This window comes from Phocoena phocoena, chromosome 18, assembly GCF_963924675.1.
Source record: "Phocoena phocoena chromosome 18, mPhoPho1.1, whole genome shotgun sequence".
Classification (NCBI taxonomy): Eukaryota; Metazoa; Chordata; class Mammalia; order Artiodactyla; family Phocoenidae; genus Phocoena; species Phocoena phocoena.
In genome coordinates this window covers 20987246-21131424 of record NC_089236.1, presented here as the reverse complement: position 1 = coordinate 21131424, position 144179 = coordinate 20987246, and the positions used below count along the sequence as shown (strand labels likewise).

The 144179-nt window shown below is 46.1% G+C and overlaps 1 protein-coding gene across 1 annotated transcript; it reads right to left on the bottom strand.

The window, feature by feature from the left end:
* Positions 1 to 48947: 48947 nt before the first annotated feature.
* Positions 48948 to 120894, bottom strand: SIAH3 (siah E3 ubiquitin protein ligase family member 3). The gene is made up of 2 exons (XM_065896257.1): positions 120686 to 120894; positions 48948 to 49622 (listed from the first exon to the last, which is right to left on the bottom strand). The coding sequence occupies exons 1-2, from the start codon at positions 120818 to 120820 to the stop codon at positions 48948 to 48950; spliced, it is 810 nt and encodes a 269-aa protein (XP_065752329.1). The 5' UTR covers positions 120821 to 120894.
* Between the last annotated feature and the right edge of the window lie 23285 nt (positions 120895 to 144179).

The following is a 144179-nucleotide window of genomic DNA, read 5'->3' as shown; positions in this document are numbered from 1 at the left end:
TCCTTCACTCATTCAGCCAGTTGTCAGGTCCTGCTGGTGTTACCTCCTAAATAGCCCTTGAATCCTACCTCTCTCTGTTCCCATGGGTGTAACCCTAGTCCCGGCCACCGTCATCTCCTGGGTGACTGCTCCAAGTCTGAGTTTATCTCCATATGGACAAGGTTACTTTCAGCCCATTCTTCATATTGCAGCCAGACTGATTTTGTTACATATGTGAACGTTATATTATTTCCTAATTTAAAATTCATCGCTAGCTTTCCGCGGTCTTTAGGGTACACTAAAACTTTACTATGGGTCTCTGGCTTAAGTGTGGATGCTACTTTATAGTCTTCTGAATATACTGAATTCATTTAACACGTCAGTGCTTCTCAGGGTCCCCAGTGGGCTCCTTCAGAATTCAACGTCATCTCATCAAATGTCCGCTTCGTCTCTTGGAGGTTACATCCAGAGACGGGAGATTCCTTCTTCTGGGAAGGGCAGGCAGAGCTCTAGGGAAGATGTACTCAGGGTAGTGAGGAAGGATGGAGACACCTCTGTTGTCAGGTGGTTGGAATGAATCTTTCCTGGCCATGATTGGGCCATTGGGTGTCAAAGCCCAATAGCCTCTCACCTTGCTCCTTTGTCCTTACTCCGAACAGCCATGCACCAGCAGCATGGACTCCAGAGTCAGACTTCTGGGTATCTGTCTCAGCTACACCACTTACTGTGTGACTTTGGGCAAGCCTCTTAACCATTCTGTGTCATGGTTTCTTCTTCTAGAGAAAACAGTGACACCTGCTATGTCAGTTAACTCTTGTTGCATCATAAACCCATTCCAGAACTTAGTGGCTGCTGAAACACTTATTTAGTTAGGCTGGCTTCAGCTGGGCAGCAGCTGAGCGCACTCATGCCCCCGCGCTTGGCTGGCAGGTTGCTAGGTGGCTCTGCTCCCGGTGATTGTCCGACTGTCATTTACGGCCCTTTCGTTCTTCTGCATGTGGTCTCTCATCCTCCAGCAAGTTACCTCAGGCGAGGTCTCACAGCAGAGGCCCAAGAGAGAGAAAGCAGCGAGGTGCAAGACCTCTTGAAGTCTAGGCTTGGAACTGGCCCATCCTTACTTCTACTGACCACTTTCTATAGGCAAAAGCAAGTCACAAGGTCAGCCCAGATTCAAGGGATGGGAAATGCATTCCACCTCTTGAGGAGAAGAGCTGTGACAGACGTGGAGGCAGGGGAGCATTTGGTTGGAGCTCCCAGTGCACTTCGTCCACTATACTACGTTATAGGTTGTTGTGCCAATCAGGCGAGATAGTACGTACAAAGTGCTTATTAGGACAGAGGCTAGTGGGGACTTCCCTGGTGGTCCAGTGGGTAAGGCTCTGTGCTCCCAATGCAGGAGGCCTGGTTGGGGAACTAGATCCCACATGCGTGCTGCAACTGGGAGTCTGCATGCCATAACGAAGACCAGGTGCGGCCAAAAATAAATATTAAAAAAATAAAAATTATAGCTACATTGAAAACAAGAACAGAGACTAGTACATTGTAAGCACTCAATACGTTTTACACATTACTATCATAATATTTTTTTGTGTGTATCTTTAAAAATATAGATAGAAATTAGGGCAATTCATAGAAAACTACCTCAAAGACTCTTGAGGATGTTTTGGTTCGTTTAGAATAATTTTTGTGTGGTCCTGGAAGAGCTGTGTCTAAAGTCAGCACCTGGCCTCTTTACGCTCTTTTCTTTTTTTAAAAAATTATTTATTTATCTGCATTGAGTCTTTGTTGTGTGGCATGGGCTCTTCTTTGCAGCACGCGGGATCTCTCTAGTTGTGGCGTGCGGGTTTTCTCTCTCTAGTTGTGGCACGCAGGCTCTAGGGCGCGTGGGCTCTGTCGTTGTGATGCACAGGCTTAGTTGCCCCGCGGCATGTGGGCTCTTAATTCCCCGACCAGGGATCGAACCCACGTCCCCTGCATTGGAAGGCAGATTCTTTACTGCTGGACCACCAGGGAAGTCCCTTCTCCTTATGCTCTTAGACACAGATTTATTGTGAGGATTGAATAAATTAGTGTATACAAAATGATTAACTCGGTATCTGGAATGTAATAAACACTAAATGGTATCTATGATTATTATATTATGGCAACAAGGTTAATGCTTTGGAAAAGAATCTGCCTTTTATACAGCCCCACTTCACTGCTAGAACAAATACAAGTTGGCATAAGCATGATGCTGAGAAATCTAATAGGTGATCAATGCCTGAAGTAGAAGCAGAACAAAGTGGAAATTTTCTCACGTACACATAGGTAGAGAGAAAACATAATAATTCCCCATACCTCCATTATGCATCTTCTGTAGATCAATGGGTCTGTCTTCATTTACGCCCCAACTTTCTGTCTCTTTTTTTTTTCTTTTTTGGGTAGAGTTTTTTTAATGCAAATCCCAGATGTCACATAAATGTTTCAGGATGTATCAGTGATAGACATTTTTACTATAATTACCATATTATAATCACACCTATCTAAATTAAGCACAATTCCTGAATATCATCTAATATCGAGTCCATAATAAAATTTCTCCCATTGTCCGATCCAAACGAGATCCATACACTGCATTTGTTGTTATGTAAGAAACATAAGTTTGTTTTATAGGAGGAGAATCTTGTGTAGTTTTTGGAGCATCCAGAATTGGCTAGTGTTATTCGAGGTCCAGCCTGCCAGGGACATGAAAAAGGCCTAACGGACCCAGGGTACATGGACCAGTGTGGTTTTCGGAACTTTTTTCTGCATCTCCCAGGAAATGTTGATGATGCCATCTGGTGTGTCTAAAGACACCCTGTTTTAGGGCTTCCCTGGTGGCGCGGTGGTTGACAGTCCGCCTGCCGATGCAGGGGACACGGGTTCGTGCCCCGGTCCGGGAAGATCCCATATGCTGCGGAGCGGCTGGGCCCGTGAACCATGGCCGCTAAGCCTGCGCGTCCGGAGCCTGCTCCGCAATGGGAGAGGCCACAGCAGTGAGACGCCCGCGTAATGCAAAAATAAAAAAAAATAAAAAAAATAAAAAAGACACCCTGATTTAGAACTATCCAGAAATGTGCTCCCGAGAGCTATGACATGATGAATCAATAATGCCTAAGTGACCTACTTTATTAATATCAAGGTCATCTGAAAGATTTGAGACCCACACCATTATCTTGAGACCTGAAGTCTTGGGAAGAACGGAAGCAAAGAAGGTGACAGATGGCGAGCTGTCCCCAAGCTAAAGAGAGTTTAATATCAGGCTGTCACACAAGAAACCAAATTTCTTTTTTTTAATTATTTTTTTATTGGAATATAATTGCTTTACGATGTTGTGTTAGTTTCTGCTGTACAGCAAAGTGAATCAGCTATTTGTATACATATATCCCCTCCCTCTTGCGTCTCCCTCCCTCCCACCCTCCCTATCCCACCCCTCTAGGTGGTCACAAAGCACCGAGCTGAGCTCCCTGTGCTGTACAGCAGCTCCCCACTAGCTATCTATTTTACACATGGTAGTGTATATATGTCAATGCTACTCTCTCAATTCGTCCCACCCTCTTTAAGGGTATTGGCTCTGGTAGTCAGATAGGACTTGGAGAAGGAAGAGAGGATGCCAAAAGCCCCCAGTATTTTCTTTGCTTGTCTGAAATAGGAAGTCTTAAAAAACAAGCCAGCAGGCCCTCTAGTTTTCTATGTGTGATGTGGTTAACGGGGAAAGATCTCAATCTTTTGGACAAAGTAGATTTATGTATTTACACATTCATTCAATATCCAGGCTAGAAACCAGAAAGCTGCTCTAGACCATGTTTTCTCCCTCATTTCGTCCATGTAGTAGATCACCAAATTAGGCCGATTTTTCTTCCTTAATGTTTCTTGAACTTGTCCCTTTCTCTTTATCCATATGACCACTGACCCAGCTCCTATCCTCATCAGTCTTTGCCTAATCTATTGTGGTCAAATCCTAAGTAAATCCAATTTCTGCACTGCAGCCGGAGTGAGCCATTTAAACTACAATTCTGACTGTGTAATAACCCTCCTTCAGAGCTTTTAATGGATCCTTATTTCTTTCAGTGGGCCTTCCCCACCAGTATGCTGGGTTGGATTACGTGTGTATGGAAATATTGATCCCTTTGGCTCCAGGGGTGGCCCGGTTGTGAGCAGCCTCATTTATTTACCTCCATATTCCACACAGGTGTCATTTAGCATGTGTACCACGATGCATAAAGGCTTATGGAATAAAATCCAAGCTCTTGTCTTCAGCCCTCTTGATATCATTCTTTGCCCACACAGTTCTCAGTATCTGAAACATTCTTTGAACACTTTTGTATCTTGCAATTCTTATTTATCGTCCAAGACTCCATTCAAGAATCATCTGTTTTAGGAAGCCTTCTTGGAAATTCAAGTTTAGGCCAATGGGCCATCTTTTGTGTCTCCCCACCAAACCTCTGGCCATGAGTATTCTTTGACCAGATCACTCACCATACTACCAAGAAGTAGTTTGGTTTTGTATGTGTCGCCTCTCCCAGCCTGCGAGTTCCTTCAAGACAACATTAATCATCTAGGAATTCCTACTGCCTGGTGCAGTGCCTGGCACACAGTAGGTGCTCAGTAAATACGAAGCTCAAGAGAAAACGTGGAGGAGAGCTACAATGCTCATTCATATGCTCACAGTTTAGCTAAAAACCCAGTGCCTTCCTGCCCTCCGCTAATGGGGTCTGATCAAAACTGTCCACCAGCACTGGATTATGAGGTGTTAAGTCATAATCAGTGACTTATGTGTACTGATAAGGCGGGGGTGTGTGTGACAGAGAAGTGAGAATTGTTACATTAGAAAGGAAACCTCCGGATGCCGAGACGCACTGTGATCTTATGTTGCCATTTCTGCAGCCCTGAGAGTTTAGTGTTATTTTAGTTGTTAGGGTTTTAGACTATTAGTTGGTAGAAAATAACCACTTCCTAGATTATGTACGAGTAAAGAGACTGGTACAGGGTCAAAACTAGAGAATGATGCTGCCAGTTGGAGACACCAGAAGTCTGTAGAAATCTCACATCTTGATCTTGGAAACACACACATACACACACACACTTGAGTTCGGAGGACGTGCTCCCTTTAGAAATATGATTTGTGGAGCCCAGCAGCTACAGAAGTGTTCGCCTAGGGCTCTGTGTCCCGAGGTCTTCAAGATGGAGATGTTCTCCATTGGTGTCCTTCATGGGACACCATGGTTAAGTTACAATGGCCTCTTTTCTTTCCTGCTCTGTCTTAGTGGAGCAAAGGTCAGGGAGGAGGGCAGTGATGCGTCTGGGTATTTGAGTAAGAAAGAGGACAGAGGCAGTACAGCAGTGATTTTTGATAACGGGGCCCTCTTGGTAGGGAGGAATTAGCTTTCCCTGGATAAGTGTTATAAACCGTGGGAAGGTATAATCAGACAGCATGTCCGTACACCATCTGCTAGGTTCAGCGGATCCCTACAGTGTCAGCAAGGGAACATTTGATCATCACAGCCTAACTCATCTTTCTGATCTTGTGGGCTCCAGGGGTTCGCTAATGTTCAAAAGAGCTAGGCATTCTCCAACATTAACAAATTTTAATATCCAAGAACTGATATACTACAATGTAGTGAAACAAAAATCTGTCTGAAATAGAGCAAGTAGCACTGTGACAAAAACATATTATTATGGATATGAGAGGGGGGAGATGAACGGACGTCTTATTCTAACCCTAAGTCTTACTCCCGGGTACTAACATTCTGCTTTCTCCATGTCTGTGAAACAGATAGCGGCTGCCCGATGGCTGTGGCTGACATCTTTCAATATGGAGACAGTTTTGATGATATGTGTATGCATAGCTATGTTATCATTCATCATAAAGAGCTGGAGTACAGTGTACACATAAAATATATGCATATATACACACATTTTATATATGTGTATATATATATATTTTTTTTTCCCAAGAAAAATGGAAAGCATCTTAAGAATATCCAAGACAGGGCTTCCCTGGTGGCGCAGTGGTTGAGAGTCCGCCTGCCGATGCAGGGGACACGGGTTCGTGCCCCGGTCCTGAAGATCCCACATGCCGTGGAGCGGCTAGGCCCGTGAGCCATGGCCGCTGAGCCTGCGCGTCCGGAGCCTGTGCTTCGCAACGGGAGAGGCCACAACAGTGAGAGGCCCGCGTACCGCAAAAAAAAAAAAGAATATCCAAGACAAAGAAGAGGAGCTGATCAAAATACATGTTCTGAGTGTGAAAGTCACGCTACTGATGCCTAGACCAACAGGCTTGTGTTTATTCAGTTATTCAGTAATTTACCAAATATTTTCTAAACACCTCACTCTGTTCCAGCTTTGTTACAGGTACTGGAGTTTCACTGAGGAGCAGGGCAGACATGGAGTTTATATTCCAGTAGGAGAAACAAACAATAAACAAGTAATCATGTAAGCAAGATGATCTTAGGTAATGCTAAATGCTATGAAAAAAGACATAGGAAATGAGCTGCTGGAATGGAAGGTGTGTACGGTTTGAGACAGCACTGTCAAGGAAAGGCCTCTTTGAGACTGCTTAAATAAGGTGTGAGATGTGAAGTTCTTTATTGCATTCCCCTGTTTTTATACAGGATGTGTACTGATGGGAAGGTGTGATGTGATGTGATATGTCATATGTGATGTGATATGTGATGTGATGTGATGTGGGAAGATGTGATGTGATGTCATATGTATACTGATGTGTTGCAGAGGTGTGGGGGAGGGGAAGCAGTCTGTTGTCCTATGGTCTCAGCCTTTTGGTGATTCTGGGCTGTGACCTTCACAAGTGCTTCTCAGTTTTCCCCCTCTTTAGGTGGGACAGCTAGAGGGGGCTGGAGTTAGGTATTTCCCTTCCCCAGGGTAGGCTGGGCTCCGATAAAAACCCCACAGGTTAGGTGCTGGTGAAAGTGTCTCCTCAGGGCAGGCCTCCTTAAGAAGAACAGAGCATTCTGGTGTATTTCAAAATGGCTACCTTTCTCCTCCCCGTGCCGAAAGTGCGAGGGGTTTTTTCTCTGATCTCCACCATGAGAATCTGATGGAGCGTCTAAAACTCTCAGAAGTATGACGGTTCCCCCATGGCTGGGTCCCTTTCAGAGTTGTGCACTCGGAGCCTCCAGCGATTCATCAGTTACAGTGCAGAGCTTCCTGCCTCAGCGCTCGTTCCCACGGAAGCTTCTGCTCTAGTAAGTTGTGATTCTGTTCCCGTCTTCCTGTCTCTCCAATTTTGGGGGCAGTGATTTTCCCTGCGACCTCAGTTCTCTGACAGGTCTAAGAAGAGGTGTTGATTTTTAGGTTGTAAAAAGTTTTTCTTGTGAGGACGGACGGGAATGACAACTTCCAAGATCCTTGCGTGCTGACTGGAAAGCAGAGTGAGAGGCCCCTTTGATATGTCTTGAGCTGAGACTGGAATGAAGAGGAGCTGCGGAGGGAGGAACGGGTGGGGGTGCTTTTCCAGGCAGGTGAGTGGCACGTTCAAAGGCCCTGAGGCAGCAGGAGCCTGCTGTGGAGGCCAGCGTGGCTGAATGAGCGTCAAGGCAGAAGGTGGCTATGGGTGACTCTGGAATTGCTTATCATGTAGAATCATCGTGGTCTGTGAGTTTACGATACTGCAGCCTGTGTTGTTTCATCTAATCCATTGCTTCATTAGTGTGTTGCTTTTCTATGAATGATTATATTGTGGTTAATATGTTAGCATGGCAATATTTCAGATAGCTTTGTTAGGAGCTTGGGGGGGGTTGGGGGGGACTGGGGATTTCTTTGAAGTTTTTGCATGAAATACCTTACTTTATGATGATAGAATTGCTTTTTCATTTGTCTTGTGATTGTTTTTAAAAAAAGATTTAACTTTTTGTGTGAGTAGTACTATTATATCCATCTTGAGTGTCTTGTATCACATTCCATACCCTCATTTAATTCTTAATAAACTGATCACTTGTTTTAAAAAAAAAAAGGCAGGTGAGAGGAGGCAGGTTCAGGATGGAGGCAAGGGCTGGATCTCAGGGCATCTGTGGGGCCACGTGGGAAGACTGGAAGGTCTTACATTTTATTTTTTAAAAAATATTCATTTATTTATTTGGCTGTGCCGGGTCTTAGTTGTGGCACGTGGGAGGTTCCTTGCGGCGTGTGGGAACTTTAGTTGTGGCACGCGGCATCTAGTTCCCTGACCAGGGATGGAACCCGGGCCCCCTGCACTGGGAGCATGGAGCCTTGGCCCTGGACCACCAGGGAAGTCCCAGGTTTTTACCTTTTAAATGAAAACACTTATCTTGGAGATATAAGCAAAAAAGATTAAATGGCATGCTCCTGATTACTTCTACACATACTATAGAGATAGAAAATTTACAGTAGAAATTGCCCACCTCACCTCCTTTTTGTATGCATCTCTTGGAACGCTAACAAGCGACCCAAGCAAGCAGAATGGAAGAGGACACAGTGCTGTTGGGAATCGCCCATTGCAGTAAAGGAGCTTGTGCAAAGCGTGGGTAAAAGCTGATTTTCGAGGAAGGCAGAGTACGTTCCTGGCTGAGCCTTATGGGGAAGGGTGACTGGGACTGAGTTCTGGGAGGACGGAGAGTGCCCCCTCCTGCCTCCATCTACAGACGAGGTTGGTTAGGTGACCCCACAGGGATGGGGTCGTTCAAGCAGTGGCATCATGGCCCTCAGAGTAATCTGCCCTGTTGTGTGGATGAGGGGGATGGAGAAAGATGGTGGGGCTGCAGGAGCCACAGGGCCTGCTCACAAACTCCCCCTGCATTTCACCTCTCAGAGCACCTAGGTGGAGACCTTTGGTTTCCAGAACTCTTGGAAGCTGTTGAAATTGTCTTTACAGTAATTTGATTGTCCTGCTGTCAGAGGATGTTTTCCTAACCTCAACTAGGTACTCCTAAGAAAGGTAAATGCATTTTAAAATCTGGGTGTATACAAAGAAGTAGACAAGCAATTGCCAGGTAAATTCAATCCCCATGAAGATCAAATGCAGATTTTTCAGACAAGAGAACTGTTTTAGTCCCAAAGAGCGTTTTTCTTTTTCTTCCTGAATCATTTGAATAATAGCCTGAGTGATGCATCTCGCTTCTCCTGTGTGTATCCTGCAGACTGATTTAGCTTTAAATGTTCTGAGTGACAAGTCTTCCATCATCTACCTATAGAAATCATTTTGCACTCTAATTTTAGTTCTTTTTTTTTTAATAGAGAAGAACAGTAGTCCTTGCTCTAACCTGGTTTTCCTCCTGTTTTCTTTCTTTCTTCCTTTCTTCCTGTCTTCCTTCCTCTCTCTCTCTCTCTCTCTCTCTTTCTTTTTCTTTTTCTCTCTCTCTCTCCCTCCCTCCCTTATTTTTGGCTGTGTTGGGTCTTTGTTGCTGCACATGGGCTTTCTCTAGTTGCAGCGAGTGGGGGCTACTCTTCGTTGCAGTGCGCGGGCTTCTCATTGCGGTGGCTTCTCTTGTTGTGGAGCACGGGCTCTAGGCGCACGGGCTTCAGTAGTTGTGGCCCGTGGGCTAGTAGTTGTGTCTCGTGGGCTCTAGAGCGCTGGCTCAGTAGTTGTGGCGCACGGGCTTAGTTGCTCTGCGGCATGTGGGATCTTCCCGGACCAGGGCTCGAACCCGTGTCCCCTGCATCGGCAGGCGGATTCTTAACCACTGCACCACCAGAGAAATGAACTTGTGAACTTGTCCAAGTATTTCTTTTCTCATTTTAATTCCATTATTTCTTTATCCCATCCATCCGCTTCGTTATATTAAACCTTTCTTCAATATCTTAGGAAATTGTGACTTTCTCTCTTAAGCATGTCCTGGTGCTACAGATTTTCCTCACGATCCACCCTCCTGATTTGGGGTCTTAAGACTGTTGGCATTTGCTCCCCACCTTCTTCCCAGTGTAAGCATGTGGGTTGGTAGGGAAGAATGCCACGAAGAATACTGGGCTGCAACCTGGGAGACAGCTCTCCAAGAGCGTGTCTGAAGTCTGAAAGCTCAAGGGGGAGAATCCTTCCTTGCCTTTTCCAGCTTCTGGTAGCTCCAGGTGCTTCTTGGCTTGTGGCTGCATCACTCCAATCTCTGCCTCCATCTTTACATGGTGTTCTCCTCTGTGTCTGTGTCTCCTCTTCTGTTTCTTATAAGGACATGTTATTGGATGTAGGGTCCATCTGGGTAATCCAGGATGATTTCATCCTGAGATCCTAACTTAATTATATTTATAAAGACTCCTTTTCCAAATAAGGTCACCTTCACAATTTCTGGGGGTTAGAATATGGACATATATTTTGGGGGCCACCATCCAACCCACTACAGTGGTCATCTCTCCCCCCACCCCTTTCTCTCTCAACTTGTTGCCTTGGCCTGAAATTGCCACCATTTAGAAACACAACTGAAATTTAAGCGCTGTACCTCTAGAGAGCTCCTATTTAAAAGTAAAATATCTCTGCAAAAGGTCACCTGAACTTTTATTTTATTTTATTTTTTTTGCGGTATGCGGGCCTCCCACTGCTGTGGCCTCTCCCGTTGCGGAGCACAGGCTCCGGACGCGCAGGCTCAGCGGTCATGGCTCTGGGGCCCAGCCGCTCCGTGGCATGTGGGATCTTCCCGGACCGGGGCACGAACCCCTGTCCTGTGCAGTGGCAGGCGGATTCCCAACCACTATGCCACCAGGGAAGTCCCCTGAGTTAGGCTTTCAGGAGTGAACAGGATGTCAATAGCCATTTATCCCATCATGGAACATAGGTCCACGAGCTGAGGGTTGCGTGCTTAGTGGGTGGAGGGATCAATAGACCCTCCTCCAGGTGTATGTTTCTCCTACCGCATTTGTTGTCGCTAATTAGCTCAGTGAATTTTAGGAATGTGTTTCATATATACGTACCTTTCTATTAGAATTGAAGTTTATTTAGATAACCAGTTGACGTCACAAAACCCCAAATTTGTAGAGATTCCAGTGGTGTACGTTTCTTGCTCCCCATGGGGTATGACTTTGACCTCTCTGTTATATCTTAACTATAGCTTACAAGCCCTATTGTAATGAATAAATGAGTGAATGGATGAATAAGTAATTTACATCAACCTCTCCTTTAAGGATTTTTTTGTTTGCCCAACGTAAGAATCAAGGTTAGCAAATACAGCCCTGGGTTGTAGAAGTCTCATTTTAAGCCTCTTCTTATATTTCTATTAATATTTGGGAACCTCAGGTCTACTAGTAGAACTCTCCGTGTTGTTTGCTCTAGGAGACTGTGTAGAAACAGGGTGGGTAAGCACTTTGTATTATGGAGCCAGACAGACTGGGTTCAAACTCTGGTTACTCGATTTAATGCACTAGGGGGTTGGGGACTAATTACTTAACTTCTCTAGGACTCAGTTTTCTCATCTGTAAAGGGTGGTGGGCCAGTAATAATTGCTGTCTCCTAAGGCTGTCTGAAGGAATGAACAAAGCAAACTTAAAGAGCTTGAGTTTTGGGGCTTCCCTGGTGGCGCAGTGGTTGAGAGTCCGCCTGCCGATGCAGGGGACACGGGTTCGTGCCCCGGTCCGGGAGGGTCCCACATGCCGCGGAGCGGCTGGGCCCGTGAGCCATGGCCGCTGAGCCTGCGCGTCCGGAGCCTGTGCTCTGCAACGGGAGAGGCCGCGGCAGTGAGAGGCCCGCGTAAAGAGCTTGAGTTCTCAGGAAGAGTTCATTTGCTGTGACTTCTTACAGGAGCAATGCTGTTCACCAGGTTAAGATCAGATGCGTTGGAAGGACAGGAAGTATTTGGTCAACGCACTGCCCTCTGGGCGGGGGGTCGGGATAAGGAGATAACAGTTCCTTATTGAGGGTCCAGTTCTGTCAACCGGGCTCTCCCCTTGAGCATTTACTCCCTGTACCCCTGCAGGCTCTGAATGTGCCTTGCCTTTGATCAGCTCTCCCTGGAAACCAGCTTTATGTGCACAGGTATTAAAATGAAATTAATCATTAGGAAGATTTCCTCCAGGCTCCCCAAGCACATGGTGTGGTACGCTGGTAATTATGTGTGTTGTTTGGAATGTGAGGCATTAAAAAATTGAAATGCCATAAACTTTATAGAAGTGAGGGTGAGATTATCCATGACTGTAATGGTTTCCAAATGCAAATTGAACGTCTTTCTTTTGATCCCGAATGATGGCAGGAAGCGAACATGGATCTTTGATCCTTTGCCAGTGTCTAGAGAAATTATGAGGTCTCTAGGATGGGGTAATAGATCCTCATCAAGACTTCTGGCTTTAGGAAGCTGTTTAATCTCCATTCTCAGTGGCTGTGGCTTTTAGGCAGCTGTGACTGAAGGGTCCCAAGAGCTATTGAAAACAGCTCATCAGTTCAGAACAAAGCTGATTATGTAAATTGTACATTAAGATGCAGCTCCAGTTTAATTGTACTCTGTAAATAAATATCCCATTAATATCCATCTGTTGAAAGTCAGGTAAGACATTCTCTAAGACTATATGGCTAGGACCTCAGTGAATACCCCATAAATACTGACGGGAGTGATTGCCACATCCAGATTCATTATGTAGAACTTTATTATTATTATTTTTTTTTAAATGGCAAGGCAGCTCTAAAATCAATTTAGAGCAAGAAGAAGCTCTGATTGGCTGAGAGATTGGCATCTATTCCTGGTCCTGCTCTTTTGAGGGTACACGAAAGCTTTCTCTGATTGCTGTCCCAGAGATCAATAATAATTATGGCCCACCAGTTCTCTCCAAAAATAAAAACATTTCAGCTGATGAGAAGTGAATACTAAATTAGCCCCAGCTCTTTCTGCTGCAGGGCAATTTTCCCAGCCAGAAATGCCATTTGTGAGAGATTGTCTTTACGAAATGGGCGCAGCTTCCCTCTCAGAGTGGGGGTGGCAGAAAATCCCATCTGGCCTCTGGAACCGGAACCGGAACCGGAAGTGGGATTGCAGGAGTCAGACAGCCTGCCTCCAGAGAGCTGCCCTCTTCTCTCAGCCGCATAACTACCCTAGGGCCTCGAGCTCTAGGAAAAGCTTTGCTACTTCCGTGGTAGCCTCTTAGTATCAGGGGCTCCCAGGGGCATAATGCTTGGTCATTATCTGCTAAGATTTTGGTGGGGATGAATTGCCAATCAGCTGCCGTAAGGAGAGGTAAGAACCTGTTGTGTGTCTGGATCCTGCTGCTAGTGGTGGTGATGGTGTGGGAAAGAGATGCGGATTGAGATTAGCACGGGGCTGGAGAGATTGCAGCGATGACCCATCGTGGGCTACACACTCTAACCCGAAGGCACTGTGTTCCAAAGTGTTGGTCACTTTTGTAGGAAAAGTGAGCATTACTGCCGGCTGAGGGCATCCTTGGAGGGTGAGAAGCAGAGGCTCTTCAACTCAGGGTACTAGGTCCAAGTCTACCAGCATAAATAGTGCTTTTGTGCATATTACAAAAAGGAGACCCCTCCAAGCAAAAAAATTTCAAAAAATTTCAAAAAATTTCAAAAGCTGATAAAACCCTGAGTCATGGCCTGTGGATTTAGGAGAAAAAGGTACATCTCCCCCACACCCACCTTTCTAAAGTATGCCCCTTCTTCCCCAAGTGTGAGACCTGGGCATCTGCCCTACCTTTTGTACCACAGGGTTGGGACTGAAGCTAGTTCCTCCCCTTTTCTTCTTCCCATCATGAAGGTAGATGTGATGCTGGAGCTAAAGCAGCCATCTTACAACCATGAGGCAATGTACCAACCTGCTTAGGAAGGTGAAAGGAAAGATGCGTGGAGTCTGGGTCCTTAATGCCATTGTTGAATTGCTGCACTTGCCCTGGACTGACTATCCCTGAACTTCTTGTTATGTGAAAAAGAAATTTCCTCTTTTGAACCACTGTTAATTAAATATTCCGTTACAGCCATAAACACCTGTAATGGAAGCAGGGAATGAGGGCGGTAGCAGATAGGTGAATGGTAGGGGAATCTAGATTTCTGATTCTTGGCAAGCCCATTGTTGGAAACACCACTCACACCTCCTTTACGACAGGACTTTATGATCCCCCTTCCTCAGTGTTCACTGAAGACCAAATGTCTAAGTCCACCTTTTGGTATAGCACCCTTTTCAGAATTCATCCCAGGATTATTTCAGTATTCATCCCAGGATTATTTTTCCCTACACTATCACCATGGGTCCCGACTGAATCAAGGATGCAGGTTGAATGAGGCATTATGGTGATTGTCAGCCCTAGAAGTAAATTATCAGAGGTGGTTCCATGGACAGGAATGAGGTAAAAACAGGCGGGTGCTACACAGCCAAGCCCAAAACCCCAGCGTCAACCATTCTTCCAAGACAAGTTTTTCATAAGACCCATGCAGCCTTGTCTGCTACTGGTGGATTTGAAATGTCACTGGACGAAAAGAGTGTTTCATGTCCTGGCTCCTCTTCCATAGGACATAAACAGGTTGTGTGTGTGTGTGTGTGTGTGTGTGTGTGTTCGCACACGTGCAGGGATGATTATAGGCAAGACAAGACATGAGAAACATCTCCTCTGTGTCCCTATCTTACTGTATGTCTTACCCCACCTGTATCCAGACTGGCTCCAAGTGTCTTCATCCTTCTTGCATCAGTTAGAATAGACTGCTGTGGTAATGAACCAACCCAGTCTTAGTTGCTTGGATTAATAAAAGGTTGACTTCTTGCTTGTGCTGCATGTCCTTTGAGGGTAGCTGGAGGGCTCTCTCCACATCATTGTCATTCCCACCTCAGGACCCTGGTCACCAGGAGTAATCTTATCTGGCACATTCCCAGTCATGTAGAAGAGGAGAGAAAAGCTCTAGGGCAGCGCTGTCCAATAGGAATATAACGTGAGCTGCATGTATAAGTTCAGATTTTCTAGTAGCCACGTTAAAAAGGCAAAATGGAGGTGATTAAGGTGAAATTAATTTTGATAATGTATTTTATCTAGCCCAGTGTTATAATTTCCACAAGAGTATTTTATGCTTAGAGCACATCTCAGTTGGGACCAGCCACATTTCAAGTGCTCAGTAACCACACGTGGCTGGTGGCTACCATATCGGGCAGTGCAGCTCCAGGGTTTCTCTTCAACCATTACACGCTTGGTCTACAAGTGACTAACACACATTCTTCTGCTTACAATTCATTGGGTAAAACTTGTCACATGGCTCCATCCAACCACAGGGGAGCCAGCAAGGACAAGCCTTCCCTACGCCTTAATGCAGAGAAATGGAAATATTTGATATACAGCAGTTATGACCAGCAAGCCCTCCTCTGCCACCACTGCCCTTCGCTAGGACATCCCACCGGGTGGTGCCTGCTCTGGTATGAATGTCTTCTGGGCCAGCAGTCTGTTTTGACTTGACTTCATTTCTTGCTTGGCCAAAGAATGGAAGGCAGATATGCCAAATCTTGCAGGCTGTGACCCAGAAGACATCACTAGGGTCACACTTTTTTTTTGAACAAGAAATTCCTGGAAGTTTGAGGTAAATACTAAAAACTGAGGTAACTGGGCAGGCCAAAGGCCAGATTTTCAGGAAGCAAGGGAAGGTATTCATGCAGCAGAAGGATCTTATTCATCTTTTACACCTGCCAGTACTTTAGCTTCCTTTCTGGCAGCGTTGTTGCTGGTGCCCCCAAGCTTCCCTCCCCTACCCCTCATGACACCACAACTAGGAGGCCAGGAGCACGTTGACTACTATATTCTATAGAATATGAGGTGATGTATGGGTACCATTTTTTTATATTAGAAGCTCTTGGAGGTCTGGACCACAACTTGTTATTGAATCTCTAGTACCACCAGATACATTATAGATGCTCAATACATATTTGAATGAATGAATTTCATGTTAACTTTTACCAAACCATTTCCTGAGCTGTTTATATTTTTAATGGCACTGTGACTGGGAGTCAGAATTGGCCCGTGTGTCAGCTGTGCAGGGGGTGTTGAAGGTCATCCAGGTGGTCACCGACATGCCTCTCAGCGAGAGCCTTTCACACAGTCAGTTGGGCATGTACTTTGTGAAATGTCTATAATATGCAGATGTGTATTGTTTTAAATGTAGATTTTATTACTGTTCAGGTATGGTGAGGCCCAAGCTAGGGGACAGTTATAATTGAAAAGGTAGCTTTTTCCTCACAGTTCCCGGGAGGAGGGGGTCATGCCATTCAGGACCCACGGGAAAGCACCAGGGTAGGTCAGGAGCAGAGGGGGTGAGGGGAAAATGTGGGCCAGAGCCTTTACTTGGGTTTTCACAGAAAATGCAAGGCAGGTTAAGCAGGTTAGGGTCGACCGGGGTTCCGGGGTGCAAGTGCTGTCTTTATTTGTCTGGTACCTGGTCCTGGGGGGTTAGGCTCGGTGTGTGACAGCCCAGTAGGGGAGATGATGGGGGTGTGGGCTGTGGGCTCTGCATTGGTTTGTTTGAGTATAAAAGGCACACTTGCAGGCAAGTGTTTTACTATCTCTAGGAACCGGCTAGCCCTGGGAGGGGCAGTCCCTCTAGGGTCAGCAAGACCCCAGATGTCAAAGCATCAGAAATACAGAAAATAAAAAGGCATGATTAATACATATATAAATGACTCTGCCGAATTGGAAGGTGTCATTTCAGTCTCTTGGGGCCTAATAGAAAACTAGAGCTTATATGCCCTTTACTTGTAAGTTTTCAAAAATGGTTCTTATCACTTGTCTGGGGGATTGAAGGGTGAGGTTGTAAGACCGGAAGTGAGAGACCAGAGCTGTATTTGTGGATCTGAGCTACTGAAGTGGATCCCCAGGAGGACCCTAGAGAAGAAGTTTCTGGATCTTTGGATTAAAAGCAACAGAGCTGTGTACCCCTAAAAAGGGTAAATGTTATTGGATATACATTTCACCTCAATCCATCTGACTTAAAAAAAAAAAGTAAGCAGAGCTCTCCAAACCTTCCAGGGACAAAATAAGTGTTAATTTATTTTCTTCCTTTTTCAGTGTAACCCATAGAACAGACTCACATTTGGGCAAGAGACCAAAACTGGAGGAGTGGGACTGAGGGCTCAGGCATGATTATCTGCCGAAACTTCCTTGCACAGATCGGGCTGCCACGGGCTTCCCATTCTGAGTGCCGTGCGATGGGTCCCGAGCACCCCGGAGAGCACCTGGAGGGCCAGCAAGGGAAGCTTGATGTTGTGTAAGCGCTTGTGTTTGTGAGCACGCTGAGCTCTTGGAGTTCCTCCAAGTGTATTAGGTGCTTTGGCGATAGCTACTCAGAAAGTCAAGTGGGACTGAACGTTCCCTGAAAAATGTCGACGCACCATTTGGTTGTCCCTTGAGCTTCCTTCCCTACAACTCTTAAACCCATGATTATTCAACAAAATGGAGCACTGACTTCAATCAGAAGTTAAAAATTAAGCCTGGGCTTCCCAGGTGGCGCAGTGGTTGAGAGTCCGCCTGCCGATGCAGGGGACACGGGTTCATGCCCCGGTCCGGGAAGATCCCACATGCCGCGGAGCGGCTGGGCCCGTGAGCCGTGGCCGCTGAGCCTACGCGTCTGGAGCCTGTGCTCCGCAACGGGAGAGGCCGCAACAGTGAGAGGCCCGCGTATCGGAAAAAAAAAAAAAATTAAGCCTCCGTCTCAAAGGTCCCAATATTCATGGGGACCTGTGAATACTATGCAGCAAGGAGAACTCTTAAAATGATGGTGTCTGAAGCCAAAAATAATAGCCACTTATGGCCAATAGCCCAATAACGAACACTGGCCTTGTGAATCATAGAAACCCCCGGGCCGGTGCCTGTGTACTGTTGATGGCTGCACAGTGTTTACAGTGACGCCTGCCAAGGCATTGCCGTCTGAATGATCGCAGCAGAATGGCTAGCAAATTCTTAGGGACTGAAAAAAACATGCTTAAAATCTGTATTTTCACTTAAAAAATATTCTTTACAGCCAGGAAAAAGCTTTATATGCTTCCTCAGATTTACCTGTCTAATAAAAAAAAATTCACAGATGTTGGAAAAAATGGACTAATGATAATATTAACAATAAATTGATAATATTAATTGTATATTAATATACAATTGTAATTGATAATATTAATTATATATATATATATATATATATATATATATATATATATATATATATATATAGTGCTTACTGTGTGCCAGGCATTCTTGCAAGCCCTTAACTTATACCGATTCATGAATTCCTTACAACAGCGCTATGAGTAGACAGTAGTATGATTTTCTCCCTGCAGATGAAAACAACTGAGATTAAGCAGTTTGCCCACAGCTAGTAAATGCTGGTGTTGGGATTTAAACTATTCAGTCCAAAGCGGTTCAGCCCGAGTGCATTTTTGCGATCCCGACACTGTGTTAAAGTGGGGGGCACAGATGCAAGGGCTGGTCCCATCTTTGCCCCAGCTTTTCAGTCTGTACGACGTCTATTGAGTATCTCTACAGGGAGTCGTGGTATATATCACGTATTGAAAGTCATACCCTCTAGAATCATGAGAGGGTTTATAAACTCAAATCGGCTTCAACAGGGCTTTAAGATCATCATATTGCAGTACCCCAGAAACAGAGGTTTTCTTGGAACACCAAAAATTTTAGGGAAACATAATTCCTCAAAGGTGATGCCAGCAAAGCCTTCCTACAATCTCAAAGCTCCCGGTTTCCTTGCTTGTTCCTGGTTCAAAAGCTTGGTTGCTGAATTAATCAAGATAAGCTAGAGTGTGCTGCAGTAACAAAACTCCCAAATCTCAGTGACTTAAAACAATACAGGTTTATTTATTTATTTACTGAAACTCTTTATTTTATATTGGCATATAGTCGATGAACAATGTCGTGTTAGTTTCAGGTGTACAGCAAGGTGATTCAGTTATACATATACATGTATCTATTTCAAATTCTTTTTCCATTTAGGTTGTTACATAATATTGAGCAAAGTTCCCTGTTCTATACAGTAGGTCCTTGTTGGTTATCCACTTTAAATATAGCAGTGTGTACATGTCAATCCCAAACTCCCAGTCTATCCCTCCCCCTAATCCTTCCCCGCTGGTAACCATAAGTTCGTTCTCTCAGTCTGAGTCTGTTTCTGTTTTGCAGGTAAGTTCATTTGTATCCAATAAAGGTTTACTTTTCATGCCTGATACATGCCGTAGGTCATGGGCATGTAGGAAGATACTCAAATGTTCCATGCCTAACCCAGGTTGCCAAGGGGTCTCTGCTCCTAGCGATTATTCAAGAACCCAGGATGACAGAGCAGCCACCATCTGCAAGTTGGTAGTTGCCATGCCAGAGGAAAAGAATGCCTGGGAAGTTCTCGCACCTGCAATTAAAGTTTCTGCCTGGAAGAAACACAATTCATGGGCCCAAACTGGTCGCACGGCCTCACCCAACCACAGGAGACCAGGAAGTGCAATTCCTATATGTGCTGAAAGGGGGGAGAGCAAGCAGTCATTGGCAAACAGCATTAACAACTTCTGTGATGCTCAGTCTGAACCACCATGAGAAAGAGGATTTCAGAAAGCGCTCAATACACTAGTGTGAATCTGCTGAGATCGTGGTAGCACAGCGAACAGGGATCGGTGCCAAGCCTGACTGAGTCTGACTTAAATACATCAGAGTAGAAAGCACTCAATTTAGCCTGTTGTTTTCTTGACTTCAGTGACAGCTCCATCCATTTTTCTCTGCTTCCCTCCTCCCCCATCCACCTGCCAGGTTCCAAAATTGTACTAGCGATGCTGTTCCGTTGATTTTATTGATAGTGATTTAGAGGGTTGCATGAAACCATGCTTGCAAAGGGTGAAGAATAAGAATGTACTGGTAAACATTTTATGTACTATCCACTGATGGAGTGTTCCCCAGAGGGGGCTCTGTGGGACTCCTTCCCTCCCCCTCACGTGGTAGAGTCCTTTCATTTCGTCTGCACTATTTTTGGTGTGGGTAAGATAAGAGCTCTGCAGCACACAGAAACTTGCCATCAAATTGGATTCTGGATTGACCTAAGCGGAGGAGGTGAGAGAACTGTCACTGCTTCTCAGTTTGACTGATTGTGGGAAAAGGCTGGTTGCAGATGTGGTCGATCTGGGTGTGTCCTCCACAAGGAAAAAGGGAAAGGGGATTGATTTTGGAGTCGTACAGGCCTGGATTCAAATTTTAGTGGTGCCACTTTTTAGTGGGTCATCTTGGGCAGATCTTCATCCTTAACCAACTCAGTGTCAGCTGATCTCTTTAAACAGACATAAAATAAGGAAAGCAGTAGGCTGCCATGACCGTGTCCTTGATTCTGACATCTCAGGAACTGTAGGGTTATTACAGCAGTGAGCCCATAGGGCTCTGCTTCGGTGCAGTATGTGGGACCCAGGAGACATAGGTTTACATGAACTTGTCACCCCCCCCACCCCTTCAAAGGACCATAGTTAAAATATTTCAACGTGTGGTTCGTATTTAGGGGGTCAAAAAATAGAGCTCACTACTAAAAAGACCTTTCAAGGAGAGAGACATGAAAATAGTCTGGGCTGGGGTAGGATGTTGTCGGGTTACTGACTGTGGCAGCCTGATTTTAAAACTTACAACACCCGAATGCATCAAAAGTAGGAAAAGTCCAACCAAAGCGGTTGCTTTTATTCCTTCGTTATTGATGCAGTGCTGGGTGAGTATACTCCACTGCGTTTTGCAGAAAATGGATGTAAACCATGTTTGCTGTTTTCTGTTTCATTAGAGTAAGAAGTGTAACAATACGTGGTTGAAACAGAACTCATGAGTTCTGAGTAAATCGGTGAATCACTAGTATCATAGATGACTATCGAAGCAAAGGCTTTCCCTTGACTTCTAGTGACTGCTCCCTCCCCAGGTCTAATCCTGGGGGACCTGGTAGCTTTCCTGCTCATTCCGATCTGTGGCTGCAGTGGTGAGTTGTTAGAGCCTGGGACTACCTGACTAAAGGTAACTTTAATGAATCAAAATCCCTGGAGGTGTGGTCCAGGACTGAAGTTTTATAAGTTCCCAAAACTCTGATGTTTGAAAACCATGGACGTGGAGTCCACATATGAAATCATTCCTAAACTCCATTATCGGCGTAGAGAAGCATCACACTTTTGAAGGCTTACGCAAACCAGAGGTGGGGTGTTCTAGAGCTTGACCATGGGCAGAGAGCTTCCTGAAATGCAAGCAGGTGCCCACTTCCTCCAGATTTATACTCAGAACTCCAATAAGCATCTAGAATAAGAAGTCATTTACTAGGGATTTTCTACCTTTATTTTACATTAGTTCATTGACTTTTTTGTGACTTTTCATAGATTTCGCCTTAAATTTTCAGAGGCTTATGTCTTTCCCCTCCAACTATGGATGACTCTCTTGGCTGTGTCTTGCTACTCCTTCGTGTTTCCTCCAGTGCCCAGCACATAATCTGTGCTCTGTGGATATCTATGAATTCGTTGATTTGAGTGCAACTCAAGTGTCAGTTCGGCTAAGGGGTTAAAGATACCCTGAAGGAAATATCCGTGTCTGAGTTTCCCGCTCCATCCTTCCTGTGCCTGGAACACTGCTGCCACAGGGCAGGTGGCCAGAATATGCCTGCTGATTGGTTGACTGACCTTAGACTTGCTATCTTATCTGGACCATTACCTTCATATCTTTAGGAAAAGCTGCCCCTGCTGGCAGCCACCTGTGAACATGCAGGCATTCCTTTAGAAATGGCTCCTTCCTGGGTGGTTCCTCCAAGAGTCAGTGTTAACACCATCTGACTGCCTACCTGACATCTCCTCTTGGATGTGCAGTGGACATCTCTAACCGAACATGCCCCAAACAGGGCTCCTCGTCTTCTCTCCATTCTGCTCCATTCCCATTCTCCCCGTCTTGGGTAGTGAAAACCCAATGCTTCCAGATGTTCAGGTCCAAAACCTTGGAGTCCTCTTCTGTGCCACTCTTCTTCTCGTATCCCGTCTCCATCTGCAGTAAATTCTGTTCACTGAACAAATGCATGCAGAATCTGACCACATCTCCGCACCTGCACGGATACCTCTCTGGTCTTGGCCACCATCATGTCTCTCGTGCATTTCTGCAGTGCCCTCATAAGTGGTCTCCTTGATTCTACCCTCACTCGCCTCTAGTCCGTTCTCAGTACAGCGGCCGAGGTAAACCTCTGAAAACTTAGATTATGTGACTCTGCTAAAACCCTACAATTCCTTGTTTTCCTACTTCCCCCAGAATAAAAGCCAGAATCCATAAATTGGGCCCTTCTATACCTCTGTGACTTTATTTTCAATGACTCCTTGCTCCATCTGTCCCACAATCATGCCAGCCCCCCGCCCCCACCACCCCAGAGGTGACTGTTGTCTCTGCCTAGAATGCTTTTGTGCCCCGTGGATACCTCCTTGCTTCCTTCACATTCTTGCTCTGATACCATCTTCACGGTGATTCCCTCCCCTACCACTCAGTTTAACACTTTAGCATCCCACCAACACTTGTTTGCAATCTTCTTAATTTTCCCATAGCGCTTACCGCATTTTAGCATCACGTATAAACTGTTTAGTGTTCTCTTTTAACTGTTCAGTCTTATCTTTTCCCAACCAGAATGAAGGCTGGGCAGGGATTTTTGTCTGTTTTGGTCACTGATCTTTTCCTAGTGCCTAGATTGTCTAGTAAATTGTTAAGGGAGGAAGGAGTGAAGGGAGGAAGGAAGGAACGACAGACTCCATTTTGTTAGAAGCCCTAAATATTAGATCGAGGTTGTTAAGCCGAAAGCAATATAGGTCCACGTTGTATGGGGGAAGAGCACCAAATTATCAGTGAAGGAGGTATTTCTCACTTGCCAGTTGTTTCTGATTGAGCTCTATATGAGTGGTCTGCAGTGCCTGTCAGATTGATTAAATGACTTCCCGTCTAATCAGCTCCCCATCAGTTACTTGCTGTGTTCTCACCTGTCCACCATATTGAATGGTGCACGGCTCCCTGTGGCTCCTTGTTGGGCTTTCAGAGCCATGGGTTTTGTGACGTAAAGTTCCAGGGAGGGTGGAAGGCGAACATATCCTATAGAGGTTGAGAGAAGCTCCTTACTGGTGGCAAGGGTCCCCACTGTAAGTGTCCCCTGGAAGCCAAGGCCTTCTCGGGGGTACTGGATGATGCCAACCCGATGTGGAAGCTTTTAAACCATGACACCTGATCTAGGAACCACTGCGGCCCATGGTGCGAAGGCGGATCCAAGGAAGATGTGGGTGGGAAACTGTTGCTGCCCATCAAGCCGTATCGTCTGCATTAGCATTCAACAGCAGTGCTGGGCATTAATGGGGGAGAGTCTGTGGTCATTGCCAGGCCCATGATTCCCTGTGAATACAGTCCTTAAAGCTATCCTATAGGGCGGATTAATGGTGAGTTCATCCCATTGATGTCTTCCAGCCATCAGTAGCTCACTTCTGGGTACCCATGCTGCGCTGGTTGACATCCTCATGGGCTGAGTTATTAAAAGTCTTCGATGTGGTTCCAGAAGGCAAGGGCCACATGGGAGGGTGGTTCCTCTGGGTGAAAGTGATTGTAGTGGTTTTACCACACGGTCACAAGTTCTTTGACACACTCCCCATCAAGAGGTGGGGTCTGTGTCCCCTGCCTTGAATCTGGGGGCGCTCTGTGACCATGGTGTACCAACAGAGAAAGGTGAAGCGATGCTTAACCTTTCAGGGTTAGGTTATTAAATGTCACGCTGCTTCCGCCTTGCTTGTGGAAACACTTACTCTTGGAGCCCCGGGCCACTGTGTAGAGTCTGGCTATCCTGAGATGGCTATGAGCGGTCACATGGAAGGCACTCCAGATGACGGTCCCAGCCGTACAAGCTCATCCTTCCTGACTCGGGCACCAGATGTGTGAGCCAGGAAGCCCCCTGGAAGTGAGTCCTCCAGACATTGTGGAGCAGAGAACCTTCCCCACTGTGCCCTTTCTGAATTCTTGTCCTGCAGAATCCTCGAGCATAATCACATGGATGTTGTTTCATGCCACTGTGTTTTGGGGTAGTTTCACAGCAATACATACATAACAGGAAAAACGGCATATGGGAAAAACACCAGCTTTGGAGTCAGATATAGACAAGTTCAAATGCCCGCTCCTACTCAGCTAGCTCTGTGACCTTGGACAGGGTCTAATACAGCGTTTTTTTTTTTTTTTTTTTCTGTACGCGGGCCTCTCACTGCTGTGGCCTCTCCCGTTGCGGAGCACAGGCTCCGGACGCACAGGCTCAGCGGCCGTGGCTCACGGGCCCAGCCGCTCCGCGGCATGTGGGATCTTCCGGACCGGGGCACGAACCCGTGTCCCCTGCATCGGCAGGCAGACTCTCAACCACTGCGCCACCAGGGAAGACCTCTGATACAGTTTTAAAGGGGAGAATATCACCTATATTTCAGGCTGACGTGTGGATTAAGTGAGGTAATACATGTACAAGTCTTATCATGTATTAGGCTTTTGAAAAATAAAATCTTAGTTTCCCTCTTCTTCCCTTCCCTTCCCTTCCACCCTGGGGAGAAGAAAACAGTGTAACCTATGTGAGTTTATCCAATGCATTTTGTGATCCCAGGGTGGGTCACTATGCATTAGAGCTGTCAGATCACTTGTCCCACTGCCCCGCCTGCCTCCCCCCCCACCCCCTCCACCCCGTTCCTCTAGGCAGGGCCGGCTCTCTACAAACTTGAGCTTAACCCAGGGCCTGGCTCAAAACACTCGCTCTGTAAATGTCGTCAAATTACCGTGTTGAAGAAATGTCCACAGGCAGAAAGCAGAACCTGTGTATATGACTTCACTGTGGGGTAGGGGTGTATGAGGAATTATATCTCTAAGAATTGAAACTGATTTTTAGAAGTCAGACTCTAGCACTTGATTGCCAGGAATCAAATCCTGGCTCTGTTCCTTACTGGCTGTGTGACCTTAGCCAAGTTGCAAAACCTCCCTGTGCTTAACATCTCTCCATCTACAAAATGGCACCTACCTAAGAGGTTGGTTGTGATGAGTACACACTATGCATGAAGCACCTGTAACAGTGCCTGCCTGGCTCACAGTAACAACGTAACGTTGCTTCTCAAAGTGTGGTCCATGGACTAGGTGACTCCGTAACATCTATGAACTTGTTAGAAATGCAGGAATCTCGGACCTCAACACAGACCAATCAAATCCTAATCTGCATTTTAACAAAATCTCCAGGTGATTCATGTGCCTATAAAAACTTGAGAAAGACCGCCTTGGCAAGCCTTAGCTCTTATTATGGTGTGGAAAAGAATTGTCATGCATGGGGAAAACCCCTTCCTAAAAATTGTGTGTTGCCCCACCATGCAGGGGTTTACAGAGTGAGGTGACTTTGGGGATTAGGCCAAGCGAAGGACAATGCCAAGGGCCGCCACACACTTGGCCAGCAGAATCTTCTTCCCTGGCCCCGCTACACTCCACCCTTCAGCCTTGCCTCTCTTCTCGATTTCAGGCTAATGCACGCCTTGCCACGTGGCTCCTGGTTTATTTCTGGGCCTCATTCCTCTCTGCAGTACAAGTGCGGCTCAGTGTTCAGTGCGTGTTCCAGATGAAGGGAAGTGGTATCGTCTGCCATATCCCATGCCATGGAAATTTACTTTACATTGTCAGAGGCACCCTCCTTTGTTATCACTGTAAGTGCACCTGTAATTTGATCTCAAACCAGCTGCCCATTTAAAAAAGTATTCCTTTGTGTAAAGCCGGAGACAGCCCCACAGTTAACACCTCTGCCACTCTTGTGCAGAAATAACGATCGTGGCCTATTTGTGGACTGGTTCTTTTTAAATTTTCATTAGAGTACAGTTGATTTACAATGTTGTGTTACCGTTAGGTGTACAGCAAAGTGAATCAGTTATACATATACTTGTATCCACTCGTTTTTAGATTATTTTCCCATAAGGTCGTTACAGATTATTGAGTAGAGTTCCCTCTGCTATACAGTGTTGGGAAAATAGGAAATCAATGGATTCTGCATTAGGAGTCCTTGGGCCCCTATGTTGTCATTTGACTGATAAGGGCCACCCAGGGCTGGGAATGCAGTTTCTTTGAGGGCATGGTGGTGGCTGGGTCTTCCCCAGGAGCAGCAGGCGGGCTACAGCCACCGCACAGCTCTCTGGACCTTGTGATGGGGTTGGGAGCCGGCGGGGTTGGGGATGTATTGTCTACTCCCCCATGGAGCCGCTCCAGCCCCTCCCTGCCCCATGGACTCCCCCTCACCTCCTTTGCTCACAGCCGTAGCCTATTAAGTAAGACACCATGAGATGCCAGACGCGAAGTGGTTTGGAACAAAAAGGGAGGAAGAAGCGACAGCTTCGCTGAGGCCCCTGCGCTCATGCCGCCCCCTCCTCCCGCTGTGGTTTAAAGATTCCGTTGTGGGCACAGAAAGCTGCATGTCTTTATGTCCCCAGAGGGAGTCGTTCAAATTTGCAAAGCCTTCATCCCAGCACGCAGGAGTCCGAAGGTTTTCTGGACCAAATGATCTCCCCCAGTACAAATGTTATTGTTTTAATATAATGAAAAATGCAGTGACATCAAGGGCTCACAATAACCTCCATCATTCATCCTTTTAAGCCCTGCAAGTGTATTTAGTAAACGGATAGAGTAATCAGGGAGCACAAGGCAAGCTGCTCTATTATTGAGGTTATTATGGAATCGGCAATGTTTCCCTTCTTATTATAGTTTTCCAATTAGTGGGAAAGCAATGGCAATAGCCCAGCTTGGGGTCTCCAGGGAGATGCCTGAAATTTTGCATGGGACTTAAAGGGGTAGTAGGAGTTATCAGGGCTTCGGACTTGTGCTAATCTTTCCTTTCACCAAGGGATTAGGTGGAGAATTGTGGATTTTCAGTTTTAATCAGAGGAGCTGCTGGAACTTTCATCATGGCTCTGAATTATGCCCGTGGCTCCTTCCCTCTCTGATGGAACAGGTTCACTGGATCCTTTGTGTGCAGGATCTAGGATTATCAGGGCTTTCTGGAATTGGCAGCCACGTGGGCAGCTGTTTCCTGCTCTGCGTCTGAGGAACCTTCACTCCACTCCAGGCTCTGTGCCCCCCTGTTCCTCCATGGGTGTGTCCGAGGACACCATACTTAGCTGGGCACCTCCCCTGCTCCAGCCATCCTGGCCAACCCCACTGCCTGTGCCCATCGTCTTCCCCGGAATGATGCGTCTCCTTCCTCTCGGGCCTCTACTAATCTGTAAATAGATCCTTGCTTCTTAAAAAATAGAGTATGCTGACATCCGATTATAAGAACAGTTCATTTTAGAAAATGTTGATAATACAGAATATAATATAAACCACCATATATCCCACTGCCCCCGAAGGTAGTCATTTTTAGCTCTTTAACGAGGGTTTTCATATATGAATATTCAGTTACTTTCCGCACTTGACAGTGTGCCATGAGCTTTTCCTCACGTCATCAACAGTTCTTCTACGGCAGTGTTCTAAAGGGCAGAATGGTATTGGCTTGGCCAAAAAGTTCATTCGGATTTTTCCATAAGATGTTATGGAAAAACCTGAACGAACTTTCTGGCCAACCCAATATTTTATTATATGGATATCTCGTTATTGTTTTAAAATCAGTTCCTTATTTTGGGCCATTTAAGAGGCTTCTAAGAGTTCTCTCATATAAACTATGCTGTGATGAATGTCTTTGCACATATCTGTTATTATTTCCTTAAGATAACATCTTAGAAGCAGAATTGCTCTGTTAAAGTGCATGTGGATTCTGAGGGGTTTTGAGCGATATTGGCATTTTAGGTTAAATAAATATTGCTCCAACTTCCGTTGGCCCAGCAAGCAGTTGTACTGTTAGGAGTGCACCCTAGTTTCACCAGGATAAACCTGTAAGTTTGTGAAGGGCGGGAACCACGCCTCCTCCTTTTGTCCCTGCACCAAATGTGGGGCACTAGGTCTCTTGCCCAGCTAATCAAGGCTGGACCAGGTGAGGAACTCACTCTCAGGGTTGTACAAAGTTCAGGGTCACATCTGGTCTTTATTTATAATACTGATCATTTTTATCTGCATGGAATTTTGGGGCATCAATTTTGATTTTTTAAATAATATTGCATTAAAATATTATTTATCTCGATTACTAATTTTGGGCACTCCCTTAAATTTTGCTCCCAAAGTGAATGCCTCGCTCCCCTCACCCTATTCCTGCCCTGTGCCAGCTTTCAAGGTCTTCCCCAACCTACTGTCACTTTCAATGCAGGGCCTTGACCGTGTTGTCCTGCCTGAGCTGACCATTGGCCGAGCAGTCAGCCGTGTCTCTCTGGTCCTCTTTTTGCAACTGTAAATGTGTCCCGTCCCTTGTAGATGTAGCTGATGAAAATGAGAGCTCTAAGGTTGAGGTCATCTTTGCCCCACTTCCCTACTGGGTGTCTGATGCTTCAGGAAGGGGAATCACTGATTCAGAGCAAGAGAATGAGAGCCACACTTCTTGGTTCTGGGCTTTCCATGCGCAGAGGTTTAATTCTGGCCAGGAGGTTCAGGAGCCTCCCAGCGATCCTCCCTTCCTTCCCCTGCTTTCTAAATCCACAGGCATCCTGCCCCATGGTCTCAATTAATGGTAATAATTATGACAGTAATAATAGACACTGTGATCAAGCACTTACTGCATGCTCAAGAGAACACAGCCAGGAGGAGATGGGAGTCCTCATTTAAATGCAAGTCACCTGGCCATGGCAAATTGATGGCAGATTATAGCGATTTCAGCTCTGGGCTTGGCCTACTGTGTTCAAAATCTAATTTGGCCATTTTCAAGGTGGGTGACTTGGGGCAAATAACTTAAGGCTTCTTAAGCAAGCCTCAGTTTCCTCAGCTATAAAATGGGAATAACAAGAGTGGCCATCTTTTTTTTTTTTTAATTTTTATTGGGGTATAGTTGATTTACAGTGTTGTGTTAGTTTCTGGTGTACAGCAAAGTGATTCGGTTTTGTATATATATACATATTCTTTTTCATCTTTTCCATTATACGTTGCTTATTACAAGATATTGAATATAGTTCCCTATGCTGTACTGTAGGGCCTTGTTGTTTATTTTGTAGAGTAGTTTGTATCTGCTAATCCTAAACTCCTTATTTATCTGTCCCCCCACTTTCTCCTTGGGTAACCATAAATCTGTTTTCTATGTCTATGAGTCTGTTTCTGTTCTGTGAGTAAGTTCATTTGTATCATATTTTAGATTCCACATGTGATACAATATTTGTCTTTCTCTGTCTGACTTACTTCACTTAGTATGATAATCTCTAGGTCCATCGTTGTTGCAAATGGCATTATGTCATTCTTTTTTTATGGCTGACTAGTATTCCATTGATGTGTACCACATCTTCTTTATCCATTCATCTGTTGACAGGCGTTTAGGTTGTTTCCATATCTTGGCTATTGTAAATAGTGCTGCTATGAACATTGGGGTACACGTATCTTTTCAAGTTAGTTTCCTCTGGATACATGCCCAGGAGTGGGATTGCTGGATCATATGGTAGTTCTATTTTTAGTTTTTTAAGGAACCTCCATACTGTTTTCCATAGTGACTGTACCAATTTACATTGCCACCAACAGTGTAGGAGGGTGTCCTTTTCTCCACTCCCTCTCCAGTGTTTATTATTTGTAGACTTTTAATGATGGCCATTCTGACTGGTGTCAGGTGATACCTCATTGTAGTTTTGATTTGCATTTCTCTAATAATTAGCAACGTTGACCATCTTTTCATGTGCCTATTGGCCATCTCTATGTCTTGTTTGAAATGTCTGTTTAGGTCTTCTGCCCAGTTTTTGATTGGGTTGTTTTTTTGATTTTGAGTGGTATGAGCTATTTGTATATTTTGGAAATTAAGCCCTTGTCAGTTACAACGTTTGCAAATATTTTCTCCCAGTCTGTAGGTTGTCTTTTCATTTTGTTGATGGTTTCCTTTGCTGTGCAAAGGCTTATAAGTTCGATTAGGTCCCATTTGTTTATTTTTGCTTTTATGTATTGCCTTGGGGGACTGATCTAAGAAAATACTGTTACGATTTATGTCAGAGAATGTTTTGCCTATGTTTTCTTCTAGGAGTTTTATGGTGTCATGTCTTATATTTAAGTCTTTAAGCCCTTATGAGTTTATTTTTGTGTATGGTGTGAGGGAGTATTCTAACTTCATTGATTTACATGAACCTGTCCAGCTTTCCCAACACCACTTGCTGAATAGACTGTCTTTTCTCCATTGTATATTTTTGCCTCACTTGTTGAAGATTAATTGATCATAGGTGTGTGGGTTTACTTCTGGGCTCCAAGAATGTCTGTCTTACAGGTCATGCTTTGCCAATAGAGTACCAAGCCCAACGTTCAGCACACAACAAGTGGTGATTCAGTGTCAGTGTGGCAGAAGCAGTAGTGATCCTCCAAAATCTGTTCTCTCCTTCTTTTATAGTACCAGAATCTCCCATTTTTACTAGGCATATGGTCATACTGAATAAAGACACCTCTTCACAGCCCCCACCAGTCAGTGTGGTCACCCTACTTCTAAGCCTTTAGAGAATTATAGGCTCAATCCCTGCACAGAGGGGGCCTTAAGAAATCATCTTAGTCTTTTTTTTTTTTAATATTTATTTATTTATTTGTCTGCACCGGGTCTTAGCTGTGGCACGCGGGATCTTCGTTGCAGCACGCGGGATCTTTGTTGCGGCACGTGGACTCCTAGTCGTGGCATGCAAACACTTAGTTGCGGCATGTGGAATCCAGTTCCCTGACCAGGGATCGAACCCGGGCCCCCTGCACTGGGAGCGCGGAGTCAGCCACCGGACCTCCAGGGAAGTCCCTCCGTCTTTATTACACAGTGTGTGTGGTCTGAGGCCCAGCAGTGCAGCCGTCACCCGTGGGCTTGTCAGAAAAGCAGAGTCTGAGATGCTACGCAGCCCTGTGGAATCAGAACCTGCATTTTTACAAGATCCCCAAGTGATTCCGGGGCACCCTAAAGCTTGAGAAGACTAATCTAGTCTAATCCTTAGCTCTGCCTCTCCCTCCCCCATTCATCACCTCTGCCATCTCTCCATTGCACCCCTACCTGCTCTTTCTCCCTCTCCTTTCCCCCTGGTGGCCCTCCTCCCGTATGGGGCAGAGAAATAGGACAACTTGATGCGATGTTCTTGAGAAGTTGCTTGCTTGCTTACCTAGGCTCTCAAGGTGCTCCTGCCTTGCCTCACATTCTGGATGTCCCCATACCACCAGGCTTGGCCCTGACTTACAGAGGAATGGTGGTTGCTTATGTGGAAGCAGAGTCACCAGCTTCTGCAGGGACTGCAGCATCCTCAAACGTGCATGAGAAGAGAACATGTCCCTGGTGGGCCCTAGAGGACATACTGTCAACATAGGCGCTGGGCCTGGGGATAGGCCTGGAGAGGGAGCTCAGTGAACCAAAGAGCTAGGATAGCTGAGTGACGACAGCACGGCACTGATGTCACAGCAGCCAGTCCTCAAATCTGCAGACAGGGACCCAGTAGATCCTGTCAGAAAGGCCAACAGGTGTGGAATTATTTTTTCAGAGTTTGCAAAAGTCAGCTTGCTCCAGACTTAAACTTCTGCACACTAGCCTTCAAATTCAGCTTTTTCGAAGATGGCAAATGTTAATTGAGCTCCTACTGTAGGCTGGGCAGTGTGCAGGGTTGAGGAAGTGATGGTTCCTGTCTTCCTGTTCACAAATGGAGACAGAGACACTTGTGAACCCCTGGAATTGAAGAGAGCCTGAGCTGGAGCTGTGGTATAGACACGGAGAGGACAGGAGAGATGAGGCTGGCATGGGGGAAGGTGGCCCGTCCGCTGGCTGTCAACCCCTAGGCCGTCGGTCTTGCTTCTTCCCTACTGACGTTACCCTAATATTGTGCAGGTATTGGGTGATCATGGCCTTCAAGGGAGTTGGGATGTATGCAACTTCGGCAACTTGAACAAGTTAATAGGGAAAGGGAGGATTTTACTTTTTCAAAAACATCACTGTTGGAAGTAATCAGGTTCCTTTTTCATCTGTTTATGTCTTTTTAAAATCTATCTCCTCCCACTGCAGTGTAAGACCCTTGACAAGAGATTCTGCCCGCCTCGCTCAGAGCTGTTCTCCAACACTGTTGGGAACAATGTCTGGCCCGTGGTAGATATTCCCATGAAACCTGAAGACCCACGCAGTCATGCAGCTCATTTCAATTCAGCAAATAGTTATTGATCTGCTGTTGTGTGCCACACCCTGTGTTGGGCCCTGGGGATACTGTGGCAAACGGACACACACAAGAAGACAAACGCAAAGCACTACAAGTGCCGGGAAAGCCCTGCGATCCTTTCGTTAAATCAGAGGTGCTGGGAGAGCCCTCCCTGAGGCTCGAGGCAGAGTGAGAATTACCCAGATAACTGGAGGTGAGTGGGCAGGAGGGAGAGTGTTCCAGGCAGAAGCAACAGCATGAAGACTTTGAAGAGAGAGGGGACACCGTGCAGGTCCCAGAGCCTGAAAGAAGGTCAGAGCTGTAGGAGGATGGAGTGAGGAGAAGACGGGTGACGTGAGAAGGCAGAGGGGGCCAGGTGGACAGAGACAGAAGGGAGAGCAGGTGGGGGGAAGGATCCAGACCAGGGCTGGGTGACCGTGGAGGTCCACGCGGGGGCACACGGCAGAGCTGCGTGCTAGGCACTGCAGGTGCGCGTGCCTCAGTGTTGCTGAGACCTGACTGCACGGAGTGCTTCCCCCATCGGCCCAAAGCCCACCGCTGAGTGAGGAGCGTGGATTCCATGCTTGGCTGGAAGAGCAGTGGCGGGAGAGTCACCCCAAATCCAACAGCACCACCGGGAGGGGCTTTGGGGCAGAAACGGTGATGGTGGTGTGTTGCTATGGAGCGGAGCTCTGGCAGTCGAGCTGGCCTGACAGTATGGGCTTTTTAAAAAAAAAAATTTTTTTTTAATTAATTAATTTATTTTTGTCTGCGTTGGGTCTTCGTTGCTGCGCGCAGGCTTTCTCTAGTTGCGGCGAGAGGGGGCTACTCTTCGTTGCGGTGCACAGGCTTCTCATTGCGGTGGCTTCTCTTGTGGAGCACAGGCTCTAGGCGTGACGTCTTCAGTAGTTGTGGCACGCGGGCTCAGTAGTTGTGGCTGGTGGGCTCTAGAGCACAGACTCAGTAGTTGTGGTGCATGGGCTTCGTTGCTCCGCGGCATGTGGGATCTTCCCAGACCAGAGCTCGAACCCGTGTCCCCTGCACTGGCAGCGGATTCTTAACTGCTGCGCCACCAGGGAAGTCCTGATAGTATGGGCTTTTAAGGAAATGCTGCATTTAAAAAAAAAAAAAGAAAAAAAATATTTATTTATTTTATTATTTATTTTGGCTGTGCCAGGTCTTAGTTCCAGCAGGCAGGATCTTCATTGCAGCATGTGGGATCTTTAGTTGTGACATGCAGGTTCTTTAGTTTCGGCATGTGGACTTTTTAGTTGTGGCATGCGGGCTTCTTAGTTGGGGCATGGGGACTCTTAGTTGCGGCATGCATGTGGGATCTAGTTCCCCGACCAGGGATTGAACCCAGGCCCCCTGCATTGGAAGCTCGGGGTCCTACCCAGTGGACCACCAGGGAAGTCCCAAGAAAATGCTGTGTGTATTCCTTATTATTTTATTGACATGTGCCTTTAATTTTAATTAAAATAACAGGAAGGAAGTATCTGAGGCTTTTCCTGGGGGCTCTAAGCCCTGCAGTTAGCCTTGTGAATAGAGCTGTGTACACTTTCTTTCCCTGGGTCTTGCTCAACTGATGATCTTTGTTGAAAAATGCTTCTCGCTCTGGCAGGACTTGCTATTTCAACTGAACTCAAGAAGTATTTCTCGAGCACACACTATATCAGAAGGGTTACAGAGGTAAATGAGACAGTCCTGGCTCGGGGGACCACACCGTAGGGAAGAGGTATGTAATCACCAGAACTGTGGTGCAGGGAGGAACTGTGTGCTCTAATGGGTTTAAGTAACATGCTTAGAGGAGTGGGGGACCTGGGGGCAGGGAAGGTTTTGCTGAGGGGTGACTCTTGTACTGATGCTTGGAGGATGGATAGGCAGTTGAAGCGGAGGGAACAGCATAAGTGAAGGACCAGAGGAGTAAACACACCCCAGTGTCAGAAGCATAGAATGTGTGCAGGGACACAGCATGAGATGTGGCAGTGACCCCCTTGTGATAGCTTTGCACTCTGTGTTCAGGAGTTAAAACTGCCTCTCGAGACAGTGGGGAGGCATTGAAGGAGGGTAGAGACACAGTCTGACGTGTGCTATGTAATGATCACCTTTCTCATCAGAGGGAGGATTGGAGAGGCAAGAAGTTGGAGATACGATGGGGCAGGGGACGGATGAAAATTTTAGTATATGGCTAAGCAATTGGAAAGGACCAGTGGGTCTGGAAAGGAAAGATTAAATACTAGCTCTACGAGAGAGAGGTGTTTACCAACCTCACCTGAAATGAAGCTCACAAGTAATCTAACCAACCTACTCTCGTAATTTCAGAAATTGTAATACACTAAGTGTAGTGTAAAGGAGAAACACCAAGAAAGTCATTTATAATCAAATAACATGCATTTCAGTATGAAGTAGTCAGATATTCCCACCCACACTAAAATCACTGTGGAGGTGACAGTCACAAATACAACATGATGTGAAGTGGAGCTCTTTACATGCGATTTGAATACCTTGAGGGGTTTTCTGAAGTGCAGGACAGTTCTTGGAGAGCCAGTGATGTAGGGGAAGAATCAGTGGATACCAAGGTGGACTGGAAAAGCCAGGGGAGGATAAGGGAAGGTGTTAAGATGCCTCTGGCTTTCTTGTCTAGGTGACCGGGAGGAGAGCGCTGCCTCGCCAGAGGCTGGGAACTCAAGAATGGAAGGTTGGCGGGGTGGCTCCCGTGCAGGTAGAGGAAGCAGGTCAGCATTGACTTTGGGAAAAAGCTGGGTGTGAGATGCGCAGTGGACCTCTCTGGGTAGGGCTCAGGAATTTCCCGGAAATCCATGAGCACTCCCTCTGAAACAAGAGGTCACTGAATTTGGCAATAAAGCAGTAGCTTGTGATGTGAGAGAGCCGAGGTAGTTACAGTAGTGAGGGATGAAGCTAGAGCACAGATAAAGGATGACATTAGCGGTTAAGGAAGTAAAGCAGCAGGTTTTGTTTTGTTTTGTTTTGTTTTTTGCGGTACGCAGGCCTCTCACTGTTGTGGCCTCTCCCGTTGCGGAGCACAGGCTCCGGATGTGCAGGCTCAGCGGCCATGGCTCACGGGCCCAGCCGCTCCACGGCATGTGGGATCTTCCCGGACCGGGGCACGAACCCGTGTCCCCTGCATCGGCAGACAGACTCTCAACCACTGTGCCACCAGGGAAGCCCAAGCAGCAGGTTTTAAGCATTGTTGCAAGGAGTGGTGAGTGGGAAACTAGTTTGGATACAGAGTGTGTGTGTGTGTGTGTGTGCGCGCGCGCGTGTGTCTAGCGTTAGGGGTGGGTGGCATAGAGAAGGGGACTTACTATTCATTTGGCATGTGTTCTATTTAGCATTTGGAGAATTATACCCTAGCCAGCATTTTATAAAATTTGTTGAATTAATAAAAAACAATATCAAGGCTTTTTTTTTTTCCTTAAAAAAATTTCAAAGGCATCTGGCCCCGTGTTCCTGGTACACATCATTACCACTTGATCATTGTCAGTTGAATCTAGGCGTTGACTGGCCTTCCAGTGAAACGGAGGTAACGTAGTTAAAGGATGTGTTGGCAGTTTAATTATTGTTTTCTAATGACCAAGCCAAAGGATCTCCTGGGATTGGTAGGAGATTCTGTTGGGCTAAGGCTCCTTGAAGAGACAGTGGGCAGATCACAAGTATTTTTCCATTTGGACATGGACAAAGAAAAATGTGATTTTTTTTTTTAAAGGTCACCTGCCTGGTACCAGGACAGAAACTCACGTAGGTTTTAGTCCTGAGATTAGTAGAATAGGTAGAGGCTGACCTTTGAGCTCATTCAAAGGCAACATAGCCCCCTAGCCCCTCCCTCTGAGCCCTCGGTAGAAAAATTCTTCTAATCCCATTTTATAGCTCTGACCTGCTGGGCTTATTACCTTGGTCTTCTCCTATTCACCCAGTTGTTTACTACAACTGAATCAAGCTGGTGTTTCGATAATAAACTCCAGGACAGGGAGAGTTTTCAAATTTGGTGTCTTTTTCCCTAATGTGGTTTTCATTGATTCCGAGAGTTGTTGGAACAGCAGTGGCTGGTTTACAATTCCCAGGCAGGGACTGAGGTGGTCTTGTGGGCTGGTGTGCGAGAACACTGTCTCCCTTTGTACAAAGATGGCTTAGGTTTCTTCACAGCTTCCTCTCCTGCAACAGCTCAGGAAGCGTAAATGGATTGGGGGATGGGGCATGTGTCGAATGGAAAGGTTTTATAATTTCAAGGCAACCAAACAAAATAGATCCTGCAGAAAGGTTTTACCTCGTCACTAGCAGACAATAGGATTTCTCACCTACAGATGGTGAGGAGAGAAGAGCCTAGCGAGAACATTACGTAGAAATTACTTGTCAAGTTTGATCAATTCAGAGAAAATCCAAATCCCCTTTGAAAAGGCACAGTTGATATTCGAGGATTAGTGGGGGATGTCCTTATAGATCCATTGTTTGGCTAAACGGTCTGCATATGCAGCTTGTTTGCTAAATGAATGATACATTTGCATCTAAATGGTCCAGAAATAATTTGATTCTGCTCTAGACAGGGTAATAAACAAGCCCCCTCTCCACTGTTGCACTTGTGAGCGGGCTGGGAGTGTGGATTCCTCTCTTACTGCTTGGACTGTGCTATTATTTGACAAGGCACTGGGGAAGGAGTACATGAATCTATTAAGGAGAACCAATCTCCATTATGCGCTGGGATTTGAGGGAACTGGCAGAGGAAGCTTTCATAATGTACAGCTTTTGGTCTCCGGCTGTCTGGGCAAAAATTAAAAAAAAAAAAAAGAAAAAGAAATCAGAAATCAGAGTCGCTGCCACTGTAGCAAATCTGCCTTGTGCGTTTGGGGACAGTGTGAGGCGTTAATTACCATCTGCGTGCTGCTTTTTATGAGAGCGTTAAGTACCTGTGCCTCCCATCCAGCACCTGAGTGAGTATTTAGAGCACACATGTGAACGTGGGACCCAGGATCTGCGTTCAAGTTGATACTGAGGACTTTAGCTACTAAGTGGACACAGCCAGGTATTAGGATCACACAGATCGTTCCCTCCGTGTCCAAGCCGATGAGTTCCAGCTCTTAATTTGGAAGGCAGGGAGCTTAACGGCGGCACTGCCAACTGCTAGTTTCCATTTTGCAGTTATGTCGTGCCTGTTATGTCAAAACTGTGACTCTTTATGGCATCCTTTCATGAGATTTGTGACGTTCTGTTCTTTCAAAGGCTCCAGGGGGATAGCATACCTCGATTTAAGAAAGCTCAATCTATTAAATCCAGCTTCGCGTGAGAGAGATAGAGAAGTACAGTTACTTCGCAGAGGACGCACAATGGGGTTCTTTAAGTAGTAAATAGTATGTGTGGCACTTAGCATGTGATTTAGTCCATTGTTTCAGGAATAGGTCTATTGGCAAAATGCAGTCTACTTCAAGGATTTTGGTGCTTCTTACTTCGGGTTATTCACCCCTTGTTTCCCAGCCCACACCGGCACTGGGACAAGCCAGAACTCAGGCGATCGGCCCAGTGGTAGCTGCTTTGAATCCCCAGTTGTGTTCCTGGAACTCTAAGCCTCTCATTCTTTACTGTGACGGGTAGTGTAAGTTGACTTGTGTAGTACAGATTCCAGTCCCTTTCAGTTTGATTTCTGGAGCTTAGAGAGCGTGAAAGCTAAGACCTAGTTTCCCTGGCATTTAGAACTCCTCATATGATTTAGGGATTTGATCTCCCGGCAAGCACAGCGGCAGGGATAGCTGGCCTTTGTAGGGGAGGAAAACTACTTTCCCTCTACCCTTCTGAGTTCTTAGCTGAGATCCCTGTAATAAAACACAGATGGACAAGAGAAAAACAAACAGCAGTTTATTAACATGTACACCTCATGTATACATGGGAGACACCCAGGAAAAGTGAGTAACTCAAAGAGGTGGCTTAGAATTCAGGCTTAAAAACCATCTTCATAGGGACAGGGAGAGGCGGGTATAGGCCTTTGCGGTGGGAGGGGGAGAAATTGACTTTTAGGAACGATGAATGGACCCTTAGAAGCACAGATGGGAGGTGTGGTAGTTTGTGATGAAGTTGTCTGAGTGTGGTGCCGACTTCTAGTTCTCTCTCCTGTGATGAGCCCATCTTCCCTGGTTGATGAAACTCCTGGGGAGGGGATTTATGACAGTTGAGTTCCTTCTGAAGGATCTTCTTTAGGCAGATAAGGGGAGTTCAGAGAAAGCCTTTCCTTGTACAATGTTTGAGATTTTCCAAGTGCCTAGGGCTCAAAATAATCAATATACCAAAGTGGCATATTTTGGGGTGGCATGTCCTGAACTCCTATAGTCACATTTTGGGGTGCCGTATTCTGCTTTGGGGTGCCTTCACTCTTCTGAAGCAGCTGTGGCAGAGTTTCTGACCCTAGCATCCGGCCTCCTAGCATCAAGGTATCGAGAAGCAGAAGTCAACACAGTGGTATTTCTGCTGGAAGAATTCTGTGCAGTGGCTGGGTGTTTTCTCTGGCTGCTCTGTCCCTGACTTTGGGACTCTCTGGCCTGCCTGTGAACTACCTCATGTATTTTCTGCTTAAACTAGCTGCAGTAGATTTTATTGTCCACAACTAAAAATCTTGCCTGATATACTCCCCCATTCCTGTGTGTCCTGGGTGGTTCACACTCAGGCCTCTGGTGTACAGCTGTGCAGGTGGGGCACTGCACAACTCCAGAGGGCAGCATTCACCTAGGCTGAACACCTTTTCCTTATGAACTGTTCTCCTGCAAGGCTGTTGTCGGTCTCTAAGCTCTGCTGCTCCCACTGCCTTAGTTTGGGCCTCACTCCACAGCTGGTACTGTAGCCACCCAAGTGTGAAGGGAGAATTTTCTACAAAGATGACAATTCTTTCAGCCCACATGACCTTCTCCAAGGAATTAAAACTCTTTTAGTCTATAACTTCTTCTGTCCAGACATTTAGAACAAAATTTTCCTGGGCCTGGAAAATTGTATTAGTCATGTGTTTTATTTTTTATGATGTTTTGACATCTTGGGGCCTTGAGGACTTAGAAGAGGGACAGCCCCTCCTAAGGTTAGATAGATAATTCCTAGAGAGAGCAAACAACTTGCCTGAGAGCAGGCCCTTGATATGCAAACCAACCAATCCTGAATCCACACCCCTACCCTCCTCCTTTTATCAGGCCCCTGCCCTAAATCACCCCAGGGGCCAAGTGTCCAGCAAATAAGAGACAATCCTTGTAGCCCAGAGGCCACTGAGATTCAAATACCTAACTCTAAACCTGCTCAGTGTTTCCTCTGCCTCACCCATTCCTTCTCAAAAAATGTACCAATAATATTAGGCTTTTGCCCATGACGCTTTCCCCTCACTCCTGCCTCCTGATCAGCCCTGGTGCTTCCTTGTGTGGCTCTGTGTGGCATGGTGGGTCCCCCCTCCTCTTGGGAATTATAAATAATAAGCTTTTCTTTCAAAGGTAGTTGTCTCTGTGTCTACCATCTTATCATATCTGATTAAAACAAATCCTGGGCATCTTAAAACACTGGGGAGGAAAATATTTGAGTGGCACTAGATAGTATTGTATTCCAAAGTCTTTATGTCTTATGACAACCTGGATTTCCCAAGACAGCACCCTTGTATTTTGATTGTCCTCTGCTTCCGGGAAGTTATTTAAAGAATTCCCCATCAATGCATTCCCCCTCATTGTTATAATGAAGCAGTAATCCTGGTGTTTTGGACAGGTCACTGACCATCAGACTCAAAGTCCCCTTTATCATTTACTTCAGAGAACCTAGGAGCTATCATGAGTAAGGCTCTCTGTGGCCTTCTAGAATCTCTAGCTCTTCTAGAATTTTGGAGGTGAATATATAGATTAAGATTCCAATAAGACTCTAACTTCATTCTTATATCTGGAAGAAAACTCAAAATGCCTTTAGAGTTTATAGTTACTCTACCAAGACCCTAAACAATTACGGAATCTCAGAGTGATAAAGGATCCTACAAATTACCTAATCTAGATATCTCCTCTATTACTCCAGTGCTTCTTCATCCAACTCTCTTCCCATTGCATGAATCCTTTCTGTCATTTCCAACATTTGATCATCCCCTTGAATCTGTATTAAAGTTCATTGTTGTGTATTCCAGTGCCGGAGTTGACAAACTGTAGCCCATTGGACAAATCCAGTCTGCTCTTTGCTTTTGTAAATAATGTTTTATTGGAGCACAGCACACTCATTCATTCATGTATTGTCTGAGGCTGCTTCCACACCACAATGGCAGAATTAAATAGTTGCCACAGAGGGCATATAGTCTGCAAAACCTAAAATATTTATTATCTGGCCAGCCCCTGTCCTAGCAGATAGAATGGGCTGGAGTCCTGGACATTATTTGTAAGTTCTTCAGGGACAATGTCAAGTTCATCTTCCTCTGTGAAGCATTTTTTAAAATCATATAAGCTTCCATCAAGCTCCTCCTCAAACCATGCCAGTTAAAGTATTTTTTTTTAAGTTTATCTATTATTTTATTTTAGTTTTGGCTGCATCGAGTCTTCGTTGCTGCACGCGGACTTTCTCTAGTTGCGGCGAGCGTGGGCTACTCTTTGTTGTGGTGCGTGGGCTTGTCACTGCGGTGGCTTCTCTTGTTGCAGAGCACGGGCTCTAGGCACGCGGGTTCAGTAGCTGTGGCTCACAGGCTCTGGAGCGCAGGCTCAGTAGTTGTGGCGCACGGGCTTAGTTGCTCCGCGGCATGTGGGATCTTCCCGGACCAGGGCTCGAACCCGTGTCCCCCGCATTGGCAGGCAGATTCTCAACCACTGCGCCACCAGGGAAGCCCCAGTTAAAGTCTTGATCATTTCATTAGCTCTTTATTATCTAAGGCTGTGTGTTTCTACTCGTCTAGGCGTGGAGAGCCTGTTTGCTCTAGAACTATCTTTTTAGGAATATCAGTGTAAGCATGGAGACAGTGGCTCCTTCTAGAACAAATTTATTTACATTCCTGGGTAGTAAAAAATAGAGGTATTCCCTCCTCAGAGGGATTTGCTTATATTCCAGAGTAATAAAAATAATCTCTCTCTCCAGAAAGGAGGAGGGGCAGGTTTGCTAGCAACCCCGTATAAGATCAGAGTCTCCTGATCTCAGGGTTCCTCTCCCTAATTCATCCCCACTCTGTGCACAGTCAACACCTGTTCATCGTTCTTTCGGAATTGGGGCTCAGGGAACCTGGACTAAAATGTTCTTCTCACTGTAAACTGTAAATCGTCTAAATCCATCTGGGCTCTTTGTCTCCTTCTGGCCAAATCTAGGGATGCATGTAATCCAACCCAGCCACTGCTACTGGGCTGCTGCTCAGCAACTGCTGGACCACTTGAGAGTTGCTTTATGCACATTTAAATGCATTTATTTTGGCTCCTTGAGTCCACTAAGACGTTCCTGAGGGCAGGGACCAGACCCTCTTTTCCCTTTGTATCCTCCAGCAAACCCAAGGTACATAGGCATTCAGTAATATTCTTTTGCTTAGGCTGAAGGCACTCCTACATCCTGTCCTGAAGCATTCTTCTTAATGGCACATGAAGACTTGCGACTATTTCTAAATTGCCATGGCTTCCCTGTGCCCAGGTGCCCCTGAGACTCTGGGATCTCAAGCCTTCCTGGGCTTGGTAAGAAGCAGAGGCGAGTTCCAGCCCGCCAGAGCCCACCCAGAGAACAGCCCACCGTGGATGCGGCAGCGAGGCCTAGGGAATACCGCTCCACCAGCCCTGTGGCCGGAGAGAATTGGCCATACACTCGGCTCCCCAGATTACAGGCAGAATTAGCAAGATGGGGACACTCCCCCTGAGGGCCTACTGTGGCTAGTAACCTGCACCCACAATAAAACAAACGCACGTTATGGACTCTTTCCTCCTAGGTGTGCCAGATTTAGCAAATAAAAATACTTTTTACTTTATTTACTAAGCAGGCTTATTCTCTGCCCTCTCCCCTCTAGAGCCCATTCCCCAACTGAGCCTCACCCTCAGGATGTGGCCACATCACTAAACCAGACCCAGTGACAGTGGTTTTCCTGATTCTCTTTTTTTACAGAGCACCTTTCCCGGGTTGGTGAAGATGCAGATCTGAATGTTTAGGGGATGGACCCAGAGTTTCAGGAGACCTTCCTTGCGTTTTGCTGACTGACCTCGACCTCCTGTCATTGTTCGCAGGAAGCAGGACCACAGGGTAGGTGGTGGGCTCACCTTCTGAATGATCTGGAAGCTTTTCTGTTGCAGGAAGGGCGACCCCTTCCCGGGCCTGAGAGTGGGCTCTTGTCAAACACTTGGAAATGGATTGTCCGAGGAGACACACGTACTGATAAAGCAAATGATTTTATTGGGAAGGGGCACCCGGGTGGAGAGCGGCAGGGTAAGGCAGCCCAGGAGAACTGCTCTCCACGCGGCTTGCAGTCTCAGGTTTTATGGTAATGGCGTTAGTTTCCGGGTTGTCTCTGGCCAATCATCTTGCTTGGCCCGTAGCTGGTCTGACTCAGGGTCCTTCCCTGTGGCGCGTGCATCTCTCAGCCAAGATGGATCCAGCGTGACGGTTTCTGGGAGGTTGGCAGGGCATGTTGTTTCCTCCCTCCTCCTTTCGGCCCCTCCCGAATTCTCCTGGTTAGCTTTCCTCGGCAGCGCTGCATTCTTCATCGCGACCTTCTGGTGAGGTCCTTCAAGCGGTTGGCATCATGCCTGGCCAAGGCGGGCGGTTTCCGTCAACGATTCCCTAACATTTCGATGTATTGGGGTGCTTGATTTCCCGTTTGATTGTGTTTTGTTTTTTAACTCTGTAATTGCCAGAATTACGCGTCAAGTCAGATGTAAAAATCAAGAAATGTCTATCTCTGTGTATTAACAAAGTTGATTTGGAACCTAGGAAGAGGCAGAGAGAAGGGAAGATTGAATTACCTCATGGATGGGTGGTAATCCATGCCCCCAACTTTATCCTTAATAGATGCTTTTCCCAGTGGCCCCCTTACAGAGGGTGTACAGAGTTTATCTTGTCTACCTCTAGGCTAGTAAGAAACTAGTTCAGTGATTTCCTTTTCTCTCGCCCCACAGGCAAGGCTTACATGGGGCTGAGCTCTGAGCGGCTCCCGAAAGTGGCTTGATAATTCGCATTCCCCACAGAGGGCCCTGAAACGGTGACCCCTGTTCAGGCATCCTGGGGAGATTTGCAGGATAAATAAATGCCTCCCTGGGGATTTGCGAGGTATCTCCCTGTCAGGACTGGGGGCAGAGATTTAAATATGAATTACCATCCCAACCTGGCAGGGATTTACAAGATAAGCCCCTTCTGTGCTCCTGGGGAAGATTTACACAGAGGGCTGCCTGCCCAGCCTTCTCTCGCGCCTCTGTACATACCATCTCTGCCCCCAAATGACAGGAGAATAGAGTTCCCTCTGCCAACTTGGTTTACAGGGAACCCCTACACAATTGCCGTCTGCTCTCCTTTTTGGACTCCATTTAAGTGTTTCCTGCTTCTCCATCTGAAGGTAACTGATCGATTCCCATCACCTCCTTTCCTGCCTTCCTTCCTCCCGCAGAAAGACCGGCTTTCTTCTTCAGGTGGCTTTATCTGCTCCTTTATTATAGTCTCCTGTGGCCCCTGTTAACATCAGTGTGTTCAGTTCTGGATTTGAGAATCTAATCCTCAGCCACATACGTCCAGCAGAATCCTCTGGGGGAGAATGTTAAGTCAGAGCCCTGGGTTCCACTCTGGACCTCCTGAAGGAAAATCTCTAGTTTCTGGGGCCCAGAAATCAAGTTCTGTTGATCATTTTTTAGCACACTCAAGTCTGAGAACTAACCTTGCGTCCCAGAGTGGGTTCGGGGCTGGGCCTCCCTCCCCGGCTGACTTTCCGATGGGTGAGTTTCCCCCTTCTTTAAGTGGAGTGTCTCTCTGGCACTCAGCAACCTTACTGTGCGTCTTTGAGTGTATTTTTAGGGCAAGGGCAAGTGTTTGGGACACCGTGGTGTGCAGAACTGTCCCAAGAAAGGCCGTGGCCTGGAAAGTAACCTGGCTCGTGAATATTCATGCTGGCCCTGTGGTCAGTTTTGATCACTCAAATTCGAGGCGCTTTCTATAAACCTTTGTGAGAGCAGAAAACAGGTTCTGGGACCAAGAATGTAGGGAAGAAGATAGAGATTAAGATGACTTGACAGGCAATAGGATTAAAACTTGCGCAATCCTGATCTTGCCAGTAACTAACAGTGGCCTGAAACTAACGAATTAAACCATGAAGGCTCCCTTGACAACTGATCTGATAGGCCCAGAAGTAAATTTCAGGGACACTGTTGTCAGGCAGAGGTAGGGGAGAGCTGAGATAAGGGGCACTGGGAGGAAGGGGGTGGGCAGTGACGGCCAGCAAGGGAGGCTTTGGTCTCTCTTCTCAGGGTAGCACCAGATGCTGAAATAGTACTGAGGGCAAATTAGCTGCCACAGCATTTATTCACCTTCAGCCGTACTTTCTCCCCTACATCCAATTATGACTTTAAAATGGAGGCAAAAATGAAAAGGGGAGGAAGATAATGAAACATAAGTCAAACGTGGCAGCTGGTGAATTTCTGATAATTGCACTGTCCGTATCCCGTTTCATTTCTATTCCCTCACGTCGCACAGTAGCCTATGGAGAGAAAAAAAATCCCAACAACGACAAACAACTCCAAAGGTTCGAGGAAACAATATCAAATGCAATTTAATGACATTTTCCATGGGAGACAGAGTAGAGAGAAAGTAGAATTCTAAATCTGCTGCTGCTTCTTGTCTTTAACATCATAAGAAAGCCTAGAAAATTATATACACATCAATTCAGATCAAGTAAAGTGATTCTCAATTTCCTTTCTGTGTCTCATCTCAATACCCTAAAAAAAGGTTAAAAAGGGGAGGGGAGTGTTTATAGTACAGTACTCGAGGTTAAATATTTTCATACAATATTGGAAAACACAAACCCTAACCCATGTAGGTAACCCATGTGATAATCTGATTTGGGGGAAACAAATCAACGCTTATCTACGACAGATTTCTTGGATCTCTTTTTAGTGAAGTTTTTCTTGGCTGGCCATTGTCCAGGTTAATACACTAGAGAGCTCACCAATCCTTAAAGGAAATCTTCAGAACAAATAATCTGAAGGTCTAACAATCTACTAGGAGACTCTACTCTTGATGCTATTTGTAGCTGAACTTTAATCGAAGCATAATTCTTTGATGTCCAGTCCACAATCCCTTCCCCTTCCACCAGAAATTGCATCCAAGTGGAGGCTTCAACAAGCCTCACTTCTTTCACTTACGTTGAAGCCACTGGGATCAGAGTAACTGATTCACTATTGACCTTGGAGATTCTGCCTGCTACAGGGCACTCAGCCTGGAGTTCCTTGTGACTTTTATCCTAGTGGGAACCATACCCTTAATTTGGAAAGAGTATTGGTCTGGGTAGGCTATGGATTGTGAACAGGCTCCTTGTTGGGTTGCAGTGAAGTAGCCAGATTAGCGCTAGGCTCTGTTCTTCATGTAACATCCCCTGATCTGTTCCCTTTTTTGTCCTTCAGCTTTGAGGATGTGAGGGTCCTATTTCTGTGGTCATACATTTTATGTGATGTTTGCAACTACTGCCCACTGTGTCATTCTCAGATGTTGGATATTTCCAATCTCTAATAGCAAAGTAAAATATTTCTTTAGGTTTTGGTCTATGTACAGAGGTAAGAAAAATGACCTATAAGAACAAGCAATGGGAGATTCTAATTTTGTAGAGTTTGGTCTTACTTTTGGGATTGGGATTGCAATAGGTTGGTTTTGTGGAACCATAATTTTTCCATGAAAGTCATCAGATAGAACTTCCCACACTAACAGCAGTAGGGAAGGATCTGGAATAGGGCAGGGAGTGCCCTTGAAGTTGCTTAGAGGCCTCAGACCCCCTTCTCCGGAACAATTTGTGTTTTCCCGAAAATTTGCTATTTGGCTAGCTTGGCTGTTATCTCTGTCCCTGTCAGTGTGGCCACCAGGATCTTGTTTCTCCTTCCTAAGTCCCCTCTCCCCACCCTGCCATGTGCATCAGAACTGTCCAGGCAGTGGTGTGCTGGTAAAGGTTTTCACAGCTAGTTCTCCAAGTGGGAGACACCCTGGCTTATAGCATTGACAATTTCCATGGGGTAAACACTGCCACCGTGGCCAGTTTCAAGCTGTTACCATGATGTCACCAAACATGGGGTTGGTAGCGCATCATTATATAGTATGTTCACCACACACATATGATCAAGGTAAATAATCTTGAGAGCATAGAAAATAAGAGTAGTGAAATAATTAGGAAGTGATGAGTTTTGAGTATTTATTACCTTCTTTTTAATAGAACTTATTTAATTGTAAATTTATATAATTTAATTTTTAATAGTGGCTGTGCTTAACAGTTTGTAAAATTCCTAAAGAATTTCACAACTGTTACACAAGCCGGCTCTAGCACACCGTTCTATCTTGGTCTGGGAAAAGAGGGAGAAAGGGAAGAAATGAAAGGGCGCATTTAATACAACTCTACTAAAAGGCCTCTGTATGCCATTCAGTATTTATGACTGGTCCTTCTGAGCCTTGGGTCCATGAATTTCTAGAAATGACATAGTTGGTATTGGTCTGAAGCCTGGACTTTGGAGCAAGACACGCTAAATTCCAGACCCAGCTGTACCATTTGCTACTGTGTGACCTTAAAAGTGTCTAATCCCTCTTAGCTTAAGTTTCTTCATGGGTGAAATAATAGTACCTGCTTCATAAGGTTGTCATGGGGATTAAATGAGATAATATACTCAAAGTACTTAGCTCACTAGGTTACATAGTAAACCCTCAATAAGCGGTAGCCATGAGTACTATTATTATTATTAACCTGATCCGTTTCTTAAAGGTCCACGATAGCCACAGGTAGTGATGGGGTCTATCGCAGCTGCAGGTACATGGAGAGAAGGATAATTAAAGGCAATCTTCTTTGCCTGGCCTGACTTCCATTCTGCACTGACCATTTATGTAGGCTCAGCCTCAAGGGCTAGCTTGGCTGTTATCTCTGTCCCTGTCAGTGTGGCCACCAGGATCTTGTTTCTCCTTCCAAAGTCCCCTCTCCCCACCCTGCCGTGTGCATCAGAACTGCTGGAGCTGCGGGTTGGCAGCACGGGTGGCTGCAGGATGACCCAGTTGTTGGGGGGAAGGGTGTTGTGTTTCTGGATCAATTATTTTTGGCAGAGAAAAGATTGCTGATGGCCATTCAGGGCAAAAGCTGCCCGAAACTAAATCCTCACTGGGAGGCCTGCCAGGACCCAGCCGAGATGGCCAGGGGAGGGAACGGGACCGAGAGCAACGTCTGCTTGGCGAAAGGTCCACTGGTGAGCGTCGTGTGGGGTTTGGGGGCCCCGTGTAGCTGCTGCAACCAGGGATTGGCCGAGGGGAGAACAAAAATGACCAAAAGGAGGGGGAAGAGGGCCTACTGGGAAGGCTTACAGGTATTCAGCTTCCATCAGACGAGACGGGCTCGACCGAACATGCTTACTTTCTTCAAAAACACGAGAGACTTCCACAAGAAGAGCTTTGGCAAAGTGTTCTGACAGCCGAATAAGAGAAGGCCATCTACCTGGAGGCAGTATGGATTTTCGTGGCCTCTTCATTCATACTGCAACGGGGCGCTGGACGCATACTGACCAGTGATAGCGTGTGTGTGCTGAATGGGGCCCTCGGAGCATTTTAGAAGTAAGGGAAGGAAAGAGGACCCTCTCAGGTGTCTGAGTGATGGGGACAGCCCTTCAGGTCAGAGGACCTGGTCGCACCCTTCAAGTTCCTTGTGTTTGATGCCGAATCGTGGTTCTGCTTATTAACTGTCAAGGGCACAGAGGGCTCTTTGCCTGATACAAACGTGCTCCACCCCAGGGAAAGGATTGGTGGATTTTATAACTTGATAATAAAGCTCTCTCAGGAGAGAACGCCCTCCCAGAGGTGGGAGATTCATTTTATCCTTCGCTTTTTCAGCTGCTTCTCTTCCCCTGCATCTTGCCCATCCTTTTCTATGAATTGCTCAACAGACGGCAAAGAGATTTTGAAGAAAGCACCAAACCCTTGAGGCCTTTGATTTTGGAGCAGGAAAAGATGGTCCGGGCTGACAGCAAGCTCATAACAGCCTGGCAAAAGAGGGTTCAACCTCTGCCCGTTCCCCCCAGCCCCGGGATCAAGCCAGAGGACACATGGCGTGGTGGTGCCTCCAGCCCGGCGCCCTGGCCTTCGGGGGAGACGCCATCTCCTTGTGTCCAGGCAGCGTGGCCCCTGAGGTTCCTGGGAAGGTGGCAGACTTGCGTCTGGTTGGTCTGAAATACATACCTCTGAGCTGGCCAGGTCCCGTTCCCTAATCTGCTGTCGGCACGCATTTCAGAGTTAGCTCACTCTGAAATAGATTAAAAAGAGAAGGAAGAAATGATTTGGACACTGTCTCCTTTCAACCCCAAGAGTCTGCTTCGTGACCTTGGTGACTTTTGCTCAATTTAGAAGCAGCGGAGAAGGGAATTGCAAGGAGACGGTGGCGAGAAATCACCATTCTGACTGAATAGGATTGAAAGTGTTCTATAAAACTATACCAACAAATCAGGACAAACCTCACACCCAGATCTTGAACCACAAGATGTTTACCTAACATAATGCCCATGGCAGACGAATATCAAATACCACAAAGTACCTGAGACAAAAAAAGAAAGGAAGGAAGGAGAGAAGGAGGGAGAAGGATAGAAAGGAGCCTGGAGTCCTGGCCTTCTGAGATCCAAGGGCGCAGGCAGAGTTCCTCGGGGAAGGGGGTGCCGCACGTGACCGTCCGGGACCTCTGCTTCACATCTCAGCTTCCGAGGAGCAGACCTCCGTCGCCGCAGTGATGGCAATCCCGATGGCGAGGCTGCCGTTGTCGGAGAAGAGCTGGGCCAGCGAGGTGTTGAGGACGAGGCAGTCCCCGTCAGTGATCACCGAGTCCACGCACTCCAGCACAGACCTGGGGGTGGCCTCCCACTTGAGACGCCGGTGGTTTCTGTTGAGCTCCAGGCGGTAGGTGAAGCAGTCGGCCTGGGTGGGGGTCCCGATGAGCATCATGGTGGCGAAGAACTGGGGGTGCCCTGCGTGCCTCTCCCGTTTCCTAAGCACCAGCAAAAAGTGGTGGCCGAGGCAGGAGTGCATGCTGATCCAGTCGGCCGGTGCCGGGAGGTGCATGTCCGTGGCCAGGAAGACGATCTCGGCTCCCTGGAGGATGGCCACCCTATGCATCTGCCGCAGGTGGGGCACCACCACCTCCAGGTGGCCTTCCCACTGGCAGGAGAACAAGGGGCAGGTGCAGGGCGTCACCTGGGCAGCGTGGAGCCCCGCCTCCTGGTGCGGGGGGTGGTGGTGAGGGCGGGCGTGGTGGCGGAGGTGGGGCTGGCGGGCGTGGTGGCGGAGGAGTGGGGGGAGGAGGTGAGGGGGGAAGCTGCCGGGCTCCGGGGCGCTCTGGGTGACGGCGCATCGGCCGGACACATACTGTAGGCGAAAGAGAAGAACGTTAGTGGCGGTGAGATCAGTCTCTCAGCCTGGCTGAGACTCCCCCGGTGTTCAGAATGTGGAAAGCAGACTCTCCCTTACCGGTAGAGAAAGCTCTATTTCTTAAAAAAATGAGACCTGCCAGACTCTTTTCCAAAATGGCAGCACCATTCTACATCCCCATCAGGCATCTAAGAGAGTTCCAATTTCTCCACGTCTTTGTCAACACTTGTTATTATCTGTTTTGACAAATATTTTAATGAGACGGAATTCATTGTTTTGAATGTTTTGCCAGATTTAGATGCTGAAGTCTTCTCCAAGTCATTTCATTTCAGTATAGAATGTAAATTTACCCAATCGGAAATAGAAGCTTCTTCAAGAGATTCCTCCTGCAAGAAGAGATTTTCCAAATGTATTAGTATATTTAAAAAGGAAAACAGGGCTTCCCTGGTGGCGCAGTGGTTGAGAGTTTGCCTGCCGATGCAGGGGACGCGGGTTCGTGCCCCGGTCCGGGAAGATCCCACATGCCGCGGAGCGGCTGGGCCCGTGAGCCATAGCCGCTGAGCCTGCGCGTCCGGAGCCTGTGCTCCGCAACGGGAGAGGCCGCAACAGTGAGAGGCCCGCGTACCGCAAAAAAAAAAAAAAAAAAAAGGAAACAAAACTTTAAAACAATGAGGGACACGGTGGATGCTTTGGGTGGTTGAGATTCTGAAAACTCATCCAAGAAAATGCAATATTTCTGCCTTTCTGATTCTTCAATTAGATACTCAGGCAATTTTCCCCTTCAAATAACTTGCACTGATGGTCATTAGTCAGAAAGAACAAAGAAATCAATTTTTTTGTGCTTTTTTGATACTGTTGATATTTTTGTGCGGGGACTGGAAGTCAATGGATTTTTTTCCCCTATTTTATCATTACTATTATTTTTAGAACAAAATTTTGGTAAATACCTATTTGTCCTTCCAGTGCTGCCAGGGGCTGTGCTATCTGCGGTGCCCTTCTAGGTAGTAAGGCAACCATGGGACCCCGAGCTGATTGTGTGCAGCTGGACCACAGTCCCCAGGGAGGGAGCCTGAGCTATGACTCCTGGGACTTTGCCCCACCAGGCACACTTCTGTCCTGCTTTAGGCTCACTGTTCCAGAGCAACTTGCCAGGGGCTCACCACTAGGCAGCTTCCCCCCTGAGACTCTCTTGACCTTTTGTTCTTCACGACAGCGTGCCCACCAGTGCCCTCAAAACGTCAGGAGCTGTGACAACACATTCTGATCAGGTATCAGTAAGCATTTACTGAGCACCTGCCATGACCAGACCCTAGAGATAGAGCTGTGAGCAAAATCAACACTGCGTTTCTCGGTGTAGGTGGTACAGACATTAGTGCGTATCTAATTAATTACGGTTTTGAAAAGGCTTCTCCCTGGCACAAGGACTGTGATTCCTGTTTTTCAGTTGAAGAAACAGGCTTCAGTGGTAACATGCCCAAGGTTACAAAGCTGGGACGTGAAAGATGGGATTCATTTTCACGCCTCATGACTCTGAGCACAGCAACTGCCCTCCCCTCAATAATCCCACCTCCAGCTCCCTCCCCCATTCTTTGAGGTTTTTTTCTTTAATTAGTCTGTGGGATCTGGGCTGTGCAGGGGAGGTGGCTGGTCTGCAGGGTGCTCCAGGCATGAGGCGTTCAAGTGGCAGCCTTCTCTGGGCTGCCCTCAGGTTCGCTCTCCAAGCCCCTCTGGACTTCGGGTGCCTTTGGGCAATTGCCTCGCTTCGGTTCCTTCCCAGCATGACCAGGGTGATGGGTGATGGTCTGTCTCTCATACTCATCACTGTTACGGCCAGTCTCCATCTCCCCGGGCTCAGAGAGTGGCTGAGAGTGGAGGCCTGGCGAGCTTCCCTTTCTTTAGAGCACCCAGGGACACATACACACACACTGGGGGCCCAACTAGCTCTGTTCTGGAGTTGTTCGCCCCCGCTCTCTCCTCCACCAGGAGCCCAGCTGACCTGGAGGGTGAGTTACAGGGCCCTTCCAGTAGCTCCTGCGTGGCAGCTACTGGGCAGCCTGTCATCACCCATCCTGCACACCCGCCAAGCCACCTGTCCCGAGGGGGACGGTGTCTTCCCCTTGATGGAAAGGCTGTGTTCCAGAATCCTGCTAGTGGTGAGTCTGACTCAGCCTTTAGTGTTAAATATGGGGAAGGGAATTAACTAGTATGTAGCATCTACTAAGTGTTAGGCGCTGTGGAAAGTAGATATTTTTTGTGTCATTATTTAATTTCTCACAGAAAAGATCAATTTTCTTACTTTTTAAAAAAGTTGAATCTGGCTTAGTTCCTACCTGCTTGCTGGTGGCTGATATCATTTAGTCAACAGGTGAAGGAGGGGGGCCAATTCCTAGGATCCCTTGGGATTGTACAAGTAGCCCAGGCTCATACACTCCACCAGCCAGATGCAAGAACCCCTCCCAGGTCCCCCCAACAGGCCCGGCAGAAGATCAGCCTCTTCTGTTTCGCTCAAGAGGACCTGGTGTTGCCTTCTCATGGAAAGCCCCAAACGCTGTCCCCTCTCCTAGCCTCTGAGAAGCCCCCCACCCTCATTTAGGTCACAGCAGTCACGAGAGAAACATGTTATGTGTGTCTTCTAGATGAAGAAACGGACACAGAGAGGTTGAGTCACTTGCCCAGGGTCACACAGCTTATAAGGGGTGCAGATGGGAATGGAGCCCAGATCAGTTAAAGGTGATATGGATCATAGCCTGGGAAGATCACCAGCTGGATGTTGGCCAACTTTGGTCTGTTCCACCGTTTACTTGTCCAGCAGCCTTGATTAAGTCAGTTGCCCCATCAGCAAAATATTTATTTCATAGGGTTGTCGGGGGATCAAATGAAACAGTGCCTGTCAAACGGCTTTAACAACCACATCAAGTATTACATCAGCAAGGCATTTCCGTTTGGACACGGTTTGGGATGAAGCGTTTCGGTGGCCTTCCCCCTCGGTCCATGGCTGCCTGCCTTGGTACTGGTCAGCTGACCCTCGCACCTGGGCAGCACTCTGGGCTGAACATAGGCCACCGGAAGGGTCTGGAGACCCCAACATAGCACTTGGCTGGGGCCTCCTGTCCGATGCCAATGCATGATGATGGAATATCCTGAAATTCCCATCTCAGAAATGGCCTCTGGGCTATTCTCTGCCCTTCTGCAGAGGCACCTTCCATCTTCTCCATCCTGTTCTGTGCAGCTAGTATCAGAGATGTGAAACCGAAGTAAGGAGGGCATGAGGAAGAAACACCTCGACCTCCCTTTCTTCCCCGACTCCAGTCTCCTGCCGTACCTCCCATTGGTTAAACGCAGTCAGAGACATAGCAGAAGGAAACCCAGGCGGTGCACTCAGTGAGGGTCAGCCCCCGTTGGAAACGGCGCTTCACCAGTGAGGAGCACATGTGAAGAGGGAATGCCCACCTGTATGCAGATGGCTCAGTTCCCTCCTTTGTGATGTTAGCTGATCCCACCAGTCTGGGCCTCCTAGGCTGAGCTTCGATGAGGCTGACAGTGGGGGAGGCAGGGCGGGCTAATGTATGCCCACGATCATTAAGCCGTTCGACAAGAATGGATGCACCAGCTGACACGTGCACCGCCTCGGCACAGGCTGAGAATACTGAGCAGAGTACAATCCCAGTTCCTGTCTCAGTAGCTCACTGTGATTAGTGTAATATAACACAATGCAAAAATGCAGGACCGGAGGGACTCTGAGTGTGCAAAGTGGGGGCCGTAGTTATTCTAGTCAGTGCCCAGTGCCATTTACCCTGGGCGAAGCAGGAAGGGTGATGCTCTAACAAAGTAGGCAAAAGGTTTGCTGATGGGGTGAGTAACAGGTTCCAAGGAGCTTGATCTGAAAGACCATGGGATTTTTTTTTTTTTTGCGGTACGCGGGCCTCTCACTGCCGCGGCCTCTCCCGTTGCAGAGCACAGGCTCCGGACACGCAGACTCAGCGGCCATGGCTCACGGGCCCAGCTGCTCTGCGGCATGTGGGATCTTCCCGGACCGGGGCACGAACCCGTGTCCCCTGCATCGGCAGGTGGACTCTCAACCACTGCGCTACCAGGGAAGCCCCAACTATGGGATTTTTAAGAAATGAAGAGTTCCAAGTGGGTGTCACTAGAGGATCTGCCAGAGATGGTGAGGAGGGGGGCTGGAGAGCCGTCGGACCATATTGCCAAAGTCTTGGCACGGAGATGACACCCGACACTCAGGGGCCATCCGTAGGAGGGCTCAAGGGACACAGCTTCACACTTTAGGGAGCCCCTGCGGGCAAGCATGATGGCCCAAGCCCACCAGCAGAGCCGGTTCCAGCTGTCACTCAGGATGGGGCAACAGTGAGTCCTGGCACTTGTCCAACCCCTGGACCCTAGGCTTGGCCATTCCACCCAGGCTCTCCCCTTGCTTCCTTTTGGCCTCGTCTTCCACCGGCCTTTCCGTTGTTTAATTGCTGCAGGGTAACAGAGCAGCCAGTGGTATAATCCAAAGTGACCGAAGTGAGTGACTATGCAAATAAAGCGGGACATTATTAACTCACGGGGACCCCTGCGCTTGCTGTGCCCTGAGAAGGCACTAAGAAGAAACACAGCCTTAATTCTCCATCTCTTCCTGCTCTGTCTTCTGACGCAAAATATGTTTCATCTAAATGAGCTTCGGCTGAGCGAGGTCACAGGGCTGCTGGCAGGGAGAAGGGATTCTTTTAATTGGCAAAATGCTAATCGTTTTGGAAAATGAATTCTAATCTTCCCATCTGATACAGCGGATGTGTGAGTAATTACTTTCCTTCACTAAACCGTTAATGCAACATTAGTGATTACATTAATTAAAACTCTTACAGGCTGATAAACCCCTCAGTCAGTCTGAGGATGTCTTCCTTCCATTGGCCATATTTAACTTCCCATTTGGAAGAGAGATCTTGAATCAACCTTTAGGATAATTCGCAAAATTGGGTTTAGAAACGTTAGGCTTTATGGACTGGGTATAATTCTCTCCCCAAGCATTAGTGAGACCATTTCCACTGAGGGTGTAATTGAATTTAAAAATGCCTTCCTTAATTTCATCAGCCACACTCCCATGGTTGGTAATGGCTATCCCTACAAATCCTGGCATCCAAAGAGGAAACCTGCCCCTGGAAAACCACGTGACCCTTTCTCCAGCATCTGTTCCCTCTGGTCAGTGAGCTCATTTGGAGGACTGCTCTCTCCTTCCACTCGATTCCAGGAACTGTGCCATGATAATTAATGCATTTCAGCTGAAGGCAGATGTTTTGCACCCAATTTCAAATGACAGGCATGTGCGGGACTTCCCTGGTGGTCCAGTGGTTAAGACTTCTCCTTCCAATGCAGGGGGTATGGGTTTGATCCCTGGTCGGGGAGCTAAGATCCCACATGCCTTGCAGCCAAAAAACCAAAACATAAAACAGAAGCAGTATTGTAACAAATTCAGTAAAGACTTAAAAATGGTCCACGTCAAAAAGAATAAATGCTCTGAAAAAATAACGACAGGCGTGTGCTTTGAGTTTGCCCATGCCCTTATTTGTGAGAATTAATGAAGTGAAGCTTTCAGTACAGGGGGGAAGGGGAAAGGCAGCGATGCTATCGATGTATCTCACACACAGGAGAGAAGAGCGGGGAGGAGTAACACTTAAGGGCAGGTATCAGAACGTTGGGATAAAGTCAAGGATGGAACTTAGTTGGGAATCAGGTCTGCAAAGAAGGGAGGCTGATACGACCCAGCAATCCCACTACTGGGCATATACCCTGAGAAAACCATAATTCAAAAAGAGTCATGTACCACAATGTTCATTGCAGCTCTATTTACAATAGCCAGGACATGGAAGCAACCTAAGTGTCCATCGACAGATGAATGGATAAAGAAGATGTGGCCCATATATACAGTGGAATATCACTCAGCCATAAGAAGAAACGAAATTGAGTTATCTGTAGTGAGGTGGATAGACCTAGAGACTGTCATACGGAGTGAAGTAAGTCAGAAAGAGAAAAACAAATACCATATGCCAACACATATATATGGCATCTAAAAAAAAAGGTTTTTGAAGAACCTAGGGGCAGGACAGGAATAAAGACACAGACCTACGAGAGAACGGACTTGAGGCCACGGGGAGGGGGAAGGGTAAGCTGGGACGAAGTGACAGAGTGGCACTGACATATATACCCTACCAAATGTAAAATTGATAGCTAGTGGAAAGCAGCCGCAGAGCACAGGGAGATCAGCTCGGTGCTTTGTGACCACCTAGAGGGGTGGGATAGGGAGGGTGGGAGGGAGACGCAAGAGGGAGGAGATATGGGGATATATGTATACATATAGCTGATCCACTTAGCTATACAGCAGAAACTAACACACCATTGTAAAGCAATTATGCTCCAATAAAGATGCTAAAAAAAAAAGAAGGGAGGCTGGAACCTAGTTGGGAATCGGGTCTGCAGAGAAGGGTGAGTATCTGTACCCGCTCCAGGTCCCACTCTGTAGTCTTTAAAAATCCCCTCCGTTTCTCAGAAGGACGGTCAAGGCTGAAGGTTTAGTGTTCCGCATTCCATTTTCCTGGGACACCCACCTCTCCACCCCTCTTCCGCAAAACCTAGCATGACTGTGTGCATATGAAACCCAGGAGGACTCTGGAAAGCTTCCAGCAAACAGTTGAGAAATAAGTTACACGGAGATAGGAAACAACGACGGGCCTTTTATTGCCTGGGATGGACTGTCTTCCTTAGAAAATGTGTCTCATGCTCCTTTCCCCCCAGACGGTTATACTGAGAACACAGAGTGAATGAGAGCTTCGTGTGGGCAGCATAATGTCTGTAATTTTCTTTAAAAGGCTTTCATAGAGAGAATGTGATAGGAATGTGTACATTTTTAACCTGTACTCCAGGGGCTGTCAGTTCCCTAATCAGGAATTCTCACTTCAAGGTGATCGCCTAACATTTTATCCCAAAGACCACACTCCAGAGATAACGACTACAATTGCTTCAATTAGCACTCGGATTTCTGATCCACACCAGATGCTGCTAATTAACATTTCCACAGAGGTTTCCATTGGTGAAATTAGTAGTTTGTCCCTCAGCATAGTAGATGCTAGAAATGGACTCTCCTTGATGAAATTCCTGATTTTCAAGCTACGAAGATTGTTTAAAACACTTCAGAGGAATTCCACACTCTAGGGACGAGCCCGGCAGCTTGTTCCCTGACTATTCCTGCCTCTGGCCACTGAGTCAAGGACTTACCGTGGTCTGGTACCATCTCTAAGAGTATCAGAATCTTGCTCCTGGTAGATCACTGCATACAAACTTTCCTCACTGGCAATTAAAATTTTATGTAAATTGAGCAAGGAGACACTTGTTAGCAAGCACACAGAAGCCTTGAGTCCTGAGCGTTATATGCCAGAAATAAAAAAGAGGAAAGTGAGTTATTACTGTGAAAAGAGGAAGATAAAAATGTGGGTGGATCAAATTTTTAGAACCCAAGGTCCATGGGTGAAAAACAATGAAAGGGGTTCATACAGATGTCTACACCGGCACTGGTCCTATGGTCTCAAAAGGCTCGTGACTCAGCTGGTCGTCTTATGAATTCAGACCCTGGCTGTGTGAGAGGCTGGGAAGAAATGTGTGGACGACATTGTGAAAACAAAAAATATGACTCAGTCCTCAAGCACCCCAGGCCTTTCTTTAGTTCCTAGATCCTGGCCCATTACCGCCCAGCATGCCTCCATCATGTCCCAACTGGTATTGTCACTTTGAGACCATCAGCCCCTGTAAGATGGGGATGCTGCCTCCCTCCCTGACCTGAGAAGTCAAGCAGTGGTCAAGATCTGTCCGTACAATTCATTTTTTAATTTCAACTCGTTTTGAAAATCACTAGTGCATGGCTTTCTCTTCTTAGCTAGGTTGGAAGTCAGAGGGCAGAGTTAGGGTTTAGTTTGCTCAGTGCTTAGCCCCGTGATGGGCAATGCCAGCACCGTGCAGTGTCTGGCATCTACTAGACTCTCCCTGAGTATTTGTTGCTTGAGTGAATGAATGAACGATTCATAAGTGGAACCGTGTCCTGCACTATATCCATGGAAAGGCTGCTTGTCTTCAGTCAGAGGCTCTGTTCTCTACCCTTCCTTCCTGTAGACATATGTGTGGCGTGGTGTGTGTATGTGTATGTGTGCGTACGTGCACGGGAGTCCATAGCTGTTGGCTTATCAGGTAGGTCTCCTGGTGGCTCCTCACCCAGACCCCGACAGTGATGGGACAATGGGACCTGACCAGGAGCAGGACACTGAAATGTACCCAGCTGCCATCATGGAAAGTCAAATAACAGCCTCGAAGAAGGAACTTCTCATGCCAGCGAGGTACTTTCTTTGCTTTTACTTTGTATAGAGATTATTCGGAGTCCTAGGCATTCCCTTTATCAATAGCAGATTGTTTCTTACAATTTGTTTGGGAAGGACAACCCTGGATCCAGCAGACTGTCTTAGATTGTCTTAATCTAACCCTCTTAGATTGGGCTAGACCCGCTTTCCCCTCTGGCACTTCGGCAGGACCAGTGACCTAACTAAGGGTTGGATGCCCCCATACTTCCAGTTTCTGTTAACAATCAGCAGGAAGTAACTTCAATCCAACCAAAGATTATGGGCCCTCCCCCAGTTTTCCCCTTCCCCATAAGGTGGGGGGACTAATGGGTTGTGCCCACCCAGAGCCCTGAACTGGCCCTTCCAGACCATACTCCAGATAACTGGGATCCTGGAATTCCCTACCCAGTGGCTCTGAGTCAGCTTCTGGGAGCCTGTGCTATTTCTGGGATCCATTATCCCGAAGGCGGACCGTTAGACATGAGGTGTGGCCCATGGGGGACTATTTGGGGCTTGGATGTGTGGGCTAGGGTGTCCACTTGCCTTTGCCTGGGACTCATTTCAGTGCAGCATGAAGCCTCATTAGGAAGAAAGTGAGACGGGTTGCAGACGGGGGGGCTGTGGCCATCCAGATCGTTATGAAGGGTTCATTATTAAAGTAGGAGGGTACGCCGTAGTTTAAGTGTCTCTTACCTTGATCTTTTAAGTGTTTAGACATGCAGTGTGTGGGCTTCCGCCTTCACTTTTGCCTAGAGCCCCGCAAACGTTAGGGGCGGGCCTGTAGTCAAACCACACAGCAGAGGAATCCTGCTCATTTCCATTTATTCTTCGACTCTGCCTTTCATCTGCGAGGTTTTGAGATGCTACTGAGTTTTGTGAATCTCACCGATGAAAGACCTTTCCTGAAAAGCAACTTCTTGAGTAGTCAGACTTTTATATCTGCAGCTGGCAAGTGAAACCCAGGGTCTGTGTGAGCAATTTAAAGGTTAGGATTTGATTAGCTGAAGACCTGTTAACTGCAGGGATGTGGGTAGGATTCCTTAAGGACCCTGGGGGTGACTCAAGGGTGGTGTACGTAGCATGCTGGGCGCAGCCTCACCTGATCTGGATAACCTCGGGTTGTGGGCAACAGTTTTGCTCATGTACCTGGTGTCGCTATGGTAGGATCCGGGGCCATAGAGTTAGGGAGGGGGTGGGTTGCTAAAATGATTACACATGCAAATGCAAACTTCAGAAGCAGATGTGTTGGCAGGCTACGAGTGGACAGCGGTATGTCCTGGGTGGTCTGAGACATTCTGATGGCCAGGCTGCCCCAAGGCCACATGCCACCCTTGTTTGTCTGGTTCTTTAAAGACATTGTGACCAGGAACTCCACAAATTCAGCTCTCTCTGCCAGGGCTCTCAACCCTCCCCATCTCCCACCCCCGGGGTACCCTTTGGCCTGGCTAAGTTGTATTCCTCCTTCCAGTGTTCTGTACTGACTAGGGCTGCTCTGTCTGCTGCGTGTTCCTTTATGACACATAGCACACTTATGTGTCTTGCTGCTGGACCGTGATGTGAGCTCAGGTGGTTGAGGGTTGCATCTGTTTCTTCCGTGCTGTATCCTCAGTGCCGGCAGTGCTTGGAACATGGTAGGAACCCGAGAAATATTTGTGGAGATGATGAACGAGTGAATCCTCTCCATTGAGCTGTCACCCTAATACAATCCGACCACTTCTCACCATCTGCCTGCCACCACTCTAAGGCAAGTCACCCTTACCGCCTTTCTGGGCTACTGTGATAGCCTCCTGACTAGATGTAGTGGGTTGAAAGGTGGCCTCCAAAAGGTGTCCACATGGTAACCCCTGGAACTGAGAATGTGACTTTATTTGAGAAAACGGTCTCTGTAGATCTAGATAAATTAAGAATTTCAAGATGAGATCGCCCTGGATTATCCAGGTAGGCCCCAAATCCAATGACAAGTGTTCTTAGAAGAGACAGAAGAGGAGAAGACACAGACACAGACGAGAAGACCATGTGAAGGTAGAGGTGGAGGTTGGAACAATGCTGCCACAGCCAAAGAATGCCCGGAGCCACCAGAACCAGAGCAAGGAAGGATTCTCTCCTCGAGCCTTCAGAGGGAGCATGGCCCTGCCGACAACTTGATTTTTACCATTTTGGCCTCTAAAAGTGTGTGAAAATAAATTTCTGTTATTTTGAGCCACCAAGTTTGTGGTTTTGTATGGCAACCCTAAGAAATGAATACACAAGTCTTCCTGCATCCATTCTTGGCCTCATACAGACTGTAACTTTTCTCACAAAATCTTTTAGTAGTTTTCCATCAGTATCAGAGTGAAACACAAACTCCCTATCCATGCCATCAAGAACCAATATACTCTAAAAGACATACCGATGGCCAATAGGCACATGAAAAGATGCTCAACATCACTAATTATTGGAGAAATGCAAATCAAAACTACAATGAAGGGCTTCCCTGGTGGCGCAGTGGTTGGGAGTCCGCCTGCCGATGCAGGGGACACGGGTTCGTGCCCCGGTCCGGGAGGATCCCACATGCCGCGGAGCGGCTGGGCCCGTGAGCCGTGGCCGCTGAGCCTGCGCGTCCGGAGCCTGTGCTCCGCAACGGGAGAGGCCACAACAGTGAGAGGCCCACGTACCGCAAAAAACAACAACAACAGAAACTACAATGAAGTATCACCTTACACCGGTCAGAATGGCCATCATCAAAAAGTCTACAAATAATAAATGCTGGAGAGGGTGTGGAGAAAAGGGCAGCCTCCTACACTGTTAGTGGGAATATAAATTGATGTAGCCACTATGGAGAACAGTACAGAGATTTCTTAAAAAACTAAAAATAGAGCTACCATATGATCCAGCAATCCCACTCCTGGGCATATATCCAGAAAAGACGAAAACTCTAATTCAAAAAGATATATGTACCCCAATGTTCATAGCATCATTGTCTACAATAGCCAAGACAAGGAAGCAGCCTAAATGTCTATCAACAGGTGAATGGATAAAGAAGCTTTGGTATATATACACAATGGAATATTAGTCATAAAAAAAGAATGAAATAATACCATTTGCAGCAACATAGATGGACCTAGAGATGATCATACTAAGTGAAGTGAGTCAGAGAACAGTATCATATCACATCTATGTGGAATCCAAAAAAGTGATATAAATAAACTTATTTTCAAAACAGAAATAGATTCACAGACATAGAAAACAAACGTATTGTTACCAAAGGGGAAAGAGAAGAGGAGTGATAAGAGTTTGGGAATAACAGATACACACTGCTATATATAAAATAGATAAACAGTAAGGACCTATAGCACAGGGGACTATAGTCAATACTTGTAATAACCTGTAATGGAAAAGAATCTGAAAACGAATATATATTCTTATATGTATAACTGAATCACTTTGCTGTACACCTGAAACAAGCACAACATTGTAAGTCAACTATACTTCAGTTAAAAAAAAAAGAAAAAGAACCAACATCCTCTGACGCCCAGCTAACTCTCTGCCTTATCTTTTCCCCCCTGCATCCCTTTGCTACTCTGCCCTAAGCACATCGGCCTCTTGCTGTTCTTCGAACACACTGTCTACACACTTGCCACAGGGCCTTTGCACTGTCTATTCCCTTTACTTGGAACAACACCAGCTACCCACATGGCTCACTCTCGCACTTCATTCACGTCTCTGCTCCTCTACTCTGAGGCTGTCCTTCACTTATCTGTTAAAGAAACCCTCTCAATCCCCTTAACTCTGCTTTATTTCACTTCCTAGTATTTTATCAGTTCTATACAATTATAACATTATATTATAGTATATATAGTGTAGGTCATATATTTATTTGTGTACTGTCTGTCTTCCCTACTGCAATGTATATTTCTTGGGACTAGGAATTTGGTTGTGTTCACCATTGTATCTCTAGAACATTATCTGATACCTAAAAGAGCTCAGTAGGTTTTTTTGGTTTTGAAAGAATGGATAAATTCCTTTGGGTCTTAAACTTTTCCATCTTAGAGAACCTGGGTAAAGTGCACTTGTCACTGGGATGTTGATATGACAGGGATTCTCCCCACTCCCCGCTTCCTCCACCCCCCCGCCCCCAGGTCTCCCCATCAGGGTTTTGTCCAACTCTGACCTGGCAAATTTCTCATAGCTTGTGGCTGCCGAGACCATGAACTTCTGGTGTCTGTAGGGCACTAGGGCGGCACTGGAGAGCAGTGTTCACTCATGTGCGTCCCTGACTCTGGGTGTATCTTTGACCTGCTTATTTGCGGATTCAAAGTAAAATGCAGCAAAAACAAACCTGACCTCACTCTGACCAGACTTTGACCCTGAACCTGTGCTTGCGATCAGGCCTAGCTTACTGTGTAAATATGAGGCCTGGCCTCTAGGACTTTCAAGCCTGTCCCATCCTGGTTCCCAGTCTGTCTCCAAATCTCCCAGCACTGACAAACTCATGCCTACACACCTCTATTCCTCTAAATCTTCTAGGCCCAAGACGACAAGGCTGTGAAAGAAGCCGGGGGTCCCTCTCTGTCTGCTTAGGACCTCTGCTCAGAATTCTGGTTTCCTCCCTGAGGACTTGGCTGAGGACCGCCTCACTGTCAGGAAACACCGTGTCTGCCCCCGGGCGTGGAGGTAGCAGTCTTTCCCAGGATGATTGTCAACTTAGTATCCATGTACTAAAACCAGAGCTGCACAGATCTAGAGCAGAGAATCAGGTCATTTCACACACACACAAATCCATCTTCCAACGGCAGGCTTAATTCTCAATAATCATCCTTAGCGAATCAGGCCTTCCTATAAGCCCATCCCTAAAATAAGAAACATGTCGTTTGACCAAGCGTAGATGGAAAGACAGTGCTGCAGAGTAGAAAGAAAACATTTTTGAAGTCAGACCCACTGGGGTATGAATCCTGGCTTTGCTACTAAAAGCTGTGAGACCATGGACTCATTAATTAACCTCTCCATACTTGTTTCCTCCTCTGTAAAATGGGAGTTGTAGTATCTCATAGGGTTGAAGTAAGGACTGAATGAAATACAAAGTACATTGTATCATGCCTAGCCCAGAGTAAGAAGATGTTATTACTGTTACCATTATCACCGTCATCACGATTGTTATTATTGTTATTGAATAGCTAGCTAATTGAGATGTAAGCTAAGGTAATTCCCCCTACATAATTTCTAGACACGTAACTGAATTGGATGGAATCATAAAAACACCAGAGCCCTTCCAAATCTCTCTTAAAACCTCCCTGACAGCTCTCATCCAAGACCAGTGTTTTCAGTAGCAGAAAGCCTTTTACTAAATCTTTTCATCTCATCACTGGCCAGTGGGTGCTGGCTGCAATGTACAGAGTAATTTAATACACGTAAGGAGCCTAGCTTAGTGCCTGGAACATAGGACGTACTCAATAACTGATTGCTGTTATTTTCATCATCATCATTGTTTTCATCATCTACTAGCATTTTGGTCAGTGCAGCCCCGCTAGAAGGTTCAGGTGATCCTATGAGCAGGTCTGGTCATTGGCCCTCCCGTGTTCCCACCATCACACCCCTTTCTCCTCCACTGAGCAAGCCTGTCTCCTCGGGCCCCTCATAGTGGCTGGGCCTGAACAGCAGTGCTTCCCCTAAGACCAGCTCCCCCTGCTTAGGAACCACATCCTACTTGCTGTCTTTAAAATGTGTTTCCCAAGAGAAGTTTGCCCTGTGTGTCTGCCTCCCAGAGCCTCCTATCTACATTGCCCACTGCTCACCTGGCATATGGCTGGTAATATGTAGTTGACAAATGAAAATTTGGTAAAGGCAATAGTATTCATGTTGATCTGAACCATCATTATAAATAACATCTAGGGGCTTCCCTGGTGGCGCAGTGGTTGAGAGTCCGCCTGCCGATGCAGGGGACACGGGTTCGTGCCCCGGTCCGGGAAGATCCCACAGGCCGCGGAGCGGCTGGGCCCGTGAGTCATGGCCGCTGAGCCTGCGCGTCCGGAGCCTGTGCTCCGCAACGGGAGAGGCCGCAGCGGTGAGAGAGAGGCCTGCGTACAGCAAAAAAAAAAAAAAAAAAAAAAGCATCTAAACATCTGCCATGTGGAAGAGTTCCTGAAAAAACAAAGGCATGGCCATAGTGAAACAGATCAGTACGGCTGTTTGGCTTAAATGAAACAGATCAACAGCACCAGGTGCTGACAAGGATGTGGAGCAGTTGAAACCTCAGACGCTGCTAGTGGGAGTATAAATGGGTACAATCACTTTGGGACCCCTTCTTTGGCAGCATCTGCTAAAACTAAATGTAGGCCAGCCCCTTTGACTCAGCAGTTCCACTCCTGGGCATTTACCTGTTGGGAAACAATTCTCTGTTGGGCTCTTGCATTTCTGTACACCTTGTAAGCAAGGCATTGAATGTCCTTTGTTCCAGACTATGTTTTCAAGGCTGTTTGTATACTGAACAGCCTTGAGATACAGAGCTAGTGTCTCCCTAGCAAAAGGCAGATTTGCTTACAGTCTTGGGACACAGATATTGTATCTCCCTCCAGAACTAAAGGCAGGCATGCTTACTGTCCATTATAAAAAAATGTGGGTTCCCCAAGCATTTGTAATACACCCTACTGTGTGTGTGGGCATCATTTGTCCCTTTCTGCATTAATTACCCTTCAGGGATTGGGTCTCAAAGAACTGGTGCAAAAATGCAGATACTCTGCCTGCTGCTCTTGCTGTGGGTGAGAAACGTCCCTTCACCTCTGACCCAGGAGTGTTGTGTCTTCTGCCAGCATCCATGAAATGGGCAGGCTACTTTGTGAGCCTGTAAATTGAGTAAAATCTCAGACGCATCTTGGTTACATTCAGACCCTGACAGAAGTGAGCATTGTGTGATCAAAAAACATACACATGGATATTTATAGAAGGATTAATTCATAGTAGCCAGAAGTCTATAAACCACCTAAACGTCCTTTCAATGGGTACACTGTAGTATATTCCCACAATGGAATGCTACCCGGCTATCACAAGACAATGAAAGACTGCTACACATATGGCTATATTTCAAAAACATGTTGATTAAGAAAAGCTAGACATAGAAGAGCACATACTTAATGATTCTATGTGTATGAAGTTCAAAACCATGCATAACTGACCTATGGTGACAGGTCTGAACAGTGGGACCTTTGTGTGGGAGCATATTGACTAGGAAGGGACATGAGGGAACCTCTTGGTGGGGGGAGATGGAAATATTTTAACTTTTGATCCAGATGGTGGTTAGTTGGATGCATATATATGTAAAAATCTGTCGGGATATATACTAGAGATTGTGTACTTCACTGCACGCTATACGTGAAAGAAGAAAAACCAAACAACAAACAAAAAAGAAAGAGAGCGGTAGAGTGGGTGTGCATGGCTGTTGTCTCCAGGTCACTGTTAAATGGGCCTATCGTACGGGGCTTAAGGCAGAACCCAGAAAACCTTTTCTTTTATGTTCGCCATGTGTTCATTTGATCCTCTAGTGATCTGGTTGCCTGGGATGCTAATAACTAGGGCAATCAGAGGACGGGGATGGGAGTCACAACAGGGACAGGCTCTGAGTATCCAGGGAGAGTTAAGAGTTCCTTGCTCTTGAAAGGTGGGGTCTGGCTGATACTCCCAGGGAGACTGGAAACCAGAGGAAAGGATTGAAGGTATTCACAGCTGTGCCTGGAGTCTGGCAAGCCTAGCCCTTTGGTCCTTGGGGCAGAAGGCTGTTTCCTGAGACCAGATTGGGGGCTAAGGACTGAAACTAATACCACAGCAGGACCAAGGATTAGAGGAGACTAACCCCTGGCTGCGGGCTGAGGCCTGGCTGAGTAAATGTCTCCTCCTGTCTCTGCAGGGAGGCTCTCCCCACCCCTGCTGATGGCTCCAAGTCAATCCCCTTAAGTGAGGTGGGGGCCGGTGTCTCATTGACTCTAAAGCTCTCCCAGTAGCTGCGTACATATTTAACGCAAATCTTAGTTAGGCTTAAAGGGGAAGACACGGGAAAGCAGAAAGGAGAATTGCTGCCCCCTGGGCTTGGGAGGTTAGCAGTCTGGCCAGTCCCTAATAACTCATTCATCCAATATTCATCTTTGAGTTATGACAGTCACCGTGCGTCTCTAAGGAACATGTTTATTAGTGTCCACAAAGATAATTAGCCCAACGTACTTCAAGGCAATTGAAATTGTCCCCAGAGGTGTATTTCTTTACAGAATTCACCGCGGCTACATTTCAACATTGGTCCTGTTTTGGTCCCGTTTCCCCCATTGGAGGGTGCTCTCTTTCTACAAGGGTCCCAAACTCTCCAGCTGGCCCAAGGGGAAGGAGATGGTCCCCGGGCTCTGGCTCGGCCCTCTGCAGGCTAGGATGGCAACAGCCTGAACAGCGCCTGCAGCGCGGGTCCCCTCTGGGGTCACCCCAGGAGGTTGGGATGGCTTCCTATTTCTCTGCCATTCCCAGTGCTCTCAGGGGATGTTGTAGAAGGGAAGGCACATGCCCTGCACTTGTATAAATCTCCTATAGTAGCGGTCCCCAACCTTTTTGGCACCAGGGACCGGTTTCGTGGAAGACGATTTTTCCACCGACGGTGGGTGTGCGGGGTAGTTCAGGCGGTAACGCGAGCCATGGGGAGTGACAGGTGAACCTTCGCTCGCTGGCCCGCGCTCTCCTCCTGCTGACCAGTACCGGCCCGCGGCCCAGGAGCTGGGGACCCCTGTCCTATATCATCTCTTGCAGTTTCATAAGGCACAAAACTCTCCTTTCACTGTTCCGCTGAGAGTGGGCTAGACCCGTCGTCCTCAAACACTGCAGCGTGCATGTGAATTACCCGGGCGTCTTGTGAAAGAGCAGACGGCGATTCAGCAGGTGTGCGCCGGGGCTGAGATTCTGCGCTCCTACCTGGATGCCAAAGCTGCTGGGTCACAGACCACACTTTGAGGTGGAGCAAGGGGCTAGGCCCACTCTTCCCCGCCTGCTTAGATCCTACTGGGCATCTCTTTTGGAATCAAATAGATGGTCCTTAAGGACCTCAGACATTCCTCTTAAGTCTCTGCTTCTTTTTTTTTTTTTTTTTTTTTTTGTGGGCCTCTCACTGTTGTGGCCCCTCCCGTTGTGGAGCACAGGCTCCGGGCGTGCAGGCCCAGCGGCCATGGCTCACGGGCCCAGCTACTCCACAGCATGTGGGATCTTCCCGGACCGGGGCACGAACCCGTGTCCCCTGCATCGGCAGGCGGACTGCGCCACCAGGGAAGCCCAAGTTTCTAATTCTTTAACGTACTTTGAGGGCACCTTCGTAATAGAGGTGATCTGGCTCCCCTATTCTGCAGGATAACGGCTTGATTTGTCAGTTGTATGGGGTGCCCAGTACCCAGACAGAGCCTGGTAACACGGGCCCACTTCACAGGAGGGGCAGGGGGGAGACATAGCTCTGAGGGAATTTTGTGTGTGTGTGTGTTATTATTTTTTTAAATTTTATTGGAGTATAGTTGATTTACAATGTTGCATTAATTTCAGGTGTACAGCATAGAGATTCAGTTATACATATACAAGTATTCATTCTTTTTCAGATTCTTTTCCCATAAAGGTCATTACAGGGTATTGACTAGAGTTCCCTGTGCTCTACAGTAGGTCCTCGTTGGTTATCTATTTCATATGTAGTAGTATCTGTATGTTAATCCCAAGCTCCTAATTTATCCCTCCCCCCACTGACGTTTCCCCTTTGGTAACCATAAATTTGTTTTCGAAATCTGTGAGTCTGTTTCTGTTTTGTTAAATAAGTTCATTTATATCATTCTTAAAAAATTAGATTCCACATATGAGTGATATCATATTTGTCTTTCTCTGTCTGACTTAATTTCGCTTAGTATGATAATCTCTGGGTCCATCCACCTCACTGCAAATAACTCAATTTCGTTTCTTTTTATGGTTGAATAATATTTCATTGTATCTATGTGCCACATCTTCTTTATCCATTCATCTCTCGATGGACACTTAGGTTGCTTCCACGTCCTGGCTATTGTAAATAGTGCTGCTATGAACATTTTGGTACATGACTCTTTTTGAATTATGGTTTTCTCAGGGTATATGCCCAGTAGTGGGATTGCTGGGTCATATGGTAGTTCTATTTGTAGTTTTTTAAGGAACCTCCATACTGTTCTCCATAGTGGCTGTATCTATTCACATTCCCATCAACAGTGCCAGAGGGTTCTCTTTTCTCCACACCCTCTCCAGCATTTATTGTTTGTAGATTTTTTGATGGTGGCCATTCTGACTGGTATGAGGTGATACCTCATTGTAGTTTTCATTTGCATTTCTCTAATAATTAGTGATTTTGAGCATCCTTTCATGTGTTTGTTGGCACTCTGTATATCTTCTTTGGAGAAATGTCTGTTTAGGTCTTCTGCCCATTTTTGGATTGGGTTGTTTGTCTTTTTGATACTAAGCTACATGAGCTGCTTGTATATTTTGGAGATTAATCCTTTGTCAGCTGCTTCGTTTGCAACTATTTTCTCCCATTCTGAGGGTTGTCTTTTCGTCTTGTTTATGGTTTCCTTTGCTGTGCAAAACTTTTAAGTTTCATTAGGTCCCATTTGTTTATTTTTGTTTTTATTTCCATTTCTCTAGGAGGTGGGTCAAAAAGGATCTTGCTGTGATTTATGTCATGCTCTGAGGGAATTTTTAAGCACAGAATGGGAAGTTGGTTTATCGTCTTTCTTTTCACAGTATTTCAATTCATTTTTTAGGAGCGAGTTTAGCTTTAATTAATAAATTCTTCACTTTTTATGGCTGCCTGTAATTTCCTACTGTTTAGTTTAATTGGGTTTTCATGTTTGGAATTCAGAAACAGCTTCCTCCTCCGAGTTTTAAGTAGTAATACATAAACAAACAAGCATCACCCTCTCCGGCAGTGTCCGTTGATAGCCATGCCGTTCTGCTGTCACAGAGTGAACTCATTCATTCATTCACTCACTCATTCATTCAACAAATCTATATTGAGCTGTTACTGTGTGCCGTGGGACGTGCACAAGACAAGGTGGTCCCAAACTTCACAGAGCAGACTTTCCTAGCAGGGAGAGCACGTGCTCACAGGGGTCAGCCAGGGATTTGTAGGAGAATGATCAGGGCAGTACCCTGTGCGGTGTCTTGCAGAGAGAAGCTGAGTGCAAACGGCCCTGTCTTTTCTGCTTTCTCCTTTCTTCATGTCGAACCCACGGGGAGGGGAGGGAATGTAAGGGGGAAAAGAAGGTGCCTTGGGTGGGAGGTGAGGAAGGAGCTAGAATCCGCTCTAGAATCTAAGGGTCTGGTCTCTGTATAAATTACTTGCAAAGGCAGGGGGGTTTGGAAGGACTTTGTCTTCCTCCCTGTACCTTCCCCCATTCCACCGTGGCCAAAAATTTCTTCCATGAATCTAACACTGGAGAATATGTCGGAAAGGAGATAAATTGATAATGGCACAAAGGCCTTCCTCCATAAAACACAGAAATGAGGAGTCCTCAATTCTAGCTCTGCTAACGTGCCAGCCTTCCGACAAAGAGTCAGAGTGAATGGAAGTCTCTTCAGTTCCTCCCTATTACTGGAACTCGGCATTTCCGCAGCATTTGATCTTGGCCGAGCACTTAACAGTAATTTCTTGGCTAATTTTCCCAAGTCTTAGTGGACAAGCCTTGGGATGAAACTTACATTTCCTTGTGTTGGCTAAGAAAGGAACTGAGGCGTAGAGTTGAACCCCCGACCATGTGTGATGGGGCGAGGACAGGGGCACCTGGCCATAAAGGCTCCTAAAGAAATGAGATGTGGTCCCAATTCTTCCACTCCTTCCAAAACCCAAAGCAACTCTTTTCACTTTTCCAGGTCTTCATTTCCATAACTGTAAAATGAGAATGTTGGCACCTGCCCTCCAACTAGAGGAGAGAAAGGAGATGTGAAAATGTGTTTTAAATGGTGAAATCCATTTGCAAGAAAGTATAATATGGATGCAAATCGTGGGCTGCTTGCCCCAGTGTAATTGTCCTGGCTGACACGTGCTGAGGGCCTGGGCTAAGTGCGTTACACGCATCATCTCCTTTAATCCTCCTCTGGCTCCAGGAGGCGGGGACCGTTATCACTAGCAGTCTGCATCCCGGGAAACTAGAGCACAGAAAGGATGGGTCTCTCCCCAGCAATCCCACTCCTGGGCATCTACCCGGAGGAAACCATAATTCAAAGAGAGTCATGTACCACAGTGTTCACTGCAGCTCTATTTACAATAGCCAGGACATGGAAGCAACCTAGGTGTCCATCGACAGATGAATGGATAAAGAAGATGTGGCACATACATACAATGGAATATGACTCAGCCATAAAAAGTTAACGAAATTGAGTTATTTGTAGTGAGGTGGATGGACCTAGAGTCTGTCATACAGAGTGAAGTAAGTCAGAAAGAGAAAAACAAATACCATATGCCAACATATATGTATGGAATCTATAAAAAAAATGGTTATGATGAACATAGGGGTAGGACAGGAATAAAGGCACAGACATAGAGAATGGACTTGAGGACACGGGGAGGGGGAAGGGTAAGCTGGGATGAAGTGAGAGAGTGGCACGGACATATATACACTACCAAATGTAAAATTGATAGCTAGTGGGAAGCAGCCGCATAGCACAGGGGGATCAGCTCGGTGCTTTGTGACCACCTAGAGGGGTGGGATAGGGAGAGTGGGAGGGAGACGCAAGAGGGAGGAGATATGGGGATATATGTATACGTATAGCTGATTCACTTTGTTAAACTAACACACCATTGTAAAGCAATTTTACTCCAATAAAGATGTTAAAAAAAAAAAAGAAAGGATAGGGTCTCTCCCTATAACTTTGGGGTTAGCAGTAGTGAAGCTGGGTTTTGACCCTTGGGAATCTGGCTTCTGAGCAGGGGAACAGAGGCCCCCAGGCCTCCTGCCCCCTCTCTGTGTACAGCCAAAGCTCAAGTATCTGCCTGTGGATTATCTGCAGCTCGTATTTCATTTTACTCCAAGCTGACTTTTTCTTGCCATCCAGTTCAGCTCATTAGTCGGCAAGGGAGCTCAGGGACTTAGAACTAATCCTGATATTAAGTAAAGAGCAAAGCATAATTAGGAAGATAAATCTTCTGGGGGAAAAATGCATGTAACATATTCCAAAGTCAAGTGTGGATGATTTTTCCCATCTTCTAGATGATCTACACCACTGTTCTCTTTTTCTAGCCCAGATAACTATGGCTTGATGGTGGATTTTTTTTTCTTTTTTTTTTTTTTTCTCTGATCAGAAGGGAATGAATTCTGGTCAAAGAAATTTCAGAAAATTCTGCATAGTATAAAGAAGAAAATAGAAAACTCAGAAGGCCACTATCCTGTTGGTACCACTGTTAATGTTTTGGTGGGTATTCTTTTCAATGCCTTTTAAGCATAAATACCTAAATATTATATGTATGGTCTTGTACACTGTTTCTTCCATTTGAGAGCTTATGGAACAATACAGTACATGTCAAACAATGTTGATTAGCACCAGCATTTTTATTGGCTCCATTGGCCTCAGAGAACTCATGGAAGACTCATATGGAGGGCGGCATAATTGGTTTTGTGCACATCTGGCTGAGAGATACAGTTGCATGCCTCCAATCATTTATTCATTCAATCAGCAGACCTGCCAGATATTGGGCATAAAAAGAAAACTAAGATTCAGTTCAGATCTTCAAAGAGTTCACTGTCTTGTTTCAGAGTCTCTGCATCAATTTCTTTTGTGGCCTAATCTCACTGTCCTCTGTTGTCCCCTCCGCCCTTGTCCACAGGGTCCAAGAAGTAGCTTTGTCCCTGGAAGCAGCCAGGCCTTATTCACTGACCCTCCCCCCCCCACCTCCAGTCCCTTCCCCTTTTTGCCTCTGGGTTTAACAGTAGCATAAAACTAATTTATAGCTCTTGCCAGGAAGAGGACAAGTTTTCATCTCAGCCCGTCATGCGAAAAGCTGTAGTACAAATGAATAATTGTTGACCCATGCTACCTATTAGAGATTGTGCTGGGGTCACCTCGTGTGTTGTTTTAACACAAGAAATTAAGAGCCCTGGCAAAGGTTTCCACGGGGACTGAATTGGTAATGAGGTAGAACATTGTCTTTGTGGGTGACCTCTCCCGGTGCCATGTTCACAGCGGGGAGGAGGGGACGGGACCTCGCTTCCGCGACCCTCCCACGAGAAGGGCCAATTCTGCCTGTGTCCACTTTTGATTGTAGGCTCAGAGCCATTTTCTCCCAGGGTCCTTATCAACCAGCTTGTGCCTGTGAAGCAACTAGAGTATGCTGGACACCACGTGATGTGTTGAAGGGGACACGCACAGAGACGTCGCTGTTTTGGCCATCAGGGGGCTTGCCAGCACAAGCCATATGTGAAGCCATATGTTTCTGTGATATAAGAGAGCGTGGAGTGATGCAGGCTGCGTTCCCTCTAGTATCAAATGGCTTGGGTCATAGGAAAAGGCTTGTGCAGGGGTTGGCCCTTGAAATGGACCAGAAATGATGGGTGAGAGCTGGATGGTGGAGGGTTGGGAAGAGAGTGCTTCCGGAGGCCAGGGAACAGCGTGAGCTTGGTGAGGAGCTAGTCTTTTCATGGACTGGTGAGGACTTAGCAGAATAATGAGAAATAAGGCCGAATGAGAAAGGTGTGACCACATTACCGAGAACTTTGAGAGCAAGATGGGGTGGGGGGTAGCATGGGGATTCACTGTGGATTGGTTTCATATCCTGGATACATGATCATGATACACAGGGTGTACTGAATATGCCATGCTTTCTAATATTAGTGACTGAAAATTATAATGGAAATAGTGTGCATAGAGCTCTTCACACAGCAGGAGCTCAACAGATACTTAATAACACGTTACATTATTCATTGTTTTGCCTTGTCTTCAGTCAAGAGCTACTGCCTTAAACCATCACTTTAGCATTTGAAAGTGTTTTCATGCCTAGTGTCTCATGTACTCCTGAATATAGGGAAGGTCAAGTGCACTTGTCACCCAGTTGATGACATTTGCTGATATTCCCTACATTCTAGGCATTGGTCTAGGCCGGCAGCAAAAGACTCTGGCCTAGTGTCACAGTGGCAGGGAGGCTGAGTTTTGGTGCGGATTCTGCCCGTCCAGGCTGACTCTGGAAGATGCAGGTAGCAGGAGGGGAAAACGCTCTTCATGGAGATTGGGACATTATGTAAAAGAATCAGCCAGAAAATTGGTTAAAAAAAAAAAAAAAAGGAGTTTAAGGTTCAATAAAGTGGCAGAATGACAGGAGTCTAGTTTTTTCCCAGCCACTAGGCCCTGACCTGATGATGAGGGTGGTGAGGTTACAGAGCAAAGTGGGGTGAGCCAGGGAAGGAACTATTGAGTTAATCTTTCTTTTGTATCTTGGAGTATGGTCCCTGAGCAGAAAGGAGAGTGGGAAAAGCTTCTGGATTATTAGGATAATTCTCAGGTAAGGTATTCATACGCTAGACTGGGGAGTCACATTGGCTGTCACTAGGAGCCACGGTTCATGTTTTGGGATAGGGGGTGGGCTTCTCTGGGATGATGCACTATTTTAAAACAGAGAGCAGAGACCTTGGAGAGCTTCATGAAAGTGCCCTGCTAGCTCCAGTTCTGCATTCAGCACATTGCTGTCCCCAATTAGTATTGCACTAGGCAAGTGAAAGATGGCAGAACCGGGAGTTCTGGGTTGAGCAGCCTTGGATTACAAAGCCTGTTCAGTAGAGTGTGGGCAGGGGCAACTTGCTCTTTGAAGTAGTTTGAAATGGGGACCGCACTTCATACAACTCTGACTTTCTCAAGTCACTGGTGGGTATGTAGAGGTGATCAAGAGTGTCTGTTGATTTGCCTAAAGCTGGAGCGTATGGATTTCATTTCATTCATTCATTCACTCACTCAGCACACTTTATCAACCATCTTCCATGTGCCAGGAACTGTGATACATCCTGATGATAAAATGATAAATAAGGCCTAGTGTCCGCCCTCTAAATAGAGGACAGTCTGATGGAAGGACAGGCTGGGAAACAGACAACTACAATACATGTGTGGTCAGTGCTATGGTAGAAATATGGCCAGGAAGTGATGGGAGCAGAGGAGAGACAAGGAGAGAAGTCCAGCCAGGGAAAGTTTCATAGAGGAGTTGATAGTTGAGCCCAGCCTTGAAGGACAAATAGGGGCTACCTTGGCAAAGGGCAGGTTGTGGGGAGAAGGAAAGGACGTTCAGGTAGACAGAAAGCAAGGACATGTCAACAGAGTTGAAGGCTACAAATAATTCAGCCAGCCTGGGAAGTCGAGGTGGTCAAGGTCAAGGTGGGTGGGAATGATGAGAAATGACACAGAAGAGGCCATGGAGCTGTGGATGTCCTGCTAAGGAGTTCGGGTCTTGTCATGAAGTCTTTGGTGGGTCCACTAAAGGATTTTAAGGGGGAAAGGGAAGAGGCTGACATCAGCAAATTTCTTACTAAAAATTTGACACGTAGATGGGGTGGGATGTAAAGAGGGATATAAGGTTAGTAGCAGTTAAAGTGTATATTTTTATCTAATTATATACATCCCTTTTTAGAGATGCATATAGTTGTACACTGAAAACAGATCGATTCCTAGAAAGTAAATTGTGGTTGGAACTTTTACAAATAGAATGGTTTTACATATTACATTTTTAAAAATAAAATCACTTTATATGTAATTTAGGTGAGTTCATTATTACCATTCCTACTATTAATATATTAATATTCTATAAATACATATGAATTAAAGCAAATCTATTTGTAAAAAGCAAAGACTTCTTTATATTGCACATACTCCATCTTAGGCTGTAAAGTCATACATTCAAGTTTTGTGTACTCTATCAGGTATTTTCTTTAATTATATTTTTATTTTGAACTCATTTTAGACTTAGAGAAAAGTTGCAAAAAGATTTCAGAGATTTCCTATGTACCGTGAATCCAGCTTCACCTAATGCTAACAATTTGTATAACCATCTTGCAATTGTCAATATCAGGAAAATAAAATTGGTGCAATGCTCTTAACAAATTACAGACCTTATTCAAATTTAGCAATAAGCTACTCCCTAAGTCTTGATTAGCATATGTTTGTTCAGGGAATCACTCAAAGGGAATAAGGGGAAATGAGAAGAACATTCAAGAGAAGGAGAGGAAAATGGCTCTTGACTTGGTGGAACGTGTACCAAGTGTGCTGCGTGGAGAGCCTGGGTTGACCAAGCTGGATCTAACTTCTTGTCTCACGTTTAAATTGATCCACTGGGGTTAGTGGGCAAAGGTGGGACACACAGAGTGGTCTCCTTTCCCCCAGAGAACACCTTGAGTCATTACTAAAGGACAGTGTACAAATAAGAAATGAAAATAAGCAGAGAGGAAATTTGTAAAAATTACGAAACACTGTTTTACTTCAGCCTATGCAAATGTATGTATATTTTCCCTAGAAGAGATGAGTTCACAAAAGTAATCTCAGAAGAGACGGAAAATCTAAGAAGCAATAGAGGAAGCTGTCATTCCTCTCTCACACCCTCCCAAGATGCAACCACCAGGCCCAGGTGGTTCCACAGAGGAATTCCACCAAATCTTCACCAAACAGATGATCCTTATCGTATTTAAATTGTTAAGCAGACTAAAAGGAAATCTGATTTTTAGAAAAACCATCAAAATATTAACAATAAAATTTAATGAAGATAGCACAAAAAGAGCGCTTAGGCCAATCTCACTTATGAATATTGGTGTAAATTTCTAAATAAAATGGTACAAATAGAGTATGGTAGCGGCATGTTGAAAGAATAATACCCCTTGGCTAAGAAGGATTCATATCAGGAATGCAAGAATGATTCAATATTAGAAGGCTGATAATATGATTTACCATATAAATAGATAAAAAAGAATTACATAATTATCTTCCTTGATGTTGAAAAGATATTTGATAAAGCAAGAAATGAGAGAAACTATCTGCAAATCATATATCCAATAAGGGGCTTAAATCCAGAATATATAAAGAACTTTTACAACTCAACAACAAAAAGACAAATAACCCAATTAAGAAGTGGGTTAAGGATTTGACTATGCATTTCTCAAAAGAAGATATATAGCCAATAAGCACATAAAAGGAGTTCAGTGTCATCAGCTTTCAGAGAAATTCAACTCAAAAGCACAATGAGATACCAATTCACACCCACTAGGATGGCTAAAATAAAAAAGATAGATAACAAGTGTTGGTGAGGAGGTAGAGAAATTGGAACACTCATACACTGTGTGTGGACATAGAATGGAGAAAATACAAGAAATGTTTAACAAGGACCTAGAAGAACTAAAGAGCAAACAAACAATGATGAACAACACAATAAATGAAATTGAAAATTCTCAAGAAGGAATCAATAGTAGAATAACTGAGGGAGAAGAACAGATAAGTGACCTGGAATATAAAATAGTGGAAATAACTACCACAGAGCAGAATAAAGAAAAAAGAATGAAAAGAATTGAGGATAATCTGGGACAACATTAAACACAACAACATTTGAATTATACAGGTCCCAGAAGAAGAAGAGAAAAAGAAAGAGTCTGAGAAAATATTTGAAGAGATTATAGTTCAAAACTTCCCTAATATGGGAAAGGAGATAGTCAATCAAGTCCAGGAAGGGCAGAGAGTCCCATACTGGATAAATTCAAGGAGAAACACGTCAAGACACATATTAATCAAACTATCAAAAATTAAATTCAAAGAAAACATATTAAAAGCAGCAAGGGAAAAGCAACAAATAACATACAAGGGAATCCCCATAAGGTTAACAGCTGATCTTTCAGCAGAAACTCTGCAAGCCAGAAGGGTGTGGCAGGACATATTTAAAGACATGAAAGGGAAAGACCTACAACCAAGATTACTCTACCAAGCAAGGATCTCATTCAGACTTGACAGAGAAATTAAAACCTTTACAGACAAGCAAAAGCTAAGAGAATTCAACACCAACAAACCAGCTCTACAACAAATGCTAAAGGAACTTCTCTAGGCAGGGAACACACACAAGGAAAAGACCTACAAAAACAAACCCAAAACAATTAAGAAAATGGTAATAGGAACATACATATCGATAATAACATATCGATAATTACCTTAAATGTAAATACATTAAATGCTCCAACCAAAAGACATAGACTGGCTGAATGGATACAGAAACAAGACCCGTGTATATGCTGTCTACAAGAGACCCACTTCAGACCTAGGGACACATATAGACTGAAAGTGAGGGGATAGAAAAAGATATTCTATGCAAATGGAAATCAAAAGAAAGCTGGAGTAGCAATTCTCGTATCAGACAAAATATACTTTATAATAAAGACTATTACAAGAGACAAAGAAAGACACTACGTAATGATCAAGGGATCAATCCAAGAAGAAGATATAAAATTGTTAATATTTATGCACCCAACATAAGAGCACCTCAATACAAAAGGCAAATGCTAACAGCCATAAAAGGAGAAATTAACAGTAACACAATCATAGTAGGGGAATTTAACACCCCACTTTCACCAATGGACAGATCATCCAAAATGAAAATAAATGAGGAAACACAAGCTTTAAATGATACATTAAACAAGATGGACTTAATTGATATTTATAGGACATTCCATCCAAAAACAACAGAATACACTTTTTTCTCAAGTGCTTATGGAACATTCTCCAGGATAGATCATATCTTGGGTCACAAATCAAGCCTTGGTAAATTTAAGAAAACTGAAATCATATCAAGTACCTTTTCTGACCACAGCGCTCTAAGACTAGATATCAGTTACAGGAAAAAAACTGTAAAAAATACAGACATATGGAGGCTAAACAATACACTACTAAATAACCAAGAGATCACTGAAGAAATCAAAGAGGAAATAAAAAAATACCTAAAAACAAATGACAGTGAAAACATGATGATCCAAAACCTACGGGATGCAGCAAAAGCAGTTCTAAGAGGGAAGTTTATAGCAATACAGTCATACCTTAAGAAACAAGAAACATGTCAAATAAACAACCTAACCTTACACCTAAAGCAATTAGAGAGAGAAGAAGAAAAAACCCCCAAAGTTAGCAGAAGGAAAGAAATCATAAAGATCAGATCAGAAATAAATGAAAAAGAAATGAAGGAAACGATAGCAAAGATCAATAAAACTAAGAGCTAGTTCTTTGAGAAGATAAACAAAATTGATAAACCATTAGTCAGACTCATCAAGAAAAAAGGTGAGAAGACTCAAATCAGTAGAATTAGAAATGAAAAAGGAGAAGTAACAACTGACACTACAGAAATACAAAGGATCATGAGAGATTACTACAAGCCACCATATGCAAGAAATGGACAACCTGGAAGAAATGGACAAATTCTTAGAAAAGCACAACCTTCTGAGACTGAACCAGGAAGAAATAGAAAGTATAAACAGACCAATCACAAGCACTGAAATTGAAATTGATTAAAAGTCTTCCAACAAACAAAAGCCTAGGACCAGATGGCTTCACAGGCAAATTATGTCAAACATTTAGAGAAGAGCCAACACCCATCCTTCTCAAACTCTTCCAAGATATAGCAGAGGGAGGAATACTCCCAAACTCATTCTATGAGGCCACCATCACCCTGATACCAAAACCAGACAAAGAGGTCACAGAAAAAGAAAACTACAGGCCAATATCACTGATGAACATAGATGCAAAAGTCCTCAGCGAAATACTAGCAAACAGAATCCAACAGCACATTAAAAGGATCATACACCATGGTCAAGTGGGGTTTATCCAAGGAATGCAAGGATTCTTCAATATATGCAAATCAAACAGTGTGATAAACCATATTAACAAATTAAAGGATAGAAACCATATGATCATCTCAGTAGATGCAAAAAAGCTTTTGACAAAATTCAACACCCATTTATGATAAAAACCCTCCAGAAAGTAGGCATAGAGGGAACTTACCTCAATGTAATAAAGGCCATATATGACAAACCCACAGCCAACATCATTCTCAATGGTGAAAAACTGAAACCATTTCCACTAAGATCAGGAACAAGACAAGGTTGCCCACTCTCACCACTCTTATTCAACATGGTTTTGGAAGTTTTAGCCACAGCAGTCAGAGAAGAAAAAGAAATAAAAGGAATCCAAATCGGAAAAGAAGAAGTAAAGCTGTCACTGTTTGCAGATGACATGATACTATACATAGAGAATCCTAAAGATGCTACCAGAAAAATTCTAGAGCTAATCAATGAATTTGGTAAAGTAGCAGGATACAAAATTAATGTACAGAAATCTCTTGCATTCCTATACACTAATGTTGAAAAATCTGAAAGTGAAATTAAGAAGACCACTCCCATTTACCATTGCAACAAAAAGAATAAGATACCTAGGAATAAACCTACCTAAGGAGACAAAAGACCTGTATGCAGAAAATTATAAGACACTGATGAAAGAAATTAAAGATGATACAAATAGATGGAGAGATATACCATGTTCTTGGGTTGGAAGAATCAACATTGTGAAAATGTCTATACTACCCAAAGCAATCTACAGATTCAATGCAATCTCTATCAAACTACCACTGGCAATTTTTACAGAACTAGAACAAAAAATCTTAAAATTTGTATGGAGACACAAAAGGCCCCAAATAGCCAAAGTAATCTTGAGGGAAAAAAAAAGAGCTGGAGGAATCAGACTCCCTGACTTCAAACTATACTACAAAGCTACAGTAATCAACACAATATGGTACTGCCACAAAAACAGAAATATAGATCAACAGGATAGAAAGCCCAGAGATAAACCCATGCACCTATGGTCAACTAATCTATGACAAAGGAGGCAAGGATATACAATGGAGAAAAGACAGTCTCTTCAATAAGTGGTGCTGGGAAAACTGGACAGCTGAATGTAAAAGAATGAAATTAGAACACTCCCTAACATCATACACAAAAATAAACTCAAAATGGATTAAAGACCTAAATGTAAGGCCAGACACTATCAAACTCTTAGAGGAAACTATAGGCAGAACACTCTATGACATAAATCACAGCAAGATCCTTTTTGACCCATCTCCTAGAGAAATGGAAATAAAAACAAAAATAAACAAATGGGAACTAATGAAACTTAAAAGTTTTTGCATAGCAAAGGAAACCATAAAGAAGATGAAAAGACAACCCTCAGAATGGGAGAAGATATTTGCAAACGAAGCAACTGACAAAGGATTAATCTCCAAAATTTACAAGCAGCTCATGCAGCTCAGTATCAAAAAAACAAACAACCCAATCCAAAAATGGGCAGAAGACCTAAATACACATTTCTCCAAAGAAGATATACAGATTGCCAACAAACACATGAAAGGATGCTCAACATCACTGATCATTAGAGAAATGCAAATCAAAACTACAATGAGGTATAACCTCACACCAATCAGAATGGCCACCATCAAAAAATCTACAAACAATAAATGCTGGAGATGGTGTGGAGAAAAGGGAACCCTCTTGCACTGTTGGTGGGAATGTAAATTGATACAGCCACTATGGACAAGAGTATAGAGTTTCCTTAAAAAACTGAAAATAAAACTACCATACGACCCAGAAATCCCACTCCTGGGCATATACCCTGAGAAAACCATAATTAAAAAAGAGTCATGTACCACAATGTTCATTGTAGCTCTATTTACAATAGCCAGGACATGGAAGCAACCTAAGTGTCCATTGACAGATGAATGGATAAAGAAGATGTGGCACATATATACAATGGAATATGACTCAGCCGTATAAAGAAACGAAATGGAGTTATTTGTAGTGAGGTGGATGGACCTTGAGTCTGTCATACAGAGTGAAGTAAGTCAGAAAGAGCAAAACAAATACCGTGTGCTAGCACATATATATGGAATCTAAAAAAAAAAAAAAAAAAGGTTCTGAAGAACTTAGGGGCAGGACAGGAATAAAGACGCAGATGTAGAGAATGGACTTGAGGACACGGGGAGGGGGAAGGGTAAGCTGGGGCAAAGTGAGAGTGGCGTGGACTAGTATATACTACCAAGTCTTCTAATGTGTTTTAGAGTCTGCATCCCCAGTTCGTCCATAGAGGCACAGGAGTGAGCTGAGAGCTTATGGACCTGGAGAAAGACACTGTGTGTAGAGAAATCAGGACACAGAGGTGACCTGCTCGGACCCATGACCAGAGACCAGAGGTCAGCAAGACCTCTTAGTGGGTGTCAGTATGGATAGCTGACAGTGGCTAGAAAGAATGCCCACCAAACCCAATCATTGACAGCCCATAGGCAAGTGCCTATCAGCTCACAAGAGCTAATTGTTAAAGTTTCAGGAATTTTATGTGCTGATTGTTAAACCCAGCCATTACTAAAATTAAATTATGTAAACTGACAGGTAAATTACATTAAAACAAGAAAGGCAGTAAATACTCAAAAGTTATCACTTCCTAATCATTTTACTATTATATGTGTTCTTGAGGTTATTTACATATCTCTAAACCTTTGTATCTTTATCTGTATGATGGAAATGCTAAATAATGGTAAACATCTCTTCACAAGTTCAGGTATAATGTCACGTAAGTAGCTTGAAATTAGCCAAGGTGAGTGTTTAGGAAATTGGCAAATGCTGGAAACCAGGGCGTGATTTCCTGTTTTTTTGACTGTCTAGAGTAGATTGAAGAAAGTAACGGAGAAAATGTTAATAAGGCAAATTACATTTAAAAGTGTGTTGTGTATATAGCTGGTTTTTTGGTGAGTTAAATAGCGCAAAAAATTGAGGAAATATTCTTGTAGTATTCTAAAATTATTACCTGATTCAGACAAGAGGTCATTCAAATCACTGAGGAGTGAGTGGTATTCTGTTATTTACCTTTGCTGGTTTACTTTTATCTTGTTCACATAAAAGAAACTATCAACCAACATTCACAGGGAAATCACACACATTGATCAGTGCTGTGGTGACTTCTCATAGTAATCTGACCTTGTCAGAGGATGGCTGAATTGCAACCATAGGTTGGCTATGGGTACAAAAGTTCAGCAAAACCAAGGCATTCTGTGTGGCTATATGGAATTTAAAATTAAGAATATTGTATATTTTATTATTTTTTAGAATTGTCTCACATCCTCTGTATAAGTTTATAATAAACTTACGTACATATGTATACACGTACTTTTTCCCCAGAGAGCTGATTGTTAAACATAGATCAGAACATCACTCCAGGGACTTCCCTGGTGGTCCAGTGGTTAGGACTCCGAGCTTCCACTGCAGGGAGCCCGGGTTCCATCCCCGGTCGGGGAGCTAAGATCCTGCAAGCCGTGCAGTGACACAACTCTGGGCAAAAGTGGGGAATGTTCAACTTGGCTAAGATTGTTTCCACTCTTGACGGAATGGGAGCTCAATATATATATTAAATTCAGTTATAGAGAAAAGAGTCTTGCATTTATTGCACTTCACAAATTATGAATATGTTTAAGATTTGTACTTATTTCTCATCTGAAAGAGCTTAGTTGAATAAGAAGCTTCTGAGACCAGAGTGCCCTCGGTTTATGCTTTCCGCGGCACATCCCACACGGGGAATGAGCGGGCCTCCAACTCTGTTGTAACAATATTGATGGTCCCTTCTCAGTCCTGACACATAAGAGAAGTTGATGAGGGTCACTGAGTCTTGAAGTGGACATAAATCCTGAGGCTGCCCTGCATAACCTTTGACCTTTCAGTGGCTGCCGCCTTAAGGTAATTGGCTGAGTTGTTGGGAGTTAGGGTGGAGGGAATTGGGGATGTTGGGGGCTCTATAGAACCGAAACCTTTAAATGGACTCCATAATTTCCATTCCACATTTAAGGCTACCCTGGAAATTTATAGACTATGGTTTGGAAATCATTACAAGTACTAGACGTGTTTTTCGTGCCCGCAGATCTGTGGAATGAGAATCTCTGGACGTCGTAACAAATGCCCTAAATAAATCAGATGTGCCCACTAGAGATGGAGAGCTGTGTCTCATGGGGATTTTGCCAGGCATGACTCCTGATCATGGGCAGATCAGTTGCTTCAAGACTGCAAGGAAAGTTTCAGCCAAGGGCATCAGTAATTTGGACCATCGTCCTCTAGCCTGGCTGAGACTCCAGTCAGGGAACACTGGGCTGAAAAGTACCCAAGGTGCTTACCCAAAAAGGTCCTACCTTCATACTGACCTTGTAAAATGTTTACAATATATTAATTTCTTAAAAAGAAAGATAAGACTGTATATGCATAATGCTATTTAATGCTCCTCTTATAAAAATACAATCAAAGGTATTGTGTTAAAAATTTACTGGAGGGGGCTTCCCAGGTGGCGCAGTGGTTGAGAGTCCGCCTGCCGATGCAGGGGACATGGGTTCGTGCCCCGGTCTGGGAAGGTCCCACATGCCACGGAGCGGCTGGGCCCGTGAGCCATGGCCGCTGAGCCTGCATGTCCGGAGCCTGTGCTCCGCAACGGGAGAGGCCACAACAGTGAGAGGCCTGCGTACCGCAAAAAATAAAATAAATAAATAAAAGCCACAGAGATATTTAAAAAAAAAAAAAAAAAAAATTTACTGGAGGGCTTCCCTGGTGGCGCGGTGGTTGGGAGCCCGCCTGCTGATGCAGGGGACATGGGTTCGTGCCCCGGTCCGGGAAGATCCCACATGCCGCGGAGTGGCTGGGCCCGTGAGCCATGGCCGCTGGGCCTGCGCGTCCGGAGCCTGTGCTCCGCAACGGGGGAGGCCACAGCAGTGAGAGGCCCACGTACCGCAAAAAACAAAACAAAACAAAACAAAAATTTGCTGGAAGCACAGTCACCAGAATTGTGGTTATCTCTGGGTGGGATTGATTATAGGCAATTTTTTTCTTAGTGGTTTTCTATATTTTATAAGCATCCTTACAGAGCATGTGCTGATTTTGTCATTAAAAAAGTAAATGTTATTTTAAAAAGAATGTGTATCAAATCAAAAAAAAAAAAAAAAAAGAATGTGTGTAGCAGGGAGAGAGGGAGAAAGAGAGAGAGAAAGGGACAGGAATGAAACAAAGCAAAAACAGAAGAAAAAAACCACTTCCATTCAGAACTCCTCCTATCAGTAGGCCCCCTATTTGAGCCAGTTCCGACCCATAGCACCCAAAGTTCCTAAACCAGTGCAAAGTCCTGGGGCAACAAGCTGAGGGCACAATTCAGCAAAGGTAGCTGAGGAGCTGTCGGCTTAGATCACAGCGGCCCACAGCCAACATTCTGGACCCTCCCAGGAAACCGAGCTCTGCATCCTCCCCCAGGAGATGCCAGGGCCCTCCGGTTGCTCAACCCAACCTCCACCTTTCAGTGAAGGTGAGAGACAAGCAGGTCCGGCCCTTATCCCGTGTGCATCGGGGATGCTCCGCAATGGCTAGCTGGCTGAATGGATGGATGCACTTCTGCTTCGCATGGGAGTCAGCTTCCACACAGAGCCTGGGTGAAGGATGGTTTGTACCAGGAGCACACATATATCTTGGCTCGTGTTGTCGGGCTGATGTAGTGCTGCTGCAAACCACCCTGGATACTTAAAATCCAGGAGGTATTTTTCAGACTCTGCTACCAGTGGCTGATTTGGTGGCTTAGACATGGGTTATTGATGTGTCCTGGAATCAAAGCAAATCACGCTCAGGAAATAGAAAAATGCTGCCACAGGGAGTGATGTAGGACGGGAATTTTAGCTCAGTGTTTGCGTGGAGCTAGTCAATTTCTCCACTTCTAGTCTTGGAGTCAGAGACAAACCCTTAGAGAAACAATGTGCTGCTCTACTTGTGTGACTGATGGGAATCTAGAATGGTACTCTACCAAAATGATTACTCTGAACGGATTCTACTGTGAAAATTTGACTGTGAATTGTCACTACCGATTCAGTTACAGGCAGTTCTGGAGATACGAAGCAACAAACTTTACAAAGTTCCCCTGGGCCCTCTGGTTCATTTTCTTTAGTTAGAGTGAGGATCTGCATGTACATCACCTGCAAGGGCCTGGGACAGACAGAAACCAGGCCCAGAGTCAGAAAGAAAGAAAATGCACAGCTTGCATGCCCGTATCTCTCTGGTTGGTTTCCACGGGAATATGGTTGAGGAACTATTCTGTTACGCCCAGGAGCAGTAAAATAGAGAAGTTCAGAGCATGAATGTTGGAGTTCTGGTTCAGCTGTTTATTTGCTGTGCAACCTGGGGAAAGTTACTTAACCTCTCTGAGCTTCCTATGTAAAATTAGGACAATGAGAGAAGTTCTGTCATAGGGTGATTTTAAGAATTAAAAGAGAGAGTCATGTACCGTAGCACATTGTCTGGGACAGAGGAGTTGCTAATCAGTGTCAGTAGTGGTAGTGATGATGATGATGGTGGTGGTGGTGTTCGATTCTGGAACTTAGCGAGGCAGGACTAGTTGGAGGGGGTGAAGGGTGGTGGTAGTTCGTACTCTGGCCATGAGGGAGGCAATGAACATTTCCTTAGAGAAATGAATGTTTTCTGGGAATTCCCTGGTGGTCCAGTGGTTAGGACTCTGCTTTCACTGCCGACAGCACGAGTTCTATCCCTGGTCGGGGAACCAAGATCCCGCAAGCCGTGCAGCGTGGCCAAAAAAAAAAAAAAAATGTTTTCAGCCTAACTAGATTTTGAAAACTCTGTAATTAGGCTTTGTTGATAGGACAAACAGATGTTCTGGAAAAGCATTTTTAGTGCCCTCTAAATGACACCTCTTATGGGTGACTTTTTTTTTTTTTTTTTAATTTCAGGAAACCACTTCAGGGTCTTAGGCTATGAAACTGTGGTCCTGGTACAATTCCTGTCCTGAAGTTTCTTGCAGACAGGAGATAACTACTTTTGTTGTCACCTGCTCCAGTTTCTCCTTCCAAGGTTCGCAGGGCCACCCTATCCTGGAGTTTGCTGCTCTTGGTTTAACTTCCACTCCTTATGTGTACCAACCTCTACTGACCTAGGGCTCAGAGGTCATTTTAGGGAAAGAGTCTTCCAAAAGGAAGGTGATTCTGTCTCTGGGGAACCAGAGAGCTTTTAACCTGGTCTTGTTGTGAGAAGGGCTCAGGGCTTGAACTCTGCCCTGGAACCCTGTGGGAAGCCTCCATCTGAACTTTCAGAGATTCCTCAGCCGTTGATTGGGCAGGGATAGATGCCGAAGGACATATTCAGAGAACGGGAGCCTAACTCTCCCCATGTGCTCCTTTTAGCCTAGAGCCACTCATCCAAAGGACACCTCCCAGCACCAGTGGAGATAGAGAAGAAACCAGTGAGTCATGTCGAGCAGACCAGGGACTTCTGAGAAGGAGCTGCCAGTGGATTCCCAAGCTGTTTGATGCAGAAACATGGCCTGAGGTTGATAATGCAGGGTCAGGCTTGGGAATGTGTCCCAAGCTTGCTAGTTTTCACAGGGCATTCACTTACAGGACCTCCTTCTGTCCTCACCCAAATCCCAGGAGAGAGGACGGACAAGCCCTGTGAGCCCATTTTATGGATGAGGAAACAGAGTCAGAGGGGTGACACAACTGGCCTAAGGCCTTGCAGCTAGGACATGGCAGGGCGATGGCCAGAATGTGGTCCCGTTCCTAGTTTATCCTTTCTTTCCCCCCAACCCGAAAGAGGTTAAAGACAGTCCCTGCTAAAGAGCTTTCCCCAAGGACTTTGTGAACAGCATCCCATTAATCCTCACAGCCATTCTGGAGCAGCGGGTGGCTAATATTATAATGATTATAATGATCGTTATCATGACATAGAATCACTGGGAGCCTGGAGAACAGCTTCCTTACTGCCTCGCTTTTCTGTGACCCATATGGGCGTGCGCCTGTGTGTACATCTAGATATCTAGATATAGATAGATATCTAGATATAGATAGGTAGATAGAGAGATAGATAGATAGACCGACCTCCCCGTCTGCAGGGCATCCAGGTGAGGCAGCTCGCGCTGGGTGCTGAGAACAAGGCCTAAGGTCCCAGCACTTGTGAGCAGGAATTCTGTATGTTTTTCTGATGATCTAGGGGCACAAAAGCCTTTGAGGATGACAGGCACAGGGAGTTAACACGATTAGAGAAATTTGGGGGCGTCTTCACGGGCTCAAGTGCAGGCAGCAAATAAAGGTGCTGAGCCCCTTCCTGACTGGAAATGTGAGGCCACAGCCTGTTCTCAGGAGTGGAAGGAAGGCAGTGTATGGAGGCCCGCCCAGGCCTTCTGGGCTCCCAGGGGGCTGCTGGGAAGTGAGAGGGTACCCAGCCCTTGCTGTCAGCACAGTCCACACTCAGCAGCAGATTGGCCAGACCAGCGAGAAGGTGGTGAGTCTGCCCCAGGACCGGGTCCTCGTTCACTGCCGGCCTCAGCTCTTTACTCTGTGATGCTCTCGTGCGGCTGAGAAGGGGAGAGGGCCAGGTGGGAAGGAGGCTGTTTGGCTTCCACGGCGTAAGGGGCAAGAGGAAAATCCCTGCCCTCGGTGCCGGGGACCCTGGATGCTCTGGTCTGAACGTTTGTGTCCTCCACCAATTCATATGTTGAAATCTTAATGCCCTACGTGATGGTATTAGTACAGTAGGTGGGGCCTTTGGGAGATGCTTACGTCACGAGGATGGAACCGACATGAATGGGCTTAGAGCTCTCAGAAAAAAGGCTCCAGAGATCTCCCTGCCTTTTCTGCCGTGTGAGGACATATGACTCTGAAGAGACCCCCACCTGGTCATGCTGGCGCCCTGATCTCAGGCTTCCAGCCTTCACAGCTGTGAGCAATACATCGCCATGATCTATAAGACGCTCAGTCTGCGGTACTTCGTTTTAGCAGCCCAAACGGACTAAGACACTGCAGGTTGTTGCTCCCGGTGTCCTGCGTCTGAGGCCCCTTTGGTCAGCTTTATGCTGACAAGCCCTTCTTCCTGGCCTTATAGAGTCATTCACTCTTTTTTTTTTCTTTTTTGGCTGCACTGCATGCAGAATCTCAGTTCCCCTACCAGGGATTGAACCCAGGGCCACAGCAGTGAAAGCCCAGAATCCTAACCACTAGGCCACCAGGGAACTCCCCAGGGTCATTCCTTCTTTCATTCACTCATCTGTCTTAGTTCAGGCTGCTGTAGCAGAATACTACAGACTGGGTGGCTTAAACAACAATTTATTTTTCACAGTTCTGGAGGCTGGGAAGTCCAAGGTCGAGTGTGGGTAGCTCCAGTGTCTGGTGAGAGCCCTTTTCCTGGTTTGCAGATGGCTGTCTTCTTGCTGTGTCCTCACATGGTGGAGGGAGCTCTAGTCTTTTCTTAGAAGGAGGACACTAATCCCATCACGGGGGCTGCAGCCTCATAACCTCATCTAAACCTAATTACCCCCCAGAGGCTCCACCTCCTCATATCATCCCCTTGGAGGCTAAGGTTTCAGTATATGAGTTTGGCGGGGGGACACAAACATGAAGTCCATAACACTCCTCCATCCATTCAAGAAGTGTTTGTGGAACGTAGTCCCCGAGGCCCTGACAGTCCGGTGTGAGCAACTGACAAGTAACCAGCAGTGACGTTACATGGGAGAAGTGCCCTGGCACGGCATGGTCACTGGGTGCCAGGGAATATTTAAGAGGAAAACGGGCACCATTACAGAGTGTCGGGGGAGGCTTCCCAGAAGAAGTGACCTCTCAGGGAATGAACAAGAACTGGGCAAGCAAAGAGAAACAGGGGAGCAGGCTGGCTGGCACAGTCAGCAGCACCTGTGGAGGTAATGCCGCAGCGTGTAGGCTTCATTCTCATCCCAGCTCCTCCCCACAATCCCATGCTGCTCGGGTCCTTCTGGGCTGCAAGTCGTGAGTTTATTTTCCTGCAGAGCTCTAGCAGAAATAAAAAAATCACTGTGGGTGCTTGTTGGGTAGGGCCTGCACTGCTGCCTGTTTTGGATGTGATGGTTAATTTTATGGGTCAGTTTGGCTAGGCCATGGTACACAGACATGTGATCAAAGACCAGTGCACATGTTGCTATGAAGGTAAATGTTTGGGGGACGAGATTAAAATTTAAATCAGTAGACTTTGAATAGAGCAGATTACCCTCCACAACGTGGGTGGGCCTCATCCAATCAGTTGAAGGCCTTAAGAGAAAACAGAACGACATACCCTGAGGAAGAGGGAATTCTGCCTGCAGTCTGCCTTCAGATTCTAGTTGCAACATCAACCCTTCCCTGGGTCTCTAGCTTGCCACCTGCCCTGCAGATTTTGTTCTTGCCAGCCTCCACAATCGTGTGAGCCAATTGCTTAAAATAAATCTCTCTCTTTCGATGCATTGATTGATCGATCGATAGATAGATACAGATCCTATTGATTCTGTTCTCTGGAGAGCCTTGACTATTACACTGGATAAACCCTGGCGCCTTGAGGTTGCCTTGATTCATTTGAAAGTGTTAACGTTTTATCCACCAGGAAAGACCATGCTTTCTGGCTTTTTCTGCTGATCGCAAAGGACTTGGTAGGAAAAAAACAGCCCCGAATTCCATGCCTGCCCCGGGTCTCTAGAGTCCAGACAAGTCAATTAACTTCCTGGGAGTTGGTTTCTTCATCTGTCACACAGCTGACAGCGGCAGTTAAGGTGACATGGCAGCATGGGGAGCCTCATAATAAAAATGACAATAGGTACTACTTACGTAACATTTTTCCAGGAGCCAGCCCTCAAGGGAAGCACATTACATGCATGATCTCATTTCATTCTCACAGCAAAGCCACCAGTTAGGAATCATCCTCAACCCCGTGCTAGAGATGAGGAAACTGAGGCACAGAGAAACTTAGCTGCATCACCCAGATTCACCCAGGTGGATTGGAGGCAGGAGTGAAGAAGCCCAGGCAGCCGCCCTGCTAGGCCTGCATTGAGACAGAGGAGGGAGGCTGAAGCCCCCTCTAGTTTGTGTCTGTTTTGCGCCACTCCATTGCTCCGCTCCGGGGGAAAGGCCCCAGGCGACCTTCTGGCCCTGGTTCTGCCAGCCTCTTCACCTTAGGATCCTGGTGACCAGACTGGAATAAAGACAGTGAAGTGAGGCTTTATCTGGTGTTCACATCCCAGCAAAAGAAGAGAGGTGTTTACAGCCACTTATCTCCACTAACAAGTGGAGTGGAAAATTATGTGCATGTATCTGTTTTTTAAAGTGTTGTTATAAATTAGACCAGTTGAGTTATAAAACCCTTTAGGAATGGCATTCATCCGGATGGACACATCCACAGAAGCCCCAGGACGGCAGCCCTCTGGGGCGCACCCTCTGATGACGCTTGCTTGGCACGGGTAACGGAGCGCACCGTTCACCTTCGCCTGCTTCCCCTCCTCGAGATGCCGAAGGCTCGTGGGGCTGCTCTTTGCAAAGTGTTGACGTATGAGATGGGGGCTTCCACTTGCCCCAGGCCTCACAAGTGTTAGGGGCAGGTCTGCTCAGGGTGATGGTGCCTGGTGATTCCAGAGTCCTTCTGAACAGCCGCTGCCCCTCTTCCCACCACCTTCCCATCCTTCTTCACATCCTGAATAACCTGGGGAGAAAGACTGTCCACCAGGGCCGCTTCTGTGGGAGTCTCTGGGTTCCCAGGGACTTCACTTTCTCCTCCTCCCCCAGATTCTGGGGTCCTTGGAGCGGCCTCACCGGGGAACAGCCAGCTGTGGGGCATCTCTCTGACATGCTGCTGCTGGTGTCTTCCTGGAAAGTCCTCTCCTTCCCACACTCTCCCAGCAGGCTCTGTTGCTTCTCTTCTGTGTTCCCCTCTGGGCTTTGTACATAGATACAGGTACCATTATGGGTCAGTTGTGTCCCCGAAAAAGATGCTGAGGTCCTAACCCCCAGTACCCGAGAATGTGGCCTTATTTGGAAATAGGGTCTTTGCAGATGATCAAATTAAAATGAGGCTGTTAGGGTGGGCCCTGATCCAATATGATTGGTGCCTTTATCAAAAGATAATTTTGGACCCAAAGACAGACACATACAGAGGAAAGAGGATGTGGAGACACAGGGAGAACGCCATCTACAAGCCAAGGAACTCCCGAGGCCACCGGAATGAGGTGTGGGACAGATTCTCCCTCCCAGCGTCAACCCTGCCTGTGGCTTGATTTTGGACTTCCAGAATCATGCGACAATTAATCTCTTAGGCTCAAGCCCGCTAAGCTGTGGTACTTTGTTATAGCAGCCTTAGGAAACTAACACAGATACTGATAGCCCAATCACAGCCTGTTACATTTATTTGATTTCTTGTCTCCACAACTATAAGCCTTCAGCTCCTTGAAGGCCTGGACCGTATTGCCCCAGGATCTAGTACAGTGCCTGACACATAGTAGGCCATCAGAAAATGTCAGTGCCATAAGAATAATTAGACTTTGAGGTGGAAAACTGCTAGAGAGAATTTTGACCGTTGTCCTAATTAACTATACAAAGATGCAAATTACAAACACGTATTACTTAAACAGCTCTGTAGCCCTCTTAATTATATCATCAGCTAGATGGTGCCCCCAGGAAATACCTGTTCTGGATTATTGGGTTGATAATCAATGAAGTGGGGCAGAAAGGCAGTGAAGGGGGCGATTTGCAGCTCAGCAAGCTGCGTAGGAAGAGAGAATAGAACAAGTGTGCCCTGCAAGATACCTGGAGGTGCTTCTTCACGTGCCAAATTGATTTCTGGTTCTATGCTTCGGCACCACCCTCCAGGAAGCAGGGCTGAGGGCCTGGGGAAGAGGCAGGAGGGATTTATGAGGGCCATCGTCAGGGAATGCATCATACCTGTGTGTTCCTACCTGGGATTACACGCTTTTGCTCCTGGGGCATGTGTGCCCCGCTGCGGGGGACACGTGGGACCCAGGGCGTCTCAGAGAAGTCTGGCTCCTGGAGCTACCAGCCCAGGCCCCCCAGAGTTAGTCCTGACACCTGCTCAGCTACTCACAGGGCACCTTCTAAAGACACTGAGGTCTCAACCCGCACCCGTCTGATATCCTGCTCCCATAACTGGGGAGCAATGAGCAGAAAAGTTGCAGTCTTTCTGGAACGTGACTTGGGAACTTGTTCTTCAACTCTAATGTCAATTTCTCAGAGGTGACTATATTTCCCCAGTAATCACTCATTACTTTTTCAAAGTCCAGGCAGACCTCAGAGATCTCGCCGGTTCGGTTCCAGACCACCGCAATAAAGAGAATATTGCAATAAAGCAATTCACACACATTTTTGAACTTCGCAGGGCATGTACAAGTTACAGTTCACTACACTGTAGCCTGTTAAGTGTCTAAAAAAACAATGTACATACCTTAATTTAAAAATAATTTATTGCTAAAAAATGCGAACCATCAACTGGCAATGCAGGGTGGTCACAAACCTTCAGTTTGTAAACAAGGCAATATCTGTGTAGCACGATAAAACGAGGTGTGCCTGGTCATGTGAAAACACACTGAGCCAAAGGGGTTTTTCTTGTAACGTAATAAACTGCATTTGAATTTGAATCTTTTCTGATTTAAGCTTCCGCTCTGAATTATTACTCAGGAGTGATTAATGCCATGAAAAAGTGAGCTAAAGTTTTCATTATCAAGTGAGTATAGAGAGAGAGAGAATGGGGAAGAAAAGGCATAAATAATGTTAATTAATAAGGATTGCCTCTGGGCTGTGGGATTATGGGCAATTTAAGTTTTTAATATTTTTATTGCCAAATTTTGATAATGAACGTGTATTTTTCATACAATCAGAAAAACGTTGTTTTTTAAAAAGTCGGTAGCCTAAGTACAGTTGACACATATCTGTTGTGTGAGAGCTGGGTGTACGCAGACCTGGGAGATAGAAATTCATCCTCATTCTGAAACAGGAGGAGCTGTTCCGAAAGCTGAAGTGCTCTCCAACTCCACCTCCTGCCGCCACGGCCTCCAGCTCAGCCTTAAATATTAGCTCCGTGCGGTTCTACTTATTTCCTTTATTCAAGAGCAAATGAAGGCTGGAGGTCACATGGTCGTGGAGTCTATGCTCGGGTTGCCCTAGAGAGGCAACCACAAGGGAGTCTCTTAATCCCCCACTCAAGACGGACAGCTCCTCCTTTGGTTTAACTGGTCCCTTCTGCTGTAGATAACGCCGTTAGCTCTTATTTGGACCTCAGTAGAAGGTGGGCAGTGTATTCCATAATGGTCTTGGGGGTACTTGCATAGTAACATAATCACAGCTCAGATTTGCACGATGCTTCAGAGGGGTGGTTTCTCAGGTCTGACTGCGCAACTGATTCGCCTGAGGAGCTTTTACTGCCTGGCCCACCCCCAGCCTGCTGACTTAATCCGCTTCTGGAGTCTTGTGAAAGCTCCCCAGGTGATTCTGATATGCAGCCAGCGCTGAGAAGCGCTCGTCCGCTCTTTCAGCTGATTCTCAGAACCGCTACAGGCAAGGCAAGTCTGCCCCAGTTTCCAAGGCAAATCTTTTTATAGCTACTACTTTAGAAACCCTAAGTCTCGTTCTACCTCTGGAGTTTTTCCCATTTCCTTCGTGAAACCTACAGTTGATATGACTTCCAGCTTTAAAATTTTCCAATTATCTGAATGTAAACTCTTGGCCCTAGAGAGTTTGGTCTATTCCATGATCCCCCAAGCACTGGCAGTATTGTGGCCTCAGATTTAACACCATCCAAAGACACTAGGAAGCTTTTCCTACTCCTCTCCGCCCACATTATCCTACCCTTCCTTTAAGACAGAGGTCTAAAGACTCAGATGCCTTCAGGGCAACCAGGTACCATGAAAATGTTCATCTGGTGGTTTAATCCTATAGGTCCACAGTAGAGGAGGTGATACGGATTTGTATCTGGAGTGTGTCCGTCCTGCCTGTGACCTTGGGCAACTTGCTTCCTGCTCTGATCCTCAGTGTTTTTCCTCTGTAGTATCATCAGGACATTGTGTTTTTTGTTTTTTTTGTTTTTTGTTTTTTGCTGTATGCGGGCCTCTCACTGTTGTGGCCTCTCCCGTTGCGGAGCACAGGCTCCGGATGCGCAGGCTCAGCGGCCATGGCTCACGGGCCCAGCCGCTCCGCGGCACGTGGGATCCTACCGGACCGGGGCACGAACCCGTGTCCCCTGCATCGGCAGGCGGACTCTCAACCACTGCTGCGCCACCAGGAAAGCCCCAGGACGTTGTTTTGATGGCCTACACAGTAGACTCTACAAAGTTCAAAGACACGCTTTCTTCCGTTTGATCTCCACACACTATAACTTAGGCAATTTTTACATCCCATTTTACAAACCAGGCAAATTTGACTTAAAGAGGTTTAAGTGACTTGTTCAAAATCACACAAATAGAAACCGACAGAACTTGGTTTTGAAGTCAGTTCCTATTAGTTCTAAGCCCTTAATTCGTCTCACTGTGCCATATTAAGTTGCCTAAAAGTGTCAATTATGTTCTCCGCCCCCGAGGGTAGTTAGTGGGATTGAGTGTGATAAGGCCCAGAAGCAGGCAGGGCACTTGGCGGTTCTTGCAGTCACTAAAGCATTGATAGTAATAAAAGTAGTAACAGAGTAACCACGGCCCCCCTACGATTCAGCGTCTTTCCCATATTCTTCCTTCTCTCTCATCTCTGTAAGCTCAAAAGGGTCTGGGCCTGACCTCATCTAATTAAAGCAGAATCTCTGGGGGTGGGGACCAGGTTTTGACATTATTTTCTTCTTTTAAAGCTTCCTAGCTGAGTCTAACATGCAGGCAGGGTTGGAAACCACTTGCTAAAATCTCTCCAGACCCCCAGACTGCATCACACAGAGCCTGGCATGTAAAGAAAGGGGTGTGATGGATTTATAAAAACAGTGCACCGGGAATGGAAAACCCAGCTTTAAATCCTGCTCTACCACTTATTAGAGAAAGGGACTTATTCTTTCTGAGCCTCAGATTCCTCATTCTAAAAAAACGAAAATGGAAAACAGGGCATCCTCTCCTGTCTGCAGGGCTGGGCTGAGAAATGGACGCGAGACCTAGCGTGTGCTGATGTGCTCACATCTAGGAGTGCCAGAACGTGGTACCTGGGCAAGGCACTGGGACAGCATCACTAAGTATTTAGTGATTTTCACTAGATCTTTTCTACCCATCTTTTCTTCACCCTTAAATATGAGGCCGGAGGAAATAAATAAGAAATATAATTGCACCTCACACTTCAGGACTCCCCAGGCAGCTCGCATTAATAGGTCTCTTCAGCCATCCTCTAAGTGCTAATAATTCCTGGGTGTTTTGATGGTAGCACTTTCTCCCAGAGATGAATTGACCCCAGCTAAGAGCTCAGCTCCTTCCCAAATCTCATTACAATCAGCCCTGATGGCAGACAGGCTTCAGAATGTAACAAAATTAGAGCTTTTAAATCATTATCTCGACTCTGGGAACATCACATTAATAAATGGGAAGGAAGATGATGGAGAAAAGGCAGGGAAGGGATTGCAGCCTCCACGCCAGAGCTTCCCACCATGCTGTTCACCATAAAACACAGGAGGGGAAACCGATTTCACCGAAGCCGGGAGCCCTGCCCCCAGCCAAGTCGGGGTGATGTGCTCAGTGGTAAATCTGAAGTGACCTTTTCGCACCTCTGTAAATTAGTTTAGTGCTCCAGATGACCACTTCTCCCAGCTTGCTTTCCTGCCGAAGGTAACGGTAGGGAAAACTAACAAAGTCAGTGTCTTTTATGAAACATCTTGGTAAACAGAAAGTGACTGAGGAGGCAGCCCTTTCTGTTGCTGCAACTCATCTCCCTCTCGCTGCTCTCTGGAGCTGCTGGGCCTCGCATCATCTGTGCATTCATTCCACTGCCGTCAGAGCACGCTTGTAACAGGTAGAGTACCAGGTGGGCCCAGCGGAGCTTCCAAAGATGAAAGCCCGGTCATGTTTTCTACTTGCTACTCATCTCCCAGATCGACGATGTTTCCCACCACCCAGCCCCCTCCAAGGTGTGTGTCCTCGTCGTTTCTTTTCTGGATATTTCGACGCCTCTAGAGGGTCTCCCACTGGCATTCTCTGCCCTGAGTTTAAGACTCCTCTCCGCACTCACTCTCCCCCAGGCAGTTCTCAAGGGTCTAGGACAGGGACACTTGTCAGCGGCCCCTTGTGTCTCGGAGGACTTTCCCTTTCCCCCCGCGTCACACTTGCCCAGCCACACACAGCCTCTGGGCTTTGCCATTATCCTGCTTTGTCCATAGGATGACCCTTCCCCTTGCTCCCTCCTCACTACCTGGACTCATCCTCTAAGACCCAGCTCTCATCCGGAGGCTCCACCCACTCGCCGACAAAGCCCAGGACCCTCAGCACTCAGAGGTCCCTGCCTGCCTCCCTCAGGCTCCCAATGCCTCAGCCCTGAAGCTTTGTTTCTTGTTTTCTCCTCTGTTTAGCCTCTGCCCGAAAGGTGTTTTCCCCCAAGCCCTGCAGGGCCGGTTCTGGAAACGCTCTCTTCATTCAGATTTGAAGTCAAGTGCAATTTGTTTAGAGAAGGCTTTCCTGGATGACCCAATTCCTAGAAGCTTGTAATTCTCTGTAAAGCGTGTAACGTTACCCTATATATTTGTTTATTTACTTGAGCTTTATTTTTCTTTTTCCCTGGACTAGATTGAGATCAGCCCCGTGAGATTAGGGACCTGTTTATCTTATTCATTAATATATCCCCAGAGCCTAGGACAGTGCTTGGCACATAATGTTAAATCAACATTTAAACGGATGGATGGATGGATAAGTCAACAGCCTTCTCTGCCAGCCCTCCTTCTCTCTCCAAGTTGTGTTATTACAGGCACTCTGTGCTTTCTCTTATCACTCTCCTCGTGTCTGTGCTGCAGGCTTTATTATGCATTAATGGATTGCAGCAAAATCTCAGTTCCTAACAACTGACATCCTTAAATACATTTCTTCAAATTGAACATGGATATTCCCTCTCGGAGTTTATAGTCCCACAGGCGAGAAAGGGCATCCTTGGAAAGACCTCAGTCCTCTGTGTGAGTTCTAAGTGCCCTAAAGGGAAGAGGTGAGGCGCCACGGGAACGCAGGTCATCGCTTCGAAGACCGCCTAGCTGCCCACAGTCCTGGGATAACAGGCACCCCCAGATTAATACCCAGGCCAACCATGTCCCGAAGATTCCCTAGGACTGTTTCTGGGAGACATACAGGTGGACTGGAATGAACACCGGGCACTAGATTCACCCATAGAGTGACGAACAGGCTGAAGACCTACTCAACACCAGTTCTCTTTTTTTCATGGCAGCTTAGTGGCCAGTTCCAGTGCTGAGCCAGTCACTGTTCTTTGATTCTCCGCCCTTCTTGGCAGTTCTGGGTGGCTGTGACCCAGCTCTAGTCAATGAAATTTAAGGGCCACCATTTGGAGGTGGGGATCCTGAGAAAGCTTTTGCTTTCCCTATTGTGTGTAGTGTCACCCTTTCCTCTTCTACTTATCTTGAATGCAGTCAAGATGGCTGGAGCTACAGTAAGCATATTGCAACCATGAGGTGATACCCTGACAAAAAGGGCAGGAGAATCACAGAGAGGCCAATACTGACATTTTGAGAACTGAACGAATGCTAGAAACTGTCTACTCTTAGACTTTGTTTTGTGAGAAAAATAGGCCTATATTTGTTCAAGCCACTGATGCTGAATTATTCTGTTATTTTCGACGTATTCTTAAGTGATAGGGAACTAGGCAGACATGTCCAGTCTAGGCCTGGAGCTGGTCCGGAAGGTCACAGAGTTCTCAGAGGGATTGGGAAAGCTGCAGACAGCAAAGAATTAGACCAAGCACTGACAGCTTGCTCCCGGGACAGACTCTTTAGTCTCATAGGCTTCAGGAGCTACCTAAGCTCCTGGCTACATCTTGCTCAGGTTAAAAAGCACCACCAGGGTGGTCTTGGGTCTGACTATATGAAACCAAAGTGACATTCCCCTTCCAGCTCATTGCCACCCCTATCAATAAAGCTTTTCATTTTATCAACCTTTCCAACCAAGATTAATCTGTCTTTCCTTCCACAATTCTTTGTAGCTCCTCCATTCAAGGCTGGCTTCGTGGGCATCAAAACTGTGCAGGTACACAGGGCCCTGCACTTGGAATGGTCCCATGCTTGATTTTAACGCACTACTGTCACTGCTGTGAAATTCTTAATTTTTTAACATACGGTCCTAGATTTTCACTTTGTGTTGTGCCTCTCAAATGTCGCCAGTCCCGCCTCTGTTACAAACTTTGACTTTGGGCTATGTCTTAGCTTCTCTGAGCCTCAGTTTCCTCATCTATGAGATGAGAATAATCCTAGCTGCTTTGCCCGGTTGTTGGGGAGACTAAATGAGACATAAGCAAAGCGCCGCACTGCGCCTTGCCTCTGTGAGTGCCCTGTTCTGGTTCCTTCTCCCGCCCTTCTCTTGAGTATTGGTCCTGGCCTGACTCACACTGCAGTTAGTTGCACCCACGCCCATTTCCATAGTTGAAGTTCACATTCCTGATACGTCATTTAGGGGGTTGATTGCCAGTTAAGCTCTTTGAGAGCCGAGATCCTCTTTATTTCTTCCCATGGTACCTGTGATGGTCCTTTGTCCTTGGTGGGCACCAGGTAGAGGTTTGATGATGTACAGATGCTGCTCTCGAAGCTTCTAGGACTCTAGGAGAAGCCCACTTCTCCTTCGGAAGTGGGATTTGGAGAACAGCAGAATTTAACATCAGTATGACAAAGAAGGCATAGTCAGTATTTTGTGAGACTCCAAACTTGCTATCCTGGCTTGGCTTACCTAACATAAAACAGTCAGAAAAATCTCTCCACATCCTCTGAGCTTACATGTGGAATTAGATTAGAGCTGAGACATCACCATAAGGAGTCAATGCAACCAGGACCAGGCCTCTTTTGGGGGCCCAAGGTGAAGTCCACTGCAAGGGTAATAAAGGTCTTTTTCAATAAGCCAGTTTCCACAGTGGGCTCTAGTTTCCCTTAGGATTGAATTCCAGTCACATCGTAATGCCCGATAGCCAAGGGGAAACCTGCTTACCACGCAGAAAAGTTGACACCTAGACCCAAGTGTGGTTTCCGTGAAATCCGTCAGTGAAAATGAGTGGTATTGACAGACTTGTTAGGCGGAGGAGAGTTTTGGACAGAACTAACTCATTCTGTTGCATTTAGAAAACCTCTACCTTAAACAAATCCATACCTTTCAAAGTTTCAAGCATTTTAAGCACCAGCTTACATAGCTAACGCACAAGTAGTTAATGTCGCTGATATAATATAATAACCACCAGTGATGCACGTCCTTCCTCTCCTGCAATACCCTGAGGTAGGGAGTTGACCGTACCTACTCCTCGTGAGTAAATTGACGTTTAAGAGGATAAGTGACTTGCTTGAGGGCATGGAGCTGGCCAGCCCCAGCTGACTGACTCCCAAAACTGCTCGTGTGTAAAGTGCATTAATCTCCAGTGTGCGGCTTGGTGAACTTTAACGTGTGCATGACCCAGTAGCCGCCACTCTGGTCAAGATGTGGAACACTTGCAGCGTTCTGGAAGCTTCTCTCCGTCCCCCCCCCCCCCCCCCAGTAATTCCTCTTCTGACATCAATTAGTTTGAGACAGAACAATCTCGCTTGTTTCCCTTCCTGCGTTTTTTCCTCAGAGAAGATGGAGAGGTTCTTCTGTCTCTCAGCCCTGCTAATAAATCCTATCTATATCATGTGTTCAGTTATATGTAAAATCTCTATTTAGAGTAAAAAAAAATACCTTGTATTTCTAGAGGCTTCTGTGTTCGAGACACGAGCCCCACACTCCGTGATGCCCCTCTCCTGGTGGTGAGGTCAGGCCTGCCCTTAACATTAGGGAGACCCCAGGCAAGGGTAACACAGAGGCCCACAGACCACTTGTCGAGATGTTTCAGAGTTACAGCTAAGCCACTGGATTGATAAAGTACTTTTTTTTTTTCCGTCTTGATAAGTAAACATCTTCATAACATGTTAGAAGACCAGGCTTGAATTTAGAGTGCTCAAACTCCTCAGAATTCTGAAACATGGTGGTAGAGAGTCAGCTGTGGTTCTAGGCTGGGCAGCCTGCCCTGCCTCTCTTCCTATTTCTGGCTCCATCCCATACCCGATGTATGTACATGGCCACCCCAGCTTGTACATCTAAGTTCTGTCCACGGTCTCCACAAAAACGGAAGCCTTAACGTTCCTTCATCAGCCGCCCAGCACGGTGGTGGCATGGGACACCTTTGGAAGGACAGATCTGCAAAAGATAAGCTCTGGATACCCAGAGAGAGGCCTGGAAGGGAAGGTGCGAGCTCCAGGTAGGAACGTTCACTTGTGGCTGCAGGTTCCTTACCCCTCACAGCGTGAGGAGGGCCAGGTGGGACGTGCAGAGCTCGGGGCTTAAAATGCCCTTTTGTCTGGTCCAAGGGTGGTTCTACAGAATTGCAATCATTGGTCTCAAACAAGAGACCATTCTTGTCCTTCTCAGGTTCACTCTGAACAGTTGGGTTTGGTGAAGCCCTTCTTCACTGAGGGCTTGCCATATGCCGGGCAGTGAGCCCTGTCCCGACATGAACGGAGCTTGCTCCCAGCTCTCCTGCCTCGAGTCTAGTGGGGGAGCCCAGTGGTTAACAATTCTGGATCATGATAGAAGTTTGGGGAAGGCATCCTGCAAAGAGATGGCATCTCAGAAGTCTTGATGGGTGGGAAAGTACTAACCAGATGAAGAAGCAGGGAATGGTATTCTGGGGAGAGAGAACAGCACGGGTTAAGGACGGTCTGTGTAGTGAGCTTAGAGCCCTCCAACTTGGGAAGGTTTGAGCGGTGACATGGGGTGTGTCAGGAGAGGTCAGTGTATGCTCTGACAGGAACAGGGACCATACCTCTGGACCCTCGCTTAAAGCAGAAGTGGGACACAGGCAAATCAACATCTGTAGCCATATGACTCTGGCGTTGATATGGAGACCATGAAATCGAGAAGAAGATAATCCAGGCAGGAGCTAATGAAGGTCTGCTTATTCATTGATCGAATGGATATCCATTGAGCCCTACAATATGGCAGGCACTGTTCTATATTGGGGGTAGTACAGTGGACAAGGCAGAAAAGGGCCCTACTCTGAAGGGGTTCGAATGAGAAGGCAGGGACACCACAGATACATAAAGAAATAAATACTTCAGATTATTTCAGACAGACCTAAGTCCTGTGGATAATAAATCATGGGATAGAGATGATGGAGGAGGTGGGAAGAAGACAGACTAGCTCAGTCTTTCATGTGTTTCTACAGCCAGCACGTATTTATTTACTGAGGGCCTGCTATGGGCAATGGCACTAAAATGGAGAGATTTAAACAGACACTGTCCCTGGGAGAGCCAGGGGGAGTCAGGCATCATTGGAATATCCCATCACTGGAGGCTGTACTTTGAAGAGAAAGAGTATAGGCTTTGAGAGCGTATAACCAAGGAACCTGACCTAGCCTGGGTGGTCTGAAAAGGCTTGCTTTGGGCGGGTGGAGAAACATTCCAAAGGCCCAGTGATGGGAGAGAGCACAATGGACAGGAAGGCTGAGCCAGGCCCAAGAGACCGGAGCATGAGGGGGAGAGCGGCGTGGCGTGAAGCTACCCATGGTAAGCCAGGGCCCCGCTATGACCAGCAAGTTCAAGGACTTGACCTTTTTTTTTTTTTGAACAAAGTATACTTTTGGTATGGTAAAAAAATATATAACACAAAATTCGGCACATTTAGTAGTTTTAAGTGTGCGATTCAGTGACATTTACATTCACAGTGTTGTACCACCACCACCATTATCTCTTTCCAGAACTCTAAAAAATCACCCCAGACAGAAACTCTGACCATTAAGCAAAAACTCCCTAGTTCCCCTTTCCCTCAGCCCCTGGTACCCTCGAATCTACTTTTTGTCTCTATGAACTTGCCTATTTGAAATATTTCATGTAAGTGCAGTCACGCAGTTTTTGTCTTTTTGGGACTGGTTTATTCACTTAGCATCGTAGTTTCAAGGTTCATCCATGTTGTAGCGTATGTCAGAATTTCATTTCTTTTTCTGGCTGAACAATATTCCACTATATGGATATACCATATGGATTTTGCTTATCCATTCATCTGTGGATGGACACGGGTTGTTTCCACCCTTTGGCTGTTGTGACTAATGCGTCTGTGAACATGGGTGTACAAATGCCTGTTTGAGCCCATTTCCAGTTTTTGTGGTGTGTACCCAGGAGTGGAATTGCTGGGTCAGATGGTAATTCTATGCTAAACTTTTTGAGGAACTGCATACTGTTACTTACAGCAGCTGCTCCGTTTCACAGGCTCACCAGTAGTGCACAAGGCTTCCAATTTCACCACATCCTCTGACAACACTTGTGATCTTCCATTGACTAGGATCACCAAGTCTGCACCCTCTCTCAGTACCTGCTCTGACCACTCAAGTCTGGCAGGCAATCCTGGGATTCCTCATTTGTGATGAGCATGCCTTCCAGTTAGTTGAAAGAACTCAGCACCTCTATTACCAATGTCAGCTAGGAAGAGGGATGGAGATGGGAGGGAAATGGATAAGAACTGGGAAACTGGTGAAGAATTGGGGACCTCTCCCATGGGTATTTGTTAAGTAGGTATCTTTTTTTTTTTTTTTTTTTTTTTTTTGCTGTACGCGGGCCTCTCACTGTTGTGGCCTCTCCCGTTGCGGAGCACAGGCTCCGGACGCGCAGGCTCAGCGGCCACGGCTCACGGGCCCAGCCGCTCCGCGGCACGTGGGATCCTCCCGGACCGGGGCACGAACCCGCGTCCCCTGCATCGGCAGGCGGACTCTCAATCACTGCGCCACGGGGGAAGCCCAAGTAGGTATCTTTTGAGGGTCCTTTTACTCTGTCCATGATAGAGCCAATCCTCATAGCAGGTCCTCAATAAATATATGCTCATAGCAGGAGCTCAGTAAGTAGACACATGAACAAATGGGCTACCCCGTCTTCGTTTCCCCATCACGTTCAATGCTCTGAAGGCCTGCTAAGGGTTCTGCTCCCACCGGGGCCCTCAGACTCCTGTCCAGTGGACCCAGCAAACCATCCTGGGTCTTTTCTGGTGCTGAACACTGCTCGCCACGACAGCTTTTCTACAGAGTACTTATTACTCTGCAAGAAATGAGGAAAAAATAGGCAGGTTGCCTTGAGTCCTTTTTAGAACAACAAGGGCTAAGCAAACAAAAGGATGTGGAAGGGGGTAATTTTTCCATATAATACACTTCACCCACATTGTGATTTAAAGATCACAAAGCACTTTGCCAGGTATTTTCTTGTTTGATCCTTACAGTAAGCCATTGAGGTTGGCAGGGTAAGTACTGCAGTCCATCCCAGATTTGCAGGAGAGGGCAGATTGAGAAAGCAGGGGTGATCTGCTGAAGGTCAAGCTGAAGTGTCAGGGGCGGGTCTGTCTCCATGCTTGGCACCCGTTCCCTCTCCCTCAGCGCGGTGATGATTCAGCCCTGCCTTGCTGCCCCCAAACCTGCTCAGGGATTCTAGGACGAGCTCAGCCAGGCTTTCACTAATCAATCAAGAGTTTTCCTGGTGGCGCAGTGGTTGAGAGTCCGCCTGCCGATGCAGGGGACGTGGGTTCGTGCCCCGGTCCGGGAAGATCCCACATGCCGCGGAGCGGCTGCCCCCGTGAGCCATGGCCGCTGAGCCTGTGCGTCCGGAGCCTGTTGCTCCGCAACGGGGAGGCCACAACAGTGAGAGGCCCGCATACCGCAAAAAAAAAAAAAAAAAAAAAAAAAAAGAGTTTTCCTGAGGCGTCCTCACAGATTTCGGGCTAGTCTTCTCAGAAGGTGTTCTTGCAAAATGCTTTCTGATTTTTTCGCCCAGTCGGTAGTGAGGTTAAAAAAAAAAAAAGTCCTCTATTCTCTTTTTCTGTATCAGCCAGCCTGGCAAGGTCTGTTTCATTCCTGAGACTCAAATTGGAAACTGTCTTCTGTTCTCATTCATTTGGGTTGTAGCGGTCATTACATTCTAAACAATTAATCCCTGGGTGCCAATTTCTTACTAGAATTATCCTGGACTCAACCACTGGTTTTCTTACCAGCAAGGCCGCAGCAATTATTTCCTGGCTTTTGTAAGTAAACATGCGGTGCTTGGCACTTTATAATTTTTATCATCATCACTGAGTTATCAACATTTACCTCTGTCAGGGGAAAGGAAAGGCTGTCCGATTGTGAAGGCCTGGCGATCACGTACACCTGTTTACCAGCATCCGTGGGGCTCCCTGGGGCTCCCTCCACTTGCTGAGAAGAGGGAGGAAGTCCCCCAGGCCCCCAGTCCTCTGTCTGAGTCAGGGACCATCTGAGAGGTAATAGTAAACCAAGGGGAAGAAGCGATCTGCCTCTAAGGTCTCAGGTTACAGGGCTGTGCTCCCTGGGTGCTCAGGCCCCATAGCTGGCAGGCAGTGTCCTTGACCTCATGGGGGTTGCCTGCCTGGGTTCTCAGCTCCTTTTCTGGGGGGGGGCCACAGAACTTCCCTTCCAAAGCTGGGCCACTTGGAGTCAACCCAGGGAGTCTGATGTGGTCTGTGGGATACTCCTTTCCTTCCAGCAGGAAAGACTGAGCTACCCTAGCACCATCAGGCAGCTCAACCCACCCTGGGCTGGAAGAGGCCCGCTTACCTTCCTGTGAATTTACCTAAACTTAGATCTTCTGGCATAACAGGTGTAACAGGAGACACCGGAGCAGCTCTGGGGCCAGGCTCCTGAGTTCATGCTCCTGGCTCCACCTCTCAGTGCTGTGTGGCTGCGGACACAGTGCTTACCCTCTCTCTGCCTCTTTCTTCATAACTAGATAACTAGTGAGAGTTATCGCCCCATTTCACAGGGTTATTTTAAGGATTCAGTGAGTTAATATTTGTAATTAGAACAGCGTGCCTGGCTCATAGTAAATGTGCCTTTAAAAACAGAAAGGAACTTTAACATCTAAAGGAGCTTTCTAATGTTCTTTTGTCTCTTTTAGGTAGAATATAAAGACAGAAAGCCTAAACCACAAAACCCACTGGTTCATTTGAATACACCAGCAAACCAAGCCCAAACCCATGTTCTTTTAAAAGTACCTGTGGCACCATCATGGTAGTGACTCCCAGACTCTCCCAAAGTGGACCTTAAAACATTTTTCAGCAGCATGTAGAGAGAGAACTGACCTGCAGATGATCAACTACCCAGTTTAAGGTAGAGCAGCTGTAATAGAGTGGATAGAAGTCAGAACCCACTAGATTCCTCTTTCCTCTTACACTGCATCACTGTCAGGACCTGTGGACTAAGTGTGCCCTCCTTGCATCCGGTAATGACAACAACAGCCCTTACAACAATCCCAGGATACAAGTACTACTGTTACGATTCCCATTTTACAGATGGGAAAACTGAGGCCGAAAAAAGCTAGGTTGCAAGTCCAACGTTGCACAGCTTATAGCTGCAGAGGCAGTGGTTGAACCCAGGCAGCGTGGCTCCAGAGTCCCTCCCTCAGCATCACACTACACTTGATTGAATCACTGACCCCAACTGTGAGCCCAGACCCAGTCCAGGCTCAGAAACCCAACACTGTCCTCAAGCAGGAGGGACTTGCGGGGGCTTGGGCCAAATTTCACTGCTCGTCTAGCTCTGGCCTTGTAACCCGACTGTCCTCCTCATAAGTTTCCAGCTTAGCGTAGGCTTCAGGAGACGGGCTTTGTCTCTTTCCTACCCTTGAACCTCTGTCTTGCTAACCCGCTCAGTTCTTCCGCTTCCTTACCATGTTCTTACAGTCCTGAGCCTTCCATTCATTAATTAGACCCGCATTCACCAAGCACCTAGTGTGCAATGGTCGTTTACGCGAGGCCTGGGGATACAGGGCCTTGGGGGGGGGTGTCTCACCGTGTGTGACAGGGACACAGATGTGCAAATGGTTGCATAGAATGGAAGAGTCTGAGGGCTGTGAGGAACATCAATTCAGTTGAGGTGGACAAGGCAGGTTTGATTCTCCCTGGGGAGAGAGGTTATCAGGACAGGCTACACAGAGGAGGCGGCACGGGCTGCTTCCTGCTGCTTCACATCCCTGATACCAGCCAGTTGCCTGGTATTTTGCCGGTTGTCTCTTTGCCTGCCTGGACACACCCACGTGACCTCAGAGTGCAAGAAGGAGCTGCACTTATCATCTTTACTTTCTAATTGGTTAGTAGAAAATGTGCAGACGTCTGCCGTCCAGTGCCAGCTCCAGGAACAGGGGACTGGCAGGTGCTAGCGCCCCCTAGACCGCCCAGGCGTCCTGATGTTGCAAAGTTTCACGTCTGTCTGGAGTTGTACCCCTTGCCCTCCCTGACAGTGACCCTGCCCCTGGTCTTCCCAGCTTCACGTGGAAAAAACATCCTCCCAGGGTTCCCTGTCCTACTCCCAGATACCCTTGGGAGAGCTCAGTTGTAGAGAGAACTTACTGTATTAATTCTACACCCAGATAACAAAAATACGATGTAGAGAATGTAAAAGACTCATCTGGTGACTTTGGATAAGTTAACCGAGTCATTTCTCGTCTTGAAGATTTCTCCCTTTCCTGCATGACAAGCTCTCTTCCTTTCATAATTTCAAACTTTCTCATTCTCAGAGAGTTTCCTGTAACCCACTATTCAAATAATGCCAGAAGTGTTTCCTGGAGACTTCCTTATTTACCATGGGAAAAAAAAATGAAAAGAGGAAGGAAGGAAGGCAAAAAGAAATCAACGTCTACGAGGGTACTACTGCGAGCTTGGCACTGATCTAGGGGCTTTCGCATGTATTTGTCCCGTTTAATCCTCCACCAGCTTCTCAGCATTTGTCTTATTATAGACAAGAAAAATGAAGCTCAGAGGGGTTGTCACTTGCCAAGGGTCACACAGCTATGAATATTGGAACTAAATTTGAAGCCACATCTGAGTCCAAAGGCCATGATCTTTCCAGTACACTGAGAGGTGTTTAAAATACATCTGTAGAATTTCACTTCTCTACTAAATTTCTGTCATGATAAATGGGTTAAGCTTTCCAATTAACTACTCGCGTCCTCCATTTTTCTTCCATTTTATTCACCTGTTCACGCTACCATTTGGCTTCAGTTGTCTCAAACCCCTTTGAAAAGAGACCACGTGTGGATGAGGTCAGCAGTGAAGAGCGGTCCTCCACACACCAAGGTCACCCAGGAGGGAGGCACAGAGCAAGTGTCACCTCTCACCTGACAGATGGAGAAGCCAAGGTTAAATGACTTGCCTAAGACCCCGTGGAAACGGAGCCAGACCGCAGATAAGGGCTCCAGCCTCTCGGTTCTGAGGAAGCCTCCTCGGCCGAGCATTTTCATGGAGCCGTGGTGAGTGCCTGGGAGCCCGCCTTTCCGCTCTCATTTCTCTTGGGTTCTTGGAGAGCCTCAGGTGTCTGGCACCGACTTCAGCAAGCACGCTGAGAAGGGTCCAACTGGCTTTATTTAATTACCATAAACAGATGCATCACTGGGGCTTCATGAGGCAGCTTCTATTTTTTTGTCTTTTGTTATTTATTTGTTTTAATTGAACTATAGTTGATTTACAATATTGTGTTAGCTTCAGGTGTAGACGAAATGATTCAGTTCACACACACACACACACACACACACACACACACATATATATGTATATTCTTTTTCAGATTCTTTTCCATTACAGTTTATTACAAGACACTGAATATAGTTCCCTGTGCTATGCAATAGGACCTTGTTGTTTATCTATTTTATATATAGTAGTGTGTATCTGTTAATTCCATACTCCTAATTCATCCCTCCCTTTCCCCTTTAGTAACCATAAGATTGTTTTCTATGTCTGTGAGTCTGTTTCTGTTTTGTAAATAAGTTCATTTGTATTATTTTGTAGATTCCACATATAAGGAATATTATATAATATTTGTCTTTCTCTGTCTGACTTCATTCAGTATGATAATTTCTAGGTCCATCCATGTTGCCGTAAATGACAATATCTCATTCTTTTTTATGGCCGAGTAATATTCCATTGTGTATCTGTACCGCATCTTCTTTATCTATTCATCTGTTGATGGACACTTGGGTTGCTTCCATGCCGTGGCTATTGTAAATAGCACTGCTATGAACATTAGGGTGCATGTATCTTTTTGAATTAGAGGTTTTGTCTTTTCCAGATATATACCCAGGAGTGGGATTGCTGGATCATATGGTAGTTCTATTTTTTAGTTTTTTAAGGACCCTCCATACTGTTTTCCATAGTGGCTGCACCAATTTACATTCCCACCAGCAGTGTAGGAGGCTACCCTTTTCTCCACACCCTCTCCAACATTTATTATTTGTAGACTTTTTGATGATGGCCATTCTGACCCATGTAAGGTGATACTTCATTGTCGTTTTGATTTGCATTTCTCTAATAACTAGCGATGTGGACCATCTTTTCATGTGCCTGTTGGCCATCTGTATGTCTTCACTGGAGAAATTTCTATTTAGGTCTTCTTTTTTTTTTTTTTTTTTTTGCGGTACGTGGCCCTCTCACTGCTGTGGCCTCTCCCGTTGCGGAGCACAGGCTCCGGATGCGCAGGCTCAGTGGCCGTGGCTCACGGGCCCAGCCTCTCTGCGGCACGTGGGATCTTCCCGGACCGGGGCACGAACTCGTGTCCCCTGCATAGGCAGGTGGACTCTCAACCACTGCGCCACCAGGGAAGCCCTTCTGAGTATTTTTTGATTGGGTTGTTTGTTTTTTTGATATTGAGTTCTATGAGCTGTTTGTATATTTTGGAAATTAAGCCGTTGTCAGTCACATTGTTTGCAAATATTTTCTCCCAAACTGTAGGTTGTCTTTTCATTTTGTTGATGGTTTCCTTTGCTGTGCAAAGGTTTATAAGCTTGATTAGGTCCCATTTGTTTATTTTTGTTTTTATTTCTTTTGCCTTGGGAGACTCATGTAAGAAAATATTGCTACGATTTATGTCAGAGAAAGTTTTTTGGTCTACGTTCTCTTCTAGGAGTTTTATGGTGTTGTGTCTTATATTTAAGTCTTTAAGCCCCTTTGAGTTTATTTGTGTGTATGGTGTGAGGGTGTCTTCTAACTTCATTGATGTACATGAGGCTGTCCAGCTTTCCCAGCACCACTTGCTGAAGAGACTGTCTTTTCAATGAGGCGGCTTCTTCACGTGCTCATCAGCTCTCCTGCTTACGGGGAGGCCGGGCAGGGCTGGGGTCGGCAGAGGTGCCTGCAGTGCCAGCCCCCTGCCCCCGCTGTGGTCCTTCAGGCCATCACCCCGAGGGCCGTGGGGATGAGCAGGGGTCATGCGGGGCTGGGAATGGTGGTGATGGCACATCGCTCAAGTCTGAGGCACTTTCCTCACAGAATTCCTTTAGTTCCTTCGTGTCAGTGTCCCCCGTGAGCCCTCTGCAGCCTCTGTGACTTTCCCCAGATGTCGGAGCTGCTGGATGAGGTGACCCCTGGGGGATTACCTTGGTGGCCTCCCCTCCACAGCGCCTGGCTGAGCGTTTTCCTCACGCCCCCTGAAGTCAGTATAGACGCTGCCCCTCGCGGCTCCAGCTTGTACCCTGGAAACAGGGCTCACAAACGTCATTCCGCCCTCCTCCCAGAAGCTCACCTCTCACCCGGACACCTCCCTCAACTCGGTTCTTCCCACGGCAGTTTTGGAAAAAGGAAATGTTCGAAGAGCGTTAGGGGGAATGGTCGACCCTTCCCCTAATCAAGGTAGAGGCTCAGTTAAGTGAGGTAGAAAATGGTCCTTAAAATCGCGTTCCTCTTCGATTTTCGTTTAAGAAAATAAATTTAGTAATAAAGTATGGCTGCTAGTGGGAAAGGAAACTCCGAAGGCCTGTGGATCTCAGAGAACTGGTGTGGCAGGGTAAGAGCCACATTCCAGCTAAACTCTACCACTGATTGGCTGCATCCTTGGACAAGTTACTTAATCTCTCTGTGCTTCAGCTTCCTTGTGTGTAATTTGGGGATAGATTGTCGGCGTAGTTCTGAGGATTTTTTAAAAGGCAATTCAGGTAAATCGCTTAGCATCACACTTAGCACTTAGTGAGTGCTCAATAAACGTGAGCTAATTCAAAAACATATACACAGGGCTCCCCTGGTGGCGCAGTGGTTGAGAGTCCGCCTGCCGACGCAGAGGACACGGGTTCGTGCCCCGGTCCGGGAAGATCCCACGTGCCGCGGAGCAGCTGGGCCCGTGAGCCATGGCCGCCGAGCCTGCGCGTCCGGAGCCTGTGCTCCGCAACGGGAGAGGCCACAACGGTGAGAGGCCCGTGTACCGCAAAAAAAACAAAAAACAAAAAACATATACACATATGTAGTTTTAACTTGGGTTCCCCCAAAGTAGAGCCTGAGATAAAAACTTGGATGCAGTGGTTTATTTGGGAAGTGATTCCAGGAAGCAGGAGGAAGGGACAGAGTCACTGCCATTGGCCACAGGGCTCCATTCCACCAGGCAGCCCTGGGGAGCCTAGAGCATGCCTCCCAGGATCGGCCCCCAGGAGCTGGGGCATCTGTGTGTGTTTGACGTATGCAGACAGAGGGTGAATGAGACAGGATCTTAGCTCAGTACTTTTAAATGAAATATAATATACTCAATATTAGTCCTATGGCCAGTTGTTTGTTGTGAAAAGAGAACACTGAGGGATGACATACCAAGAAGTGCTTAAAAGCGCAGAATTTTAATTTTAAACGGCTCCGCCACAAACAGTTGTGTAAGAGTGAGTAAGCGCTTTACCTTTCCTTTGCTTTGATAGGATGATAATATACTATTCCCAAGGGAGAATCAGATGCATAGCGTTTAACACAGTTCCTGGACGTAGCCCGCCTTCAGTAAATGGGAGCTATTTTGTGGTGGTTCTGATTATTGCTGTTATTATTGTGTGCGTAACTGTGACAGCAGAAGACGACAGTCTGTGGATTTCAGGATATGTAGCCAGCTTAGCCTAAGTCACAATATACCTCTAATTTATAGAAGGGGAACGCGAGGTTCTGAGTGACTACTTGCCTGGGACTTCCCAGCACATCCTTGGTGAAGTCGTAGGAATTAGATCTGAGGGACCATGGCATTGGCTGCAAAGCTGGGCAGATCGCTAGATGGGCTGGCCAGTCTTTTGTAAAATCTGGTATTGATCTGATTTGGTTCTGTTTCTGTGGAGCCTTCCTAATGCCATGCTAACACCGTCTTCCGTCCCCAAATGTGGTCTGCGATGGCCTTTCCCTTCCATAGAGGACACTCTCCAGTTTCGTCCTGTGGGGCCCTGTCCCTTCCACAGGCCAGTGTCTCCTGGCTGGAGTTCTCTGTGCCACCTGGAGATAGCTCTGCGGCTCACAGCTCCCTCCTAATCACCGGTTCGTGGTTAAACATCCATTAAAGGACTAAGGAATTATTGAGATACAGCATGTTGCAAGTAAAACTGCTATTTCCTGTTATACCACAATTCTAAATTATCCACAAGACCTTTGTTCTTCTGCTAAAAACATTAGGCTGGTTTCTGATGGTGCTTTCATCCTGGGGCCAAGGTCAAGATGAAAATGCAGCCTTTTGTAGCAGAACTTGATCCACCCTGCTATGTGAAAGCCTGGGGTCATGGCTTCCTGGCTTAGGTGATTTCACGTAGAGCCTCATCTCAGTCACTCGCTATGTATTTGTGCCAGCACTAGAGACATGAGGAACATTGCCTTTTTAACGCCCCGCTCTCACCCGGCTGGTTTATACCTTGGCAAGGTCCTGAGGACAGGGACCCCTTGGGAAGATGCCCAGTGTGTATGGGTCATAGTAGACAGGCAGCATCCTTATCCAACGCCCCTACCCCCCAGCAGTGTGGTGGCCCAGGTAGAGCAGCGGACCCTGCCCCTTATCAGCTGTGACCTTGGGCATCACCCCTTTGGGCCTCATCTGTTAGACCAGGACCTGGAACTGGAGCGTGGCTCTGGTTCTCTGAGCTTGGACCTGCCATGCTCAAAATCTTGGTCACTCAACAGACAGGTCCTGTTACTGCTGACCCATCCCTCTCTTTCCCCCAACATCCAGTTTGAGTAGAAGTTTGATCACTCATACAAGTTGGGCAAAAGAATCTTGGTCACATCTTGTGCACCAGGTAAGGGACTCCACTTACTAGCAGTGATGGTTACCATTTATGGAGTGTGTATTAGGTGCTGGGTGCCACTTGATGTATATCACGATGTTTCACCTTCAGAACAGTCATTTTATAGTTGAGGAAATGCGGGCTTAGGGAAGTCAAAGAGATTACTCCAGGCAAGTGACAGCATTGGATTCAAACCCAGATCAGTCTGACTCCAAAGCCCATATTCCAGGACCTCAGCTAGAATGTTGCTCTTTTCTCACCCATCACTGACTTCCCCCTTTTACCTCTTTCCTGAGGCTGGAGTGGTCAATTACAGGTTGGGCTGGGGAGAGGGACCTTGTTCATCTCCGTGCTTTCCTCCACAGTGCTGGGGACCAGGTTTCCCCATCCAGTGGGCTTCGTACCCTGTGATCTTTATATATATATATATATATATATATATATATATATATATATATACATATACACACACATATATATATATTTTTTTTTTTTTCTTTTTTTGGCTGCATTGGGTCTTCGTTGCTGCACGTGGGCTTTAGTTGGGGCAAGTGGGGTCTACTCTTTCTTGCTGTGTGCAGGCTTTTTATTGTGGTGGCTTCTCTTGTTGTGGAGCACGGGCTCTAGGTGAGTGGGCTTCAGTAGTGTGGCACGTGGGCTCAGTAGTTGTGGCTTACAGGCTCTAGAGCTCAGACTCAGTAGTTGTGGCGCACAGACTTAGTTGCTCCGCGGCATGTGGGATCTTCCCGGACCAGGGGTCGAACCTGTGTCCCCTGTGTTGGCAGATGGATTCTTAACCACTGTGCCACCAGGGGAGCCCTGTACCCTGTGATCTTGTGCTATTCAGAGACCACTCAGGGTACAAACAGGTTGGCATCTCAGAACCTTCACTGACTCTGTGTGTGTGTGTGTGTGTGTGTGTGTGTGTGTGTGTGTGTGTGTGTAGAAACTCAGGTTGGAGTAAGGGAACTCAGCCCTGTGGCCTACCTCCGTGCTTTTTAAAAAGTGTCCATTGACAGTGGGATCCAGGAATTCTTTCTTGGCTTAGAAAGGTCAGAGCACCCCTCACCTGCCCTTGATGCCAGGGGCTGCATCCTCCATTAAGCATCAACCCCCTTCATCCTGCCCAGCTCAGAGGGAAGCTACTTCCTCAAGGCAGAATGAGCTGAAGGGCAGAGAGAAAATGTCCAGTCTCCCAGGGGGCTTGCAGGTTTTGCCCACCTACCTCTCCCCACCCCTCTGCATCTCTCAGCGGTGTCACTCAGCCTCAGACCCACGCCCTCCGGATCAGGTGCCCCTCACAGGGCCGCTTGCCCCTGTGCTAGTCAGCTGCCTCTAATGAAAAGAAAGCATGCATAAGTCACGAGGGCCCGTTCCCGGGGTGGGAGGAAAAGGGGCCTCATCCGCACGGCTCCTGGCTCCGATGACGGGCACCAGGTCCTCAGCCCCTGTTCCACCGCAGGCACACGTGTCCTCCCAGCCCCAGCCCCTCCTCTCCCATTGCACTTCAGGGCTCAGAACCCAAGCAGGGTTCAGGGCTTTCTTTGAAGTTAGGCAGTAAGGACAAATCTGACTTCTACGTAAGGCAAGAAATGGTTCCGTTCAAAATCTCTTCAAGGCCAAGGGCAATTCACGGATACCAAGGAACAGCAAGCACTGAGGCCTGCCGGGAGGGAGGAGAGGCAGAGAAAGACGGAAGGTGGGGTTTCGGGGAGTTGACTCTAACTTCCCAGGAGTGGCTTTAGTTTTTATCGTAATGACCCGTGTTGACAATAACTGCTACTATTTATCTACTCTCTCCTCTGTGGTAGACATTTTCCTTCTGTGAACTCATTTACGCCTGCAGCGGCCATAGAAGGTGGGCGTTTTTTTTTTTTTTTAACATCTTTATTGGAGTATAATTGCTTTACAGTGGTGTGTCAGTTTCTGCTGTATAACAAAGTGAATCAGCTATATGTATACATATACCCCCATATCCCCTCCCGCTTGTGTCTCCCTCCCACCCTCCCTATCCCACCCCTCTAGGTGGTCACAAGGTGGGCATTCTTTTGTCCTTCTTATAGAGGAGGAAATGGAGCCTCTGAGAGGCAGTCATTTGTTCAAAATCACACATCGGCCAATGGCACAGCCTGGATTTGAGTTCAGACCTGTCTGCCCCAAAGCCCATGTTTTTTTCCTACACCCACTGCTTCTCCCCATATTGACCTGGTGGATTTATAAAATATGTACTAAGGGCAAAATATAATGCTCTATGCTTTTTTTTTTTTTGGCCTCGTGGCTTGCAGGACCTTAGTTCCCCGACCAGGGATTAAACCCAGGCCCTCAGCAGTAAAACCATGGAGTCCTAACCACTAGACCGCCAGGGAATTCCCTATGCTCTATGCTTTTGACAGTGTATCTCTTTCCATGTGATTTTTAAATATGATGTGCATGCATCCATGTTAATTATATTGTTTTTAAAATAATTCAGAAAAGAAAAGGGAAGAAGATTTATGGAGGGGGAAGGAGAATAAGGGAGGAGGATGGAGAGGCTCCAAATTGAAATGTGGATCTGACAAAGGGGAGATGGTGGGTGTGTGGTGCAGCCCATGGGGTCACACTGCTGGCCTGGGCCTGATGGGGTGCAGGAAGGGGGGTTCCCGCAATTTTCTGCTTCCACAGCATGCAAGGGATATTTAGTTAGGGCTAATTGGAAGGCAGCCTGGGGCAGTGCAGGGGATCTAGGTCTGACATCAGGAGAGCCGACTTCTGGTTCCTAAATTCTGCCGCTAAATAGGTTGACTCTGCAAAAGTCGAGTAGTGGGTTGAAAAGATAGATTCACATCCTAATGCCTGGAACCTGTGAATGTTACCTTAACTAGCAAGACAGTGAATATTACATGACCGAAGGTGAGACTAAATTAAGGATCTTGCAATGAGAAGCTTACCCTGGATCACCCAAGGAGGCCCTAAATGCAATAACCTGTATCCTTATAAGATGTACACACGAAGGAGAGAAGGAGGCCATGTGACCCCAGAGGCAGAGATTGGAGGGATGTGGCCACAAGCCTAAAAGCACGTGGAGTTCTCAGAAGCCAGATGAGGCAAGGGACAGACTCTTCCTTGGAGCCTTGGAGAGGCCTGGCCCTGCTGACACCTTGATTTTGGACTTCCAGCCTCCTGATTTCTCTGAGAAATAGATCACTCTGATTTTCAGCTGCCCCATTTGTGGTAATTTGTTACAGCAGCCGTAGGAACCGAATACAAGTCATTCCCCTCTCTGGCCTCCGTTTCCTCAATTGTAAACTAAGACGGTTCAGGCTCCCAGTTCTGACATTCTCCCCGTCACTCTCTGAGCCATAGAGAACGGAGCTCTGTTCTCCAGGTAACCCCTTCCACGTGGCACTTTGTGTCTAAACAGGCCACCTTTCCCCTTTGGGGAACAGAGTTGGTTGCATCCAGATGACTTTGTTAAGAGTAAAATACCACCCCAGACAGTTAATTTTATTTTTCTTATTGTTAATTGCTAGAGAAACGTTCTGCCTTGCCCCAGGGAAGCCATCCAAATAACTCTGACCTCTCTGTGGATTTCAAAAAAAGTGTTCAGTCTCAGTTTTCTCATTTCTTCCAAACAGTCCCTGCAGCTTGAGGGACCATGGTGAAGGGAGAGCCACAAAATTTGCTCTGGGGCTGCCGGATAAATGCAGTACGGAGGCAAGGGGCTCACATCACCTCTGCGCCAGCTTCAGCCTCCCCTGTTCCCCGTCACCAGCACGCTGCTAACCGAATGGCTGCTCGGGGCTCGCGCCTCCAGTTATATGACTCAGGAGCCTCATTTGCAATCACCATTAACCAGAAAAGCCGCATGACTGCTCTGTGCCTACAGTGTCTAGTGTCTTATAATATTCACAGAAACCAAAGGGCTGGAGGAGGCAGCAAGGGAAAGCCTTTATAATAACACTCACAGAGTGAGGACAGCCAGCTCAGCTCCTCCCTCATCCTTCCCCCGCCCCCGTCTAAGGTGCTGTTGGAGCTGTGAAGAGCCTCCAGCCTGGGCAGCAAAGGAAGATGGTGGAATGTCCAGAAGACTGGGGATGCGACCCTCAGACATGGCTGTGTCAGGAAGAGCTGAGCAACCCACACCCTGCCTATGAAACAATCTTATCGGAAGCCTTTAACTGCCTTAAGCTAGTTATTCAGGCTGAATACTCCAGGACCACCTCTAAACCTCTAAAAACGATGTTCATGTCTTTAGCGTTCCTTCAGCTGCCTGCCATGCTATGTCAAGCAGAGTTAGTGAAAGCCCCAGGGCAGGCACGGGATCTCCAAAGATCAGCCCATGAACGGTAGAGGTGAGGGTTGCCCTTGCCCCCCCCCGCCTCTCCTCAGCTTCCTCCTTTAATGATCCCCAGTCCACCAGCTCCACCATCACTCAGAACACGTTCATCCATAAGGGTTGGTCTTAGAATGAAAGGCACATGGATGCTTTAAGTGATCGTACTAAAATGCCCTAATTTTAGATTTAGTATCTGTCAGGCACAAATTAAAGCCGTCATTGTCCCATATGCCCTTCCCACTGTGTGTGTGACTGTGAGTGTGTGTGTGTGTGTCTGTCTGTTTGTCTGTCAACTCAAGGTTAACGGGTAATAATCGAAAAGAGCTCCAGGGACTGGACCGGCTGGATGGAGGTATGAATAGCCTTCCAGGAGAGGTGGGAGAGGTTCCGCCCTCGGGTCTGGGTGCCGGGGAGGGCACTGGGGGTCTCAGCAATGACATTGGCCCTGGTGGGGGCCTTTTGGAAGTCTGCCAGAAAGTGTTTTGCTGGACTTCTTTCAGAACCTCGTTTACCAAGCACTGTGGCTACAGGGAGGAAGTCGCCCAGCCAGCCTCAGCTCAGCGCCTGTCCGCTTGGGAAGCGCTGAGCACTGACCCCAGAGGGGTCTGGCTGCCACTACAGACCCTTCCCTGGAGAGGCCTGGGTGCAGAGACTGGCCAGGTCACCCCTCAAAGGGCACCTCTAGGGATGGGACAGAAGCAGGGAGGGCTGCCCGGGGCAGGGCATTGTACAAGCAGCGAGTGTCGATGGGAGAGGAGCCGGGAGAGGATCCAGGAGAGAAAGGCTTTCTTGGTTTGGAAACAAGCAAAGGACACGAGGGAGAAAGCAGTGCTGAATCAGGACCAGGAGTCCGCACCCTCCCCGGTGCCAGCCTGCAGCCCGTGGGCCACATTTCAGTGACCTCCATGAATGGGGAAGCAGATGGCAGCCAGCCAAGGTCACCGGCTCCTTGGTGGTCCCTTTTCATGGGGTGGGAAGGAGAAGTGGGGGCCCGGGTCCCTTTAAGGAGCCATCCCTGTAGGCAGAGACAGACAGACAGACACAGGGCAACACGGAGTGCCATTTGCAGTCCACAGAGCCAGCTCTGCTATGGATTCTTCTTGAAGCAGAAGACCCTCCTATTCCAGGCCAGCGACTCTAAACACCCCTTTAAAGCAGGGTGGGCTTAAGGAGTGTAATGGCTTTAACTGGGTTGTCTGCATTCCCCAGGAAGGCTTCTGCCTTCCACTTAGAAGGAAAGGCATCAGCTTGCTTGAAGGAATCCCAGGTTACCGAGTAATCGCCATAATAAAATTGAGACTGAAGGTGACCCATAGAAGCACGGTAAATACACAATTTTGTCTGCTCAGTAAGTGAATTTTGATTATAACTCAGCACTTGCCTCAGGTCGTAAAGTACTGCTAGCATTCTCAGGAAAGGACAAAGTGCAAAAAATGCTTCCACAAAGAAAAACACAGGCTTCCCAGCCCTCTTTGTAGCAATATGCAACCTAGAAAATTGAAAGCAAGGTTGCAGTCTCTCTGTCCTTCGTCACCATTTTATGTACCAGCCTGTCATTACAAAATGCGGGGAGGCACCGCAGATCAATAGCTATTCTGGGTTAACATTGCCACAGCTTTTTTTTTTTTTTCTTTAAAAGAAGAATTTTTCTTCCTATGTGGATCACAGCTTATTACATCTAAGGCATACTTCTGTGGTCTGCCTGTGGAAAGGAACGCTGAGAAGGGGCAGTTTCTTTCGAGGTTTTATGCATTTTTTAATATCAGTGATGGGGTAGCAATTTTCCTAGAGAACTGTTCCTTTATAAGCTCCAAAGGGTTGTTAGCCCTCAGGTTTGAGAAGCAGGTAAAACTTACCTGATGGGCCACCTGGAGCCTGGATGAGACCTCCCCAGGGGCAACCTGGGATGCGGAAGTCTGTCTCCGCCTGGTACAGCCTCTGTAAATCCTGTGTGTCCTGCTGCAACCCCTGGTAACATTAGCGGCCGTCGATTTGATTTGTTTATCTGCAGTGACACTCATCTGAACAAACTCTCTAAGTGGCTTTTTATAGGAAATGAAAAGCCAAACGAGAATGTATGTGAAAAAGTGAGCCATGGGAAATAGCCTCTCAAAGCATATGTCACCTATTTTTATGTTACTAAGTTGGCTGAAGGCTTTAAGTGATAACTTTTGAAGTTCCTAATGGAACCGTACAAATTATGTACGATAATGTAATCTTATTTCGGAGGAGACCGTTATAAAGCACAACTACCTTGAGTATCATCTCTTTTTCAGCCTCACAGAGTCGTGGAGGAGGCAGGCTAAAGATACATAGGTTCATTTTGCAGGTGAGGGAGGGAAGGCTCAGAGACATCGAGTCCTTCAAGGTCACACAGCTAGTCAGCACTGACCCAAGGACTCCGACACTGACTCTGGACTCCTGAGTCCGGGCAGCAGGACTACCTGTCAATATCCAGGCTGACATCACTGAAACATACACACAGATGCTTTTCACTCCACCCCACACCAAGATCTTAGCACCCTTTTTCCCCTCCGTCACCTGCTGCAGCCAACGGACCATCCAAATTCAAACTTTGGAAATGCTAAGTCTCATAAAAAATTTGTAAAGGTTTTAAAATGCGAAACAGGAATAAACAAAATTTCTTGCCACAGGGAAAACTAACTAATGTAAAGCGACAAAACAATGGGAGTTTGAATGCGGTCTCAAAAGTGGCCATAAAATGGAATTCAGCATCATATTTTAAGAGGTACATCATACACTCGCTTTGCCAAGGATGACTGGGGGTGAATTCTCATTTATAAAAGTAAGCCGTGAAGGGAAAAAGAAAATAGGAGAATGAGGGGAAGAGAGAGGAGGGGAGGGGGGGAGGGAGAAAGGGAGAGAGAGAGTGAGAGAAGGAGGGATTGCAGTTGGGGAGGCTGAGTGGTTGAGGGAGATGGTATTAGTCACAGCTTGGGGACCGCGGAAAGCCGGTTCCTAGGTCAGGAGCACCATAGCTGTCCCAGAGTAGCGCATCACCCCTCCATCCAGGAGTGGCCTTGGCATATGGCCCCAGGGGCTCCAGGCAGCTGTCCCTCCTGAGGACTTCCAGGAATTGTGGGGAAGCGGGGGTGGGGGGGTTGCAGGGAGGCATCGTTCAGCACTGGCCTGCAGGGCTCCAGCCGAAGAGAGTTTATAAAGTGATGAGCAACAAGCAACATCTGCCCAGCAGCAGTGGTCAGAATGACAGTTCTATTCTGGTAGAGACTATTCCGTGGCTCCGCTGCAGACGTGCCCTTCCCCCGTCACTCCGCCTTGGGTATAATGAGGACAGGAAAGCAACTCCCAAACGAGTCCATCGTTTATTTGGGGACAGAGCCCATTGGGCTCAGACTTTCACACCGGGGGGAGTTCAGCTGCGCCCTCGCACCGCCGCTCCCGCCCTTACCTTCCCGTCTCCCCTGCCTCCCCTAGCCAGGGGCTCTGCATTCATTTCCCCCAGTCTTGGCGGTGATGTGAAGCGGTCCCTCCAGCCCTTATTTTGGCTGTTCTCTTAAAGGGCATTGACCTAAAGGCACGAACGCAGCGGCAGCGGCGTCGGAAGCGCAGCCGGGCGGGCGGCCACGGCAAAGAGGCACCCGCAGCGCCTGCGGTGATTCGGGCAGTGGCAGCTCGGGGCCGGTTTCATTTCGATACTCTCGAAGCAAATCTGCCCCTCCTGTCCTCCGCGCACCGGGCGCATCTAGCTCGAAGGAAGGAAAGAAGACAAACTCCTCCCGACATCCCCGCCCCCCCGATCCCCACTCACGCCGAGTCTGAGCACAAGGGGAAAACACTCTGAAGAAGGAGCCCTCTCCCCAACTCCCAGATCCCTGCCTCGGGGTTCCTGTCCCCCCACTCCGACCCCAGTTACTTCAGTGGCAGCCAGAGGAGCTTCCTAAATCCGTGTGCTCGCCTGCCTTTCCAGCACGTGGGACAGACTGCGATTTGAATAACTTTTCAAATCCTGTCTCCTAAACACTTGCCCACAAATACTTGGGAGAGAGAGGGGCAAGCCCCCTGCTCTGTCCACCGCCCCACTCCTAGGCTGATAGCGTGGAAAAAAAAAAAAAAAAAAAAAGACTCTCACTCCAGTTGCTCTTGCCAGTCGGGGAAACAACACACTGTCGCCGAGAGCATCCAACCACCAAGAGAGGGAGAATGAGCCCCGAGGCCCCGGCCCCGGGTACCCAACACCGTCCTGGCGCCAGTGGACCAGCCTTTGCCGCGAGTTCCCCGCGCTCGCGGGAGGGTCACAGACGCCCCCGGAGGATGGACTTGAACCCAAGCCGCGGGAACATCAAGCGAGAGAGAGCCACTCACCTTTAGGTTGTGCGTGGGGTTTACAACGCAGACAAGTTGCCCAGCGGCGGAGAACACCCGTTTAGCCTTGTAGTGTTGAAAGCGGAGGTGAATGAGATCTAACACAGCCCCAAAGCACTGGGTGAAGAAAAGCATCACAACTTTTTGGGGGGGTTGTTGGCACAGGAAGGCAGCGGAGGAAGCTGTAAGTCCTTGGGCTCTGGAAGGAGCGCAGCCCCTGAGACACTACGCTCCAGCCCGGCTTACTGTGCTTTCGTATTCATCATCAAAATAAGACGGTTAGAATCTTGCCGCAGTGAGGCGGCCAATCAAAAGGACAGAAATGTTATCCTTGAGGTGCAGAGACAGCCAATAACAAATGCCTCCCCTACCGAAACTCCCTGATGAATTGAGCCTGGCGGCGAATGTATTATTGAACATTACCATAGATCAGCACATTGCATTTATCTTGTGATTACAGCCAACCATACATAATGCTGGGGAGATAGGCTGACAAAATTGATTGCCTAATGTGTCTCCATTTATTAATTGACTTAATTTAACATGAGAGGCTTTCTTAACGCGCTGGCAAAAACGTAAAGCATTTAAACCGCCAAATAGTAAAACACCCTGCTCCAAAGTAAGCAGATGGATAACGCAGATCGCGGCTTGATTCACCAGAGCTGCTTGGGAGAAAATCAAATATTACAAGACTCCTCCGATTCCAGATAAGGGTTTGGCAACAGCAGAAACGTGCATCTTTCAATCTTGTGCTCCGACTCTCTCTGCAGTTTGGATTTCAGCCCCTTGATAAACCTGACTCTCCACTCTTTATCAGAGAAAAAGCATTCCCGACAAATAAATGCTTTTGGAGTTGAGGGGGAAAAGATGTATGTATATCTATAATACTGGAATTACTGAAGCCTGAAAATATTAAAGCATAAAAGTGTACGGAGTATGCTTCTAAAAATAATGAAATCCCTGATGCATGAATGCATACACACAGAAAAACCTACACACAGAGGAGAGTGGCTTGTAAATCAGCAAAATAATTGCAGATGCGGAGGGCTTTTGCTTGTCATTCATTTGCATATTGGTGGGCAGCAAATTGCTAATTAACCACTAGATTGTTGGAGACGTTAAAATAGAGGTTAAGAGCACACATACAACATCATTTGCTTGTCTCTGCAAATGCCAGTAGCACATTTCTGTGCTAGAGGAGGCAGAGGGCATTCCAGCCCTCAGACTGCACTCCCTCTCTCTCCAGAACTGGGCTGGTAGAGGTGCTAAGCCCATCCACTGGTTCTGGAAGAAAGACTCCTGTGCAGTACACGAGGAGTCCTAGGGTTTGGGGGGAGCAAGCTCTGATGGCTTAGTCAGTCTTTGGGACTAAATCAGGAGAATTGCATGTGTTGTGTTTCTCATTCTCTTTGGTTGTTTCTCGGCTGGGAAGCCAGCCCAGACGCAGTGAGCCTGTGTGAGCATCAGTCTTGGGTGTGAATTACACTCAGAGTGTGAGCCCATTACTTCTTCCTGAATGGCTCTCGCTCCACTCCGGCTACAGTACTTGGGTTGTAACGTAGGCAAGGCGTACACACACCTGGGACACCTACATCTGTGACCTGGTCAGGCAATTAAACCAACTACTGATTAAAGTATAGGGGGGGAAAGTGCACAGTTTTCCTGAAACCAGGACAAAGCCTAGGTGTTGGTTTTCACTTGAGTTTAAAACCAAACCAATGTGTTCAGAAACAAATAAGCCAAGCACCATTTAAAATGGAAACTTTGTACTTTCTAGAATAATTGCACTGGCACAAAATTAGAAGATGACAACATTTGAACTGATTAGAATCATCTGTATGATGCTTTTATAGGATATGAGTCCCCAGACCCATTCATAATATGGTTCATAGATAAGAGTTGCTGACCTACAATACCAGAATTCTCTTTGTAAAGTTTTCATTTTCCAGAACAAGCTTTCAGCAGTTCAGCAGGAAAACATTCAGTGTTCTTTTATTGCCTTCCTTAAAAGAAATAAATAAAAGTGACCATACTCCACCAGTTCATAATTCAGAAGGTCCGAACTTCCTCTTTCCACATCCTTTGTTAGAGTGGAACTATTATGCTGTTTGTTTCTACCTCTGGGTATGCTCAGACAGGTTTCTTAAAACCTCACTTAGGCTCAGTTCCCACGCCTGTAACATGGGGATAATAGCAAATTATTTCCCCCTCAAGGTTATTGTGAAGGCTAAGATGATGTACCTGGAAGAGCCCAGCACAGTGCCTGATTCAAAGCAGCCTTTCAATACTTGAGTCTATTGAGTGTCTCGTGGAAGAGTGATTATGTTCAGAATGTCTTTCCTTCCTGTTCCGCAAAATATTTTTCCCCATGAATATTCACCCTACCATCCAGGGTCACAAAAGCAGAGGACATAAGAGCAGACTTGACTCTTGCTATGTTCTTAAGGGTGGAGGTTCCTGGTATTACCTGGACACTGGGTCTGGGAGTGAGGGCTGAAGGGCTAAGGAGTGCATATTGACATCAGTGGTGAGAACAGAGCCACAGACCCGCTATTATGGATGGTTTTCCTTAATCCCAGACCTGACCTTTTGTCCTACTCTCTAGCCCCAAACTGGCTTACGTCACTCTGCTTTCGAATATTAAGCATACCCATCTGTTCTCGGAATCAGTCCTCAAAATAATCATCCGTCGGGAAATGTCTGAAGCTAACCCTGATAACAAATGCTCATGGTTAATGTCCCCCAAAACAGGGTGGCACAAACTAGCCTTCGTGTAGAGATTTAGAGCTGTGTTCACCTCTTGCCACTAAGTTGGCCCCTCTGCGGTAGCCACACCAATCCTCTCGTGCTGCACTACGATGCCCAAGGCTTCCCGTTCGCCTCCAGAGCAACCGGCTTTACCTTTTATCTGGACCAGCAAGCCTCAGAGATTGGTAATTGGACAAATTTGGATTGAAAGCCTACTTACTGTTACTTTGGGTAAATTATGTAATCTTACTGACACTTAGTTTTGTTTGTCTGTAAAAATGAAGCTAATGACTCCCTTGTAAAGTAGTTTAAAGGTGAAGTGAGATGATATAAGTGAAGTAACCAGCCCAATGACTGGTTTTCATAATAACTTTAATGAGAAGCTAGTATCGATCGTTATCATCATCTTCTCATCAAAAACATTTTTGTCCAAGGCAACCCAAAGTTCTGCTGAGCATATAGAACAACCAAAATTCTCATGCACTGCTGGAAACCACTTTGGAAAGCTGCTTGGAAGCATCTAGTAAAGCCAAACATATGGGTACCCTATGACCCAGAAAGCCCACTCCATATACCCAACAGAGATGTGAGCATGTGCTTAGCAAAAGACTGGTACTAGGATTTTCATTGCAATGTATTCATAATATAGTTTCATAGCAACTGTAGTCACGATAGATAGAAACTGGAAACAACCTCAGTATCTATCAAAAATAAGATGGATAAATTACATTATTTTTTTTCCTTCCCTTGTTAAATACTACATAAAAAATAGAATAAACTGTCGCTACGTGCAACAAGGCAATAACATGGATGGATCTCACAGATACAGTTTTGAGGTAGAGAAGCCACACGCAAAAGAATACATGTTGTGTGATTCCATTTATATGAAGTTCGGGAACATAGAATAGGTTATCCACGGGGCAGGAGATCGGGAGATCGGTAACCTTGGCAAGGGGTTACGACCGAAGGGGACATGGGGTAGGTTTTAGAAAGCTAGGTAGATTCTGTTTCTTGATCTGTGTTCTAGTTTCATGAATATTGTGGATTGACTTGTTTTCCTGAAAACAGATATGCTGAAGCCCTAATCCCCAGTGCCTCAGAATGTGACCTTATTTGGAAATAGGGTCATTACAGAGGTCATCAAGTTAACATGAGGTCATTCGTGTGGGCTTTAATCCAATATGACTAGTGCTCATCTAAAAAGGGAGAATTTTGATGTAGAGATATACACACAGGGAGGATGCCACATGAACGTGAAGACAGAGATCGGGACAGTACATCTATAAGCTGAGGAATACCAGAGATGACCAGCAAACCACCAGAAGCCAAGGGAGAGGCATGGAAAAGACTCTCCTTCATAGCCTCCAGGAGGAACCAACTCTGCTGACACGTTGACATCAGACTTCTAAGATGTCTCCAGCACTGTCAAGACAATAGATTTATGCTGTTTAAGCCACCCAGTTTGTGGTACTTTGTTATGGCAGCCCTAGAAAACAATACAATGGATATATCTGTTGGGTGGAGATTCTTTAGGCTGTGAACTTATGATCAATGCCCTTTTCTGTATGTAAGGTATATGCCCCAATTATACTGAAATAACATGTGGATGAGCATATAATTGAACTTTGAAGTAGTGAAGTATTCATAAAGATTTTAAAAGTTTATTGAAGTAATCACAAAGGAAAATACTCGCTTACATAAAATGTTAAACTCTATGTCAAAATAATGTCTGACAACTGACATTGAAAAAACCCAAAATACTGAGGGATGTATTTGCAGCAATTATGACAGCAAAAGATTTGTATTCCTAATAAAGAACTCTTGTATATCATTTTAAAGAGCTAAAATTATATAAAACAAGATAGACAGAGGATATACACAGAAGAAATTTAAAAATTCATAAATGAATGGTAGATGTTCAATAGAACCAGAAATCAAAGAAATGCATTAAAACAGGATGGCATCTTTGGGCTTCTGTGGTGGCGCAGTGGCAGAGAGTCTGCCTGCCGATGCAGGGGACGCGGGTTCGTGCCCCGGTCCGGGAGGATCCCACAATGCCGCGGAGCGGCTGGGCCCGTGAGCCATGGCCGCTGAGCCTGCGCGTCCGGAGCCTGTGCTCCGCAACGGGAGAGGCCACAACAGTGAGAGGCCCGCGTACCGCAAGAAAACCCCAACAAAACAAAAATAAAAACTAACAACGAAGTTACTTATAGGGGCGAGAAGGGAAGAGGGTAGAGGAGGCAAAAATAAAGGTAGACTTCTCTGAATATATCTTGTTCTGTAGTTGGACTTCAAAACCTTGAAATTATTTTATAAAATTATAAAACAAAAATAAAAAAGAAATCTTCAAAAGTCAAAACCAAAATAAAACAAATCAACTATTTGACAAGTTGGTGGCATACACACACAGAAAAGACAATTTTAAGTTACTTTGGAACACAGTAAGATGACTAGAAATCCTTAGTAAAATGTACTCCAAAGACAGAAAGAAGTTCAAAAAATTTAACTACCTTTAGCACACGTATTGCTGGTGGTAGTGTCTGTAGTGGTTTAAAAATATATCACCACCTTCAGAAAGTGGAGCCTAATCTCTCTCCCCTTGAACGTGAACCAGACTTGATGACTTACTTCTGATGAAGTGTGGAAATGATGATGTGTGATTTTTGAAGCTAGATCATCAAAGGAATTGCAGTTTCCCCATTGTTCTCTTGGATCACTTGCTCTGGGGCCGGATTTCATGCCATGAAGACATTCAACTAGCCCTCTGGAGAGGCCTATATGGAAAGGAACTAATGTCTCATGCTAACAGCCAGTACCAACTTGCCAGCCGTGCAGATGAGATTCTTTGGAAGCAGATCCTTCACCCTTGGTCAAGCCTTCAGATAACTGCAACTCTGGTCAAATTCTTTACTGCAACCTATAAGAAAGTCCCCACCAGAACTACCTAACTGAGCTGCTCTCAAATTCCTAACTCACAGAAACTGTGACATAATAGTTGTTTAGTGTTACTTTAAGCCACTAAGTTTTGGGATAATTTGTCATGTAGAAATAGATAGCGAATACAGAATTTGTTCCAGGACTGGGGTGCTGCCATGACAAAACCGTAAAATTTATGAGTGGCTTTGGAATTGGGCAGTGGACAGAAGCTGAGAGTATTAATGAAAGCCTAAAGGGCCTCGAGAAGACTGTGAATAGAAGCCCAAGGTCAGGAAGGGCTTATTTTGGAAGGGTTTGTGAATGTGGTTTTGTCTGAGTGGGCTACACCCAGAATCATAGGAGAGCCATAAAGTTTTTAAGAGAAGTAAACTAGCAGAAGTACCACATGGATTGGATTGAAAGGGGCAGAATTAGTATAAAATGATAAGAGGCCTTTGGACCCTGAAGCTTCTACTGGTAGGAAGGAAGCTGAGAATACTCTTCAGTAGAAAACATGGGCTACCTTTTATGAAAAAGAGAGGATGACCTACAGGGTGGAAACAAGAGCTCAGAGGCTGGAGCTTAAAGCTGCGGAGACTCATTTTCAGACCTGGAGTCCTAAACAAGAAACTTTCAACATTTGCCCTGATGCATTTTCCTATCTTTTGCTTCTGTGTGTCTCCTATTTTCCTTTATTTTGAATGATGGTAGTGGTGGTGGGGTGATGGTCCATGGTAGTTATCCTGTGCTTACCCTACCATTGGATGTTGTGTGTGTGTGTGTGTGTGTGTGTGTGTGTGTGTGTGTGTGTGTGTAGGTGGCAACTTTTCTTTTTAGATCATAGGTCTTCAGATTGTGAGGGACAGTACTCGAGGAGCTGTTCTCTAGGACACCTGAGGAGTCTTCTCCACACTTGTACATGATTTAGTACCAAGATCATGGACTTCAAGCTGATGCTCTAAGAGAATAAGACATTGGGGAAGTCTTTGGTAGGGGTGAGTATATTTTACATTTATAATGTAAATTAGGTTGCAGCCAGAGAGTGAAAAGAAATATGCCTGCAAATTCTTTGACATTCCCCTTTCAGTGGGTAGAGACTAATTCTTCTCCCTTTGAATATGAGCCATACACAGTGATTCACTTATAACAACAGAATGTGGTAGACGTGACACTGTGTGATTTTTGAGGCTAGATTACCAAAGGCCTTGCCATTCACACCTTGCATTCTTGAATAGCTCACTTTGGGGGAAGCCAGAAATCATACCATCTGGACCCTCCAGCAGCCCTCTGAGACCCACTGAAGTCTTCTTTCAACACCCAGCGTCAACTTGGTAGCCATGTCAGTAGGTCCCCTTGGAAGCAGATGTCCCAGCCCCTTTCGTACCTTCATATGACTGTGGCCCTGGCTAACATCTTGTCTGCAATCGCATGAGAGACTCAGACCCAGACCATGCAGCTAAGCTGCTTCTGATTTGCTGATCCATAGGAACTGTGACATAATTAGTGTTTATTGTTGCTTTGAACCATTAGTTTTGCGGTAATTTGATGTGTGTGTATTGTTAATGAAGCAAATAAGTAATTATGTTGGTGTCATTGATGTAAGGGAAAGGAGCCACAGGTGTAAGACTGATGAGGTTAGAAAAAATACTGTAATCTTGAATTCAAATGGCGATCATTGCAACGGCATATTTTATGTTAAAGGGCAGTAAGAGCAGAAGGAGAGGAGGAGGGACAAGGGAAAGTGAAAGCAGAGTTCCTTAATTCTGTCCACAGAAAAGACCTCGAAAATGAATACCTGAGGGCGTCCCTGGTGGCGCAGTGGTTGAGAGTCCGCCTGCCGATGCAGGGGACACGGGTTTGCGCCCCGGTCCGGGAAGGTCCCAAGTGCCGTGGAGCGGCTGGGCCCGTGAGCCATGGCCGCTGAGCCTGCGCGTCCGGAGCCTGTACTCCGCGACGGGAGAGGCCCGTGTACCGCAAAAAAAAAAAAAAAAAAAAAAAAGAAAGAAAATGAATACCTGAAAACCCAGATTCTATATAAAATTTCCCACTTAAAAGCAAACAAACTAGATCTCTTTAAAGAAATGGCTCGTTCTAGATCTGGAGCAGAAATGTTTAAGATGAGCCTGGAACATCCCATAACAACAGAAAGTAAGGATGCAATGTTTTTTAAAAGTACTAGAGGGCTTCCCTTGTGGCGCAGTGGTTGAGAGTCCGCCTGCCGATGCCGGGGACACGGGTTCGTGCCCCAGTCCGGGAGGATCCCACATGCCGCGGAGCGGCTGGGCCCGTGAGCCATGGCCGCTGCGCCTGCGCGTCCGGAGCCTGTGCTCCGCAACGGGAGAGGCCACAACAGTGAGAGGCCCGCGTACCGCAAAAAAAAAAAAAAAAAAAGTACTAGAAAAAAAATGCGAGGATCTTTTTCAGGATGTAGAAAGCAACGTGAAGAGGCTCCCACGGCCTGAAGATGGGACGGTTGGAGCACGATTAAGAATAATAACTGCAAGGGACTGAAACACATCAAATATGTTTCAATCCACACATACATAATGATACCAGCAAAACTAATTAGTTCCCTTCGCATGGTGCTTGGCACTTAATTCATTATTTTGATAACTGGCAAATAAAGGGAATAAATAAGGTATTTATCCTGCCTTTCTTCGACGAACTGTACCTCAGTGTAATTAAATAGTCAGTGAGGAGAAGTTTCTCTTTATAGCAGTTAACGAATGAAGAAATAATGGTAAAATGAGAATATTCACCTTTTTGAAATTCCTAATGAAGTAAGGGATCTGGGCGGTGATCATCATTGGCTGCTGACTTCACAGAAAGACAACCAGGTATTGGGTGCCTCCTGGGAAGTCACAACAGAGCATTCTTACCAAAGTAACAACATGAATCTGATCAGTCTTTGAGATGTAGCTACTGATTTTCAGGAGATACAGGGGACAGAGGAACATGATAAATGACAACATGGAGATCCAATTAGCAAAATCCAGGGCGTAGGAAACTCTACAGGAAAAATGACCGGGTTCTTGAATAAATAAATAAAACAGTGCTTAGAGAGAGAGGGATGGGGAAAAGGAGAGAGAGAGAAAGACATCATGTTTCAAATGGTTTTTACAATGTGCAAAAATGCCCAATGTATATTAAGTTAGGAAAATCAGAATATAAAATTGTGTTTATAAAACAAATCCATCTTACTTTTTGAAGAAACATATAGCACAAGAGAAAAAAATGTTCAAAAATAGTAACAATGTGTGTGGGTAGCAGGATTATTGGTAATTTTGGAATATTGTATTTTTCAAATCTGTTTTAAGATGGAAATATTTTTATAATCACTGTCTCTCTTGAAATAAGGACAAATAGATAAATTACTAAAAATATGTCTATAGTGAGGGGAGAAAAAGCGTATTACTTTAACACTTGTTTTACATGTGGTGGCCCTGTGCTGTCCATTGAGATTCTGTTTTCTGCAAGAACACTGACTAATGCCATTGTAGTGTGTTGATGGGTCCCATCTCCCTAGTATCAAGCATACATTTTATTAAGGGTCCTTTGGGAAAGACCTGAATTCAAAGGAATAAGCCAGCCCTTCTAACTCTGAGATGGGCGTGAGAAGTTAGCCCTCACATAACTGTTGAGGAAGGTCAGCATCTGAATTATGAAGTCTGGCTTTTGGTAGGTGATGAACAGGAAAAGGAAACAGACCACCTCGACATAGCCCAGGTTGGGTACAGATGGTCTAAAAGCAACAAGTTTATTCTGTAATGTTGCCAAGGCAACAGCAGCTGCTTCTGGCATTGAGGAGGGTGAGGGAGGGAGAAAACAGGAGAAAGAGGCAGAATGATTCTGTACATCTTTCCTAGGAAAATAGGAAAGAATACTGACTATTTTCTGGGTGAACATGCTTCCATAACGCTTGAAGTGTCATCAGTGAAAGGCAAATGGTGTTTTTCACGTTGTAATCTGCCTCGAACTAAATAGGAACGCGGTCCCTCTTGTCATATTGTCATTTTCCCATCTATGACTCCAAACAGCGGTGGATGGGGCTTTCTTACAGCTCTATAGCTCTACCCCCTTGAGTGTTAAAACACCTTGATGTTTTCTTGTGACAGTTACTGCAGCATCTATTCACGTGGCTGAAAGATGCTTATGTTTTGACTGTGTCTGGATTTGCAAGGGAAGAAGAGAGGAAAGGAATAGCCTTGGCCCTTTTCTTCCTCTTCTCCTCCCCTTAGCTCCTGCCTCCAGATCTTTCTACCTGCAAAGGAAGAGGATGAAGGAAGTAGAATGTGGCAGTGAGGAGGGAAAGAGAGCAGCAGGTCTGGGGAGTGTGCTAGAGATATTTTCAGCCAAGGGCTACCTGGCCGCAAGGCAGCCCGCCTGGGGACACTGGGAGCCTGGGAAGAGTTGAGTCAGGGTGACGTAAGCAGGGCTGGAGCCCAGCTCTGCATGTGATGGCCTCAGAGAGAGAGATCAGAGTTGGAGATGAAGACAGAGCTACAGAGACGGTCGGTGGCAGATGTTGAGCATCAAAATCATTCTCGAACTGGAGAAACTCACAGCTCTGATGCCCTGGCTCAGGGGAAGACTCTCTTTCCTGCCTGAACCTCATTTTGCGTGTTCAGAACCTGAAACAGTCTCTGGGCAGTTTTCACTTGCTCAGAAGGGAAGAGAATTTAGAGCCCTGCTCGTGCCCAGTTGAGGCTGAATGTTTTTTCAAATGCCAAACCACTTTTAACACAGCAGAATGGCCTAGAGATCAAAAGTCTGAACTTGAGAGTCAGGCAAGTGAGGGGAGCCTGGATCTCCTGACTGGAGCTGCCACTCCAGCTGCTTATTCGTTACTTGTTATATATTATTTCACTGGCGTCACATTTACAAGGATGGAAGCAGGTGGCTCAGCTGTGCCAGGCCTTAGCTTCCTCTCTGTCGGTGGGGATGCCAGGGCCAGCCTCCTAGTGTTGGGTTGTGACTAGGACTGCACAGTGGACTGCAGTTCAAGTCCACTGTGCCTAGTGTTGGCACAGCTTCTGTGACATTACTGTTATTATCATCTTATTCGTCTTTGAACATGTCTTTGAAAAGTGGGAAGGAATAGAGTTCACCTGTGCTTGCTTCTTGGATTTGAAAGTGACACTAGAGTAGGTAGAAACCCTGACCAGAAAGTTAGGTCACAAGTTGGCCATGGACCTGTATTAGGGTTCTCTAGAAAAACAAAATCAGCAGGAGATTTTATATATATATATAAAATATATAAAATGTAATATATATATAATGTAATATTATATATATAATGTAATATTATATATATAATATGTTATATATTATCTCTATTACATATAGCTATAATTATATATAATATATATCTATAATCTCTATGTATTAAAGAGAGAGAGAGCAGGGGCTGGGGGGTTGGAATTTATTTAAGGAATTGGTACACACATCATGGATGCTGGCAAGTTCAAAATCTGCAGAGCAGGCCAGCAGCCTAGAGGCCCAGGGAAGAGCCGACGCTGCAGTTCAAGTCCGCAGGCAGTCTGGAGGCAGAACTTCCTCTTCTTAAGAGGAAATGAGTTTTTTCTATTAAGGCCTTCAACTAATTGGATGAAGCCTGCCCACATTATGGAGGGTAATTTGCTCTACTCAAAGTTTGCTGATTTAAATGTTACGCTCATCAAAAAATACTTTCACAGAATTATGTAGAGTTATGTTTGACCAAATATCTGAGTACCATGACCTAGCCAAGTTGACAGATAAAAATTGACCATGACAGGGCCCCTTAGAGCACCGTCCAAACATTGGTACCTCCTCACGAGTCAGTAACCATGACCCCAGAGAATCACTCACACAATAGATAAGTTCCATTAATGCAGCTTATTTCATGGCATCTGCAGAATAGCTGGGACCAGATTTCAGTTTTTCCTTATTTGTGCTGCCCCCTTCTTTAGGAGAAAATCAAAGCACAGCAAAAGTTGATAGCAGGAATTATGTCAAAAAAGGAATTTCTACCACAGGTCCTGGGGTTAATATGTATTTATTCCAATCTCTTAAATATTAAGCAAAAGAGGGAAATATTTAAAGGGAGCTCTAGACTGGGGACCAGAGGTTCAACACTCCACCCTGCCACTTAGGCAAGTGTCCTGATCCATAGTGAGGTGGATAATCACACCTGCACCAAATCAGGTAGCGGGGAGGACTTGCCACGATCATCTGTGTCAAAGTGCACAGATATCGGGCTTCCCTGGTGGCACAGTGGTTGAGAGTCCGCCTGCCGATGCAGGGGACACGGGTTCGTGCCCCGGTCCGGGAAGATCCCACATGCCACGGAGCGGCTGGGCCCGTGAGCCATGGCCGCTGAGCCTGCGAGTCCGGAGCCTGTGCTCTGCAACAGGAGAGGCCACAACAATGAGAGGCCCGCGTACCACACACACACACACACACACACACAAAAGTTCACAGATATCAATTATACTTGAATCTGGAAAAGGGTTGAAAGCTGAAACCTTGCTGTGTAAACAGAAAGTATTGCTGCTTTTAACACTAGAAGGAAGGGAAGAGGGAACCAAGCCACATATCTCTGAGACTGACACCTCACTCTTTTCTCTCTTTCTCTTGAGCAAAATTTCGCTATGTCCTGACAGCCCATCTCAGCTGTTCCTCCAGTTTATGGCTGCCTGCCCATCTTTCTATGTCTGGTGCACACGAGTGATACAGAGCTCTTTCTGTAAGCTGCAGTCAGGAAAGGAGTGTGTCCTGGTTGGGAGTTCAAGGGCAAAGATGATACACAGGATTTTTTTTTTTTTTTTGGCGGTACGCAGGCCTCTCACTGTTGTGGCCTCTCCCATAGCGGAGCACAGGCTCCGGACGCACAGGCTCAGCGGCCACGGCTCACGGGCCCAGCCGCTCGGCGGCATGTGGGGTCTTCCCGGACCGGGGCACGAACCCGTGTCCCCTGCATCAGCAGGCGGACTCTCAACCACTGCGCCACCAGGGAAGCCCAATACACAGGATTTTAAAAGGTGCCTCTAGTGCATCTAGGGAAAAAGACTCAGACACTGTTGCTAAAAGTGTAAATCGGTACAAATCCTGGCGTACAGTTTGGAAATATTGAGCAAATGCTTATAAAAGGGAAAGATACCTAGTAATTCTATTCTAAGGACTTTATCGTTAAGTAAGTAACAGACAAGTATGCAAATATAGGTACAGGGATACTCATTAGGGTCTTCTTTTAAAAGTGAAAAAACTGCAAGCAGCCTAAGTGTCCAGTGATATCCAGGATTGAATAGATGAATTACAGTCCATCTTGAGAGCAGAATATTATTTAACCATTAAAAATAATAAGCTGATGTGTACGCATGTGTGTGTGTATAAAGAGATTCATGATACATTAAGGGGGAAAAGTAGGTCACAAAATATTAAATTTAATTCCATTAAAAATAACCACACACAGATATGTGAAAAAGTTTTGATGATGTTTTAGTTCGTTTGGGCTGCTATAATAGAATACCACAGACAAGGTGGCTTATAAACAACAGAATTTTTTTTCTCATAGTTCTGGAGGCTGGGAAGCCCAAGATCAAGGCATGGGCACATTTGGTGTCTGCTAAGGACCCACTTCCTGATTCGTAGATGGCGGTCTTTTACATACTGTCTCCTTACATGGCGGAAGGGAAGAGGGAGCTCTCTGAGGTTTCTTTTGTAAGGGCACTCATCTCATTCATGAGGGCTTTGCCCTCGTGACCTAATCACCTGCCAAAGGCCCTGCCTCCAAATACCGTGACGTTGGAGGTTAGGATTTCAACAGAGGAATTTATGTTTGAGACATAAACATTCAATCTATACACCAAAATATTTACAGTCATCTTCTCTGGGTAATAGAATGTTGGGTGGTTAACTCTTTTTAATATTTGTATCTTCTGTTTTTCTACATTGAGTGTATGATTATTTGTATCAATATAACTGAGAAAATCAAGGGGGAAAATGCCTTTCTTGGATATTATTTACTACCCTACGATCTGCTCATCCTTGGTTAGAAGGGTGAGCGCTGTGTATCCTTGAGGCCTATCAGGACATCTGAGGAGGAAAACTGTACTCAGCGTTATTTATTTTTCACCCTCCATGGCGTTTTAACATCAATGTTGACAGTAACCTCTCAGATTGATTTTCTCTGTCTTGTAAAAAAGAAAATCCTAGCAGACACCAAACCAGAGAGCTCTCTTTCTAACAAGTCTACATTGTGAACCATTGCAAGGCAAAGCAACCGTTTAATCCCATAAGAGGCCCTAGCACCCATATTGTCATAAAGACTGCAACCTTTGAGGTTTGTTAACAAAAGTTCATCAAGAAGTTTCTGGGGTTAATGGCAAAACCCAGAAATCAGGGATATAAACAAAGGTGGCACTGAGAAACCTTGATAGGTGTGTGTGTGTGTGTTTCTGTAAGCAGAGTTGATAATTTTTCTTCCTCTCGGCCAACCATGAGACCTGATATTTTTAGCGTATGTAATAGCAGGGCTTGAAACGCTGCTGTTTCTTGATAATACTGGGACATTTCACCCTGAGTGCTCAGGGTGTAGATAACCCAGAAAACAGCTAGCACTTTTCAGATTGGACACTGCAGAAATGCCAGTGTATAATCACGTTACCCTGTTCTCCTTTTGCACCGTTGACCTGTAATCAGGGGTTTAGTCTCCTGACTGCACATACGTTAGGACCGCTTGAAGTAGTTTCAGGCTTCTAGATCCTGAAACACCAAGCAGAAGGCCCAAATCACTCTGTATCTTAAAGAGGCAGCAAATAATGAGTCAAGATGGAGGGAGAAAGGGATTGCAGGCAGGAAGCCAACACATGCCCCTATATCTGCAATCTCAGATGGGCTTCAGAGGGCCGGGCAGTCAGCGTTTTGATGGGCCACTTGCCTCTCCGCATTCTCATTAATCATGGAGATGATAGATTCTTCTCTCGCCATGTCTCTACCGCCTTAGAACTCCTACTAGCCTTTATTTGCATTTCTCTCAGGGCATTTAACTTATTCTGCCTTGCCTTGTAGTAAAATATGAAGACTTCTTAGACTCTTACTAGATTGCAAGCTCCCTGAGGGCACTGACAATTTCTGCATTGGCTTGGCGTTGATGACGTACAGTACCTAGCAGATATTCAGTAAAAAAAAAAAAAAAAAAAAAAAAGCATTGAATGAATAATAGACAGTAGCACTCAAAATTTCCTCTCTTCCACTGACAGAGAGAACAAGAAGTTGAAGCTCTTTAGGAAAAACAAAAGCTGATTTTTCAGTCTCCTAATGGTTCAGTGGTTGTGTGTGATTCTTCCTTTTCAAGAGGGAGATGGCTCTGATATCCCTAACGTCACCACTGTGATGCTTCCTTACGCTTCCCCTCTCAGCAGAAAAGGTGAATTTAGCGATGCAATCCAAAGGGCTCATTATTCAAGGGCCTGTTCTGTATCTGGGACCCAGCCCGGTCCATTTCTGTTTGCGCGCCCCTGTTGACAAGCTGTCTGATGGTGCAACAGGTACTTCCACTTAACAGTCTATGAAATGGATTCGTAAAATCAGTCCATAGGTATTTATTATTCAACTGTTATGTGCACAATCCTGAAAGGTCCAATACTCACATTTATAGAATTTTTGGACTGAATAGGAAAGCAAAGTGGTTTCTCGTAGATTACAAGTAGCCTAGATCACTTAATCCATCCTCGTTACAGAAAAGATTGCACCAAACGATTCCAAGACATCCTTAGCAACAGCACCTCCTCTTCCTCTCCCTCACCCCCCTCCTCTGTCCTCCAGTCATCACACAACCTTCAACAAAGGACCTGTGCTCAGAGTACTATGCTAAATGCGTACAATGAACACAGAGGACTGTTGGATCAATATATGTGTGCTCATAGAACTGTTTTTCATGGTGTAGTTTTACACCGTGGGCTGAAAGAGAACATATCTTCCATTTCTAACGATATCCTAGCACTCTGTCACTTCTTTGAAGGACGTGCCAATAACGTTAATAGAATGTACAGCGACTTGCTGGCCCCATGCCCCTCCCCATCTCCCAGGGTCCAAAGGAGCATGGCCAGTGGCAACCTCCGGGTGTTTCTGTTAAAGGTGGCCATGGCTTCCCCAATGAGAGCTCCCGGGAGAGGGAGGCTGCCCCTGTAATTCGGCGGTGGCCCCAACTTGAGCTCCCCCAAGAAGTGTGAGCTACGAATTTCATTACCCGTACCAGCCCTTCCTTCCTTACTCCTCTGGTACCTGTAGGTCTTTCTTCAGTGAAGGAGCTTCACTCTTCCCTTACCTGAGGTTTAAATTGCGCCTCACAAGTGCCCCCAAATCACTGGGTCAAATCCTCCAGGGATCATAAAGAAAAAAACCAACGTTTCCAGGAGTGAGTTATATATGGCAGTGAATTCATGCATTTTCTGTAGCTCCTCATTTCCTTCCATTATGTTAATTCTTCCAACTCAATAACCTAATTCCCTGCCCCCCACTGCACACATTTTTTTTTCCCCCTCAGGGAAGAAGCTGATTGATGCTGAAGTAAGAATCCATCCAATTTTGTGATGGTCTGAGTACTCCAGGCAATCGCCCTGCAGCTGCCAGTGGCTATCTTAAGCCCACACCAGAGCAACCACGGTTTCAGCAGGCTCATTCAGAGCTGCAGGGAGGTCGGAGGTGCGTGCTAGGTGTGCATTTCGGAGGTTGTTTGCACCACGTGTCTTGGACAAACGCCAAGGTCAGGAAATCTCCAGAAGGCTGTCCTAACACTTCCTCTGTGATCTGTCTCGACCTGCCTTTGTGCCACTTGGGGAGGTGCTCCTCCTGTCTGCTGCCATCGCCCCCTCCTACCGTCTGTCTTGACTCAATGCTTATTTATTATTCAATTATTAGAGTTATTGGACGTGTTCATGGCTTATTACCCTCTGGGCGCATTTACAAGTAGGATAGGAAAAACCCACCGCAGCTTCATTTCTGTTGTTACCACAAAGTGTGCACTTACTGTGAAACATAGTCTTTGTTCCACAAAGCTTTTATGGAATATTCAGCCTCTCAAACCTTGATTTTCCTTTTAGGGGCTACCTAAAATGTATATAGGCGTCTTCTATACAAAGTAGGTTAGAAGCAGGCGCTACCGATCGACAGGCTGGGCTAACAGCCACAGTTACTGGGAGGAGGACCCCATGAAATAAAACCTGCTTCCTGAAGGTGATACCTGGTCTTGATCATGTCAACATTTGCTTCATAGACTGTGTTTCCATGCCTTTCTGGTCTTTCTCAGAAGCTTGTTCTCTCTCTTCCCTGTGTTGTGTGAACAAACACGTGGGCATGCAAACACACACACACACACACACACACACACAGAGCGGCAATATCACAGGCTCTTATTCACAACAAAAAGAAGTATTAACAGTTTTCTGGGGACAAAGGGGACACATTTCATGTCATCATAGCCAGCCTCCCTTGTGGATTCTTTCAAAGAAGAGAGGTTCCTAATTTTCTGCCTTGCTGTAAACCCTGATGCAGAAGGAAGGCCGAGAATATATGGGCTGACAGTACCTGGGGCTGGTCTGCTTCTCTGCGTGTAAGATGATAACGGATTTGTAAAGCGCCAAGAATGCAGACCATTTCTCCTTCCTGCTTCAGAAGAGGAATGCTGGAATGAAAGGGACAGGGGAACCCAAGTTTTATTATGCTGGCTGTAAATATTCAGTGATTGTCAAGAACACAGGGGAATGCGAGAGTTCCGTCATTTCTCCTTCCTCATTTTCTCTCATTCCTGCCGTTGTCTTAGTGCAACCCATCCCAGTGATTAGGTGGACACCCCTATGACCGGGTGCCCTGGCATCACTGCAGGACCATCTGGAGCCCAAATGATGTCCTTGCCTCCTGGCAGCTCATGTCACAGGTCCTGACCCTGTCTACCCACCGGGTATTCACCAGAATCTCTGCTCTGTCTTCTTGTAGTTCCCTGCAGGAACAGGGCAGCATGTAGCTCTGACCTCTCCTGGCAATAACACCTGGATGCTTTATCCACTTATCTTTTCAAGGCTTGAAGGGAATGTGTCCCAAACGAAAGGCATTTGGCTTGTTCTGCCCAGGGTCCCACTCAACCAGTGAAAGCAATGCTGACTCTGAAGCACTGGAAAGGACCATTTGGAGTAATTTAAACACTAAAGGAGTGTTTGCTGGTTGTCCAGCAAACACTGCTCTGTTATCGGGCGGGCCAGCAGCGCTTTCACCCCCAAGTCACTCCCTCCGCGTAATTTGCCGACCACAACAGGACAGCACCTGAACAAAACACTCTTCCGTGGGAGGCTGTGTTACAATGCCGTTTTCATCTCAGCATCCTTCTTCCTTGAGAGATGCCTGCAGCAGTTCTCACTCCCTGCTGCATCTGTAGAGTTTCCACTGCCCGTTCCGTCATGATACACTTTAGTTTGTCTCTCGGAAACATTGTCATTCCAGTCCAGAAACACAGCCCCCAGACTGTTGCATCCAGCCTTTTATTTTTTCCCCTCGGCTGTTTGAATCAGGGGATGAGGGTGACTGGTGCTGCAGTACAGTAACCCGCAATCACTTATTGTACCGGCTCCCGGGAGGAAAAGCTTTGCCATTGGATTGCAAATGGCTGATCAAAAGCAGTAAACCTCTTCCAAGAACAGGGTCTGGCTTTGCCGCGTTGGGCTTTGCCAAATATTTCAAATAGCCTTTCTGATCTAAGCAAGGTGGGATGTTGGAATTTATCATTCATCTAAGGCAGTGTTCTTAAACTATAGGTCGTGATCCACTAGGGGTGTCTAAAATCAGTTGTGTAGTTTACAAGTAGCATTAAAAAATAGAATTGAGGGAATTCCCTGGTGGTCCAGTGGTTATGACTCCACCCTTCCACCACAGGGGGCATGGGTTTGATCCCTGTTATGGGAACTAAGATCCCTCAAGCCGGGTAGAGCGGCCAAAAAAGAAAAAAAAAAAAAAACCAAACTGAATAAAATAAACACATGAATACACCTCGTAATAAAGGTAGATGTCTTTGGATTTTTTTTTTTTTTTTTTTTTTTGGCGGTACGCGGGCCTCTCACTGCTGTGGCCTCTCCCGTTGCGGAGCACAGGCTCCGGACGCACAGGCTCAGCGGCCACGGCTCACGGGCCCAGCCGCTCCGCAGTACATGGGATCCTCCCGGACCGGGGCACGAACCCACGTCCCCTGAATCGGCAGGCGGACTCTCAACCACTGCGCCACCAGGGAAGCCCTGTTTTTTGATTTTTTTTTAATCTTTATTTTTCTTGTGAAATATATTAAACTCCCAGCAGCATATATACAATTTATATATTTTAGAGACTAGTAAAGCAAAACCCTGAACTCCCATCACTACGGTTAAGAATTAGGACAGAGCCGTGCCTTCTAGAAGCCATCTAAATGACCCTCCTCCCCCACAGAGGCAGCCACTATCCTCTCCTGACTTTTATGATGATCATCCCCTTGCTTTCTTCATAATTTTTCCACCCATGTATACATCAGGAAAGATAGAGTTTAGTTCGGCCTGTCTCTGATTTCTTCGTAACAGTTCTTCTGGGCTCTGCTTCTTCCACTCAGTGTTTGCTGGATTGTTCCCATTGGTGGAATTCATTCATTTTCAGCACTGCATGCGTTTCCTCCTATGAGTGCATCGTGGTCCACGTTCCGCCCCAGGGCTGGTAAGGCATGGGGGTGGCTCCAGATTGGGTGTTTGCAAACAGGGCTGCTGCGAACCTTCTCCTTCATTTCCTTGGCACGCCTGCAAAGGAGTTTCTCTGGATACACAGGAGAGGGGTGCTGGGTTTGTGATTCCTGCGCGTTCTCCCGGGTGAGGTGCAGTGCAGTGCTTGCACCCATCCCCCCCACCAGCCCACACATTGTTTTATTCAGATGTTTTTCTGACTGGGGGCTGTGATCAAAAAAGTTGGAAAACACCAGTCTAAAGGCTCCTAAGGTAAGAATGGTATTTTTATAAAACTCAGGATTTTCTCATTGCCCGGTGGTGCTGGTGGTGTGTCTCTGTGTGTGTGGAGGTGGCCTCAGAGGAAATCGGAGCCGCAGAAAGGGTAAAAGGACGCTCACGTTGACTGAGCACTTGTTCCCTGCCAAGCATGGAGCTCAATGCTTTTCCGCTTTCCAAGTGTCATCTCCTAAATCTTCACATCAGCCTTAGGAGATGTGGTTAATCCCACTGGATAGAAGAACTGAGGTTCAGAGAAAATAAAGAACATGTCCATTTCTTCAAAGAAGATATAAAGATTGCCAACAAACACATGAAAGGACGCTCAACATCACTAATCATTAGAGAAATGCAAATCAAAACTACAATGAGGTATCACCTCACATGGGTCAGAATGGCCATCATCATAAAATCTACAAACAATAAATGCTGGAGAGGGTGTGGAGAAAAGGGAACCCTCTTGCACTGTTGGTGGGAATGTAAATTGATACAGCCACTATAGAGAATAGCATGGAGGTTCCTTAAAAAACTAAAAATAGAACTACCATACGACCCAGCAATCCCACTACTGGGCATATACCCTGAGAAAACCATAATTCAAAAGGACACATGCACCCCAATGTTCATTGCAGCACTATTTACAATAGTCAGGACATGGAAGCAACCTAAGTGTCCATCGACAGATGAATGGGTAAAGAAGATGTGGCACATATATACAATGGAATATTACTCAGCCATAAAAAGAAATGAAACTGAGTTACTTGTAGTGAGGTGGATGGACCTAGAGTCTGTCATATAGAGTGAAGTAAGTCAGAAAGAGTAAAACAAATACCATATGCTAACACATATATATGGAATCTAAAAAAAAAAAAAAAAAAAAGTGGTTCTGAAGAACCTAGTGGCAGGACAGGAATAAAGACGCAGTTGTAGAGAATGGACTTGAGGACACGAGGAGGGGGCAGGGGAAGGTGGGACGAAGTGAGAGAGTGGCACAGACATATATACACAACCAAATGTAAATTAGATAGCTAGTGGGAAGCAGCCACATAGCACAGGGAAATCAGCTCGGTGCTCTGTGACCACCTAGAGGGGTGGGATAGCGAGGGTGGGAGGGAGACAAGAGGGGGAAGATATGGGGATATATGCATATGTATAGCTGGTTCACTTTGTTATAAAGCAGAAACTAACACACCATTGTAAAGCAATTATACTCCAATAAAGATGTTAAAAAAAGATTTGAATAGACGAAAGAAAGAAAAGAAAGAAAGAAGGAAAGAAAGGAAAGAAAAAGAAGAAAAGAAAAATGAGATATGTGAATGGCTAGTCACTACATAAGAAGATGGAAGGTATTCAGTCTCATTAGGAAAATAGAAAATAAAGTCACAATGAAATATACAAAAATCACTAATAAACTCTCATCTATTAGCATGGCTACAATTAAAAAGACTAACGTGTTGGCAAAGATGTGGAGAGCTGGAACCCTCTTGCGTTATTGAGAGGAATTGAAATGGCAAAGCCACTTTGTGAAGCATTTTAGCAGCTTCTTATAAAGTTAACATAAATTACCCTCTGACCCAGCAATTCCAATCCTAAGATTCTCTCCAAGAGAAATGAAAACATACATTCACAAAAAGACATGTGCACTAATGTTCATAGAAGCATTATTCATAACATCCCCAAAGTGGAAATCATCCAAATGTCCATCAGCTGGTGCATGGATAAACAAAATATATCATCCATGAAACGAAGCAATGCAGCGACAAAAAGAAGAGAGGCACCAATGTATGTCACAGTGTGGATGAACCCCCCAAACTGTATGCGAAGTGAAAGAAGCCAGATGCAGTAGTTTATATACCGTATAAGCATATTTATAGGAAAAGTCTAGAAAAGGCAAATTTATAGAGACAAGATAAATTGGTGGTTGCCAAGGGCTGGTGGTAGGAACTGGGGTTAACTGCAAAAGGGCACGAGTGGACTTTTTGGGGTGGTGCAAATGTTTTAAAACTAGATCGTGGCGATGATCACACAGCTATAAATGTACTGCAATCATTAATCTATACAGTACAGTTAACATTAGGTGACTTTTAAGGCATGTAAATTATACCTCAATAAATCTGTTTTTTAAAACATTAAAAAGAAAAGAACACGTCCAAGGTGGCACGCAAGGGACGTGCCGGAGCTGGAACTTGAACCCAAGCCTGTCTGTCCCCAAAGATGCTCTTTTCTGGTGCCCTAGCACCTCCCGGCTGCACTCCTCTGCCTCATTGGCACGTGACTTTGACCCACAGCTGCCCTGATGTCACTGTGAAAGATGGCCTAGTTCATTCCGGCGAACTCCTGCCAATGTGAGGATGACCCAGAACAGAGCCCCTAGGGATAAGTAGCACGAACAAGAGTGAAACTTGTTTTTTAAGCTGCTGAGTTTGGGGAGCTGTTTGACTGCAGTATAACCTGGCCGGTCCTCACAGATACAAATATGCAAACACATTCACACGGTCTCTGTTTCTGAGTGCTTGTTTTCAGTGCGTATTGGAGCGCCTTACACAGATGGAGGCTTTCTTTGGGTGTGACGTATTCTCCCGACCACGAAGAGGTGAATCATGGCGGGGGCGGCAGGGAGATGTTTTATTATCAAGGTATTCTTAGAGTGTTCTTAGGATGTTCTCAAAGCTCTAACAGGTCGTGCAGTAATTAATATATGCAGACAGATTAGTCACTTACCAGCAAAACCCTCGATTTCCATAGCATCGCTGGAGGCAGAAGACTCACGGTGTTTAACTGACTCAATTAGTAGCTCAGGGTCACGAGTGAGATCATTTATAAGGAAAATGGACAAGATGAGGTGGCAGGAAGGACTGATCACTGAAGACAGAAAACATGTGATCTAGGGAGATGAAAGGAAAGCGTTTCCATGTCATCGAATGGGGCTCACGTTCAAAGGGCCAGTTCCTACAGAATAAGGACTTACATTCAGCGAGGTACTCTGGAGAACCTACATTACCCCCATCTTCTCTTCAGTCCTACTCCACTCCAGGAGTGTGCCCTGAGGCCTCAGGTCCTGGACCTTCAGCTGCTGGACGGCATGGCACGGAGAGCCCTGACGGAGAAGCTAGGAGTCAGGCGTGCACAGTGCTCATCCTTTATATACCACGTGTGATATATGTATCCTATTATAGATCATAGTTTTTTAAACCAAAGTATAGTTAATTTACAATGTTGTGTTAGTTTCAGGTGTACAGCAAAGTCAGTTATACATGTATATATATTCTTTTTCATATTCTTTTCCATGATGGGTTATTACAAGATACTGAATACAGTTCCCTGGGCTATATCGTAGGGCCTTGTTGTTTATCTGTTTTATATATAGTGGTTTGTATCTGCTAATCCCAGACTCCTCATTTATCGCTCCCTCCCTTTCCCCTTTGGTAAGCATAAATTTGTTTTCTATGTCTGTGAATCTGTTTCTGTTCTGTAAATAAGTCCATGTGTATCATATTTTAGATTCCACATATTTACCTTTCTCTGATTTACTTCACCTAGTATGATAACCTCTGGGTCCATCCATGTTGCTGCAAATGGCATTATTTCATACTTTTTTATGGCTGAGTAGTATTCCATCTTGTATATGTATGTGTGTGTGTGTGTGTGTGTGTGTGTATCACACGTTCTTTAGCCATTCTAGATCATATATTATATACCATATACTTATGCTGTATATAAAGAGATTTGATACAAGGAATTGGCTTACGTGATTGTGGGAGCTGGCAAGTCCAAAACCTGTAGGGCAGGACAGAAGGCTGGGAACTCAGGCAGGATTTCTGTGTTACAGTCTGGAAGCAAAA

What these genes read in the sequence shown, in the direction of transcription:
- SIAH3 (XM_065896257.1), bottom strand. Translation starts at nt 120,820, where the DNA reads ATGCTTTTCTTCACCCAGTGCTTTGGGGCTGTGTTAGATCTCATTCAC. An exon ending in ACCCCACGCACAACCTAAAG is followed by an intron (nt 49,623 to 120,685) that starts GTGAGTGGCTCT and finishes TTTCGCCTACAG; the next exon opens with TATGTGTCCGGCCGATGCGC.